The 144179-nt window shown below is 29.0% G+C and overlaps 2 protein-coding genes across 3 annotated transcripts; both read left to right on the top strand.

The window, feature by feature from the left end:
- Positions 1-31013: 31013 nt before the first annotated feature.
- Positions 31014-31578, top strand: LOC142224531 (uncharacterized). The gene has a single exon (XM_075294313.1). It carries the CDS (start codon positions 31114-31116, stop codon positions 31576-31578), a length of 465 nt encoding a protein of 154 aa, XP_075150428.1. The 5' UTR covers positions 31014-31113.
- Positions 31579-31650: 72 nt separating this feature from the next.
- dachs (unconventional myosin-IXb-like dachs) lies at positions 31651-131661 on the top strand. Of its 2 annotated transcripts, none has more exons than XM_075293786.1 (9): positions 31651-31886; positions 72556-73358; positions 73836-73953; positions 77016-77662; positions 107033-107740; positions 110737-110834; positions 110960-112467; positions 123373-123638; positions 130511-131661. In XM_075293786.1, the coding sequence occupies exons 1-9, from the start codon at positions 31742-31744 to the stop codon at positions 130949-130951; spliced, it is 4734 nt and encodes a 1577-aa protein (XP_075149901.1). In that variant the 5' UTR covers positions 31651-31741; the 3' UTR covers positions 130952-131661. The 2 variants fall into 2 exon arrangements, with proteins under 2 accessions (XP_075149901.1, XP_075149902.1); XM_075293787.1 differs by lacking the exon at positions 31651-31886 and adding an exon at positions 43617-43851.
- The last annotated feature ends 12518 nt before the right edge of the window (positions 131662-144179 follow it).

The raw sequence follows: 144179 nt of genomic DNA, 5'->3' as shown, positions 1-144179 counted from the left end.
AATGTTACAACACTTTCTATAGAAACAAAATTTGTACAAAATTTTCTATAGGAATAAAATTTTCTATAGAAATTAAATTTTAAGAAAAATTTCTGTAGAAATAAAATTTTGACAAAATTTTATATAGAAATAAAAACGTTTTGCTGACAACATTTTCTATATAAATAAAATTTTGACAAAATTTTCTATAGAAGTAGAACTTTGAAGCATCTTCTATAAAAATAAAATGTTGACAAAATTTTCTATATAAATAAAAATTTTAAATAGAACTAAAATTTTTACAGAATCTTGTATAGAAATAAAATTTTGACAACATTTTTTAGAGAAATAATATTTTGACAAAATTTTCTATAAAAATAAAATCTTGACAAAATTTTTTAGAGAAGTAAAATTTTGACAAAATTTTCTATAGAAATAAAATTTTGACAAAATTTTCTATAGAAATGAAATTTTGAGAAAATTTTCTGTAGAAATAAAATTTTGACAAAATTTTCTATAGAAATAAAAACGTTTTGCTGACAAAAATTTCTATAGAAATAAAATTTTGACAAAATTTTCTATAGAAGTAGAATTTTGAAAAATTTTCTATAGAAATAAAATGTTTCTATAAAGATAAAATTTGAAAAATTTTACAAAATTTCCAATAGAAATAAAATTTTGACAAATTTTTTTTTACAAAAAATGTGACAACACTTTCTATAAAAACAAAATTTGGACAAACGAATTTTCTATTAAAATAAAATTTTGCAAAAATTTTCTATGGAAATGAAATTTTGAGAAAATTTTCTGTAGAAATAAAATTTTAACAAAATTTTTTATAGAAATAAAAAGTTTTGCTGACAAAATTTTCTATAGAAGTAAAATTTTGACAAAATTTTCTATAGAAGTAGAATTTTGAAAAATTTTCTATAGAAATAAAATGTTGACAAAATTTTCTATATAACTAAAAATTAGTAAAATTTGGCAAACATTTTCTATAGAAATAAATTTTTACAGGATTTTCTAGAAATAACATTTTGATAAAATTTTCCATAGAAATAAAATTTTGACAAAATTTTCTATAGAAAGAAAATTTTGACAAATTTTTGGCAAAATTTTCTATAGAAATAAAATTTTGCAAAAATTTTCTATAAAAATAAAAATTTTCAAACATTTCCTATAGAAATAAAATTTGGCAAAAAATTTCTATAGAAATAAAATTGTGGTGAAAATTCTTCGTCTTTTCATTCTTTTTCCTCTGGAGATATACGATTGCTACAAATCACCATAATTATCGTAGATAACTGTGTCATCACTAGTCAATATATTTGCCTCTATTGAAAAATATCCATCGTTTTAAAAAGAAAAACCAAATAATTTGTAACGTTTTGCTTCCCATTCCAGTTCTTCAAGTTTATGTGGTTTTCGATGCCGCTAAAGGCTCTAGATCACTATTGCCTTATAAATCGTATGCCGCTAAGTGCTGCCATTGCCATTCTTGTCTTTCGTAACAAAAAACGTCACTTTTCATTTCGAGACAACAATGTTGTTGTCGGCGATAGTTGATCGTTACCATATTGAAGCCATTATGCTAATTTGTTAATTAAAAATATCCATAGTTGAACGTACGTGATGTTCTTAGATTGCTCTTAGAGGAGGGAATTATTTTATAAAATGTGTGAAATATCAACACCTTAAAATAAATATCCTGAAAGAGGATAAACTGTATGGAAATTTAATGGATGAAAAATGTATCATGTGGGTCGTAAATACCACTGACCGAGTTATGATGTTAATGATTCAGTTGAAATATCCAGAAGTTAAGAACAATAAGTCAGCCACCTTGGTGCAATGGCTAGCATACCTGACTTTCAAATAGAAGCGGAGGTTCAATTCTAGTTTCGGCCGAACACCAAAAGTGATTTTCCAAAGTCGAAAACTCGAATTTTCTAAATTTGTCTTTTATATTTTGACAAAATTTCCTATCGAAATGAAATTTTGACAAAATTTTGCAGAGAACTGTAATTTCGAAAAAATTACCTATTTAAAATATTCTGAAAATTTCATGCCTCGAAAATATTGAAATATTATTCCTATTTCTAATATATCTAAATTTTCTAAAGATCTCATTCCAAATGGACATTTTCTGAACATTTCATTCCTCTAGGAAATGGTCTGAAAATGTCATTCCCATAGGAAATTTTTATGAAAATTTAATTTCTATAGGAAATTTTCTGAAAATTTAATTTCTATAGGAAACTTTCTTAAAATTTCATTTCTATAGGAAATTTTATCAACATTTTATTTCTGAAAATTTCATTTCTATAGGTAATTTTCATTTCTTGAGGAAATTTTCTGAAAATTTCATTTTTATAGGAAATTTAGTTAAAATTTCATTCCTATAGAAAATTTAATGAAAATTCCATTTCTATTGGAAATTTTCTGAACACTTCGTTTCTATAGGAAATTTTCTGAAAATTTTAGTTCTATAGGAAATTTTATGAAAATTCCATTTCTATAGAAAATTTAGTCAAAATTTTATTCCTATAGGATTTCTATACGAAACTTTGCCAAAATTTAATTTCTATAGGAAATTTTCTGAAATTTTAATTTTTATAAGAAATTTTCTAAAAATTTCATTTCTATAGGAAATTTTATGAAAATGTCATTTCTATAGGAAATTTTATGAAAATTTCATTTCTATATAGGAAATTTTATGAAAATTTAATTTCTATAGGAAATTTTCTAAAAATTTCATTTTTATAGGAAATTTAATGAAAAATTCCATTCCTATTGGAAATTTTCTGAACACTTCGTTTCTATAGAAAATTTTCTGAAAATTTCAGTTCTATAGGAAATTTTATGAAAATTCCATTTCTATAGCAAATTTAGTCAAAATTTTATTCCTATACGAAACATTGACAAAATGTAATTTCTCTAGGAAATTTTCTGAAAATTTACTTTTTATATGAAATTTTCTAAAAATTTCATTTCTATAGGAAATTTTATGAAAATTTCATTTCTATATAGGAAATTTTATGAAAATTTAATTTCTATAGGAAATTTTCTAAAAATTTCATTTTTATAGGAAATTTTCTGAAAATTTCATTTTTGTAGGAAATTTACTCAAAATTTCATTCCTATAGGAAATTTTCTTAAAATTTAATTTCTATAGGAAATTTTGCCAAAATATCATTCTATAGGAAATTTTATGAAAATTTCATTTCTATAAAAAATGTTCTGAAAATTTCATTACTATCGACAATTTTATTCCTATTTCTAATTTTCTAAAAATCTCATTCCTAATGGACATTTTCTGAACATTTCATTCCTCTAGGAAATCTTCTGAAAATGTCATTCCCATAGGAAATTTTCTGAAAATTTAATTTCTATAGGAAATTTTCTGAAAATTTCATTTCTATAGGAAATTTTCTTTAAATTTCGTTTCTATAGGAAATTTTGTCAAAATTTTATTTCTGAAAATTTCATTTCTATAGGAAATTTTCATTTCTTGAGGAAATTTTCTGAAAATTTTATTTTTATAGGAAATTTAGTTAAAATTTCATTCCTATAGAAAATTTAATGAAAAATTCCATTCCTTTTGGAAATTTTCTGAACACCTCATTTCTATAGGAAATTTTCTGAAAATTTTATTTCTATAGCAAATTTAGTCAAAATTTTATTCCTATAGGATTTCTATACGAAACTTTGTCAAAATTTAATTTCTATAGGAAATTTTATGAAAATTTAATTTCTATAAAAAATTTTCTGAAAAATTTATTCCTATAGGTAATTTTCTGAAAATTTCATTTCTATAGGGAATTTTATGAAAATTTCATTTCTATATAGGAAATTTTATGAAAATTTAATTTCTATAGGAAATTTTCTAAAAATTTCATTTTTATAGGAAATTTTCTGAAAATTTCATTCCTATAGGAAATTTTGTCAAAATTTCATTTCTATAGGAAATTTTCTGAAAATTTCATTTCTGTAGGAAATTTACTCAAAATTTCATTCCTATAGGAAATTTTCTCAAAATTTAATTTCTATAGGAAATTTTGTCAAAATATCATTTCTATAGGAAATTTTATGAAAATTTCATTTCTATACAAAATTTTCTGAAAATTTCATTACTATCGAAAATTTTATTCCTTTTTCTAATTTTCTAAAAATCTCATTCCTAATGGACATTTTCTGAACATTTCATTCCTCTAGGAAATGTTCTGAAAATGTCATTCCCATAGGAAATTTTCTGAAAATTTAATTTCTATAGGAAATTTTCTGAAAATTTTATTTCTATAGGAAACTTTCTTAAAATTTCATTTCTATAGGAAATTTTGTCAAAATTTTATTTCTGAAAATTTCATTTCTATAGGAAATTTTCATTTCTTGAGGAAATTTTCTGAAAATTTCATTGTTATAGGAAATTTAGTTAAAATTTCATTCCTATAGAAAATTTAATGAAAAATTCCATTCCTATTGGAAATTTTCTGAACACTTCGTTTCTATAGGAAATTTTCTGAAAATTTCAGTTCTATAGGAAATTTTATGAAAATTCCATTTCTATAGCAAATTTAGTCAAAATTTTATTCCTATAGGATTTCTATACGAAACTTTGTCAAAATTTAATTTCTATAGGAAATTTTCTGAAAATTTAATTTTTATAAGAAATTTTCTAAAAATTTCATTTCTACAGGAAATTTTATGAAAATCTCATTTCTATAGGAAATTTTATGAAAATTTCATTTCTATATGGGAAATTTTATGAAAATTTAATTTCTATAGGAAATTTTCTAAAAATTTTATTCCTATAGGTAATTTTCTGAAAATTCCATTTCTATGGCAAATTTAGTCAAAATTTTATTCCTATAGGATTTCTATACGAAACTTTGTCAAAATTTAATTTCTATAGGAAATTTTCTGAAAATTTAATTTTTATAAGAAATTTTCTAAAAATTTCATTTCTACAGGAAATTTTATGAAAATCTCATTTCTATACGAAATTTTATGAAAATTTCATTTCTATATAGGAAATTTTATGAAAATTTAATTTCTATAGGAAATTTTCTAAAAATTTCATTTTTATAGGAAATTTTCTGAAAATTTCATTTCTATAGAAAATTTTCTAAAAATTTCATTGCTATAGGAAATTTTCTGAAAATTTCATTTCTGTAGGAAATTTACTCAAAATTTCATTCCTATAGGAAAATTTCTTAAAATTTAATTTCTATAGGAAATTTTGCCAAAATATCATTTCTATAGGAAATTTTATGAAAATTTCATTTCTATAAAAAATGTTCTGAAAATTTCATTACTATCGAAAATTTTATTCCTTTTTCTAATTTTCTAAAAATCTCATTCCTAATGGACATTTTCTGAACATTTCATTCATCTAGGACACGTTCTGAAAATTTCATTCCCACAGGAAATTTTCTGAAAATTTAATTTCTATAGGAAATTTTCTAAAAATTTCATTTCTATAGGAAACTTTCTTAAAATTTTATTTCTGAAAATTTAATTTCTATAGGAAATTTTCATTTCTTGAAAAAATTTTCAAAAAATTTCATTTCTATTGGAAATTTAGTTAAAATTTCATTATTCATTTCATAATAGATATATACCTAAAGAAATGAAATTTTCAAAAAAATTCCTATAGAAATTTTTAGAAAATTTCCTATAGAAATGAAATTTAATGAAAAATTCCATTCCTATTGGAAATTTTCTGAACACTTCATTTCTATAGGAAATTTAGTCAAAATTTTATTCCTATAGGATTTCTATACGAAATTTTGTCAAAATTTAATTTCTAAAGGAAATTTTCTTAAAATTTAATTTCTATTGGAAATTTTCGGAAAATTTTATTCCTATAGGAAATGTTGTCAAAATTTTATTCCTATAGGAAATTTTGTCAAAATTTCATTTCTATAGGAAATGTTCTGAAATTTTCGGAAAATTTTCTTATGAAATGACATTTTCAGAAGTTTGTTTTTATAAAAATGACACTTTCAAAAAAACTCCTATGGAAATGAAATTTTCAAAAAAATTGCCTATAGAAATGACATTTTTTGAAAATTTCCAATAGAAATGAAATTTTTAGAAATTTTCCTATAGAAATAAAATTTTCAGAAATTTTCCTATAGAAATAAAATTTTTAGAAAATTTCCAATAGAAATGAAATTTTTAGAAATTTTTCCTATAAAAATAAAATTTTCAGAAATTTTCCCATAGAAATGAAATTTTTGAGAAAATTTTCTAAAGAAATGAAGTTTTGACAAACTTTCCTATAGAAATGCAATTTTCCAAAAATTCCTATAGAAATGAAATTTTCAGAAAAGGTCCTATAAAAATAAAACTCTGACAAAATTTCCTACCTCGCTTACATCTCATTGTACATTTACCAACAAAAAAAAAAAAAAAAATACGCCCTAATGTGTTTTAGCTTAACTTAACTAACTATCAGTGAAAACATGAGATGTGTTTGGTGACATGCAAGTGCCTTCAAGATATTAGCAAAACAAAACTTAAGGTAAGCAATCGCCTCGTAATATGTCTTAATGTAGGTTTATCGGTAAGGCACAAGTTGCCAAGGAAACATGGCTACCGTTTTGTGACTTACCTTGCAGCTCCTTGGGGCGATAATGGACAGTAGGGTGGCAGACAAGCACATGGAACAGATATCACCAGACTAAAGCAAATGGACTTAAACAAACCAAAAAGTGTAACATCGAAGATCCAACATATGCAATCATGGATGTTGCTTTTAGCTCCTCAGTATAAAGGTTTCCAACTAAGGCATCCATTTGCGCATATCACCACATTCTATTTGACTTAGCAAATTCACTTGGACATGGGACAACTTGTTTGCTTTACTACCTCATGCATTATGTATAGGGCGAGTATTGACAATTGTCAAGCGATATTTATTTATTTATTTTTTCTTAAATGATCTCAGTCTCTCCTCTCATCGTGATACCTGTCATCGATGTGGCAGCAGCCATGGTGGCGGCAGAAACAATGACATTGTACTGTGGCAATGGGGGGATGTTACGAAAAATCCTCCAATTCCTTATGGTAATTATTCTTGCATGTTTGTGTATGTATGTGTGTGCGTGTACATAGGTTCCAATACGGCTAATTCTAAAAATAGAAGAGAATAAGGACTATGTTCGATTACTAAGCCAGTTATGTTTAAAATGTTCTATAGAAATAAAATTTTGACAAAATTTTCTATAGAAATAAAATTTTGACAAAACTTTCTATAAAACGAAAATTTTAACAATATTTTCTATAGAAATAAAATTTTGGCAAATTTTTCTAAGAAATAAAATTTTGATAAAATTTTCTATGGAAATAAAATTTTGACAACACTTTCTATGGATTTGATAAATTTTTCTATAGAAATAAAATTTTGACAAAATTTTCTATAGAAATAAAATAAAAATAAAATTTTGACAAAAATTTCTATAGAAATAAAATTTTGACAAAATTTTCTATAAAAAGAAAATTTTAACAAAATATTCTATAGAAATAAAATTTTGGCAAATTTTTCTATAGAAATAATTTTTTTTATTTCTATGGAAATAAAATGTTCACAAATTTTTCTATAGAAACAAAATAAAAATAAAATTTTGACAAAATTTTCTATGGAAATAAAACTTTGACAAAATTTTCTATGGAAATAAAATTTTGACAAAATTTTCTACAGCAATAAAGAAAAATAAAATTTTGCCAAAATTTTCTATAGAAATAAAATTTTGTCAACATTTTTTTTCTATAGAAAATTTTGTCAATAGTTTATTTCTATAGAAAATTTTTGTCAAAATTTTATTCCTATGGAAAATTTTGTCAAAATTTTATTTCTTCACAACATTTTCTCAAAAATTTATTTCTATATTTTGTTAAAAAATTTTGTCAAAATTTTATTTCTATAGAAAATTTTGTCAATAGTTTATTTCTATAGAAAATTTGGTCAAAATTTTATATCTATAGAAAATTTCGTCAAAATTGTATTTCTATTGAAATTTTCGTCAACATTTTATTTCTATAGAAAATTTTGTCAAAATTTTATTTTTATAGAAAAATTTTATTTCTATAAAAATTTTTGTTAAAATTTTATTTGAATGGAAAAATTTTGTCGAAATTTTATTACTATAGAAAATTTTGTCAACATTTTATTTTGTTAGAAAATTTTGTCAAAATGTTCTATATAAATAAAATGACGAAATTTTCTATAGAAATAAAGTTTTGACAACATTTTCTATAGAAATAAAATTTTGACAAAATTTTCTATAGAAATAAAATAAAAATAAAATTTTGACAAAATTTTCTATAGAAATAAAATCTTGGCAAAATATTCTAAGATATAAAATTTTATCAAAATTTTCTATAGAAATAAATTTTTGACAAAATTTTCTATAAAAATAAATTTTTGACAACATTTTCTTTAAAAATAAAAGGAAAAAAATGTTGCCAAATTTTCTATAGAAATAAAATTATGATCCTTGGGAATTTTATTTCTATAGAAAATTTTGTCAATAGTTTATTTCTATAGAAAATTTTTGTCAAAATTTTATTTCTATAGAAATTTTCGTCAACATTCCATAGAAAATTTTGTCAAAATTTTATTTTTATAGATAAATTTTATTTCTATAGAAAATTTTGTTAAAATTTTATTTGAATGGAAAAATTTTGTTGAAATTTTATTCCTATAGAAAATTTTGTCAAAATTTTATTTTGTTAGAAAATTTTGTCAAATTTTTCTATAGAAATAAAATGACGAAATTTTCTATAGAAATAAAATTTTGACAAAATTTTCTATAGAAATAAAATAAAAATAAAATTTTGAAAAAATTTTCTATAAAAAGAAAATTTTGACAAAATTTTCTATAGAAATAAAATTTTGGCAAAATGTTCTAAGATATAAAACTTTGACAAAATTTTCTATAGAAATAAATTTTTGACAAAATTTTCTATAAAAATAAATTTTTGACAAATTTTTCTATAAAAATAAAAGGAAAATAAAAATTTGGCCAAATTTTCTATAGAAATAAAATTTTGATGCTTTAGAATTTTATTTCTATAGTAAATTTTATCAATAGTTTGTTTTTTCTATAAAAAGAAATATTTTCTATAAGAAGAAAATTTTGACAAAATTTTCTATAGAAATAAAATTTTGGCAAAACATTCTCAGATATAAAATTTTGTCAAAATTTTCTATAGAAATAAATTTTTGACAAAATTTTCTATAAAAATAAATTTTTGACAACATTTTCTATAAAAATAAAAGGAAAATAAAAATGTTGCCAGATTTTCTATAGAAATAAAATTATGATCCTTGGGAATTTTATTTCTATAGAAAATTTTGTCAATAGTTTATTTCTATAGAAAATTTTTGTCAAAATTTTATTTCTATTGAAATTTTCGTCAACATTCGATAAAAAATTTTGTCAAAATTTTATTTTTATAGAAAAATTTTATTTCTATAGAAAATTTTGTTAAAATTTTATTTGAGTGGAAAAATTTTGTTGACATTTTATTCCTATAGAAAATTTTGTCAAAATTTTATTTTGTTAGAAAATTTTGTCAAATTTTTCTATAGAAATAAAATGACGAAATTTTCTATAGAAGTAAAATTTTGACAAAATTTTCTATAGAAATAAAATAAAAATAAAATTTTAACAAAATTTTCTATAAAAAGAAAATTTTGACAAAATTTTCTATAGAAATAAAATTTTGGCAAAATGTTCTAAGATATAAAATTTTGTCAAAATTTTCTATACAAATAAATTTTTAACAAAATTTTCTATAAAAATAAATGTTTGACAAAATTTTCTATAAATATAAAAGGAAAATAAAAATTTGGCCAAATTTTCTATAGAAATAAAATTTTCATCCTTTGGAATTTTATTTCTATAGAAAATTTTGTCAAAAATTAATTTCTACAGAAAATTTTTGTCAAAATTTTATTTCTATGGAAAATTTTGTCAATATTTTATTTCTACACAACATTTTCTCAAAAATTTATTTCTATAGAAAATTTTCTCTAAATTTTATTTCTATAATTTTCTCAAAATGTTATTCCTGTAGAAAATTTTTATATTCATTTTTATCGAGAATATTGTCAAAATTTTATTTCTATTGAAAATTTTGTCAAAACTTTTTTCTATAGAAATTTTTTTAAAAATTTAATTTTTATAGAAAAACTAGCGTAACCCGGCCCGCTTCGCTGCGCCTTCCGAAGCGTATTTGTAGGAACATTTTGCGTTAACTTAGTCAACCATATTCTTCGTGCTGAAAACAAATTCGAAAAGATTTGAATTCTTTCAAACAAATCGGACTACTTGCTCTTCCGTTTATAGGTACGAATACGGCGGATATGCATATGTAAAACGGTTCGTCTTAAAAAATGTCGAGGTTCTGTAATTAAGTAGTTGGACAATCTTCTATATTTCTTGTGAATTTTAAGTGTGGTTTGTCAAGGAAAGGTATCCTTCTCCTCAACATATCTGAAAATTAAGCACTATATTATAATAACATACAAAGAATTACTGTTTCCCATCTAATAAATCGGAAAAAGCAAAAGTAGTAAACAATTTTACCACATTAACATTTGCTAAAATGTTGGAAAATGATGCACCCTCTGCCAATTTCATGTAAATTTAAGTCCTTTACTAAAAAGAAGTCTGGCAGAAGCCTGTGCAAAAATCATAAAATTCCCATTTACGGACAACCCTCTACATTCAATTTAAAAAAAAAAAAAAACGGACAAAAGGGAATCCTCTCCCCACCTTCGCTCCACTCTGACCTGATATCGGACTATCACGTACAATATATTAACATAATTTCATAACTACTCAATGGTCCCTATAAATTCAATCGAAGTAAATCGACAAAGTTTATTTCAATTTTCCCCTTCTCCAACCAGATATCGAAAAATCATATACTAATTTAAAAATCATGTATAAATTTAATCACCTCCTCCCACTTTCCCAGTAAATCTCAAGGAGATGTTTAAATTTTGCTTATTGTTTTAAAGGGACGTCACAATATCGACAAACACCGTAGTGAATAGCACCCCTAACCTTCCCTGAAAATTCTTGAAACTTTCCTTCGTTCATAACCTTCCTCCACTGCCTTTGTAAATTTCAAGAAAACTTAAGAATTTTTTTTTGCAGTTTTAGAGGAGGACCTACTCCCCGACCAAATATCGAAAAGTGATGTAGCGTATCTTTTGTAAACGTCCCAGAAAATGTCAAGCAAATTACAAGCCTAAAGGGGCGGCCTCTCTTCCGTCCAAATATCACAAAATCACTGTACTTTAAAACAAAAAGTCGGGCAAAGGGGTGGTCCCCCTCCCCGACCAAATATCGAAAAATAATGTAGCGGATTTTTGTCTAGATGCCAACCCCAACATTCAATGAAAATTTCAAGCAAATCGCATAATTTTGTTCTAAGTTTAAAAAAGTAGGGCAAGGGGGAGGTCCCCCTCCCCGTCCACATATGAAACCATCAGGTACCCCATATTAATTCCATAACCTCACCGCATGTTCTCTGTAAATCTCAGATAATTTAGAGAATTTTAGTTTTTTCACTGTACTTTAAAAAAAGTCGAACAAAGGGGAGGTCCCCCTCCGCCGCCAAATATCGAAATATAAAGTAGAGGATCTTTGTCTAGATACCAAATCCAACCATCAATGAAAATTTCAAGCAAATCGGCCAACTTTGGTCCAATTTTCAAAAAGTCCGACAAAGGGGAGGTCCCCCTCCGCGACCAGGTGTCAAAAAATGAGGTACAATATTTTCACCACGTGAACGCCCCCTACGATCTCTGAAAGTTTCAAGTAAATCGGTTCAGCCGTTTCGGAGACAACTCGGAACATACAAAAAAAAAAAACAAACAAACAAATAAACAAACATAGATTGAATTTTATATATATAGATTTGTCGAAATTTTATTTCTATAGAAAATTTTGTCAAAATTTTATTTCTACACAAAAGTTTCTCAAAAAAATATTTCTATAATAAAATTACTTTGTCACAATTTTCTATAGAAATAAATTTTTGGCAAAATTTTCTATAGAAATAAAATTATGAAAAAATTTTCTATGGAAATAAAATGTTCACAAATTTTTCTATAGAAATAAAATAAAAATAAAATTTTGAAAAAATTTTCTATGGAAATAAAACTTTGACAAAATTGTTTACTACTTTTGCTTTTTCCGATTTATTAGATGGGAAACAGTAATTCTTTGTATGTTATTATAATATAGTGCTTAATTTTCAGATATGTTGAGGAGAAGGATACCTTTCCTTGACAAACCACACTTAAAATTCACAAGAAATATAGAAGATTGTCCAACTACTTAATTACAGAACCTCGACATTTTTTAAGACGAACCGTTTTACATATGCATATCCGCCGTATTCGTACCTATAAACGAAAGAGCAAGTACTCCGATTTGTTTGAAAGAATTCAAATCTTTTCGAATTTGTTTTCAGCACGAAGAATATGGTTGACTAAGTTAACGCAAAATGTTCCTACAAATACGCTTCGGAAGGCGCAGCGAAGCGGGCCGGGTTACGCTAGTTTTTCTATAAAAATTAAATTTTGACAAAATTTTCTATAGAAAAAAGTTTTGACAAAATTTTCAATAGAAATAAAATTTTGACAAAATTCTCGATAAAAATGAATATAAAAATTTTCTACAGGAATAACATTTTGACAAAATTTTCTATAGAAATAAAAAAACAATAAAATTTTGGCAAAATTTTCTACAGAAATAATATTTTGGCAAAATTTTCTATAGAAATAAAATTTTGATCCTTTGGAATTTTATTTCTATAGAAATAAAATTTTGTCAATAGTTTATTTCTATAGAAAATTTTTGTCAAAATTTTATTTCTATGGAAAATTTTGTCAAAATGTTAGTTTTATGGAAAATTTTGTCAACATTTTATTTCTACACATTATTTTCTCAAAAATGTATTTCTATAGAAAATTTTTTCTAAATTTTATTTCTATAGAAAATTTTATCAAAATTTTATTCCTGTAGAGAATTTTGTAAAAATTATATTTTGTTAGAAAATTTTGTCAAAATTTTATGTCTATAGAAAATTTTGTCAATAGTTTATTTCTATAGAAAATTTCGTCAAAATTTTATATCTATAGAAAATTTCGTCAAAATTTTATTTATATAGAAAATTTTGGCAACATTTTATTCCTATAAAAAATTTTGTCAAAATTTTATTTCTATAGAAAATTTCGGCAACATTTTATTTCTACAGAAAATTTTGTCAAAATTTTATTTTTATAGAAATATTTTATTTCTATAGGAAATTTTGTTAAAATTTTATTTGACTGGAAAAACTTTGTCGAAATTTTATTCCTATAGAAAATTTTGTTTTGTTAGAAAATTTTGTTAAAATATTAATTTCTATAGAAAATTTTATCAAAATTTTATTTCTATAGAAAATTTTGTCAAAACTTTTTTCTATAGAAAATTTTGTCAAAATTTAATTTTTATAGAAAAATTTGTCGAAATTTTATATCTATAGAAAATTGTGTCAAAATTTTATTTCTATGGAAAATTTTGTCAACATTTTATTTCTACACAAAATTTTCTCAAAAAATTATTTCTCTAATAAAATAATTTTGTCAAAATTTTCTATAGTAATAAATTTTTGACAAAATTTTCTATAGAAATAAAAATTTGACAAAATTTTTTATGGAAATAAAATGTTCACAAATTCTTCTATAGAAATAAAATAAAAATAAAATTTTGACCAAATTTTCTATGGAAATAAAACTTTGACAAACTTTTCTATGGAAATAAAATTTTGATAAAATTTCCATAGAAATAAAATAAAAATAAATTGTTGACAAAATTTTGTATAAAAAGAAAATTTTGACAAAATGTTCTATGAAATAAAATTTTGGCAAATTTTCTATAGAAATAAATTTTTGACAAAATTTTCTATAGAAATAAAAGAAAAATAAAATTTTGGCAAACTTTTCTACAGAAGTAATATTTTGGCAAAATTTTCTATAGAAATAAAATTTTGATCCTTTAGAATTTTATTCTTATAGAAATAAAATTTTTTAATAGTTTATTTTTATAGAATTTTTTTTAAATTTTATTTCTATGGAAAATTTTGTCAAAATTTTATTTTGTTATGGAAAATTTTGTCAACATTTTATTTCTACACAACATTTTCTCAAAAATTTATTTCTATAGAAAATTTTCTCTAAATTTTATTTCTATAGAAAATATTCTCAAAATTTTATTCCTGTATAAAATTTTGTCAAAATTTTATTTCTATAGAAAATTTTGTCAATAGTTTATTTCTATAGAAAATTTGGTCAAAATTTTATATCTATGGAAAATTTCGTCAAAATTTTATTTTTATAGAAATATATTATTTCTATAGAATATTTTGTTAAAAGTTTATTTGAATGGGAAAATTTTGTCGAAATTTTATTCCTATAGAAAATTTTGTTAAAAATTTAGAAAATTTTATCAAAATTTTATTTCTATAGAAAATTTTGTTAAGACTTTTTCTATAGAAAATTTTGTTAAAATTTAATTTTTATAGAAAAATTTGTCGAAATTTTATTTCTATAGAGAATTTTGTCAAAATTTTGTCGAAATTTTATTTCTATAGAAAATTTTGTCAGAATTTTATTTCTACACTAAAGTTTCTCAAAAAATTATTTCTATAATAAAATTATTTTGCCAAATTTTCTATAGAAATACATTTTTGACAAAATTTTCTATAGAAATAACATTTTGACAAAATTTTCTATAGAAATAAAATAAAAGTAAAATTTTGACAAAATTTTCTATAGAAATAAAATTTTGACGAAATTTTCTAAAAAATAAAATTTTGTCAAAATTTGCTATAGAAATAAATTGTTGACAATATTTTCTATAGAAATAAAATTTTTACAATATTTTCTATGTAAATAAAATGTTCACAAATTTTTCTATAGAAATAAAGTACAAATAAAATTTTGATAAAATATTCTATGGAAATAAAAATTTGACAAAATTTTCTATGGAAATAAAATTTTGACAAAATTTTCTATGGAAATAAAACTTTGACAAAATTTTCTATGGAAATAAAATTTTGACAAAATTTTATATAGAAATAAATGAAAAATAAAATTTTGGAAAAATTTCCTACAAAAATGACATTTTGGCAAAATTTTCTGTAGAAAAAAAATTTGATCCTTTGGAGTTTTATTTCTATAGAAATAAAATTTTGTCAATAGTTTATTTCTATAGAAAATTTTCTCTAAATTTTATTTCTATAGAAAATTTTCTCAAAATTTTATTCCTGTAGAACATTTTGTAAAAATTATATTTTGTTAGAATATTTTGTCAAAATTTTATTTCTATAGAAAATTTTGTCAATAGTTTATTTCTATAGAAAATATTGTCAATAGTTTATTTCTATAGAAAGTTTCGTCAAAATGTTATTTCTATAGAAATTTTCGGCAACATTTTATTTCTATAGAAAATTTTGTTAAAATATTATTTGAATTGAAAAATGTTGTCGAAATTTTATTCCTATAGAAAATTTTGTCAAAATTTTATTTCTATAGAAATTTTCGGCAACATTTTATTTTGTTAGAAAATTTTGTCAAAATATTCATTTCTATAGAAAATTTTGTCAAAATTTTATTTCTATAGAAAATTTTGTCAAAAGTTTTTTCTATAGAAAATTTTGTCAAAATTTTATTACTATAGAAAAATTAGTCAATAGTTTATATCTATAGAAAATTTTTGTCAAAAATTTATTTCTATAGAAAATTTTGTCAAAATTTTATTTCTACACAAAATTTTCTCAAAAAATTATTTCTATACAAAATTTTCTCAAGGTTTTATTTTTATAGAATTTTTGTTCAAAATGTTATTCCTATAGAAAATTTGGTCAAAATTTTATTTCTATAGAAAATTTCGTCAACATTTTATTGCTATAGAAAAATTTTGTTAAAATTTTATTTAAAAAAATAGAGTTGATTTATTCTTTCCAGTGTAAAGATATAATTTAAAAATTATTCTGCATAATCCAAAGTCAAATGTATAATTTGTTCGTTTCTCTTTCTGTCTCATTCTGTTTTAAGTTTTCTCTTTAAATAACTTAAGATCATCATCATCATCAAAACTAGAGTATGACATATTAGTAAATGAATTTAATCGTGTAACTGTAATAGAAGTAAAAACAATAGCTATTTTTGAAATCCTTTTAGAATTCTTTTCATTTAATATATGTATATACTGACAGCAGCCAAAGCACTCAGCTACCAGTTTAATAAGATAGGCAATCATGTTGCTGGTAAATCAACAAATAAATGACAAGCCAATAATTATGTTACAAATATAAATGAATGAATCCACTTAAAATTGTCACATAATTTGGCCATCATAGTCTCCCCATTGAGGCTTTCCGATGTTTTTCCAGCGGAACGGAGCTGGTAATTCAAGGGGAGTTCAAGTTGTGATCAGGTGCTCAAGTAAACATTCAATTCCACAGCCTTTTTCGGTCTGGTCTTGGAGATCTGGAGAAAACAAAAACAAACAAACAAAACAAATTAAATGAAAATCCGATTTGTAACCGTCATTGTTGCAGGCCAGACATCATTTAAAATTCCTCAGGTGGAAATATTTGACTTTAGATGTCTTTTGGCGAATGTTTTTTTTGTCGCTTGAGCTTTGAAGGTAGACAAGTTCCAGTGAAGGTTTTTGTGGTTAAGAGAAAAAATTATAGGACCAGGTGAGTGTTTAAGAGGATTTACAATAATTTCGATTTAAAGTACATCGTATGGATAGCGACATTTGCGAAGGGAGAGCTAGTTTTGAATGAACAGTTGGCAGAATTCAATCAAACATGGTAGATTTTTTACTATAATCTTAATGTTGATTTCGCAAAATATTCCTCTACAACAAAGAAAACTTCAATTCGAACTTCAAACTTTTATTCTATAGTAATACAATTTTGACAAAATTTTCTATGGAAATAAATTTTTGACAAAATTTCCTATAGAAATAAATTCTTGACAAAATTTTCTATAAAAATAAAATTTTAACAAAATTTTCTATAAAAATATAATTTTAACAAAATTTTCTATAAAAATAAAATTTTGACAAAATTTTCTATAAAAATAAAATTTTGACAAAATTGTCTATAGAAATAAAATTTTGACAAAATTTTCCATAAAAATAAAATGTTGACAAAATTGTCTATAGAAATAAAATTTTGACAAAATTTTCTATAGAAATAAAATTCTGACAAAATTTTCCATAGAAATAAAATTTTCACCAATTGTTTTATAGAAATAAAATTTTAACAAAATCTTCCGTAGAAATAAAATTTTGACAAAATTTTCTATAAAAATAAAATTTTAATAAAATTATCTATAAAAATAAAATTTTGACAAAATTTTCCATAAAAATAAAATTTTGACAAAATTGTTTATAGCAATAAAATTTTGACAAAATTTTCTATAGAAATAAAATGTTGACAAAATTTTCTATAGAAATAAAATTTTGACAAAATTTTTTTATAGAAACAACATTTTGACAAATTTTTCCATAGAAATAAAATTTTGATAAAATTTTCTATAGAAATAAAATTCTGACAAAATTTTCCATAGAAATAAAATTTTCACCAATTGTTTTATAGAAATAAAATTTTGATAAAATCTTCCGTAGAAATAAAATTTTGACAAAATTTTCTATAAAAATAAAATTTTGACAAATTTTGACAAAATTTTCTATAAAAATAAAATTTTGACAAAATTGTCTATAGAAATAAAATTTTGACACAATTGTCTATAGAAATAAAATTTTGACAAAATTTTGTACAAAAATTAAATTTTGACAAAATTTTCTATAGAAATAAAATTTTGACAAAATTTTCTATAGAAATAACATTTTGACAAAATCTATATATAAAATTCAATCTATGTTTGTTTATTTATTTGTTTGTTTGTTTGTTTGTATGTTCCAAGTTGGCTCCGAAACGGCTGAACCGATTTACTTGGAACTTTCAGAGATCGTAGGGGTCGTTCATGTGGTGAAAATAGGGTACCTCATTTTTTGACACCTGGTCGCGGAGGGGGACCTCCCCTTTGTCGGACTTTTTGAAAATTGGACCAAAGTTGACCGATTTGGTTGAAATTTTCGTTGAAGATTGGGGTTGGCATCTAGACAAAGATCCGCTACCTTTTATTTCGATATTTGGTGGCAGAGGGGGGCCTCTCCTTTGTTCGACTTTTTTTAAAGTACAGTGAAAAAACTAAAATTCTCTAAATTATCTGAGATTTACAGAGAACATGTGGTGAGGTTATGGAATTAATATGGGGTACCCGATGATTTCATATGTGGGAGGGGACCTCCCCCTTGCCCTACTTTTTGAAACTTTGAACAAAATTATGCGATTTGCTTGAAATTTTCATTGAATGTTGGGGTTGGCATCTAGACAAAAATCCGCTACATTATTTTTCGATATTTGGTCGGGGAGGGGGACCACCCCTTTGCCCGAATTTTTTTGTTTGAAAGTACAAACAAAACTAAACTCCCGCGACTAAAATTTTACGGAAAAAAATGGGTTATGAAATTTATATCAGGTTCTTGATTTTTTAATAAAAATAAAAGGGCATAGGGAGACATCCGCTTCTCTTATGTACATACAAAGAAACAATTAAACTTTTACCGAGTTACTTGAAATTTACATAGGACTGGGGAGAGGTTACGATATTAATAGTTGATACCTGATTTTGTGATATTTGGACGGAAGAGAGGCCGCCCTTTTAGGCTTATAATTTGCGTGACAACTGGGACGTTTACTAAAGGTACGCTACATCACTTTTCGATATTTAGTCGGGGAGGAGGTCCTCCTCTAAAACTGCAAAAAAAAAACAACAATTCTTAAGTTTTCTTGAAATTTACATAGGCAGTGGTGGAAGGTTATGAACGAAACAACCTTCCTTGCCCCACACTTGCAGGAAAGTTTTAAGAATTTTCAGGGAAGGTTAGGGGTGCTATTCACTACGGTGTTTGTCGATATTGTATCGGGGGAAGTGACGTCCCTTTAAAACCATAGAGCAAAATTTAAACATCGCCGATCTACTTGAAATTTACAGGGAACGTGGGAGGAGGTGATTAAATTTATACATGATTTTTAAATTAGTATATGATTTTTCGATATCTGGTTGGGGAAGGTGAAAATTGAAATAAACTTTGTCGATTTACTTCGATAGAATTTATAGGGACCATGGAGTAGTTGGGAAATTAATATAGGGTACGTGATAGTCCGATATCAGGTCGGAGTGGTGCGAAGGTGGGGAGAGGGTTCCCTTTTGTCCGTTTTTTTTTTCTTAAATTGAAAGTAGAGGGTTGTCCGTAAATTGGAACTCGGTTCATAATTTTATGATTTTTGCACAGGCTTCTGCCAGACTTCTTTTTAGTAAAGAACTTAAATTTACATGAAATTGGCAGCCAACGTAGAGGGTGCATCATTTTCCAACATTTTAGCAAATGTTAATGTGGTAAAATTTTTTACTACTTTTGCTTTTTGCGATTTATTAGATGGGAAACAGTAATTCTTTGTATGCTATTATAATATAGTGCTTAATTGTCAGATATGTTGAGGAAAAGGATACCATTCCTTGACAAACCACACTTAAAAGTCACAAGAAATATAAAAGATTGTCCAACTACTTGAATACAGAACATTATTATAAAATTTGGAGGAAAGGGTACACCCTCTCCCGCCGTATTTGTACCTATAAACGAAAAATAAAGTAGTCCGATTTGTTTAAAAGAATTCAAATCTTTTCGAATTTGTTTTCAGCACGAAGGATATAGTTGACTAAGTTAATGCAAAATGTTCCTCCCAATACGCTTCGGAAGGCGCAGCGAAGCGGGTCGGGTTACGCTAGTTTTCTATAAATATAAAAGTTTGGTAAATGTTGAAGATGATATACAAGAATTTCGTTTTAGATGACATCATATGAATGGATAGTGTCATTTGCTAGTTTTGAATGGACAAAAGTAAAGGACTTGGTCGAAGCTACATTTGTCTATAATACAGGAAATTTACAGAGCATATTCCAGAGGAATATCTAAGAAAGTTGACATTTTGGAAGCGTTGAGATTTATGTTCTACAAACAAAAACTGTCCGTCCATCTTCTCCCCATTTCCATCACTTGGCAAAACGTCCGATAGGAGACTGACACGGTCCACCACCTTCAGCTTTAGGAGAGCGTAGCTAAACTTCAGATATTTAAGAAACTCAAATCTGAAGATACTCAAAATGATCTCCTGAGTTTATCTACCTCTTACTCTCCGACCGTCTGTATAACTTTTTGATGTCTGCAGATAGACTCCGCAATTTCTAAGCGATCTTGATAAGATTTAGGCTTCATTTGATGAAATGAAGCCAATTGGATTTTTCATTACCATTGTCATAAAAATCATTTGCTAAAAAAAAAATCCTATACTCCTTCAGCTGAAACCATGTCTTCTACAAAACTATCTATATTATCTTTGTATCCTAATCACCATTTTTCATGCTAACGCATCAATATTTGTTCAACTTAAGACTGATGGTCATTTCCCATGCATACAACTGGTCTCACTTCTATTCCAGGCAAACATCCACTGGGGGGAAGATTTTGACATTAGTTGTCATTATTTGTCTTCTTCTGCAAGGGATTAACATCAATTATGAAGATTTTAGTTCAGATAGGATTAACGTTTAGATCTCATAAGGAAATCTTTGTAGAGATAATAAAAATCATTTACCAAACATGTGGAAGTGAAGCTAATTCATTTGACAGAATGAAAATGTGGGGGAAGCATACAAAGAAAAGCAAGGCTGATGGTATTAACCACAGCAGTGAATACAATGTAAAATATCTATCAAAGTAATATAGGAAGTGAATATCACTACGACTTCAACAGGAAACATTCATAGATGCAACAAAAACTCTTATTACTAAATAATCTTGCAGTTAACTTAATTCAAAATTTGTAACTAATTGTAAATCTTTATAGCAAAAAAATTTCACTTTTCAATTTACAAAAATTAAAAAATTTTCTGTAGAAATAAAATGTTTTGACAAAATTTTCAATAGAAATAAAATGTTTTGACAAAATTTTCAATAGAAATAAAATTTTACGATTTTGAGATTATTTGTTTGACTTGAGGTCATGGACTAATGAAAAATGCTGGTGTTAATGTTTTTCATTACTTTTTATTGAAATATTGCTGTTCTTGGATATTTCGATACACCATCGGTGATCATCTTCAGCGATATATTATCTATAAATTGTAATAATTTAAATATTTTAAAATATTAACTTTAACAACATTAAAATATAACATTAATTGTTTTTACATTTTACAAAGTAATAGACTTTCTCCTTACAATGCTCATGTCAGTTAGACATGGTGTATCGAAATATCCGAGAACAGTAATATTTCAATAAAAAGTAATGAAAAACATTAACACCAGCATTTTTCATTAGTCCATGACTTCAAGCCAAACAAATAATCCCAAAATTGTAAAAGGTCAACTAACAAAACTAAACAGAAATAAAATTTTAACAAAATTGTCTATAGAAATAAAATTTTGATAAAATTTTCTGTAGAAATAAACTGTTGACAAATTTTTCAATAGAAATAAAATGTTGACAAAATTTTCTATAGAAATAATATTTTGACAACATTCTCTATAGAAATAAAATTGTGGCAAACTTTTCTATAGAAATAAAATTTTGATAACATTTTCTATGTAAATAAAATTTTGACAAAATTTTCTATAGAAATAAAATTTTGCAAAATTTTCTATAGAAATAAATTTTTCACAAAATTTTCTATAGAAATAAAATTTTTAGAAAATTTTGTATAGGAATAAAAAATTTAGGCAAACTTTTCTATAGAAATTTTTAAAAAATTTTCTATAGAAATAAAATATTGACAAAATTTTCTATAGAAATAAAATTTTGATAAAATCTTCTATAGAAATTCTTACAAAATTTTTTATGTACAAACAGCATCACACGAACTCAAATACAAAATCCCAGAAGATGGTTAGTGGCACTAACCGAAATATTGGAAATAAATATTAAATCAAATCAATAATCGATTGTTTCTATGACCTCAAGCCGAACAAAATTAATATTCAGAATAAACATAAAATAGGTCAACAACACTCAAAAATATTTTTAAGAAATAAAATTATGACAAAATTTTCTATAGAAACAAAATTTTTGACACAATTTTCTATAGAAATACAATTTTGATAAAATTTTCTATAGAAATAAAATTTTGATAATATTTTCTATAAAAATAAAATGTTGACATCATTTTCAATACAAATAAAATTTTGACAAAGTTTTCTATAGAAATAAAATTTTAACATAATTTTCTATAGAGATAAAATTTTAGGACAAAAATTTTCAATATAAATAAAATGTTGACAAAATTTTCTATAGAAATAAAATTTTGATAAAATTTTCTATATAAATAATATTTTGACAAAATTTTCTGTAGAAATAAAATTTTGACAAAAATTTTCTATAGAAATAAAATTTTGACAAAATTTTCTATAGAAATAAAATTTTGACAAAATTTTCTTTAGAAATCAAATGTTGACAAAATTTTCTATAGAAATAAAATTTTGACAAAATTTTCTATAGAAATAAAATTTTGACAAAATTTTCTATAGAAATAAAATTTTGACAAAATTTTCTATAGAAATAAAATTTTGACAACATTTTCTATAGAAATAATATTTTGAAAAAATTTTCTATAGAAATAAAATTTTGACAAAATCTTCTTTAGTAATAAAATTTTGACAAAATCTTCTATAGAAATAAAATTTTGATAAAATTTTCTATAGAAATAAAATTTTGACAAAATTTTCTATAGAAATAAAATTTTAACAAAATTTTCTATAGAAATAAAATTTTGATAAAATCTTCTATAAAAATAAAATTTTGATAAATTTTTCTATAGAAATAAAATTTTAGGACAAACATTTTCAATCGAAATAAAATGTTGACAAAATTTTCTATAGAAGTAAATTTTTGACAACATTTTCTATAGAAATAATATTTTGACAAAAGTTTCTGCAGAAATAAAATTTTCACAAATTTTTTATAGAAACAATATTTTGACAAAATTTTCTATAGAAATAAAATTTTAATAAAATTTTTTATAGAAATAAAATTTTGACAAAATTTTCCATAGAAGTAAAATTTTGATAAAATTTTCTATAGAAATAAAATTTTGACTAAATTATCCATAGAAATAAAATTTTGATAAAACTTTTGTACAGAAATAAAATTTTGACACAATTTTCTATAGAAATAAAATTTTGACAAAATTTTCTTTAGAGACAAAATTTTCTATAGAAATAAAATTTTGACAAAATTTTTTATAGAAATAAAATTTTCTATAAAAATAAAATTTTGCTAATATTTTCTATAGAACTAAGATTTTGACAAAATTTTCTTTAGAATAAAGTTTTTGACAAAATTTTCTAAGAAATAAAATTTTGACAAAATTTTTTGTAGAACTAAAATTATGACAAAATTTTCTATAGAAATAAAATATTGACAAAATTTTCCATTGAAATAAAATTTTGACAAAATTTTCTATAGAAATAAAATTTTGATAAAATTTTCTATAGAAATAAATTGTTGACAACATTTTCAAGACAAATAAAATTTTGACAAAGTTTTCTATAGAAATAAAATTTTAACATAATTTTCTATAGAAATAAAATTTTAGGACAAAAATTTTCAATAGAAATAAAATGTTGACAAAATTTTCTATAGAAATAAATATTTGACAACATTTTCTATAGAAATAATATTTTGATAACATTTTCTATAGAAATAATATTTTGACAAAATTTTCTGTAGAAATAAAATTTTCACAAATTTTTTTATAGAAATAAAGTTTTGACAAAATCTTCTATAGAAATAAAATTTTGACAAAATTTTCTATAGAAATAAAATTTTGATAATATTTTCTATAAAAATAAAATGTTGACAAAATCTTCTATATAAATAATATTTTGACAAAATTTTCTATAGAAATAAAATTTTGACATTTTCTATAGAAATAAAATTTTGACAAAATTTTCTATATAAATAATATTTTGACAAATTTTCTAGAGAAATAAAATTTTGACAACATTTTCTATAGAAATAATATGTTGACAAAATTTTCTATAGAAATAATATTTTGACAAAATTTTCTGTAGAAATAAAATTTTGACAACATTTTTCTATAGAAATATATTTTGTACAAAATTTTCTATAGAAATAAAATGTTTACAAAATTTGCTATAGAAATAAAATTTTGACAAAATTTTTCTATAGAAATAAAATTTTGACAAAATTTTCTATAGAAATAAAATTTTGCCAAATTTTCTATAGTAATAAATTTTTCGCAAAATAAAAAATAAAATTTTTAGAAAATTTTGTATAGAAATAAAAAATTTTGGCAAACTTTTCTATAGAAATTTTTAAAAAAAAATCTATAGAAATAAAATTTTTACAAAATTTTTTGTAGAAAAAAAATTATGACAAAATTTTCTATAGAAATAAAATTTTTGACAAAATTTTCTATAGAAATACAATCTTGATAAAATTTTCTGTAGAAATAAAATTTTGATAAAATTTTCTATAGAAATAAATTGTTGACAACATTTTCAATACAAATAAAATTTTGACAAAGTTTTCTATAGAAATAAAATTTTAGGACAACAATTTTCAATAGAAATAAAATGTTGACAAAATTTTCTATAGAAGTAAATTTTTGACAACATTTTCTATATAAATAATATTTTGACGAAAGTTTCTGTAGAAATAAAATTTTCACAAATTTTTTATAGAAATAAAATTTTGCTAAAATTTTTTTATAGAAATAAAGTTTTGACAAAATCTTCTATAGAAATAAAATTTTGACAAAATTTTCTATAGAAATAAAATTTTCTATAGAAATAAAATGTTGACAAAATTTTCTATATAAATAATACTTTGACAAAATTTTCTATAGAAATAAAATTTTGACAAAATTTTCTATAGAAATTAAATTTTGACAAAATTTTCTATAGAAATAATATGTTGACAAAATTTTCTATAGAAATAATATTTTGACAAAATTTTCTGTAGAAATAAAATTTTGACAACATTTTTCTATAGAAATATATTTTTTACAAAATTTTCTATAGAAATAAAATGTTTACAAAATTTTTTGTAGAAATAAAATTGTGACAAAATTTTCTATAGGAATAAAATTTTGATAAAATTTTCTATAGAAATTAAATTTTGACAAAATTTTCTATAGAAATAAAATTTTGACAACATTTTCTATAGAAATAATATGTTGACAAAATTTTCTATAGAAATAATATTTTGATAAAATTTTCTGTAGAAATAAAATTTCGACAACATTTTCTATAGAAATATATTTTTTACAAAATTTTCTATAGAAATAAAATGTTTACAAAATTTTCTATAGAAATAAAATTGTGACAAAATTTTCTATAGAAATAACATTTTGACACAATTTTTTGTATAAATAAAATTATAAAAAAATGTTCTATAGAAAACAAATTTTTGACAAAATATTCTATAGAAATAAAATTTTGATAAAATTTTCTATAGAAATAAATTGTTGACAAAATTTTCAATACAAATAAAATTTTGACAAAATTTTCTAACAAAATAAAATTTTGACAAAATTTTCTATAGGAATAACATTTTTAACAAAAATTCTGCAACAATAAAATCTTGAGAACATTTTGTATAGACATTGTTTTTGAGAAAATTTTGTATAGAAATAAAATTATGACAAAATTTTCTATAGAAAAAAGTTTTGACAAAATTTTCTATAGAAATAAAATTTTGACAAAATTTTCTATAGAAATCAATATTTTGGCAATATTTTCTATAGAAATAAAAATTTTCTATAGAAATAAAATTTTGACAAAATTCTTCTTCTAATTTAAATTTGAGTTTGTATGGATTCCATACTAATAGGGGCCAACAAAATTTAAGCGAATTCTCATTGCAGTGAACTCCAATAGTCACTTATCACTAGAAATTCTAGCCAAATATTTTCGACAGCATGATATCATAAATTCCTGAATCCTACTCTTATGAGAGTTTCTATTCTCTATGGAGTGTTTGCTAATAGAAATTGTCCAATTTATTGTGATGACTTTGAACACTTAATCTTAGAGTTCAAATCAACACGTAAATCATTCACGAATACCTAATCGTACAATGAAAATGGTGTGGAATCCATGCGAAGTCTTAGTTAATTCAACCAATGGCCATGAATGCCAACTCCTTCACATAAGAATGCAGCGACGAGCACGTGTTACCACCTTGATTACATGTGCCTCATAATGTTCGTGGCTATATTCTCGCTGGTTTGTAACACCTAAGAAATGGTTTTTCCTCAAATTTGGAGTTGAGATGTCGTGTAGGTAAATAGCGGGTGTTGTAGGTTAAGATCACACACCCAACCAACCGAACGACCAGGTTGAGAAAGTCGAGAACTACAAGCAACGACAAAGATTTTTATCACAAACGGAAGAGGAATTTGTACAGAACCAAAAAACACAACAAATAACAACCTAGTCATCATCATACTTGGCATGAGGAGCAGCAGTACTAATGCAATCTATTCTGAGATGGTATGAAAACAAAAAATTAAAAAAAAAAAAATGCATCATAAGAACAACATCGGGAAAGCACTAAATCTTAAATAATAATGAAGCTGAAATAAAGACAACCACACCATAGCAGCTCAGGAAAACATGAATAATTTATTTCAGTTGTTTTTTTTTCTCTCTTTCGGGTGTTAGAATTACATGATGGTGGTGAGGTATCAACAAATTTATCGTCTTTCACAAACAAAAAAAGAAGAATTTTCAAACATATTAAAGGAAAATGTAGAGTCATAATTTTTTGGTCCTTCGACCTTTATATACATACATGATCTCGAAGAACCAAATATTCATTCCATTCTCTGGCATTGGGTTCTTCAGTAAATTTTCTAAAAATTTTATTTCTATAGAAAATTTTGTCGAAGTTTTATTTCTATAAAAAATTTTGTCAAAATTCTATTTCAATAGAAAATTTTATAAAAATTTATTACTATAAAAAAAATTTGTCAGAATTTTATTTCTATAGAAAAAAATTGCCAAAATTTTATTTCTATTGATAAATTTGTCAAAAATATTATTTCTGTTAAAAATATTGTCAACAATTTTATTTCTATTGAACAGTTTGTCAAAATTTTATTTCTATAGAAAATGTTGTCAACATTTTATTTCCATAGAAAATGTTGTCAAAATTTTATTTTTATAGAAAATTTTATCAAAATTAAATTTCTATAGAAAATTTTGTCAAAATTTTATTTCTATAGTAAATTTAGTCAAAATTTTATTACTACAGAAAATTTAGTCAAAATATTATTTCTGTTGAAAATTTTGTCAAAATTTTATTTCTATTTAAAATTTTCTAAAAATGTCATTTCTATAGAAAATTTAGTCAAAATTGTATTTCTATAGAAAATTTTAACAAAATTTTATTTCTATAGAAAATTTTGTCAATTTTTTTTTCTATTGAAAATTGTCTAAAAATGTTATTTCTATAGAAAATTTTGTCAAAATTTTACTTCTAAAGAAAGTTTTCTTAAAATGATAGTGTTGTAAAAAATTTTGTCAAAAATTTTATTTCTATAGCACATTTCGTGAAAATTTTATTTCTATAGAAAATGTTATTATTTCTATAGAATATTTTGTCAAAATTTTATTTCCATAAAAAATTTTGAAAACATTTTATTTCTATTGAAAATTTTGTCAAAATTGTAGTTCTTTAGAAACTGTTTTCAAAATTTTATTTCTATGGAAAATTTTGAAAAATCTTACTTCTGAAGAAGGTTTTCTAAAAATATTATTTCTATGGAAAATTTTATTTCTGAAGAAAGTTTTCTAAAAATTTTATTTCTATTGAAAATTTTGTCAAAATTGTACTTCTATAGAACATTTTGTCAAAATTGTATTTCTATAGAAAATTTTGAAAACTTTTATTTCTAAAGAAAGTGTTCTAAAAATTTTAGTTCTATAGAAAATTTTGTCAAAAATTTATTTCTAAAGAAAGTTTTCTAAAAATGTTAGTGTTGTAGAAAATTTTGTCAAAAAATGTATTTCTATAGCACATTTTATGAAAATTTTATTTCTATAGAAAATGTTGTTATTTCTATAGAATATTTTGTCAAAATTTCATTTCTATAGAAAATTTTGTCAAAATTTTATTTCTATAGAAAATTTTGTCAAAATTTTATTTCTATGGAAAATTTTTAAAAATTTTACTTCTGAAGAAAGTTTTCTAACAATTTTATTGCTATTGAAAATTTTCTAAAAATTTTATTTCTATAGAAAATTTTGTCAAAATTGTATTTCTATAGAACATTTTGTCAAAATTGTACTTCTATAGAACATTTTGTCAAAATTGTATTTCTATAGAAAATTTTGAAAAATTTTACTTCTGAAGAAAGTATTCTAAAAATTTAGTTCTATAGAAAATTTTGTTAAGAATTTATTTCCAAAGAAAGTTTTCTAAAAATGTTAGTGTTGTAGAAAATTTTGTCAAAAATTGTATTTCTATTGAAAATATTCTAAAAAATTTATTTCTATAGAAAATTTAATTTCTATAGAACATTTTTTCAAAATTGTATTTCTATAGAAAATTTTGTCAAAATTTTATTTCTAAAGAAAATTTTCTAAAAATTTAATGCTGTAGAAATTTTTGTCAAAAATTTTATTTCTATAGCAAATTTTGTGAAAATTTTATTTCTATAAAAAAAAAAAAATATTTCCATACAAAATTTTTTCAACATTTTATTTCTATAGAAAACTTTATTTCTATATAAAATTTTATTTCTATAGAAAATTTTGTCAAAATTTTATTTCTATAGAAAATTTTGTAAACATTTTATTTCTATAGAAAATTTTGTCAAAATTGTATTTCCTTAGAAATTTTTTTCAAAATTTTATTTCTATAGAAAATTTTGTTAAAATTTTATTTCTATAGAAAATTTTGTCAAAATTTTATTTCTGAAGAACGTTTTCTCAAAATTTTATTTCTATTGAAAATTTTCTAAAAATTTTATTTCTATAGAAAATTTTGTCAAAATTGTATTTCTATAGAAAATTTTGTCAAAATTGTATTTCTATAGAAAATTTTGTCAAAATTGTATTTCAATAGAAAATTTTGTCAAAATTTTATTTCTGTGGAAAATCTTGAAAAATTTTATTTCTGAAGAAAGTTTTCTAAGCATTTTATTTCTATTGAAAATTTTCTAAAAATTTTATTTCTATAGAAAATTTTGTCAAAATTGTATTTCTATAGAATATTTCGTCAAAATTGTATTTCTATAGAAAATTTTGAAAAATTTTATTTCTAAAGAAAGTATTCTAAAAATTTTAGTTTTATAGAAAATTTTGTCAAAAATTTTATTTCTATTGCAAATTTTGTCAAAAATTTTATTTCTATTGCAAATTTTCTAAAAATTTTATTTCTATAGAAAATTTTTTCAGAATTGTATTTTTATAGAAAATTTTATCAAAATTTTATTTCTATAGAAAATTTTTTAAAAATTTTATTTCTATAGCAAATTTTGTGAAAATTTTATTTGTATAAAAAAATTTGTTATTTCTATAGAATATGTTGTCAACATTTTATTTCCATACAAAATTTTGTTAAAATTTTATTTCTAAAGAAAATTTTGTAAAAATTTTATTTCTATAGAGAATTTTGTCAAAATTTTATTTGTAAAGAAAGTTTTCTAAAAATTTTAGTGCCGTAGAAAATTGTGTCAAAAATTTTATTTCTATAGAAAATTTTGTCAAAATTTTATTTCTATAGAAAATTTTGTAAACATTTTATTTCTATAGAAAATTTTTTCGAAATTGTATTTCCTTAGAAACTTTTGTCAAAATTATATATCTATAGAAAGTTTTGGTAAAATTTTATTTCTATAGAAAATTTTGTCAAAATTTTATTTCTATGGAAAATCTTGAAAAATTTTATGTCTGAAGAGAGTTTTCTAAAAATGTTATTTCTATTAAAAATTTTCTAAAAATTTTATTTCTGTAGAAAATGTTGTCAAAATTGTATTTCTATAGAACATTTTGTCAAAATTGTATTTCTATAGAACATTTTGTCAAAATTGTATTTCTATAGAAAATTTTGAAAAATTTTATTTCGAAAGAAAGTATTCCAAAAATTTTAGTTCTATAGAAAATTTTGTCAAAAATTTCATTTCTATTGCAAATTTTCTAAAAATTGTATTTCTATAGAATTTTTTTTTCAAAATTGTATTTGTATAGAAAATTTTACCAAAATTTTATTTCTATAGAAATTTTTGTAAAAATTTTATTTCTATAGCAAATTTTGTGAACATTTTATTTGTAAAAAAAAATTTGTTGTTTCTATAGAATATATTGTCAAAATTTTATTTCCATACAAAATTTTGTCAAAATTTTATTTCTAAAGAAAATTTTGTAAAAATTTTATTTCTATAGAGAATTTTGTCAAAATTTTATTTCTAAAGAAAGTTTTCTAAAAATTTTAGTGCTGTAGAAAATTTTGTCAAAAATTTTATTTCAATAGAAAATTTTATCAAAAAATTTTATTTCTATAGAAAATTTTATCAAAATTTTATTTCTAAGGAAAATTTTGCCAAAATTTTATTTCTGTAGTAAATTTTGTCAAAATTTTATTTCTATAGTAAATTTTGGTGAAATTTTATTTCTATAGAAAATTTTGTGGAAATTTTATTTTTATAGAAAATTTTTTGGAAATTTTTTTTCTATAGGAAATTGTGTCAAAATTTTTTTCTATGGAAAATTTTGTCAAAATTTTATTTCCATAGAAAATTTTGTCTAATTTCTTCTTGATTTTGTTTCCAGGTAATCACACAAAACTTCCTAAAAATCAGTCTTCACGCTTCAGGAAATTCATAACGAATATTGCACATATTAAAATTCAATGAAGTGACGAAAAGAATTTAGCCTTACTTGAAATGATGATATGTTGTTCCCAGATGAAACCTATGAAGATTATCACCGACGTATAAATTCCTCAAAATCGAATCAATCGAAAACAACACACTCGAGGGCTAATTCGCCCCACAGAAGTTTGGAAGAACGTCGTTCGCATAAAAGTCGAAATAACTCTGCTAAGTCACAAGGTAGCAGCGGGCGGGAAAGTGCGGGTGGAAGTACCAGCAATAGTGGAAGTTATAAAAAAACCAAGGATTTTTTTGAAAATATACCAGAAATCGAAGATGAACATTTGCCTTCTAATTATGAACAACATGCAGGGAGAAGAAGGACCTACAAACACTCTAAAACTTCAAAAGATAATGATGGATTTGAAGACGACCCTTCGGATTTGTCCACCAATCCAATATTTTTGCGAAAATGTGAGGCTTTCATACAGCATTATCGTATACGTCCCGATTTCTTTTGTCAGTATTACAAGGCTATTAGGTGAGTTCGTGAAAAGGGAAAGGAAAGGGGTATTTTATTGATAACTTTCATTTTCTATTACCAGTAATTCTACTTCGGCCTCATCATCCAGCAAACATTCACGGTCAAGAAGCCGGCATAGACATAAAGCCTCAATTTCTTCTAAGGATCTTAGTCGTTCTAAATCTATGGAGAATCCTAAGAGCAATAGTACAACGATTAAATCTGATGAAGTCGTTCAAAGATTTGCCCAACGATCTGCAATATATACCCTGCCACTGTCCAAAAGAAAATCGGAACCTACCGATACTATAGCACAACCTACAAAGCCAGGTAAGTTTACAAGATTAATTAGAAACCCCGTCACTGCCCAAAAGAAAATCGGAACCTACCGATACTATAGCACAACCTATAAAGCCAGGTAAGTTTACAAGATTAATTAGAGACTTTTGTAATGTCTACCATTAGGTGATCACCAAAGCAAGATAAGTATGTCACTTTAGTATCGGTACAAAAAAGTCTGAAAGTAAGATGTAAGGTGATCTGCTCTTGAAATCTTGGAGCAGTATGTCTACAAAAATTTTCTAAAAAAAATTATTTCCATAGAAGCAAAATTTTGCCAAAGTTTTATTTCTATAGCAAAATTTGTCAAAATTTTATTTCCATAGAAAATTTTGTCAAAATGTTATTTCTATAGAAAATTTTGTCAACATTTTATTTCTATAGAAAATTTTGTCAAAATTTTATTTCTATAGAAAATTTTGTCAGAATTTTATTTCTATAGAAAATTTTGTTAAAATTTTATTTCTATAGAAAATTTTGTCAAAATGTTATTTCTATAAAAAATTTTATCAAAATTGTATTTCGATAGAAAATTTTGTCAAAATTTTATTTCTATAGACAATTTTGTTAAAATTTTATTTCTATAGAAAATGTTGTCAACAATTTATTTCTATGGAAATTTTTCTAAAAATTTTATTTCTATAGAAAATTTTGTCAAAAGTTTATTTACAAAAAAAAATGTCCAAATGTTATTTCTACAGAAAAATTTTATAATTTCAAAATTTTGACAAATTTTATTTCTATAGAAAATTTTATCAAAATTTTATTTCTATAGAAAATTTTGTCAAAATTTTATTTCTTTAGGAAAAATTGTTGAAATTTTATTTCTATAGAAAATTTTGTCCAAATTTCATTTCTATAGAAAATTTTGTCAACATTTTATATCTATATACAATTTTCTAAAAGTTCTATTTCGATAAAAATTTTGTCAAAATTTTATTTCTGTAGGAAATGTTGTCAAAATTCTACTTCTATAGAAAATTTTGTCAAAATTTCAATTCTATACAAAATTATGTCAAAATTTTATTTCTATAGAAAATTTTGTCAAAATTTTATTTCTATAGAAAATTTTGTCAAAATTTTATTTCTATAGAAAAGTTTGTCAAAATTTTATTTCTATAGAAAATTTTGTTAAAATTTTATTTCCATAGAAAATACTGTCAAAATGTTATTTCTATAGAAAAGTTTACCAAAATTGTATTTCTATAGAAAATTATGTCAAAATTTTGTTTCTAGAAAAAATTTTGTTGAAATTTTATTTCTATAGAAAATTTTGTAAAAATTTTATTTCTTAGAAAATTTTGTCTAAATTTCATTTCTATAGAAAATTTTGTCAAAATTTTATATCTATAGAAAATTTTCTAAAAAATTTATTTCGATAAAAAATTTAGTCAAAATTTTATTTCTATAGAAAATGTAGTCAAAATGTTTTTTCTATTGAAAATTGTCTAAAAATTTTATTTCTATAGAAAATTTTATCAGAATTTTATTTCTATAGAAAAATTTTGTCAAAATTTTATTTCTATAGAAAAATTTTGTCAAAATTTTATTTCTTTAGAAAAATTTCGATAAGATATTTCGTCAAAATTTTATTTCCATAGAAAATGTTGTCAAAATGTTATTTTTTTAGAAAATTTTGTTGAAATTTTATTTCTATAGAAAATGTTTTAAAAATTTTATTTCTATAGAAAATTTTGTTAAAATTTCATTTCTATAGAAAATGTTGTCAAAATGTTATTTCTATTGAAAATTTTCTAAAAATGTTATTTCTATAGAAAATTTTATCAAAATTTTATTTCTATCGAAAAATTTTGTCAACATTTTATTTCTATAGAAAAATTTTTATATACAATTTTCTAAATGTTCTATTTCGATAAAAATTTTGTCAAAATTTTATTTCTATAGAAAATGTTGTCAAAATGTTATTTCTATTGAAAATTTTCTAAAAATGTTATTTCTATAAAAAATTTTATCAAAATTTTATTTCTATAGAAACATTTTGTCAAAATTTTATTTCTATAGAAAAATTTCTATAAGATATTTCGTCAAAATTTTATTTCCATAGAAAACTTTGTCAACATTTTATTTCTTTAGAAAATTTTGTTAAAATTTTATTTCTATAGAAAATTTTTTAAAAATTTTATTTCTATAGAAAATTTTGTCAAAATTTCATTTCGATAGAAAATTTTGTCAAAATTTTATATCTATAGAAAATTTTCTAAAAATTTTATTTCGATAAAGAATTTTGTCAAAATTTTATTTCTATTGAAAATTTTGTCAAAATTTTATATCTATATAAAATGTTGTCAAAATTTCATTCCTATAAAACATTTTGTCAAAATTTTATATCTATAGAAAATTTTCTAAAATTTCAATTTGATAAAAAAATTTGTCAAAATTTTATTTCTATAGAAAATTTTGTCAAAATTATATTTCTATAGAAAATTTTTGTCAAAATTTCATTTCTATAGAAAATTTTATTTCTAAAAAAATTATGCCAAAATTTTATTTCTATAAAAAATTTTGTCAACATTTTTTGTTTCTATAAAAAATTTTGTCAAAATTTTATTTCTGTAGAAACTTTTCTAAAAATTTTAGTTAGCTATTTTTGCTGTATTTTTTGTTTGATGTTTTCATTATTTCTAGGGTTTTCGATGAATTGTACAACTAAATTCTTGCATTGCATTATATATAACAAAAATATTTGTAGCATATTTTAGGGATTTAAAAATGTATGAAACTTTATCCACATTATCCCTGCAGTTTCCGTTAAAGGGTAAATCAATAAACATCTCTTAAGTTCAACAAAACGAAAAATTGTGACTATTATTCGCCCATATGGCATAGTGTGCAAAATTCTTGTATCACCTGTTTTGTTTTGACAAAAACATGCGATTCTTGGTTAAGTACAAAAGGAAGGGTTGCCAGATTTTATCATCAAAACGGGAAAATAGTTTAAAGGTAAAGGTATGAGTACCTCTCGTTAATGAAAAAAATTCAGAAGATATGCTTACCACTAAGTCCTGTATTTTTTTTGGCGGATTCAAATAGGCTATGTCCAATCGACTCAGAATCAACTCAAGAGCCGATTTAACCCTTAGTGCCCGTCTGTCCATGTATTTATTGTTTGCAGCATGCCGGTCGCAAACCACCCTACTGTGGGTGGTTTATACCGCCCGATTACCTTGCTATGGGTGCGGCACCGCCCGACTTTCCACCTTACACATAAAGTTTTTCAAAATTTATCCAAAAATTATTCATTTTTAAATTTGGTCCGATGGTCGGACTAAATGGAATTTGGTTGATGTTGGTCCATTTTCGTCAAATCGGTAATTGTTTCAAAATTTTATATAGAAATAACATTTTGCGAAATTTTTCTGTAGAAATAAAATTTTGATAACAATTTCTAAAGAACTAAAATGTTAACAACATTTTCTATAGAAATAAAATTTTGTACGTAAATTTGTATAGGAAGTAAATGTTGTAAAAATTTTTCTACAAAAATAAAATTTTGTCAAAATTTTCTACAGAAATAAAATTTTGTCAAAATTTTCTATAGAAATAAATATTCATTAAAAATTGTATATATATAAAATTATGCAAAAATTTTATAAGGAAGTAAATGTTGTAAAAATTTTATATAGAAATAAAATTTTAACAAATTTTTCTCAAAAATAAAATTTTGTCAAAAATTTCTATAGAAATAAAATTTTCACAAAATTTTCTATAGAAGTAAAATTTTGACCAAATTTCCTATAGAAATAAAATTTTGACAAAATTTTCTATAGAAATAAAATATTGACAAAATTTTCTATAGAAAGAAACTTTGGACAAAATTTTCTATAGAAATAAAATTTTGACAAAATTTTCTATAGAAATAAAATTATGACAAAATTTTCTATAGAAATAAAATTATGACAAAATTTTCTATAGAAATAAAATTATGACAAAATTTTCCATAGATATAAAAATTTTCTATAGAAATAAAATTTTGACAAAAGTTTCTATAGAAATAAAATTTTGACAAAATTTTCTATAGAAATAAAATTTTGACAAAATTTTCTATAGAAATAAAATTATGACAAAATTTTCTATAGAAATAAAATTTTGACAAAAATTTTTCTATAGAAATAAAATTTTGACAAAATTTTCTATAGAAATAAAATTTTGACAAAATTTTCTATAGAAATAAAATTATGACAAAATTTTCTATAGATATAAAATTTTGACAAAATTTTCTATAGAAATAAAGAAAGAAAGAAAATGTCAAAATTTTATTTCTATAAAAACTTTTGCCAAAATTTTATTTCCATAGAAACTTTTATTTTTTTATCGTTTTGATCTAATAAAAACTAAAAAATCGTCATTTGGGAATATGTTTATTTCTTCAATGTCCGCTTATTAAAATTTTTAGAGTTGAGTTGATATCTGAGAAACGTTTACATTTAGGGCAGATTAATTCTATATAAAGTAATTGTGATGAAAAAGTACCAAATGGCCCGCGGTCGTGCCACGGTGCTTTTGGCAGTCGAAATGTATCAAAAAAGCACAAAAGTGTCAATTATTTGAGGATTAAAAACAAAGAAGATCTGGCAACATTGCTAAGAGCATATTTCGTTATTTTAAAAGCCGGTCTTTGTTTGCAACCCTATACACAGGTGTTAAAGAGAGAGATACAAGCTTGAGAGAGTTTCACATCCACTTCCATCAAAGAGATCAAATGAAGTTTTCAGTTGTTAGTTCGTAAAGAACCTTAAGAGTGTTAAGACGTCTGAAACGGAAGTTGTGAGAAAAAAACAAAACTGTGACATGTGAAATAAATTGAATATAGTAAAAAAATAACAGCTAACAAAAAGAAAGATAAAAAAACAACAGAAATTTTACAGTGATCATTATTTTGTTAAAGAAAAATGTCCTATAAAACAAAATTATAAAAGTAATTAATCAAATCGCTTGGAAATTACAAGAAAATAAGTGATATATGAATGTTCCATAGCAAAAATGAAGAAACACCATTCGATCAACTATATCCAAGATTTTCAGTAAAAGAAGAAGAAAACCTCTTTTTTGGTGAATAAGAAAAAAACTTAAATCTCGTTTTGTGTGTGGATACCTTAAAGGTACAAATCTCGCGAAGTGTTAGTTTTTTTGTTTTTGTTTGTTAGTTGGCTGACTGGCTGGTTTATTGGATGGTTGGGTTTGTTTGAATCTGTATGTATCTGACGGTTACTTTCAAAGTACCAGACATAAAGACACACATACACCAATGCAACAACGATCTCACATGGATGGAGACCTGTGCTCGAACCAGGGCTGCCAATTTTGCCGATTTATCGGCATTTTGACGATTTTTTACTCACAAAATGGACAACTCCGATTTTTTTCCGATTTTAACGATATTAGACACATAGTTTATGGAGTTTAAGTTTTTACATTTTGAAGAAATTTTTGAAAATATTAAAATATATTTGAAAAATGTTGGGAAAAAATTCGGAAACAGAACGTGGAGTACTTTGGCTTTTCGAGTTTTGTCAAAATTCGTAATCATGATTCTTCCAAACTCCACAGCAAACGTAGACATTTTTAAGCAAAAAAACTAAAATTAGATGATAGCTGGAGAATAATTCATTGGATGGAATATTCTGTTTCAAAACAACCTAAAATGAAATAACTCAAATTGTTTTAATACCAAAATTGATAATGATTTACACAGAATGTGCAATAGAAACTTTTACTTTTACTTATTATTATGATAAAATTCTAGTACGGTATAAAAAATAACCACCATAAAAAATCACCTATTTTGGAAAACATGGGACTTTTTCTTTAGTTTCAAAATATATAATTAAAATGTTACTCAATTAATAACAATATTTTAGAAATATAGATTTTTTATACAAAAATTACGAAATATTTTTGTTTAACAAAAAATGATTTTTATGGTAATGTTATTTGTATACAAAACTGATTTCTTTATTTACTTTGTTTTTAGTTTACCCAAAAAATACGTTTAATTATTTTAATTAATAATTGCCGACTTTTTGACGATTTTTAAAATGCAAGTGCCGTTTATGACGATTTTTATCGAAAAAAGTGACGATTTTTCTTGAAATTTTATTGGCAGCCCTGGCTCGAACCCATCGGCAAATAAGAAAAAAAAAACAAAAAAATCAGCGTTTATGCTCATATGGGGAGTTATGCGCACTTTGTGAGTTAGGCCAAAGGCTTGGTGTGCAGTCGGTGTTGTATTTATGTTGGGTTGGGCGTGTGTGTGTGTGCGAGCTCGAATAGTGAAGTGTGAGTGCAAAAGAGTTAACAAACCAAACAAAACTTCAACACCAACAATAACAACAACAACAACAGAAATACCACACAAGATCATAAAGGCTCCCTACTGTTATTGTTGTATTTGTTTGTTGTTTTTCTTTCATTTTACTATTGCATGGTATGGAATATTCACATTCAATGTTACCTATCCAAATCCAACACCCAACCGTAACAATTTTAGCAAATAACAAAATTGATCATGATTATGATGATGATGTTGTGAAGTGTGTGTTGTTTATGTTGATTATTATAATGATGGCGTTGTTTAATAAAGTTTTGGGTGTTTGTTGTGTTGAACTTTATTCGTTTTTTTGTGTGTGTTTCTTTTGTATATGCAACAACAGAAATGTAAATCGTGCCGTATTTGCAATAACAGAAACTAAATAACAATAATATCAAAAGAAACGCGAATAGTTCAACAAAACTACTCTGGCAATAGAGTAAGCGCCATTTAATATAATAGACAGACGATAACACCGTTGCAAACAAAGCGTTTCTTAAAAAAATCTGTTGCACAATGGGAAGTTTAACGGCCAATTGGTAATGTCAGATGCACTTATGGATTAGAAAGTGGTACAAAGCCAAAGTGGAGTGCATAGACTATGAAGTTCGCATAAGTGGTGCTTTTTTAAGAGCTATGGAAAAATTAAAAAAAAAGCACACACACATATAAAATTGAGAAAAATTCATGAAATCTTTATTTGAATTTAATGAATATTATTTTGTGTAAAAAAATTGTGACAAAATTTTCTATAGAAATATAATTTTCGCAAAATTTTTTATAGAAATAATATTTTGACAACAGTTTCTTTAGAAATAAATTTTTGAGAAATTTTTCTATAGAACTAACATTTTGACAAAATTTTCTATAGAACTAAAATTTTGACAAAATTTTCTATTAAAAAATTTTGACAAAATTTTCTACAAAAATAAAATTTTGACAAAATTTTCTATAGAAATAAAATTTTGACACAATCTTCTATAGAAATAGAATTTGACAAAATTATCTACAAAAATAAAATGTTGACACAAATTTCTATAGAAAACATTTTCTATCGAAATAAAATTTTTAGAACATTTTCTACAGAAATACAATTTTGACAAAGATTTCTATAGATATAAAATTTTGACAAAAGAAAATTGTGATAAAATTTGCTGTAGAACTAAAATTTTGACAAAATTTTCTACAAAAAAAAAATTTTACAAAATTTTCTATAGAAATAAAATTTTGACACAATTTTCTATAGAAATAGAATTTGACAAAATTTTCTACAAAAATAAAATTTTGACAAAGTTTTCTATAGATATAAAATTTTGACAAAATTTTCTATAGAAATAATATTTTGACAAAATTTTCTGTAGAAATAAAATTTTGACAAAAGAAAATTGTGATTAAATTTGCTGTAGAAATAAAATTTTTGACAACATTTTCTATAGAAATAAAATTGTGACAAAATTTTCTATAGAAATAAAATTTTGACAAAATTTTCAATAGAAATAAAATTTTCACAGAATTTTCTATAAAAATAAAATTTTGACAACATTTTCTATAGAAATAAAATTTTGACAAAATTTTCTGTAGACAAAATTTTCTATAGAAATAATAAAAATTTTCTATAGAAATAATATGTTGAAAAAATTTCTATAAACATTTTTTTTGACAAAATTTTCTATAAAAAAATGTCTGTGGAAATAAAATTTTGACAAAATTTTCTATAGAAATAAAATATTGACACAATTTTCTATAGAAATAAAATTTTGACACAATTTTCTATAGAAATAGAATTTGACAAAATTATATAAAAAAATAAAATTTTGACACAAATTTTTATAGAAGAAATTTTCTATCGAAATAAAATTTTTAGAAAATTTTCTACAGAAATACAATTTTGACAAAGATTTCTATAGATATAGAATTTTGACAAAAGAAAATTGTGATGAAATTTGCTTTAGAACTAAAATTTTGACAAAATTTTCTACCAAAAAAAAATTTACAAAATTTTCTATAGAAATAAAATTTTGAAACAATTTTCTATAGAAATAGAATTTGACAAAATTTTCTATCGAAATAAAATTTTTAGAACATAGATATAAAGTTTTGACAAAATTTTCTATAGAAATAAAATTTTCACAGAATTTTCTATAAAAATAAAATTTTGACAACATTTTCGATAGAAATAAAATTTTGACAAAATTTTCTGTAGATATAAAATGTTGACAAAATTTTCTATAGAAATAAAATTTTGACAAAATTTTCTATAGAAATAAAAATTTTGACAAAATTTATTCTGATAATTGGTTGATAGTTTTGCTGCAAGTAGAGGATCTGATGAGGAATGTGGTAATTCCGAAACGTACATCCAACCATCTTGCAGTCTATAGGGCTTTGCCCAAATAAATTTGACAAACATTATTTTCCTCGGTTGGTTAAGCTACACTTGTAGTTTAGTCAATGCATGGTTTTAGGCTGAAATCAAGAAAATGACAACAATGATTAAAGAATAAAACCAACAATAAAAAAACAAAACGAATGAAAGAAAGAAGAGGAAGCACGCTCGAAATAAACCCAGCCAACTGCACTCAAATCGATGATTTGACGGTGGCAAAGGAAAAGAGTTATGTTTGTACGAATTTATTTCGGCATAAGCCAGCTATCATGTAAAACCTTTTTTCGGAGGGTTCAAGTGTGGTTTATTGTTGGGTTTAATGAACTGCCTGAATTTATTCTGATAATTGGTTGATAGTTTTGCTGCAAATAGAGGATGCTGATGAGGAATGTGGTAATTCCGAAACGTACATCCAACCATCTTGCAGTCTATAGGGCTTTGCCCAAATAAATTTGACAAACATTATTTTCCTCGGTTGGTTAAGCTACACTTGTAGTTTAGTCAATGCATGGTTTTAGGCTGAAATCAAGAAAACGACAACAATGATTAAAGAACAAAACGAATAAATTTTATTGCTATAGAAAATTTGGTCAACAATTTATTTCTATAGAAAATTTGGTCAACAATTTATTTCTATAGAAAATTTTTTAAAAATTTTATTTCTATAGAAAATTTTGTCAAAATTTTATTTCTATAGAAAATTTTGTCAAAATTTTATTTCTATAGAAAATTTTGTCAAAATTTAAATTTCTGGGGAAAATTTTGTCAAAATTTTATTTCTATAGAAAATTTTGTCAAAATTTTATTTCTATAGAAAATTTTGTCAAAATTTTATTTCTATAGAAATATTTCCAAAAATTTTATTTCTATGGAAAATTTTGTCAAAATTTTATTGCTAAGAAAATTTTATTTCTATAGAAAATTTTGTAAAAATTTTATTTCTATAGAAAACTTTGTCAAAAATTTTATTTCTATGAAAAACTTGGTCAAAAATTTTATTTCTTTAGAAAATTTTGTCAAAATTTAAATTTCTGTGGAAATTTTTGTCGAAATTTTATTTCTATAGAAAATTTTGTCAAATGTTTTTTTTCTATAGGAAACTTTGTCCAAATTTTATTTCTATAAAAATTTTTGTAAAAATTTTATTTCTATGGAAAACTATGTCAAAAATTTTATTTCTATGGACAACTTTGTCAAAAATTGTATTTCTTTAGAAAATGTTGTCAAAATTTAATTTCTATTGAAAATTTTGTTAAAATTTTATTTCTATAGATAATTTTGACAAATCTTTTTTTCTATAAGAAATTGTGTCAATATTTAAATTTCTGTGGAAAATGTTGTCAAAATTTTATTTCTATAGAAAATTTTGTCAAAATTGTATTTCTATAGAAAATTTTATTTCTATAGGAAATTTTGTCAAAATTTAAATTTCTGTTGAAAATTTTGTCAAAATTTTATTTCTATAAAAAATTTTGTCAAAATTTTATTTCTATAGAAAATTTTGTTAATTTTTTTGTCTATAGAAAATTTTTTAAAATTTTATTTTGATAGAAAATTTTGTCAAAATTTTATTTCTATAGAAAATTTTTTAAAATTTTTTCCTTTAGGAAATTTTGTCCAAATTTTATTTCTGTAGAAAATGTTGTAAAATTTTTATTTCTATAGAAAATTTTGTCAAAATTTTATTTTTATAGAAAATTTTGTCAAAATTTTATTTTTATAGAAAATTTTGTCAAAATTTTATTTCTATAGAAATTTTTATCAAAATTTAATTTCCATTGAACATTTTGTTAATTTTTTTCTATAGAAACTTTGTTAAAATTTTATTTCTGTAGGAAATTTTGTCAAATTTTTATTTCTATATAAAATTTTGTCAAAATTTTATTTCTATAGACAATTTTGTCAACATTTCTATAGAAAATTTTGTTAAAATTTTATTTCTATAGAAATTTTGACACAACTTTTTTTTTTATAGGAAATTTTGTCAAAATTTAAATTTCTGTGGCAAATTTTATTTCTGTAGAAAATGTTGTCAAAATTTTATTTCTATAGAATACAAAATCTATGACAGTGTCCTTCATTTTTGGCAATAAATTTCGAGAATGTTGCACCTTTTTTCCCAATCGAAATCGCCATAAGTTTCATCCCAAGTAGAAGATGAGGAATTTGCAATGACACAAAATTACTAAAATTTAGAAATATTTTTCTCAGGAAAAATAAAGCGTATGGAACAGAGGAGAGTAGTAGAAGGGGACAAAATAGACAAACCAAACTTAGCCAAATGACAAGCCACCAAACCACAAATGAAATTATATGGTGAGCATGCAACATACTATTTGATGAGAGAAAATGTGAAATGCTTAGAATCCGAAAGCAAGAATCATGGTAACTTGTTGCCCACCACATATGGGCCTACCAAAAAAAAAAAACTAAATATGGGACTCAGCTCTGAATGTAATTCTTTAGGGGAAAATGAAGAGATCTACTTGAATTGAAGATCACCACCATTATCATCATCGTCAAATTGTTGTTTGTTTGTTTTTGTTGGTGTTGATTTAAGAAAAAGTTCGTTATAGAAATCCATGGTATCCAGTACACAAAACTCACACTACAAATACTTATTCCCCCCAAAAAAAAAACTTTGAAACCAGTTTGATGAAAAACAAAAAAACACAAACTTCAACACCAATAAAATGTCCAAGTGGCCCAAACGTGTTTCTCTTGCTTCGTATACAGTACAGAATCCCCCAAAAAAATGTATCTGCAAAAATAAAATATTTCTAAAGTTGTGCAACATATCCTAAAAAAATTCACCCGAAAGAAAAGAATGCTTTCCATAAATTCCAGCAAAGAACAAAGTGCCAAGTGATTGTTTAGAAAATTTCTGATTTGGATTCTCAACGAAATTGCTTTGTTGAGAATTAAAAGAAAAGATTTTTTTATAATTGTTAGTGTCTATCGAGGTGATTTTATTTTAATTAATTTTCTTTTAATGAAACAGGAATAGATTGCAAGAAGTTTTGTGAATAACTAAATAAACATAAAAGCAGAGAAACGAAATAAATATTTTTGTTTTGTTAAATTATCCCAAATGCCTGTAACAACAATTTTATTTGAAGCAATTTCATTAAAATACAAATGTTGATCAACGATGGCCACATTAGGCCTTTCCAAAGTCTTCATACTGGATAAATACTTTACGGAATTACAAAAATTTTGGGAGACGGAGAAGAAGTTGCAGGGTAAGTATAACGAAAAAAAAAAACAATAAATAAATTTGCAAAATATTGAGTGAAAATTATAAATGATGAATTTATTTTAATCAGCGTTAGCAATTTCTTAAAAGTAGCATAAATGGTGATACACTATTTAAACAAAAATGTCGCATTTATTTTTATAAATAAATAGAAACAAATTATGGTTTTTTTTTATAATATTTTTCTACGAAATTTTGAATTCTTATTTTTTGTTTTTTAGATTAAAAATCAGTATATCTTTAATTTTTTTTGATTTGTAATACATTCTATCCATAGAATGAAGCCGCCGAGTCGCGTCGCCGCCGAATATGTCGACTCATCTTGACTCAAATTTAGCCGCCAATTAATCAAAAAATATTGATTTTATCCGTCAAAAATTATTAATAATTGTTGAATTTTTTACCAAAATTTTCAATTTTCCATCCTCAATCGATCAGTATTAAATTGCAAAAAAATTTGCAAAAATTTAGCTCAGCAAATTTTAATAAAATGCAGAATTTGATTGTAACATTGGTTGTACAATTAATCTCATTGCCATGCGGATAACATCAAATTGAATTTCCAGCAAAAAATTTTGGAAGTTCTTCTCAAGGTACAACTTTAAGAGAACTTCCAAAACTATCTTGCCAAAGATGTTCTTTATTTTAACTGCACAGGAAGTTCATTTGAGTCAATTTTTTTATAACCCGCTTTTTTCAAATTTTTATTGGGATTTTTTTTTTTGTTTTAAATAGTTTAAAAACATATTAAGAACTAATAAAATGGTACAAATTACTTAAATTTAGCCGAAAAAAATGTTAAATCCGTTAAATTTGCGAATTTTTGAAAATATTGGATGAAAAACGTTCCAGACAAGCGTTATAATGCATTAAAAATCATAAAAAATTTTAAGAATTGTTTATTTGCCAAAATATTACAAAAATTCTTAATTCACATCCAAAACACTGAATTCACCTCACACCTTAAGCAGTGATGCCAATTCAGTGCAGTGACTGTTTGAAATGGTGGACATCCGTCCTATGACAAGCTCATGTTAAATTCATCGCTTCTGCGTCAATTTGGCACCACTTCCGCATCCAAAAAGAAAATTTTCACTATTTTTTGGCGACGCTGGTTTTATAATGGATAATTGTGAGCCGCCGAATAGATAAATTTATATCGGTTTAGTCGAAAAGCCGCCGCCGGCGGGAAAAAATTTTAAGGTTGTGTTTTTAGGACAATTTTCGATTTTTTTGATAGTTTTCATAGCATATCTTCAGGCGTAATAATTGTACGCTTGATAACGCTATGATACATCCCAGCAAAAAAAAAGCTTTCAAAAAAGTAATTATACCCTTCACCACTACTGTGGTACAGTTTGTGCATTTGTATGTAACGCCAAGAAGGAAAAGTCTGAGACCCATCGTTTAGTATACCGATCGTCTTAGAATTAAATTCTGAGTCGATTTAGCGATGTCCGTCTGTCTGTCTGTCCGTCTGTCTGTCTATCTGTCTGTCCGTCCGTCTGTCTGTATATGTATTTTTGTGTGCAAAGTACAGCTCGCAGTTTAAGTCCGATCGTCCTCAAATTTGGCACAGAGTTTTACAGTGGCTCAAAGACAATCGCTATTGATTTTGGAAAAAATCGGTTCAGATTTAGATATAGCTGCCATATATATTTATCACCGATCTGGCCATAATTGACGTATTTATAAACGTATTTTCTCAAAATTTCGGACAGCCAAATATTTTGGGGCTTTCGAAGGATATGCAAAATATCAGCCAAATCGGTTCAGATTTAGATATAGCTCCCATATATATCTTTCGACCGATTTGAACTTATATGGCCTCAAAATTTGGTTGAAATCGGTTCAGATTTAGATATAGCTCCCATATATGTCTTTTGTCCGATTTGCACTTATATGGCTTCAAAAGCCAGAGTTTTGCCCTGAGTTGCTTCAAATTTTGCATAAGGAGTACGTTTAATAGTATCGTTAAGTGTGCCAAATTTGGTTGAAATCGGTTCAGATTTAGATATAGCTCCCATATATATCTTTCGCCCGACTTACACCCATATGATCACGGAGGCCAAAATTGTTCTCCCATTTACGTCTTTTGCTGAGATAGCAGGATTATTATTCTAACTATGCATGTCAAATTTGGTCATATATAGGTACGCCAGAGTAGGGGAAATATGGTAGTTTCCTCCAAGTGACTCGATAGTTTCCACAGAGAATATATTTAATATGCTATTTAAGTGTGTCATCTTAATCTAATATGGCCAAAATACCCACATTTTACACAAAATTCTGTGATGATTTCCCCATATCGTAGTCATATTATACACATTACAGAATGGCCAAACTTTTCACAGAATGGTGGAATTTTAAATAAAGCGCCGACTAGTGGAAATATCACCCGAATTGGCCAAATAATATATCACAACCCACAATTGACCACATATCTTGGCGAGATTTTACCAATATCCTTGTAAAATCGCCACTGCTGAGTAGCAAACATTTTAAATGTTACTCAAATTGTCCTATATCTCGAATACATATGTATGTATATGTATATGTTTCATCACAGGGTGTTAGCCGATTTAATTTTTAATGCTAGCGATTTTGTAGAAGTACAACAAATTGTCTCCAAATCGTTTCAGATGTAAATATTTGTATATAGGAATATAAATTTTGATAATAACTCCCAACAAATTTGAAGGAGTTGATATGGTAACACAAATTTTGGTCTACATAATGGTGAAGGGTATAATATAGTCGGCCCCGCCCGACTTTAGACTTTACTTACTTATTTAGATCCCCAACTTGTGATCCGGAAGTAGTTATAAGGGATGTTCATAGGACGGAAGTACTTTATTTTCGGATCCTTTCCATTGCTTTAGAAGTTGTTCCTTGGAAGTTAATTTGAATGGACAAATTTAAAAAACGAAAAAAAATTTCCACCATTTCACTTTTTAGGGTACCTCATTATTTGATATCTGTTGGGGGAGGGAGACATCCCCTTGTCCGACTTTTTCAAAATTGGGCCAAAGTTCTCCAACTTTGGTGAAATTTCCAAGAAGGTTAGGGGTGATGTCAACAAAAAGACCCGCTAATTTATTTTTCGTTATTTTGTTACCGAGGTGGACCACCCCTTTAAAGGGTGATACGGTCAAAATTTGGTCAAGGGAAAACGCGTGTAAATGGGTGAAATCGTTTATTTCAAAAATCAAATTAAATTTCTTTTTCAAGTTCAATTAGTATAAAATTCAGGAAAAATATTCAGTTAGGCTTTCGCTTTTCCAAATCCGAATTGCCGGGCCTCACGCTTGACACCTGCCATCAGATTTTGTACAGCCACCTTGTCCACCTTCTTCGCCGCAGAAAGCCAGTTTGCCTTGAACTGCTGCTCGTCCTTAGCAGTTTTTTTGTTCTTCTTTAGGTTCCGCTTGACAATAGCCCAGTATTTCTCAATTGGGCGGAGCTCTGGCGTGTTGGGAGGGTTCTTGTCCTTGGGAACCACCTGCACGTTGTTGGCGGCGTACCACTCCATGGCCTTTTTACCGTAATGGCAAGATGCCAAATCCGGCCAAAACAGTACGGAACAACCATGTTTCTTCAGGAAAGGCAGCAGACGTTTATTCAAACACTCTTTCACGTAAATTTCTTGGTTGATAGTCCCGGAAGCTATGAAACTGCTGCTTTTCAAGCCACAGGTACAGATGGCTTGCCAAACCAGATATTTCTTTGCGAACTTTCACAGTTTTATGTGCTTGAAAATATCTGATACCTTTCCCCTTCGTTTTGCCGTATAAAACTCCTATCCCGGAAGCTGTTTGTAGTCGGCCTTGACGTAGGTTTCGTCGTCCATTGCCACGCAGTCAAACTTCGTCAGCATCGTCGTGTACAGCCTCCGGGATCGCGCTTTGGCCGTCGTATTTTGTTTATCATCGCGATTTGGAGTCACTACCTTCTTGTAAGTCGATAGTCCGGCTCGTTTTTTGGCTCGATGCACGGTTGTAGACGATACACCCAGCTTATTTGCGGCATCTCGGAGAGAGAGGTTAGGGTTTCGCTTGAAACTACCGGTAACTCTCTTTGTCGTCTCAGCGGCTTCCGGGTTTTGATTTCCCCCCGATCCAGACTTCCTGGCTGTCAACAAACGTTCCCCAAACACTTTAATTACATTTGTAACGGTTGATTTGGCAACTTTTAGCGATTTTGCCAGCTTTGCGTGCGAGTAGCTCGGATTTTCGCGATGCGCGAGCAAAATTTTGATACGCTGCTCTTCTTGCTTGGACGGCATTTTGACAACTGAAGAGTGAATTCCAAAATCAAAATAGGAGCAACATTCTACAGACACACTCCTTCAAAATGAGTGGTGTTCAGGTTTTTTAAATGCAAAATTGAAAGAAATACGTCAAGTTTATATTGACCAAATTTTGACCGTATCACCCTTTATGCGATTTTTGTTTAAGTACGGTAAAAAAAAAACTAAAATTCTCTGATTTACTTGAGATTTACATAGAACACGCCGTGAGGTTTTGAATTTTTAATATGTGGTCGGAAAGGGGGACCTCCCCCTTGTCCAACTTTTTGAAAATTGGAAAAAAATTATCCGATTTGCTTGAAATTTTCAGGGAAGGTTGAAGAAGGCGTCTAGGCAAAGAACAGCTACTTTATTTTTCGATATTTGGTCGAGGAGGGGGCCTCCCCTTTGTCCGTTTTTTTTCTTGGTCGACTTACTGAAATTTTACGGAGAACTTGGGAGAGATTATGAAATTTATATGGTATATATGATTTTTTAATAGTTGGTCGGGGAAAAATAAAAGGGCACAGGGGGCTTAATTTCTCCTCAAGTACATACCGTGAAACAATTAAACTTTTCCAATTTACTTGAAATTTACAGAGGATGTGGGGTAGATGATATTATTATAATGGATATGTGATATTCGGAAGGGAGCCTCCCCTTGCCCTGCTGTTTAAAAATTGGGCTTATAATTTGCTTGAGATTTTCTGGGACGTCTAAACAATATACGCTATATAATTTTTCGATATTGGGATGGGGAGGGAGACCTCCTCTAAAACTGAAAAAAAAAACTAGAATTCACAAGTTTACTTGAAATTTATAAAGGCCGAAGGTTATAAAATCAATATAGTGTACTTGATTTTTGGGTATTTGGGCGGAAACTTCCTTGGAATTTGCAGAGAAAGTGGTGGCCCTTACAAAAAATAGAGCAAAATCTAAACTTCTCCGATTTACATGAAATGGGGAGAAGATGATTAAATTTATACAGGGTACATAATTTTTCAATGTTGGGGAAGGGGAATAGTGAAGTTGTGTAGTTTGTGAAATGAATATAGGGTACGTGAATATACGATATCTGGTCGAGGAGAAGCGAAGAAAGGGGGTTCCTTTTTGCACAATTTTTTGATATAGCTCCGATATATATGTATCGCCCGTTTTTGAAAAATTTACCCCTAATAACTTTATTTCTGACCATAATAGCTTTATGTCTTAATGTCCAGTGGCCAATTTTGAGTAAGATCGGTTTATAAATAAGGTGTCTATGGCCAAATTTGGGAAAATCGGGCAATCCATATATATATGAGAGCTATATCTAAATCTTAACCGATTTCGATGAAATTTGGGACACTTAAAGGGTGATTACTTTGTGACAAATTTGATGCCGATCGGTTAGTAAATAAAAGCTATCTGAAGCCATTTTTCGAAACGGGCGATACATACACTGAACAAAAATATTGTCGTGAGGTCAAAGATTTCATGTCTTTAAAATACGAATGCAAATTTTGCTTAGCCTAGAAGACACATTTCTCTAATAGAAAGTTTTTTTCCTTGTCCAAAAGTCGACAAACTTTTCAATGTATTGTCCTTATAATTGAGTGATTTCACTTAAAAATGGGTATCATAACATGAAAGAAAAAATGTTTGGGCTAAGGTCAACTTGACTTTAATAATTCCGAAAAATTCTTTAAATTTAATGAAATTGTCATTAAATTTGTTGCCTTTTTGCATCTTGACTACAAAGCAAAAAATCGTTCTAATATAGGACATGTTTTTCACCACTTTATTTTAAAGACGTTTTTACTTGAAACATAGCACAATTTTTATTGTAAGTCGAGTCTTAATTTGGAAAAAAAGCTGTCGTTAACTCGTTTTCAAAGGACTTTGATAGCATATGAAGAAAAAAAGCTGGAAAAGCGAAAAATTAAAATTTTGCTTTGTACGCAAAACCCAAATTTAAAAGAGAATTGTGTCTTAAAAGTATCCTTACTTGTATTCTCCGCTTCTTTGGCTCGGAATCAATACCAACATTTTTAAAGTAAATACAAAATCTTTGCTTTTTTTGCTTTTTTTCAGTGCATATAGCGTTCGTCCTTGTGCCCAAAAAACACCCTGTACCAAATTTCATCAAAATCGGTTAATAATTGCGACCGGAATCCTGCGAACAACAAATACATGGACGGACGGACGGTGATTTTGACTCGATCGGTATATATTTTATGGGGTCTCAAATCAATATTTCTGTTAGGTACATTTTGAGGCAAATCAAAGTTATGATACGCTGACCTCTATGTGCTCAGCAAAAAAAAAAATGGGAGTTGTTGCACTTCAGATACAGCCCTTTTGGACAAGTCTTAGAAAGTACGGAATTAGGCCGTTTTATGTGAAAATTAGACAATTAAAAAAGTAAAAAAAGAAACCAAATAAAATCATCCCCGCTGGGACTTTAACCTGTGCCGTTTGATTTTTTCACTTCCATAGGTTAGGTTAGGTGGCAGCCCGATGTATCAGGCTCACTTAGACTATTCTGTCCATTGTGATACCACAGTGGTTAACTTGCAATGCAAAGGATCCAAAAATGGAGTACTTCTGCCTTATGACAAGCTTGCGTAAAAATTCATTGGCGATGATCCAAGTTTGCACTACTTCCGGATCACAAATTGGGGATCCACATTACTTTTTTGGAAGCTCTATGCATTAAAATGGAATTAAATCGGCTTTACTGAAATATAGGCTTTATTCTTTTTTGAGTTAATGTTAAATATCTTTTAAATATTTTTTTAGATCATTTAACAAAAATGTATATATTACTTAAAAATCCATTAAATGGTTTGTTAACCAATACAAAGAAAATAAATTACTTTTATTCACTATATCTGGGAAGTGTTTTTGTTTTCTATACAATGTAAGGGAAAATAAATCCGTATATGAAAATTCGTTTCAGCGCCACCTATATGTGAAAAAATGAGTTATATACGAATACAATTTTTTTTTTTGCGATATAATCATCCATAGAAATTGGCATAAATTGGCCAAACGGGAAGAGATAGAAAAGCCAAATTTTAACCAAAGATAAACTGAAACGATAGCTTTCGATTGGAATGAAAACCTTTTGCCAGAAATCTTCCGAATCGGAGTAATGTTGCATATACGAAACAGAGAGAATAGTGACCACTGTGGCCAAATGGAAAAAGATGGGGTTCCAGATTTATATGTGAAAGATAGATCTTTTAGTGCTCTATCCGATGGTAAAAACGGATACAGCAAAATGTGTTTGGGAGTCTCAATATATGGCTTGGAAAAAAGTGGACGCACTTCACCTCAAGAGAAAAGTGACCACTGTGGCCAAATGGAAAAAGATGGGGTTCCAGATTTATATGTGAAAGATAGATCTTTTAGTGCTCTATCCGATGGTAAAAACGGACACAGCTAAATGTGTTTGGGAGTCTCAATATATGGCTTGGAAAAAAAGTGGACGCACTGCTCCTGGAGAGAAAAGTGACCACTGTGGCCAAATGGAAAAAGATGGGGTTCCAGATTTATATGTGAAAGATAGATATTTTAGTGCTCTATCCGATGGTAAAAACGGATATTGCGAAATGTGTTTGGGAGTCTCAATATATGGCTTGGAAAAAAGTGGACGCACTTCACCTCAAGAGAAAAGTGACCACTGTGGCCAAATGGAAAAAGATGGGGTTCCAGATTTATATGTGAAAGATAGATCTTTTAGTGCTCTATCCGATGGTAAAAACGGATACAGCAAAATGTGTTTGGGAGTCTCAATATATGGCTTGGAAAAAAGTGGACGCACTTCACCTCAAGAGAAAAGTGACCACTGTGGCCAAATGGAAAAAGATGGGGTTCCAGATTTATATGTGAAAGATAGATCTTTTAGTGCTCTATCCGATGGTAAAAACGGATACAGCAAAATGTGTTTGGGAGTCTCAATATATGGCTTGGAAAAAAGTGGACGCACTTCACCTCAAGAGAAAAGTGACCACTGTGGCCAAATGGAAAAAGATGGGGTTCCAGATTTATATGTGAAAGATAGATCTTTTAGTGCTCTATCCGATGGTAAAAACGGATATTGCGAAATGTGTTTGGGAGTCTCAATATATGGCTTGGAAAAAAGTGGACGCACTTCACCTCAAGAGAAAAGTGACCACTGTGGCCAAATGGAAAAAGATGGGGTTCCAGATTTATATGTGAAAGATAGATCTTTTAGTGCTCTATCCGATGGTAAAAAAGGATATTGTGAAATGTGTTTGAGAGCCTCAATATATGGGTTGGAAAAAAATGGGGGCACTGCTCATAGAGAAAAATAGAAAAGATGGGGTTCCATTCACAGAAATATCACTAAAATATTTTAAATTGAAAACGCAATCATTTAAAAAATTAACTTTTTAATAAAATTCAAAAATATTGTAAACAAAATGAGTGAATGTTTTTTAACACTTTAATTCAATAAACAAAATTTTTCTCGGAAATAAACATACATACACTCAAAAAAAAGATTACTTGGATCCAAAGATTTTGACCTTCCCTTAAGTATTTTGTTATTGATTTCGAGCCAAAGATGCGGTTTCTTTAAAATAAAGAAATTTCATTTATCAAATTTTTCATTTTCTTTTCGTGGTTTATTAATAATAGTACTCATGTACAAACAAATGCCAGTTAAAAAATCCAAATTGTAAATCCAAAAACTTTAAACCAAAGACGTTAAATCCTCAAAATAAGTCTTAGCCTATATTTGAAGCGTTTTTACCTTAAACCTAAAGTTTCAATATTTCAGTTAATTTAATGAAAAAATTTTTGAAGCAAATATTATAAACTTTTAATTAAAATTTCATTATTTTAAAGAAATTTGTCCTTAATATTTTGTAAATTTCGTATCCTAAAATTTAGGTTGCGTAACCTTTAATATCACGTAAATATTTTTTTCAGTGTACTACACATTTTTTAATAAAACTTTGACGCAAATCTAAAGAAAAATCAAACTATAATTAAAATCGCAAATTTATGAAAAATTTAAACTTTTGTAAGATTATAAGAATATTAATTCATCTAACTGACAATTAATTATAAATAAATTAAAATTGGAACAAAAAACAAATAATTTCTTCAATTAAAAACTTAAAACTTAACGTATCTGCCACGTAAAGCGAGGTCTAGAATATTTCGACCAAAATTAGTAAAATTTCTAATTCAAATAGAATATTAATTAACAAGTTCCGAAGAAATCAAGTAATTCAAATAATTTGTGTTTTTATACCTTTCGCCATTACTTCGTTATTCCGGTTTTAACACATCGAAATATTGGTTTCAGACCCTATAAAGTCTATATATTCTAGGTCGTCGTGAAATGTGCGGTCGATCTACTTATCTCCGTATGGTGAAATCACACTAACTTCTGAACAAAACAAGTTATCGACTTGGAACTTGGCGTAAGTAGTTGTTATTCATGTAGGCCGGATGGTATTGCAAATGGGCCATATCAGACCACATTTAGGTATAGCCCTTATATAAACCGATCCCCAGATTTGATTTCCGCAACCTTGTGAAACACCCAATTTAAGATACGGTTAAAATTTAGTACGTGAAATTAGTGTGTGGTCTCCAACCATCATCATGTGGTCTCCAACCATCATATCAGTTCAGTATCATATCATAATTATATATAGCCCCCATATAAACCGTTATTCAAAGCCATATATTGTGACTCCCAAACACATTTAGCTGTATCCGTTTTTACCATCGGATAGAGCACTAAAAGATCTATCTTTCACATATAAATCTGGAACCCCATCTTTTTCCATTTGGCCACAGTGGTCACTTTTCTCTCCAGGAGCAGTGCGTCCACTTTTTTCCAAGCCATATATTGAGACTCCCAAACACATTTCGCAATATCCGTTTTTACCATCGGATAGAGCACTAAAAGATCTATCTTTCACATATAAATCTGGAACCCCATCTTTTTCCATTTGGCCACAGTGGACACTTTTCTCTCCAGGAGCAGTGCGTCCACTTTTTTCCAAGCCATATATTGAGACTCCCAAACACATTTCGCAATATCCGTTTTTACCATCGGATAGAGCACTAAAAGATCTATCTTTCACATATAAATCTGGAACCCCATCTTTTTCCCTTTGGCCACAGTGGTCACTTTTCTCTTGAGGTGAAGTGCGTCCACTTTTTTCCAAGCCATATATTGAGACTCCCAAACATATTTAGCTGTATCCGTTTTTACCATCGGATAGAGCACTAAAAGATCTATCTTTCACATATAAATCTGGAACCCCATCTTTTTCCATTTGGCCACAGTGGTCACTTTTCTCTCCAGGAGCAGTGCGTCCACTTTTTTCCAAGCCATATATTGAGACTCCCAAACACATTTCGCAATATCCGTTTTTACCATCGGATAGAGCACTAAAATATCTATCTTTCACATATAAATCTGGAACCCCATCTTTTTCCATTTGGCCACAGTGGTCACTTTTCTCTTGAGGTGAAGTGCGTCCACTTTTTTCCAAGCCATATATTGAGACTCCCAAACACATTTAGCTGTATCCGTTTTTACCATCGGATAGAGCACTAAAATATATATCTTTCACATATAAATCTGGAACCCCATCTTTTTCCATTTGGCCACAGTGGTCACTTTTCTCTTGAGGTGAAGTGCGTCCACTTTTTTCCAAGCCATATATTGAGACTCCCAAACACATTTCGCAATATCCGTTTTTACCATCGGATAGAGCACTAAAATATCTATCTTTCACATATAAATCTGGAACCCCATCTTTTTCCATTTGGCCACAGTGGTCACTTTTCTCTCCAGGAGCAGTGCGTCCACTTTTTTCCAAGCCATATATTGAGACTCCCAAACACATTTCGCAATATCCGTTTTTACCATCGGATAGAGCACTAAAAGATCTATCTTTCACATATAAATCTGGAACCCCATCTTTTTCCATTTGGCCACAGTGGTCACTTTTCTCTCCAGGAGCAGTGCGTCCACTTTTTTCCAAGCCATATATTGAGACTCCCAAACACATTTTGCTGTATCCGTTTTTACCATCGGATAGAGCACTAAAAGATCTATCTTTCACATATAAATCTGGAACCCCATCTTTTTCCATTTGGCCACAGTGGTCACTTTTCTCTTGAGGTGAAGTGCGTCCACTTTTTTCCAAGCCATATATTGAGACTCCCAAACACATTTCGCAATATCCGTTTTTACCATCGGATAGAGCACTAAAAGATCTATCTTTCATATATAAATCTGGAACCGCATCTTTTTCCATTTGGCCACAGTGGTCACTTTTCTCTTGAGGTGAAGTGCGTCCACTTTTTTCCAAGCCATATATTGAGACTCCCAAACACATTTTGCTGTATCCGTTTTTACCATCGGATAGAGCACTAAAAGATCTATCTTTCACATATAAATCTGGAACCCCATCTTTTTCCATTTGGCCACAGTGGTCACTTTTCTCTTGAGGTGAAGTGCGTCCACTTTTTTCCAAGCCATATATTGAGACTCCCAAACACATTTCGCAATATCCGTTTTTACCATCGGATAGAGCACTAAAATAGCTATCTTTCACATATAAATCTGGAACCCCATCTTTTTCCATTTGGCCACAGTGGTCACTTTTCTCTCCAGGAGCAGTGCGTCCACTTTTTTCCAAGCCATATATTGAGACTCCCAAACACATTTAGCTGTATCCGTTTTTACCGTCGGATAGAGCACTAAAAGATCTATCTTTCACATATAAATCTGGAACCCCATCTTTTTCCATTTGGCCACAGTGGTCACTTTTCTCTTGAGGTGAAGTGCGTCCACTTTTTTCCAAGCCATATATTGAGACTCCCAAACACATTTTGCTGTATCCGTTTTTACCATCGAATAGAGCACTAAAAGATCTATCTTTCACATATAAATCTGGAACCCCATCTTTTTACATTTGGCCACAGTGGTCACTTTTCTCTTGAGGTGAAGTGCGTCCACTTTTTTCCAAGCCATATATTGAGACTCCCAAACACATTTTGCTGTATCCGTTTTTACCATCGGATAGAGCACTAAAAGATCTATCTTTCACATATAAATCTGGAACCCCATCTTTTTCCATTTGGCCACAGTGGTCACTTTTCTCTCTGTTTCGTATATGCAACATTACTCCGATTCGGAAGATTTCTGGCAAAAGGTTTTCATTCCAATCGAAAGCTATCGTTTCAGTTTATCTTTGGTTAAAATTTGGCTTTTCTATCTCTTCCCGTTTGGCCAATTTATGCCAATTTCTACGGATGATTATATCGCAAAAAAAAATTGTATTCGTATATAACTCATTTTTTCACATATAGGTGGCGCTGAAACGAATTTTCATATACGGATTTATTTTCCCTTACATTTCTATACACTCACAAAAAAGTAAACCTCAATTTCACTAAAGCCAATTTAACATTATTTTAGTTCATGGAATTATTATGTATGGAGAAAGTTTCCTTTATTCTAAGATTTTTTTTTCGTATGAATTAAAAAACGGGAAAAAGTATTACTAAATTCGTACATCTCAGTAAATAGTTAATTATTTTTTTCAAATTGTAAATTTTACTATAAATGCGCCAATCTTGAACATCGTATGGCACTAAAGACATTCTTACAATTTGAACTTCCTATTTTTTCCTTGAAACTACAAAACTTTCTTTAACAATTGAAAAAAAAAAAAAATATTTATGTGCTTGAATTTGTCGAAAAATATTAACTTATTTTTGTTATTTCGGCGTGATGTTAGCGTTTGTAATACTGCTTAATTAAAATTTTCTAAAAAATAAACTAAATTTTCTAAATTTAATCAAAAATTTTCCTCCGGGTGGTTTCACTGTTTTTTTTTTTCAGTGTAGTTGTTTTAGTCGCTTTGCTATGTTTTGTTATACTAATTTTACATAATTATTATTGTTTGCTTTTGGGAAAATATGTTAATTGATACATATGTCGATTTCGTTCATAAAATGATTCTTTTGTTTCCTTTCTCTCTTTTTCATTTGTTCGTCACTCATAATTGATAAATTATCTTTTCTTTTAAAGTTGCTTGGTTTAAATCAGGGTCAAAGTAATTTTTACTTCGTTTTTTTATTGAATTATGGAAAGGAGATTTACAGTCAAAGTCAAGGCTAGTATTCGTTTTCATAATGGATCAACAAATTGAAGATGCGAATGGAAAAAAGTGAGAGCTGTTGCTACATATATTGGGGAACACTAAAATTGGCAACATGATTATAGGGAAAATATCTCATTATTGATGGTTGGATGATAGATAATTCTATGGCAAATTTTGTCAATATTTAATTTCTATAGAAAATTTTGGATGATAGATAATTCTATGAACAATTTTGTCAAAATTTTATTTCTATGAAAAATTTTGTCAAAATTTTATTTCTATGGAAAATTTAGTCAACATTTTATTTCTACACGCTCACAAAAAATCGCTTCTGTAACATATACTCCCAAACATATTTTGCTTCAAGCATATACATTTTTGGGTATTGCCCAAACATTTATATGTTTGATCTCTTCCAAAATATAATATGTTTGAAAGCATATTGGTCTAAACAATATATGTTTGGGTAGTCAATTTCCAAACATTTTGTATTTTTGCATCCAAATTCAATAATGTTGTCTTCCAAAAAACAATATGTTATTATGTGAACATATAATATGTTTGGAAGCATTTTGCACCCAAAAATATTATATGCTTAAAAAAATTCTCCCAAACAATATTGTGCTCAAAATTTTATTTATTTATTTATATATTTACAATCATAATGAATTATGAAAATAAACAGGTAATATAGGTGCTAACAACATAGGTTTTCGACCTGAATGCTCAAAATTTTGTTTCTGCCCAATTGTATATTCCCCCACATCTTTCTCACTTCCACGAGATTTTTTAGTTCTTAGCACCTTTTTCTGTAATACAAATATTGTAGAAGAAATTATTCAATTGTATGATTTTTTTTATTTTAATTTTACCTTTTGCCGGACGGGGATTCGAACAGCGGACCACACAGTTTGTAAGGATCAAAGAAGTAGCTGATCAATTGCCCAAGGAAAAATAAAAAAATGTTAATTTTGTAATAACAAGCAACAACCACCAACTTAATTCAATATCGCTCCCTGTTAAATAGCGCTCCAAGCTACTAAACACATATATGTTTATAGGCTATTTCTAAATTAATATATGTATGCATCCAAGCATATTATATTTAAAAACATTTTATGTCCCAAACATAATATGTTCTAACATATTAACATATATGTCCCAAACATGTTATGCTAGTTTATGAACATTATATGCTTGCACTCAAAAATATTGTGTTTAAAAATTTGTGTTCCAAACATATAATGTTTATAGCCAAACATATGAAAAACAGTCTTTTTCATCCGTGTATAGAAAATTTTGTCAAAATTTGGTTATAGGGATAATATCTCATTGACGATGGTTGGATGATAGATAATTATATAGCAAATTTTGTTAAAATTTTATTTCTTAAAAAATTTTGTTAAAATTTTATTTCTTAAAAAATTTTGTTAAAATTTTATTTCTATAGAAATTTTTTTCAAAATTTTATATCTATAGAAAATTTTGTTAAAAATGTAATTTCTATAGAAAACTTTGTCAAAATTTTATTTTTATGGAAAATTTCAACATTTTTTTCTATAGAAAATCTTGTCAAAATTTTATTTCTATAGGAAATTTTGTCAAAATTTTATTTCTGTAGAAATATTTGTCAAAATTTTATTTCTATAGAAAATCTTGTCAAAATTTTATTTCTATAGAAAATTTGGTCAAAATTTTATTTCTATAGAAAATTTTGTCAAAATTTTATTTCTATAGAAAATTTTCTCATAATTGTATTTATTAGAAAATTTTGTCAAAATTTTATTTCTATAGAAAATTTTCTCATAATTGTATTTATTAGAAAATTTTGTCAAAATTTTATTTCTATAGAAAATGTTGTGAAAAATGTATTTATTAGAGAATTTTCTCAAAATTGTATATATTACATAATTTTATCAAAATTTTATTTCTATCGAAATTTTTGTGTAAATTTTATTCCTAAGAAAATTTTGTCAAAATGTTATTTCTATTGAAACTTTTGTCAAAATTTTATTTCTATAGAAATTTTTGTCAAAATTTTATTTCTTTAGAAAATTTTGTCAAATTTTTTTTCTATCGAAATTTTGTCAAAATTTTATTTCTATTGAAACTTTGGTTAAAATTTTGTCAACATTTTATTTCTAAGAAAATTTTGTCAAAATATTATTTCAATCGAAAATTTTGTAAAAATTTTATTTCTATCGAAATTTTTGTGAAAATTTTATTCCTAAGAAAATTTTGTACAAATTTTATTCCTATAGAATATCTTGTCAAAATTTTATTCCTATAGACAATTTTGTCAAAATTTTATTCCTATAGAAAATTTTGTCCAAATTTTAATTCTTTAAAAAATTTTGTCAAAATTTTATTTCTATAAAAATTTTTGTCAACATTTTATTTCTATAGAAAATTTTGTCAAACATGTATTTATTTGAAAATTTTCTCAAAATTGTATTCATTACAAAATTTTGTCAAAATTTTATTTCTATAGAAGATTTTATCAAAATTTTATTTCTATAGAAAATTTTGTCAAAATTTTATTTCTACAGATAATTTGGTAAAATTTTATTTCTATGGCAAATGCTGTCAACATTTTATTTCTATAGAAAATTTTGTCAAAATTTTATTTCTACAGATAATGTGGTAAAATTTTATTTCTATGGAAAATTTTGTCAATATTTTTTTTTCTATAGAAAATTTTGTAAAAATTTTATTTTTTAGAAAATTTTGTCAAAATTTTATTTCTATAGAAAATTTAGTCAAAATTTTATTCCTATAGAAAATTTTGTCCAAATTTTATTTCTTTAGAAAATTTTGTCAAAATTTTATTTCTATAAAAATTTTTGTCAACATTTTATTTCTATAGAAAATTTTGTCAAAAATGTATTTATTAGAAAATTTTCTCAAAATTGTATTCATTAAAAAATGTTGTCAAATCTATTTATATCTATAGAAGATTTTATCAAAATTTTATGTCTATAGAAAATTTTGTCAACATTTTATTTCTATAGAAAATTTTGTCAAAATTTTATTTCTACAGATAATTTGGTAAAATTTTATTTCTATGGCAAATGTTGTCAACATTTTATTTCTATAGAAAATTTTGTCAAAATTTTATTTCTATAGAAAATTTTGTCAGAATTTTATTTCTATAGACATTCGTGTCAAAATTTTATTTCTATAGAAAATTTTCTCATAATTGTATTTATTAGAAAATTTTGTCAAAATTTTATTTCTATAGAAAATGTTGTCAAAAATGTATTTATTAGAAAATTTTCTCAAAATCGTGTATATTACAAAATTTTATCAAAATTTTATTTCTACCGAAATTTTTGTGAAAATTTTATTCCTAAGAAAATTTTGTCAAAATTTTATTTCTATAGAAATTTTTGTCAAAATTTCAATTCTATAGAAAATTTTGTCAAAATTTTATTTCTTTAGAAAATTTTGTCAAAATTTTATTTCTATTGCAACTTTGGTCAAAATTTTGTCAACATTTTATTTCTATAGACAATTTTATCAAAGTATTATTTCAATCGAAAATTTTGTCAAAATTTTATTTCTATCGAAATGTTTGTGAAAATTTTATTCCTAAGAAAATTTTGTCAAAATTTTATTTCTATAGACATTTTTGTCAAAATTTTATTTCTATAGAAAATTTTCTCATAATTGTATTTATTAGAAAATTTCGTCTAAATTTTATTTCTATAGAAAATGTTGTCAAAAATGTATTTATTAGAAAATTTTCTCAAAATCGTATATATTACAAAATTTTATTTCTATCGAAATTTTTGTGAAAATTTTATTCCTAAGAAAATTTTGTCAAAATTTTATTTCTATTGAAACTTTTGTCAAAATTTTATTTCTATAGAAAATTTTGTCAACATTTTATTTCTTTAGAAAATTTTGTCAAAATTTTATTTCTATCGAAATTTTTGTGAAAACTTTATTCCTAAGAAAATTTTGTCAAAATTTTATTTCTATTGAAACTTTTGTCAAAATTTTGTCAACATTTTATTTCTATAGAAAATTTGGCAAAATATTATTTCAATCGAAAATTTTATCAAAATTTTATTTCTTTCGAAATTTTTGTGAAAATTTTATTTCTATCGAAATTTTTGTCAAAATTGTATTCCTAAGAAAATTTTGTCAAAATTTTATTTCTATTGAAACTTTTGTCAACATTTTATTTCTATAGAAAATTTTGTCAAAATTGTATTTCTATGGAAAATGTCGTCAACAATTTTTTTCTATACAGAATCTTCTAAAAAATTTATTTCTATAGAAAATTTTGTAAAAATGTTTTTTTCTATAGAAAATTTTGTTACAAAATTTATTTATTTTATATTTATTCTTATAAGTAAATTATAAGCATAAATGAGGATAAAGCTATGACATCGAAGGTCTTAATTTTTAAATTATTACAGATTTTATACAGCAGAGCCTTTTTTCTTTATTTCTTAAAAAAAACGTGTCAAAAATGTGTTGGTGATTTTTGTCAGGAATTAAAATTTAAAGTGAGGATTTTTGGGGACGAAAACATCATAATTTGGGATGTGTGTGAAGATAAATTCGAATTTGAAATTTGCAGCAAAAACTCATTTTACAATTTGCGCTTTTCACAAATAATTTTCTAATGAAGACTTTCGTGGGTATAAAAGCTGATCTCAACCCCTTTCCAATGAATCTAGTCTCTATACCGCACGCGGCTTAGTTTTTGAATAATAAGCAAAATACTAAAAATCCAAATTAGAAAAATATTTTTGGTGGTGGTTTGTGTCTTGGCTAAGCTTTTGCTGCAAATTTCAAATTCGAGTTTATCTTCAAAATTTTATTTCTATAGAAAATTTTGTCAAAATTGTATTTCTATAGAAAATTTTGTCAAAATTTTATTTCTATAGACGAGGGCCAGAAAATACTGATCAGAAAGCATCATAGTCATGTAACACGTTATAATACGTAACCTTCCCATATCTTTTCTCTCGCCATAATTGTATGTCGGATATAAGTCGGTCCCATCGATCCTGCCATTTATCTCTGGTCTGTGGCCGGATGTCCGGTATTAAGTCTGTCGCGCCATTTTATTTGTCCGCGAAAACCTTTTGTCTCTCAATCACCTATTGGGATCGTTCATGTTATTACTAACGATGCTTCTCTTGACTTCTAGGTATTTATAGTCAACAATTGTTTTTGTAGCGTGGTACTACGGTATTTGTTTTATTCGAAAAGTACCAAAAAAAGTACAAAAGTATCAACTTAATCACGCCGGATAATCATTATGCACAATCATTAATTAAATTTTTGTTTTTGTACTGGTCAAAGGATGCCAGTACGAAAATCGAACTCAAAATCTTTTATAACTTTTCTTTCTAATATACAGCAAAAAAGACAAAACTATGATGATGTTTGCAAACCACTGCAATTGGAATGGTTCATATCCATGTCATGTTGCTGGCCTGACTTTGATGGTGGTGTTCTCTCTTTTGTCTGTTGTCCGTACGTTTTTCGGTCAATATATTCGACCTATGGAAACAGGTTTCCATAGCTGGCTTAATACTCCGCTATACCTGTGGTCAATCTGTTTGTTTATCGAATGAACGTTTTGCTGATTACTTTGTTCAAGCCATGTGTGGTGATGGTAATATTTGCAATATCTCATGAGTTTTTTTATTTCGTTTTTATAGCCTGAGAAAATTAGAATTTCTTTTGAAATTAAGGCTTCTCCACCATTTCTCATAGTTATAAATCTACGATTTAGAAAGTTATTAATGATGTGATTCTTTTGTTTACTTTCAACGATGATTTCCATATCTAATATGGTCAGAATTGAAAAGAAATAGAATCTAACACACACATTGAACGGAAATAAAATTTTGAAAAAATTTTCTAAAGAAATAACATTTTGACAAAATTTTCTAAAGAAATAACATTTTGACAAAATTTTCTAAAAAAATAAAATGTTGACAAAATTTTCTATAGAAATAAAATTATGACAAAATTTTCTTTAGAAATAGAATTTTAACAAAATTTTCTATAAAAATGAAATGTTGACACAATTTTCTATAGAAATACAATTTTGACACAATTTTCTATAGAAATAAAATTTTAACATAATTTTCTATAGAAATAAAATGTTGACAAAATTTTTTATAGAAATAAAATGTTGAAATAAAATTTTGACAAAATTTCCTACAGAAATAAAATGTTGACAAAATTTTCTATAGAAATAAAACGTTGGCACAGTTTTCTATAGAAATAAAATTTTGACAAAATTTTCTATAGAAATAACATTTTGACAAAATTATCTATAGAAATAAAATTTTAACAAAATTTTCCAGAAATAAAATGTTGACAAAATTCTCTATAGAAATAAAATTTTGACAAAACTTTCTATAGAAATAAAATTTTGACAAAATTTTCTATAGAAAAAAAAATGTTAACAAAATTTTCTATAGAAACAAAATTTTGACAAAATTTTCTATAGAAATAAAATGTTGACACAGTTTTCTATAGAAATAAAATTTTGACAAAATTTCCTATAGAAATAACATTTTGACAAAATTATCTATAGAAATAAAATTTTAACAAAATTTTCCATAGAAATAAAATGTTGACAAAATTTTCTATAGAAATAAAATTTTGACACAATTTTCTATAGAAATAAAATTTTGACAAAATTCTCTATAAAAATAAAATTTTCTATAGAAATAAAATTTTGACAAAATTTTCTATAGAAATAAAATTTTGACAAAATTCTCTATAGAAATAAAATTTTGACAACATTTTCTATAGAAATAAAATTTTGACAAAATTTTCTATAGAAATAAAATTTCGACAAAATTTTCTATAGAAATAAAATTTTGACAAAATTTTCTATAGAAAAAAAATGTTAACAAAATTTTCTATAGAAACAAAATGTTGACAAAATTTTCTATAGAAATAAAATGTTGACACAGTTTTCTATAGAAATAAAATTTTGACAAAATTTCCTACAGAAAACAAAAGTTGAACAAAATTTGTTATAGAAATAGAATTTAGACAAATTTTTCTATAGAAATAAAATGTTGACATAATTTTCTATAGAAATAAAATTTTGACAAAATTTTCTATAGAAAAAAAAAAAATGACAAAAATTTCTATAGAAATAAAATGTTGACAAATGTCGTCATAGAAATAAAATTTTGACAAAATTTCCTATAGATATAAAAGTTTGATAAAATTTTCTATAGAAATAAAAATTTGACAATATTTTCTATTGAAATAAAATTTTAACAAAATTTTCTATAGAAAAAAATGTTGACACAATTTTCTATAGAAATATAATTTTGACAAAATTTTCTATAGAAATAAAAATTTGACAATATTTTCTATAGAAATAAAATTTTAACATAATTTTCTATAGAAAAAAATGTTGACACAATTTTCTATAGAAATAAAATTTTGACAAAATTTTCTATAGAAATAAAATTTTGACATAATTTTCTATAGAAATAAAATTTTGACAAAATTTTCTATAGAAAAAAAATTGGCAAAAATTTCTATAGAAATAAAATGTTGACGACATTTGCCATAGAAATAAAATTTTGACAAAATTTCCTATAGATATAAAAGTTTGATAAAATTTTCTATAGAAATAAAATTTTGACAAAATTTCCCTCAGAAATAAGATTGTGACAAAATTTGTTATAAAAATAATATCCTGACAAAAATTTCTATGGAAATAAAATTATGACGACATTTGCCATATAAATAAAATGTTGACACACTTTTCTGTAGAAATAAAATTTTGACAAAATTTCCTCTAGATATAAAATTTTCACAAAATTTGCTATAGAAATAGAATTTTAACAAAATTTGTTATAGAAATATAATTTTGACAAAATTCTCTATAGAAATAACATTTTGACAAAATTCTCTATAGAAATAAAATTTTGACAAAATTTTCTATAGAAATAAAATTTTGACAAAATTTTCTATAGCAAAAAAAATGTTAACAACATTTTCTATAGAAATAAAATGTTGAAAAAATTTTCTGTAGAAATAAAATGTTGACACAGTTTTCTATAGAAATAAAATTTTGACAAAATTTTCGCCAAAAATAAAATTTTGACAAAATTTTCGACAAAAATAAAATTTTGACAAAATTTCCTACTAAAATAAAATTTTTACAAAATGTCCTACAGAAATGAAATTTTGACAAAGTATTCTACAGATACATCTGGCGTTTTCTTTTCAATGGCTCTATTAACCAAGTTCCTTAATCTATATCTGTCCATAAAGCTCGAATAATAATTGTATAATTAGATATAATGCATTTGGACGTCAATTGCCTGTTTCGGTATCAGGCTAACATGTAATATAATTCTACAGAAATAAAATTTTGACACAGTTTTCTATGGAAATAAAATTTTGACAAAATTTCCCATAGAAATAAAATGTTGACACAGTTTTCTATAGAAATAAAATTTTGACAAAATTTCCTACAGAAATAAAATTTTGGCAAAATTTCCCAAAGAAATAAAATTTTGACAAAATTTGTTATAGAAATAATATCCTGACAAAATTTTCTATGGAAATAAAATATTGACCACATTTGCCATAGAAATAGAATGTTGACACAGTTTTCTGTAGAAATAAAATTTCCTACAGAATTAAAATTTTACAAAATTTGCTATAGAAATAGAATTTTAACAAAATTTGTTATAGAAATAAAATTTTGACAAAATTTTCTATAGAAATAAAATTTTGACAAAATTTTCTATAGAAATAAAATTTTGACAAAATTTTCTATAGAAATAAAATTTTGACAAAATTTTCTATAGAAAAAAAATGTTAACAAAATTTTCTATAGAAATAAAATTTTGACAAAATTATCTATAGAAATAAATTTTTGACAAAATTCTCTATAGAAATAAAATTTTGACAAAATTTTCTATAGAAATAAAATTTTGAAAATTTTTTCTATAGAAATAAAATTTTGACAAAATTTTCTATAGAAATAAAATTTTGTTAATATTTTTTTTTTCTATAGAAAATTTTGTCAAAATTTTATTTCTATAGAAAATTTTGTCAAAATTTTATTTCTATATAAAATGTTGACAAAATTTTCTATAGAAATAAAATGTTGACACAGTTTTCTATAGAAATAAAATTTTGACAAAATTTGTTACAGAAATAAAATTTTTACAAAATGTCCTACAGAAATAAAATTTTGACAAAGTATTCTACAGAAGTAAAATTTTGACACAGTTTTCTATGGAAATAAAATTTTGACAAAATTTCCCACAGAAATAAAATATTGACACAGTTTTCTGTAGAAATAAAATGTTGACAAAATCTCCTACAGAAATAAAATTTTAAAAAATTTGCTATAGAAATAGAATTTTAACAAAATTTGTTATAGAAATAAAATTTTGACAAAATTTTCTATAGAAATAAAATGTTGACAAAATTTTCTATAGAAATAATATCCTTACAAAATTTTCTATGGAAATAAAATGTTCGCAAAATTTTCTATAGAAATAAAATTTTCGCAAAATTTTCTATAGAAACAAAATTTGTTTACCCATGTAGATCATAGAAAATTGATTAACTATGGAATATTACATTACATTCAATCATAACCATAATAATTTGCTTGCACAAAAACTCTTAACCACTATTTCCCCATTGTATTGTGGCATGACAAATTAAATCGGTAAATAATGAAAAACCTTTTGAAATTGATATTTATTCAAAATTTTGTTCTTCCAAGATAAAAACATCTTAATTAATAATAAAATGTAAATTTTATTATTAATATCTTTATTCATTAGCATCATTTGGCCACCAGCAATTTTTAGCCTGTAGGGTTTTCTGTTTCATTCTCATATTTTGTGTTTTTTTTTGTATTAATCTGGTTTTTCAAGCCCAAATGCCAAATAGGCGTCGTTATGGCATGAACAGAAACAGCTGAAATTGTAATTTTACAAAAAACAAGAGACATCACAAAAAATTTTGTATATACAGACTTGGGACGAAGAATGACTTCAAAAGGAAATACCATTGATGATAATGACCACAAAACTTGAGTGAGCAATATTCAAAAACATTAATGGATAGTTTTTGCAAAAAAAAAAGAGGTTCAACAGGGTCCAATTAGGAGTTGATGGTAATTACTAGAGTTTCTCACAGAGATGGGCAGGTGATTGTTAGCTTTTGATTGGTACTTAAGTGCTACATAATGAACCTGCGCTAAAAAGAACAGAGTAATCGTTTAGCAGGAATGTCTAAATTAGGGATTGTAATCAGAATCAAAATGCCGACTTTTCGACCTTTCACCTTTTGTTTTAAATTTTTAAATTTTGGCTTTTATAGTTTTCGAACTTTTTTGAAATTTGGAAAATTCCATTTTTTCAACTTTTTGAAAGTTTGGAAGAGACGACTTTTTGATTTTTTTTTTAAATTTTGTAACGTCGACTATTTTTTTTTTGTGAGGTACGGCTAAACCGTATAATTTTAATTTTTATACGTATGAATGCCGTTTAGAATAAATTTTAATACGATATCCTTCTGTTCACATACTCTTACTGTTACCACAAAGATATTCTTCTACCTTGCGCCAGGGTATACCGCCTACGGCCCCACGTGGTCCTCGTATCCATGTGAATTTTTTCCTGCGGAAAAAATCTCCAAATTGGGGATATGTTTTCGCGAATGAGTTGGGAACGTGGTGATTTGGTGGAGAATTTCTATAAATTTGGGGATATTTCTGGGGATTTTTTCGAGCAATCGATACAGCTAAATGTGTTTGGGAGTCTCAATATATGGCTTGGAAAAAAGTGGACGCACTTCACCTCAAGAGAAAAGTGACCACTGTGGCCAAATGGAAAAAGATGGGGTTCCAGATTTATATGTGAAAGATAGATCTTTTAGTGCTCTATCCGATGGTAAAAACGGATACAGCTAAATGTGTTTGGGAGTCTCAATATATGGCTTGGAAAAAAGTGGACGCACTGCTCCTGGAGAGAAAAGTGACCACTGTGGCCAAATGGAAAAAGATGGGGTTCCAGATTTATATGTGAAAGATAGATCTTTTAGTGCTCTATCCGATGGTAAAAACGGATACAGCTAAATGTGTTTGGGAGTCTCAATATATGGCTTGGAAAAAAGTGGACGCACTTCACCTCAAGAGAAAAGTGACCACTGTGGCCAAATGGAAAAAGATGGGGTTCCAGATTTATATGTGAAAGATAGATCTTTTAGTGCTCTATCCGATGGTAAAAACGGATACAGCTAAATGTGTTTGGGAGTCTCAATATATGGCTTGGAAAAAAGTGGACGCACTGCTCCTGGAGAGAAAAGTGACCACTGTGGCCAAATGGAAAAAGATGGGGTTCCAGATTTATATGTGAAAGATAGATCTTTTAGTGCTCTATCCGATGGTAAAAACGGATACAGCTAAATGTGTTTGGGAGTCACAATATATGGCTTTGAATAACGGTTTATATGGGGGCTAATATATAATTATGATATGATACTGATATGGACTAATTTGTTCATGATGGTTGGGGACCACACACTAATTTCTCGTACTAAATTTTAACCGTATCTGAAATTTGGTGTTTCACAAGGCTGCGGAAATCAAATCTGGGCATCGGTTTATATAATGGCTATACCTAAATGTGGTCAGATATGGCCCATTTGCAATACCATCCGGCCTACATGAATAACAACTACTTACGCCAAGTTTCAAGTCGATAACTTGTTTTGTTCAGAAGTTAGTGTGATTTCACCATACGGAGATAGGTAGATCGACCGCACATTTCACGACGACCTAGAATATATAGACTTTATAGGGTCTGAAACCAATATTTCGATGTGTTAAAACCGGAATAACGAAGTAATGGCGAAAGGTACACCCAGAGAAGGAATATGATCACCTCAACCATGTTTTAAGAGCAACATGTTATTTTTGGGTGGTGACCATGTAACATGGTTTTCGCAACCATGTTATCTTCTCGGAGATCATGTATCTGATTCCGGCAAGCAGGTTATATTTGACGAGAAAATAACATTTTAGTGACAAACATGTTACATGGTCACCATACAAAAATAACATGTTGCTCTTGAAACATGTTTGAGGTGATCATATTCCTGCTCTGCGTGTATAAAAACACAAATTATTTGAATTACTTGATTTCTTCGGAACTTGTTAATTAATATTCTATTTGAATTAAAAATTTTACTGATTTTGGTCGAAATATTCTAGACCTCGCTTTACGTGGCAGATACGTTAAGTTTTAAGTTTTTAATTGAGGAAGTTATTTGTTTTTTGTTCCAATTTTAATTTATTTATAATTAATTGTCGGTTAGATGAATTAATATTCTTATAATCTTACAAAAGTTTAAATTTTTCATAAATTTGCGATTTTAATTATAGTTTGATTTTTCTTTAGATTTGCGTCAAAATTTTATTAAAAAATATGTAGTACGCTGATAAAAATATTTGCGATTTTAATTATAGTTTGACTTTCCTTTAGATTTACGTCAAAGTTTTATTCAAAAATGTGTAGTACACTTAAAAAAAATATTTACGTGATATTAAAGGTTACGCAACCTAAATTTTAGGATACGAAATTTACAAAATATTAAGGACAAATTTCTTTAAAATAATGAAATTTTAGTTAAAAGTTTATAATATTAGCTTCAAAAATTTTTTCATTAAATTTAGGACACAAATTTTGTAAATTTGCGTCCGTCCGTTAAAGTCGCATGTCTTTGAACTAATGCAAATTTTCCTTAATGTAAAGAAACGAATTTTTTATTTGAAGATATTGTCCTTAAATTAACTGAAATATTGAAACTTTAGGTTTAAGGTTAAAACGCTTCAAATATAGGCTAAGTCTTATTTTAAGGATTTAACGTCTTTGGTTTAAAGTTTTTAGATATACAATTTGGATTTTTTAACTGGCAATTGTTTGTACGTGAGTACTTTTATTAATAAACCGCGAAAAGAAAATGAAAATTTGATAAATGAGATTTCTTTATTTTAAAGAAACCGCATCTTTGGCTCGAAATCAATAACAAAATACTTAAGGGAAGGTCAACATCTTTGGATCCAAGTAATCTTTTTTTGAGTGTATGTATGTTTATTTCCGAGAAAAATTTTGTTTATTGAATTAAAGTGTTAAAAAACATTCACTCATTTTGTTTACAATATTTTTGAATTTTATTAAAAAGTTAATTTTTTAAATGATTGCGTTTTCAATTTAAAATATTTTAGTTATATTTCTGTGAATGGAACCCCATCTTTTCTATTTTTCTCTATGATCAGTGCCCCCATTTTTTTCCAACCCATATATTGAGACTCCCAAACACATTTAACTGTATCCGTTTTTACCATCGGATAGAGCACTAAAAGATCTATCTTTCACATATAAATCTGGAACCCCATCTTTTTCCATTTGGCCACAGTGGTCACTTTTCTCTCTGTTTCGTATATGCAACATTACTCCGATTCGGAAGATTTCTGGCAAAAGGTTTTCATTCCAATCGAAAGCTATCGTTTTAGTTTATCTTTGGTTAAAATTTGGCTTTTCTATCTCTTCCCGTTTGGCCAATTTGTGCCAATTTCTACGGAGGATTATATCGCAAAAAAAAAATTATTCGTATATAACTCATTTTTTCACATATAGGTGGCGCTTATTTCTATAAGAAATTTTGTCATTTTCTATAGAAAATTTTATTTCTCTACAAAATTTTCTCGAAATTTTATTTTGCCAAAATTTTATTTCCATAGAAAATCTTGTAAAATTCTATTTCTGTAGCAAATTTTGTCAACATTTTATTTCTGTAGGAAATTTAGTAAAAATTTTATTTTTATAGAAAATTTTGTCAACATTTTATGTCCATAGAAGATTTTGTCAAAATTTTATTTAGGAATTTTAGGAATTTTTGTCAATATTTTATTTTATCAAAGTTTTATTTCTATAAAAAAATTTTGTCAACATTTTATTTCTCTAGAAAATTTTGTCAAAATTTTGTTTCTATAGCAAATTTTGTTAAAATTCTATTTCTGTAGAAAATTTTGTCAAAAATTTATTTCTACACAAAATCTTCTCAACATTTTTTCAAATTTTAATTTTTCTAGAAAATATTGTCTAAATTTTATTTCTGGGAAATTTTGTCAAAATTTTATTTCTATAGGAAATTTTGTCAAATTTTATTTCTATAAGAAATTTTGTCAAACTTTTATTTACGTAGGAAATTTTTGTAAAAAATTTAATTTCTATAAATTTTTTTTTTAACTTGTAATCATATTGAAAATTTTATCAAAAGTGTATTTCTATAGAAAATTTGTTCAAAATTTTATTTCTAACATATAGAAAATTCTGTCCAAATTTTATTTCTATAGAAAATTTTGTCAACATTTTATGTTTATGGAAAATTTTGTCAAAATTTTATTTCTATAGAAAATTTTGTCAAAATTTTATTTCTACAAAAAATCTTCTCAAAAATTTTTTATATAAAAAATTTTGTCAAAATTTTATTTCTCTACAAAATTTTCTGGAAATTTTATTTCCATAGAAAATTTTGTAAAATTCTATTTCTATAGCAAATTTTATCACAATTTTATTTCTGTAGGAAATTTTGTGAAAATTTCGTTTCTATAGAAAATTTTGTCAAAATTTTATTTCCATAGAAAATTTTGTCAGAATTTTATTTCTATAAGAAATTTTGTCAAAATTTCATTTCTATAGAAAATGTTGTCAACATTTTATTTCCATAGAAAATGTTGTCAACATTTTATTTCTATAGTAAATTTTGTCAAATTTTATTTTCTCTAGAAAAGTTTGTCTAAATTTTATTTCTATAGGAAATTTTGTCAAAATTTTATTTCTATAGGAATCTTTGTCAAATTTTGTTTCTATAAGAAATTTTGTCAAACTTTTATTTATGTAGGAATTTTTTGTCAAAAATTGAATTTCTATAGGAAATTTTGTCAAAATTTTATTTCTATAGATTTTTTTTTAAATTGTATTTCTTTAGAAAATTTGGTCAAAATTTTATTTCTATAGAAAATTTTATCAAAATTTTATTTATACAGAAAACTTGAAATGAAAAATAATTTTCAAATTTGCCTTTTTATTCAAACAATTTACAAATATTTTTCATATGCTCGTGTGTGTGTATTAATATTAATCGCGTAATTCTTAAACTCAATAGAAATTTGTTCTAAAAAACTTAGTTGTGTATTCTTATCTTACAGACGCCTCATCTTCCAATGAGGCGGTGCATCTCCAGCAACGACTCAAAAGTCTCAGTACCGAATTAGTCACGCTGCGAAATCGTTTGCATGTGGGCCAAGGCCAGGGTACAATTGCCGCCAGTGGCAATAATGTACAGCAAGCCAATGGTAGTAGTACACTGTCACAGCAATCACAACAAATACAACAACAACAACAGTTGGGTCCCATAACTACGGCTTTGGAATTGAGTGCGTCAAGTCCGAATTTGAATAATATCAACCAGAGTAGCAACAACAACAACAATAATAATAGTAGCCATAGTAATAATAATAACAACAACAACAGCAGCAATAGTTTTAATAATTTCGCCAATACAAATGGCAGTAACAGCAATCTAGTACAACAACAGCAGCATCAATTGCAACAAACACAATTGCATCAAACGCCTTCGCAACAATCATTGCAAGCACAGCAACAGCATGGTCCAATATTTCCCACTTTGATTAATAACAATAACAACAACAATAGCACCAATCTAACTAATAGTAATCATAATAATAACAACAGCAACATCAACAACAACAACAACAATACCACCAGTAATTGTAGTAATAATAATATTAACAATCTAACAACAACCACAACTAACACTGCCCACCACCTTCATCATAATCATCATCAGCAACAACAACAACAATCATTACAAATATCTCAGCAACAAGCACAACATAATAATAACAATCATCACCATTCAGCAACACCATCATCGTCATCAGCTACAACAACGCCATCAGCAACAGTTATTAACAACAGTAATAACAAAGTAAGTACTCGCTAATCTATAAAAGATTACAACAAATGAAGAGAGAGAGAGAGAGCGAGAGCTGATAGAGAATGGTAATTAGTGGCAATGTATACTAGCATAATAACACATGTGTGGGTCAGCCATGCTCACGTATAGTAAGAGCAAAGCTAACCTATGACTTACTTGATAAACACAAATGTTACAATTCAAGTCTATTTCAAATCCTTTTATTAGTTACAAGTTATTATAAAATTGCCACTAGTTACACATATATTCAGTTAGTTCAATGTCTCAATGCAAATTTACTAAATTATTAAAACAAAAACATAACCAAGAATTAATAGGTATTTAATGGTTATCTGTTATTTGGTATTCTGGTCTACAAACTGGCATTGAGAAATTGTCTGCTAAAGACTTTACTAATCTTTATTTTTTTTATAATTTATTTTGCCTTGCTTTTTTTCTGTTTTTTTTTTGGTATTTATTTTACTGTAGAATTTGCATACATTCAGTCATACGTTGCCACATAATTCAACATCTGGTACATCCGGGGTAGTTTCTTCACGTAATACATCCATACCACATCCTTTACCACATCAGATCAATGAAAAAGGTAATTTCTATTTTTGTGAGATCTATGACGTTGTATATGTAAGGCAATTTTTATTTATTTAATATGAAGGTTGATACTATGTTCGGTTTTCGAGTTGAAAAGTATTTTCTTGGCTTTTGCTTTTTATTTTAAATAGTCGAAATTATAAAGGAAACCAAATAAATTTATTTCTATAGAGAATTTTCTCAAAATTTTATTTCTATAGGAAATTTTCTCAAAATTTTATTTCTATAGACACTTTCTTAAAATTTTATTTCAATAGAAAATTTTATCAAAATTTTATTTCAATAGAAAATTTTCTCAAAATTTTGTTTCAATAGAAAGTTTTCTCAAAATTTTATTTCAATACAAAATTTTCTCAAAATTTTATTTCTATAGAAAACTCTGTCAAAATTTTATTTCTATAGAAAATGTTGTCAAAATTTCATTTCTATAGAAAATGTTGTCAAAATTTTATTTCTATAGAAGATTTTTTTAAAATTTTTATTTCTATACAAAATTTTCTCAAAATTTTATTTCGATACAAAATTTTGTTAACACTTTATTACTAAGAAAATTTTGTCAAAACTTTATTTCTATAGAAAATTTTGTCAAAATTTTATTTCTATAGAAAACTTTGTCAAAACTTTGTTTCTATAAAAAATTTTGTCAAAATTTTATTTCTATAGAAAATTTTTTCAAAATTGTATTTTTATAGACAATTTTGTAAAAATTTGATTTCCATAGGAAATTTTGTTGTAGATAATATTTTGTCAAAAATTTTATTTCTGTAGAAAATTTTGTCAAAATTTTATATTTGTCAAAAAATTATTTCTATAGAAAATTTCGTAAAAATTTTATTTCCATAGAAAATTTTGTCAAAATTCTATTTTTAAAAAAATTTTGTTAAACTTCTATTTCTATATAAAATTTTGTCAAAATGTTATTTCTATACAAAAATTTGCCAAAATTCTATTTCTATAATGAATTTTGTTAAACTTTTTTCTGTAGGAAATTTTGTCAAAATTTTATTTCGATACAAAATTTCCTCAAAATTTTATTACTATGGAAAATTTTGTCAAAACTTTGTTTCTATAGAAAATTTTGTCAAAATTTTATTTCTGTAGAAAATTTTCTCAAAATTGTATTTTTATAGACAAGTTCGTAAAAATTTGATTTCCATAGGAAATTTTGTCAAAAATTTTAATTCTACAGAAAATTTTGTCAAATTTTTCTTCCTATATACAATTTTATCAAAATTTTATTTCTACAAAATGTTTATAAAAATTTTATTGGTATAGAAACTTTTCTCAAAATTTTATTTCTATAGAAAATGTTGTCAAAATTTTATTTCTATAGAAAATGCTGTCAAAATTTTATTTCTATAGAAGATTTTTTAAAATTTCTATTTCTATAGAAAATTTTCTCAAAATTTTATTTCGATACAAAATTTTCTCAAAATTTTGTCATAACTTTGTTTCTATAGAAAATTTTGTGAAAATTTTATTTCTACAGAAAACTCTGTCAATATTTTATTTCTATAGAAATTTGAGTCCAAATCCTATTTCTATTGTAATTTTTTTAAACATTTATTTTATAAGAAATGCTGTCAAAATTTTATTTCTATAGAAGTTTTTTAAAATTTCTATTTCTATAGAAAATTTTATTTCGATACAAAATTTTCTCATAATTTTATTACTATGGAAAATTTTGTCAAAACTTTGTTTCTATAGATTTTATTTCGATACAAAATTTTATTTCTACAAAATGGTTATAAAAATTTTATTTTTATTGCTATAGAAACTTTTCTCAAAAATTTATTTCTATAGAAAACTCTGTTAAAATTTTCTTTCTACAGAAAATGCTGTCAAAATATTATTTCTATAGAAGATTTTTTAAAATTTCTATAGAAAATTTTCTCAAAATTTTATTACTATGGAAAATTTTGTCAAAACTTTGTTTCTATAGAAAAATTTGCCAACATTTTATTTCTATAGAAAATTTTGTAAAAATTTTGCTTATGTTACTTCTATTGAACATTTTATTTCTATAGAAAATTTAGTCAAATTTTTATTTCTATAGAAAATTTAGTCAAATTTTTATTTCTATAGAAAATTTTCTCAAAATTTTATTTCTATAGAAAATTTTAATTCTACCGAAAATTTTGTCAAAATTTTATTTCTATATACAATTTTGTCAACATTTTATTTCTATAAAAAAATTTTGTCAAAATTTTATTTCTATATACAATTTTTCAAAATTTTATTTTTATAGAAAGTTGTGTCAAAATTTTATTTCTACAAAATGTTTGTAAAAATTTTATTTCTATAGAAAATCTTGTAAACATTTTATTTCTATAGAAAATTTTGTCAAAATTTTATTCCTATAGAAAAGTTTGTAATTTTTTTTATGAAAAATTTTGTCAAAGTATTATATCTAAAGAAAGTTTAAACTAAATTTTATATCTGTAGCAAATTTAAACAAAATTTTATTTCTCTAGAAAATTTTGTCAAAATTAAAAATTTTGTCAAAATTTTATTTCCATAGAAAATTTTGTCAAAATTTTATTTCTATAGTAAATTTTGTAAAAACTTTATTTCTATTTACAATTTTTTGTCAAAATTTTATTTCCATAGAAAATGTTTGTCAAAATTTGATTTCTATAGAAAATGTTTAAACAAAATTTTATTTCTCTAGAAAATTTTGTCAAAATTTTATTTCCAAAGAAAATTTTGTCAAAATTTTATTTCTACAGAAAATTTTGTAAAAACTTTATTTCTATGGACAATTTTTTGTCAAAATTTTATTTCCATAGAAAATTTTTGTCAAAATTTGATTTCTTATATTTCATGTTATCCTGATACCGAAACAGGCAATTGACGTCCAAATGCATTATATCTAATTATACAATTATTTTTCGAGCTTTATGGACAGATACAGATAATAATTGTATAATTAAAAATTTGATTTCTATAGAAAATGTGCACATTTGCAAAGTATTTTAAGATCTTTACCATCACAGTTTATTCTTTCTTAATATAGCAAACGAAAATATATTCATATCCATTCCCTGTTCATTTCAGCTGCAACTGCTACGTCATCTTCGGCAAACCAAAATTTCATGGATTCCATTGTAATGCCAGTTTTATCCACACCACCCCATGCTACAACATCGATGAACCACAATTCCAATACATTGCCTATGCGATCATCGGGACATACAAATCATCATCAACAGCAGCATCATTTAACACAGCAATCACACCTGCATCAGCCACAACATCACCATGGGGCTCAACAGCAACAGCCACAGTATCAACAACAGTCACAACACCATCCGTCACAGCATCAGTCACATCGAGAGGTGTCACATCAGTTGCCATTTGTACCCATACAAAAGCATTTAAATCCCTGCCATGGTATCAATACCTTGCCAATATCATTTTCCAACTCCCACTCACGTTCGACCAGTACCCTGCACAATAGTCATCTAAATCGTTCAAATCAGTATGTAAACCAAGTGCATACGTCGACAAATGGGAATAGTGGTTATGGTGGGGGTTCTGGCATTGGAATGCTTGGCATGGGTGGAATGCAGGGTATGTTTCCACCAACAAATCAATCGAAGCAACCCTATGAGATGGATGATTTGATACATTTATCGGGACCCTTGACTGAGGATGCAGTGATGCGAACTCTACAGGCACGATTCCATGAGAATTGCTATTTTGTAAGTATCTATTTGATATATTGAAGAAAAATTCGTTTTTATGGGACATAGAGATTCTCGAGCTATTTGCTATGTCCAAATTGATTTCATTAACTCATGCATATATGTAGATTTTCGCTTGGAATATAAAATGGAGGATTTTTGGATCTGCATAAGATTCTGTATCTATATGAACCATTTACTTCGATTTCTAAAGGATATATACAGCTGTTACTTTAGAAGTTGGTACGTTGGAATTTTCTTCCGGCATTGCGTCAGGCATTTGCCGATCAAAGTGAGAACCCAGTTTTACACAAAAAAAGTCGCACAAAAACACAAAAAAAAAACACAAAAAAAATCTAAACTAAGAGAGATTTTTCTTGAATGTATGAAGTCATGTTTTTACCAAGTCGTTCAAATTCTAACTGTCACTATTTATTCGATCTACGTTATCTCTTTCGTTCACCAGTGGTGCGACTCTTTCGGGTGCAAATATCATCATCTTTAAGGCCTATTCTTATCATCACTCATTTGAAACACAATGTGTTATGGTCGATTATAATGTCATTTAAAGGACATTCATTGCCATCAGAATTTCGATACTCCTACGGTACGGTTTGTTCCATATCTACTTGATTTGTTCGTAACCTTCCGAAAACACCCAACGTCTACGCCATAGGTCATCATGTTTGACATGAATTCTGTAAAGATTTGACTACAGCGGAGGAAAAATGTCCGCAATGGTATTATTCGTTGCACGAACGCCCTCCTTAGCTCATCTGCTTCTTCATTGCCCATTATTCCAGAGTGCCCAGGAACCCAGCGCAGAGTTACATTATGCTATTCAGTGAGAAACCCAAGCTTTCTACAACAGCGGCTGACCTTATGTCTAAATTTCCCAAGGCCTTTATAACTGATTGATTGTCGATGAGGAAGCTGATAACGTTTCTGAATAACATCCTCATCAACAGCGACTCAGCGGGTTTTGTGATTGCAGAAATTCCTGACTGAGGGATACTGCAATCGCTATCTATCGTATACGAGTCTAGTATTCCTAGGCCACTGCAATAAGCTACCAGTTCACTCGTCCATTTTACATCCATATTCCGAAAAGTACCCTCCTTTCTTCCATACTTGATATAATATATTTCGGCTTATCGTGGTCGCCAAATAGTCAGTCTCTCTATGCCTGCAAACAGTGCTTTTCAGTGTATCTAAGTTTTTAAGTCTCACAAGTGTCACCTCCTCCACACGCAGAGAAGGAATATGACCACCTCAAACATGTTTTAAGAGCAAAATTTTATTTTTGTATGGTGACCATGTAACATGTTTGTCACTAAAATGTTATTTTCTCGTCAAATATAACCTGCTTGCCGAAATCAGATACATGATTTCCGAGAATATAACATGGTTGCGAAAACCATGTTACATGGTCACCACATTTTGCTCATAACATTTTGCTTTTAAAACTTGTTTGAGGTGGTCATCTTCCTTCTCTGGGTGCACATTGTTTATGTGCAAATCTAGGGGAAGTGATTTTGGTGATTCGCGATTGTCGACCAAACGTGGCAGCCATATGTAGCCACAGGTCTTATAACTGCAGTAAAAATCCAATTAAAGAGAGGAAGGTTGCATTCCCCACTATTCCTCGACTAATTTTTAATACGAGTATAATGCCGCATACGTCTTCTTATGCGTTCTGCGGGATTTTCTATCCAGTTCAGTTTGGAGTCCAAGAGAACTCGCAAGTATCGTGCTGATTTCGAGAGACTCAATCATAATAGACTAAATGGTCTAAACAATAATAGACTAAATGGTCTAAACAAGTCCGAAAAATCGGGTTGCCACTACACCTAACCTAACCTTGAATTCAGGAGCTTTGTATCCAATGATCTGTTTTCTCCTAGTGAAGAGTACTTGCTCTGTTTTTCCCAAGTCCACACCCAATCCTCTGGTCCAGCCAGGAAGTTTACCGATACCAATATTACGATATCATCCGCGTACGCCCCTACCATGATGCGTTTGCTATTCAGGCCAATTAAAACTTCGTTTACAATCAATAGCTATAGCAAGGGTGATGTTACACCGCCTTGCGGTCTTATCCTTCCTTATGGAGTTTGCCAGTTCAACTATGTTAAGCTCAATGACAAGGGACCTCCTTTTTATAGCCGAGTCCGGACGGCGTTCCACATTGCAATGAAACCGCTTAGAGAAGCTTTGCAACACTCAGAAATGTCACCAGCATTACTGAGGTGGGATAATCCACTGCTGAAAAACTGTTTGGTGTTTGGTCGAAACTGGGTTCGAACCCACGACCCTGTGTATGCAAGGCGGGCATACTAACCATTGCACCAAGGTGGCTCCCTGTTTTTCCAGTGTTCACACCCAATCCTCTGGTCTACTCTGATAGCGTTACTCAACTGATACTGTAAAACCTCACTCACATCATCTGAGATTGCAGCCAGGAAGTTTACGATACCAAAATTACGATGTCATCCAAGTACGCTCCTACCATATGATGGTTAGGTTAGGTTAACCTAACCTAACCTACCATATGATGCTTTTGCCGATCAAGCCAATTAAAACTTAATTTACCATCAATAGCCATAGTAAGGGTGATGTTACGCCGCTTTGTGGCCATGCCTTTGTGGTCTTATCCTTCCTTATGGAGTTGAACCTCTGTGTTCCTATGAAGTAACATTACCGATCCACTTTATAGTAAAATCTTCCAACCATTCTCCTCTAATACCAGTACTACCCGATCAATTCTTCTATTATTATATATTTATACAATATCCTTTCTATGACCTTTAACAAGAAGGATGATAGACCTATGGATCTAAAATCCTTCGGCTGTTCCATACACTCCAAGCTTCCTAGCTTTTTGCAAAAAAAAAAACACCTTAACTTTCTGGCAGACCTTTGGTATGTATCGAAAACGCAATGAGGTCCCCATTAACTTCACATATGTTTCGTTCAGAAGATCGAAAGACTCCTGAAGCATACATGGTTATACTCTGTCCAAGGCTCGAGATTTGTATGGATAAAAACTGTCCATTGATCATTATATGCTCTCTTTGGTTACAATACTTAATATTCCCTTCATTGCTCCACAGTATTCTCTAAAATCGTAAATATCTAGTGTCTCGCTGATTTCACATTCAGGGAAAATGTGTTTTTAATAAACGGTCTATATTCTCCTCTGTTGATGCGGTTCTGTTTCCATCGTTGTTCTGCAAGTTTTCACTAAACATAGTTTGTTTGGACGAAATTTTACGTATTTACACAAATTTACACTTTATTCCGTTTCGCCAATTCCTTTTCTCATTTCGTGGGCGATTTTGATCTAAAGGTAGTGGCCCTTATTGGGTATTCCTGATTTGGACCATATATCCCATAAACGTAGACATGATAAATATCGTTCATCGATCGATCTCTCATTTTCAATTATCGAGCATTTTCAATTCTCGAGCATGCCGAATTAGAAATTTTGCTTATTTTATGATTTTTGTTGAGGCGGCGATTTTCTCATCAATTTCCCATATTGAGTTTTAAGCTTTGAAAAATGTTTGATAACGTATTGAATATAAGCATTTCTGGAATGCTTGTGTTCATTGGGACTTTTAGAGAGTTTATTTTCTTTTATTGCTCAATGCAACATTTGTATGAGGTATCCAGAACATTATCAGCAGTGCATACAGAGAGAATGAAAACACAAGAGGACGAAAAGTTATTTTCTGCGAAGAATACAAATGTCAACCGTATAGATGTCGCACAATGCGTGTTGCTTTGGTATTACCGACGTCGCCGTCGAAGCGCTGTTTTGATAAATTCTTTATAAAGTCATCGGCAGTCATAATTTCAAATTGTCTGCCAAAAAATTTAATGGAATGAAAACTTTTATAACAAGTATATACGGCCGTAAGTTCGGCCAGGCCGAAGCTTATGTACCCTCCACCATGGATTGCGTAGAAACTTCTTCAAAAGACTTTCATCCACAATCGAATTACTTGGGTTGCGGTAAGACCGATGTCAAGGTCTCTAAAAACCTCCTAACACCGTCTTCTAAATTGTAAGTTAGTTGGTTTATATTAAGCTAAAACAAGTAAGGAAAGTCTAAAGTCGGGCGGGGCCGACTATATTATACCCTGCACCACTTTGTAGATCTAAATTTTTGATACCATATCACATCCGTCAATTGTGTTGGGTGCTATATATAAAGGTTTGTCCCAAATACATACATTTAAATATCACTCGATTTGGACAGAATTTGATAGACTTTTACAAAATCTATAGACTCAAAATTTAAGTTGGCTAATGCACTAGGGTGGAACACAATTTTAGCAAAAAATATGGGAAACATTTAAATCTGAAGCAATTTTAAGGAAACTTCGCAAAAGTTTATTTATGATTTATCGCTCGATATATATGTATTAGAAGTTTAGGAAAATTAGAGTCATTTTTACAACTTTTCGACTAAGCAGTGGCGATTTTACAAGGAAAATGTTGGTATTTTGACCATTTTTGTCGAAATCAGAAAAACATATATATGAGAGCTATATCTAAATCTGAACCGATTTCAATCAAATTTGGCACACATGACTATATTACTAATTGTACTCCTGGTGCAAAATTTCAACCAAATTGGGCCAAAACTCTGGCTTCTGGGGTCATATAAGTTCATATCGGGCGAAAAGTATATATGGAAGCTATATCTAAATCTGAACCGATTTCAATCAAATTTTGCACACTTGACTATACGACTAAGTGTTATGTTTGTACAAATTCAAGCAAATCGGTATAAAACTCTGGCTGCTGGGTCCATATTAGTGCATATCGGGCGAAAGATATATATGGGAGCTATATCTAAATCTGAACCGATTTCTTCCAAAATCAATAGGGTTCTTTTCTGACCCAAGTTAGCAACATGTGCCCAATTTGAAGGCGATTGGACTTAAATTGCGACCTAGACTTTGATCACAAAAATGTGTTCACAGACAGACGGACGGACGGACAGACGGACATGGTTATATCGACTCAGGGACCTACCATGAGCATTATTGCCAAAGACACCATGTGTCTATCTCGTCTGCTTCTGGGTGTTACAAACATATGCACTAACTTATAATACCCTGTTCCACAGTGTGGCGCAGGGTATAAAAAGGCCAATTAAATGCGTATATAATTCCGTTTGACAAAATTTTCTATAGAAATACAATTTTGACAAAATTTTCTATAGAAATAAAATTTTGACAACATTTTCTATAGAAATAAAATTTTGACAAAATTTTCTACAGACATAAATTCTATAGAAATAAATTTTTGACAAAATTTTCTATAAAAAAAACTGGGTAAAGTTTTCTATAGAAATGAAATTTTGACAAAATTTTCATAGAAATGAAATAAAGAATTAAAATTTTGACCAAATTTTCTATAGAAATAAAATTTTGGCAAAATTTTCAATAGAAATAAAATTTTTAAAAAATTTTCTATAGAAATAAAACTTTGACAAAATGTATATTGAAATAAAATTTTGACAAAATTTTCTATAGAAATAAAATTCTGACAAAATTTTCTATAGAAATAAAATTTTGACAAAATTTTCTATAGAATTAAAATTTTGACCAAATTTTCTATAAAAAAAAAATTTTAAAAAAAAAATCTATAGAAATAAAATTTTGGCAAAATTTTCAATAGAAATAAAATTTTTAAAAAATTTTCTATAGAAATAAAACTTTTACAAAATGTATATAGAAATAAAAATTTGGCAAAATTTTCTATAGAAATAAAATTCTGACAAAATTTTCTATTGAAATAAAATTTTGACCAAATTTTCTATAGAAATAAAATTTTGATGGATTATTTTTGGCTCGAGTGGACCGATATGGACCAATTTTGGCAGGTTGTTAGCGGCCATATACTAACACCTCGTACCAAATTTAAACCGGATCGGATGAATTTTGCTCTTACAAGAGGCTCCGGAGGTCAAATCTGGGGATCGGTTTATATGCGGGCTATATATAATTATGGACCGATTTCGACCAATTTTTGCATGGGTATTTGAGACCATATACTAACACCACGTACCAAATTTCAACTGAATCAAATGAATTTTGGTCTTCCAAGAGGCTCCGGAGGTCAAATCTGGTGATCGGCTTATATGGGGGCTATATATAATTATGGACCCATGTAGACCAATTTTTGCATGGTTGTTAGAAACCATATACTCACACCATGTACCAAATTTCAGCCGGATCGGATGAAATTTGGTTCTCTTAGAGGCTCCTCAAGCCAAATCGGGGGATCGGTTTATATGGGGGCTATATATATTATGGACCGATTTCGACCAATTTTTGCATGGGCGTTTGAGGCCATATATTAACACCTCGTATTAAATTCCAACTGAATCAGATGAATATTGCTCTTCCAAGAGGCTCCGGGGTTCAAATCTGGGGATCGCTTTATATGGGGGCTATATATAATTATGGACCGATATGGACCAATTATTGCGTGGTTGTTAGAGACCGTATACTAACACCATGTACCAAATTTCAGCCGGATCGGATGAAATTTGGTTCTCTTAGAGGCTCCTCAAGCCAAATCGGGGGATCGGTTTATATGGGGACTATATATAATTATGGACCGATTTCGACCAATTTTTGCATGGGCGTTTGAGGCCATATATTAACACCTCGTCCTAAATTCCAACTGAATCAGATGAATTTTGTTCTTCCAAGAGGCTCCGGGGGTCAAATATGGGGATCGGTTTATATGGGGGCTGCATATAATTATGGACCGATATGGATCAATTTTTGCTTGGGTGTTAGAGACCCTATACTAACACCATGTATCAAATTTCAGGCGGATCTGATGAAATTTGCTTCTCTTAGAGGCTCCGCAAGCCAAATCTGGAGATCGGTTTATATGGGAGCTATCGGTTTATATGGGAGCCACCGTGGTGCAATAGTTAGCATGCCCGCCTTGCATACACAAGGTCGTGGGTTCGATTCCTGCTTCGACCGAACACCAAAAAGTTTTTCAGCGGTGGATTATCCCACCTCAGTAATGCTGGTGACATTTCTGAGGGTTTCAAAGCTTCTCTAAGTGGTTTCACTGCAATGTGGAACGCCGTTCGGACTCGGCTATAAAAAGGAGGTCCCTTGTCATTGAGCTTAACATGGAATCGGGCAGCACTCAGTGATAAGAGAGAAGTTCACCAATGTGGTATCACAATGGACTGAATAGTCTAAGTGAGCCTGATACATCGGGCTGCCACTTAACCTAACCTAACCTATATGGGAGCTATACGTAAAAGTGGACCGATATGGCCCATTTGCAATACCATGTGACCTACATCAATAACAACTACTTGTGCCAAGTTTCAAGTCGATAGCTTGTTTCGTTCGGAAGTTAGCATGATTTCAACAGACGGACGGACGGACGTGCTTAGATCGACTCAGAATTTCACCACGACCCCGAATATATACTTTATGGGGTCTTAAATCAATATTTCTATGTGTTAAAAACGGAATGACAAAGTTAATATACCTCCCATCCTGTGATGGAGGGTATAATAATATCTCAATTAAAAACAAGTATAAACGGCCGTAAGTTCGGCCAGGCCGAAGCTTATGTACCCTCCACCATGGATTGCGTAGAAACTTCTACTGAAGACTGTCATCCACAATCGAATTACTTGTGTTGCGGTAACACTTGCCGATGGCAAGGTATAAAATGTTGACAACATTTTCTATAGAAGTAAAATTTGGAAAAAAATTTGTATAGAAATAAAATTTTGAAAAAATTTTCTATAGAAATAAAACCCAGCCATGTGAATTCAAATCGATGATTTGACAGTGGCATAGGAAAAGAGATATGTTTGTTTCGAATTTATTTCGGCATAAGCCGGCTATCAATGTAAAACCTTTTTTCGGAGGGTTCAAGTGTGGTTTTTGTTGGGTTTAATAAACTGCCTGAATTTATTCTGATAATTGGTTGATAGTTTTGCTGCAAGTAGAGGATGCTGATGAGGAATGTGGTAATTCCGAAACGTGCGTCCATCCAACCATCTTGCAGTCTATAGGGCTTTGCCCAAATAAATTTGACAAACATTCTTTTCCTCTGTTGGTTAAGCTACTCTTGTAGTTTAGTCAATGTATGGTTTTAAGCTGAAATAAAAAAACAACAGAAATAAAATTTTGACAAAATTTTCTATAGAAGTAAAATTTTGACAAAATTTTCTATAGAAATAAAATTTTGACAAAATTTTCTATAGAAATAAAATTTTGACAAAATTTTCAATAGAAATAAAATTTTGACAAAATTTTCTATAGAAATAAAATTTTGACAAAATTTTCTATAGAAATAAAATTTTGACAAAATTTTCTATAGAAATAACATTTTGACAATGTTTTCTATAAAAAGAACATATTGGTAGATTATTTTTGGCTCGAGTGGCAACCATGATTATGAACCGATATGAACCAATTTTTGTGTGATTGGGGATCGGATATATATATATATATATATATATATATATATATATATATATATATATATATATATATATATATATATATATATATATATATATATATATATATATATATATATATATATATATATATATATATATATATATATATATATATATATATATATATATATATATATATATATATATATATATATACATATATATATATATATATATATATATATATATATATATAGACCGATATGGACCAATTTTGGCATGGTTATTAGCGGCCTTATACTAACACCACGTTGTAAATTTCAACCGGATCGGATGAATTTTGCTCCTCCAAGAGGCTCCGGAGATCAAACCAGGGGAACGGTTTATATGGGGGCTATATATATTTATGGACCGATATGGAGCAATTCTTGCGTGTTTGTTAGAGACCACATTCTAACACCATGTTCCAAATTTCAACCGGATCGGATGAATTTTGCTCCTCTAAGAGGCCCCGGATGTCAAATCTGGGGATCGGCTTATATGGGGGCTATATATAATTATGGACCGATATGGACCAATTTTGGCATGGTTGTTAGAGACAATATACTAACACCACGTACCAAATTTTAATCGGATCGGATGACTTTTGCTCGTCTAAGAGGCTCCGGAGATCAAATCTGGGGATCGGTTTATATGGGGGCTATATATAATTATGGAGCGATGTGGACCAATTTTTGCATGGTCATTAGAGAACATATACCAACACCACGAACCAAATTTCAGCCGGATCGGATGAAATTTGCTTCTCTTAGAGGCTCCGCAAGCCAAATCGGGGGATCGGTTTATATGGGGGCTATATATAATTATGGACCGATGTGGACCAGTTTTTGCATGGTTGTTAGAGACCATATACTAACACAATGTACCAAATTTCAACCGGATCGGATGAAATTTGCTTCTCTTAGAGTAATCGCAAGCCAAATTTGGGGGTCCGTTTATATGGGGGCTATACATAAAAGTGGACCGATATGGACCAATTTTTGCACGGTTGTTAGAAGCCATATCATAACACCATGTACCAAATTTCAGCCGGATCGGATGAAATTTGCTTCTCTTAGAGCAATCGCAAGCCAAATTTGGGGGTCCGTTTATATGGGGGCTATATGTAAAAGTGGACCGATATGGCCCATTTGCAATACCATCCGACCTACATCAATAACAACTATTTGTGCCAAGTTTCAAGTCGATAGCTTGTTTCGTTCGGAAGTTAGCGTGATTTCAACAGACGGACGGGCGGACATGCTCAGATCGACTCAGAATTTCACCACGACCCAGAATATATATACTTTATGGGGTCTTAGAGCAATATTTCGATGTGTTACAAACGGAATGACAAAGTTAATATACCCCCATCCTATGGTGGAGGGTATAAAAAGAAAACATTCCTCCCAGAAGAATGCTATACAGCTAAGGAAACATTTTCTATTCGAATCCAAACATTACCCTGGACCAAAAATCAACGAAAAATAATCATTTAAAGCTTGATCATTATTTGAGATCTAATATTTGACGTTTGTTTTTGTTCATTAGTTTGTAAGTTCGTAAGGTAGAGAAGTACAAATCTCAATAACAACAAAAAACGTCTAGAAAAACTTGTTTTCGACCGTTAACCACATGAGATAGTGACAGCTCGGTGGTGTTGGCTCTGTGTTTTTGTTTTTGAATGGCTTGCATTTGGTTTATTGTTATTGTTGTTATGATAAATGTGTGTTCACATACATATATGTATGTACGTGTGACAGTATTTATGGTTACACTCGTTTGCCACACGCATGATTCGATTTTAGTTTGGCTTTTTTTGTTTTTATTTTCTTTTTCATCTCAAGAAACCCACCGGCATTATAATAACAATAACAACAACAACACCTATCGATGAAATGAATCACAACAATCAGAACAGAATCGCAGCATGCATGGACCATTTTATGGAACAATGTGGGCACAGTGGTTTGACAGAAATGTGTAAAAATAACATGTGTTAACAGAAACAAATTTGGTTGAGTTTTATAGTGTGTAAACATAACCACAGCGTCTGGCGGTAGGCGAACAAATGTTTACATGTATTTCTTATGGGAAGACTAAAATACATGACGGAATACCGGGACGACTAGCGGCGTAATGCCACATTAAATTTTATTTTAATTATATGGTGGAAAATGGTAGTGTTGCCATTGCACACACTGTGTATGTGTCGATTTCACTGACTTGTCGATGCGATAAAAACTTAAATATATTAGGGTAGGTGGCAGCCCGATGTATCAGGCTCACTTAAACTATTCATTATGATCAGCATTGCCACAACGAAATTTTATTTTGGATCAAATTGTTTCCCAAAATCGGACCAAAATTCTCTCCAGTGGACCGAATTTCCAATTTCGTCGAAAAAAATGCCTTAAAAAGTATTTTGTTATTGTACATTGGGCTTTTATTCAAAAAGTTAAGTAAACCAGAAAGCGCTGATATGATTTAGCGGTTGACACAGGAATCAAAACGTCGCATTTTAACTTTTTAAAAATTTGAAATAGTAGACTTTGAAAAGTCGAAATTAAATATTACAAAAAGTTGACTTAAACTTTCGACTTAGAGGTAGTTAAAGATCACAACAGTCACGCATTTGGTTTATATTAGCATTGCCCTATGAATACCATTCTCCCGATTATACATCTTGAGAAAATACAATAGATATCCGAATTTTCATCCTGTAGTGTTTCTTTGCACCCATAATTTCATGCGGAAAGTATGGTTCATATCGGTCCACATTCTTATATAGCTCAATCCTACTATTCCACTTCTTGTGCACATTCGGGTATAGGAGCCAAAGAAGCGGAGAATTTAAGTAAGGACACATTGACGTTACAATTCACTTTTAAATTTGAGTTTTCCTTACTTGATTCTAGGAAACAAATTTTAATTGATCAAAGTCCATTAAAAACGTCTGAACGACTACTTAAATTTCCAAATTCATGGCTGTCTTATCACAATCTGAACAGAAATGTATGTTGTTGGGAGCTATAGTTGATTCTGAACCTATGGAGTTAGAATGCCAATAATATTGAGTCCATTATTAAAAAAAGAGGAAATCGCTAAATTAGTGTGGGTAATAAATCAAAATTTGTGAAACTTGGGAAATATATCTATATAAGAGCTACATTTAAGTCTAACTACCATCGGCTAATACTTCAATAGGCGGAATTTGAGTAACATTAGTTAATACATAAAAGTCTTATGGACAATTTTGGGAAAATCGAGCGATGATGGGAGCTACATCTAAATTTGAAACAAAGTAACCTTCCACAGAAGGTTACCTTGTGCTGACGTTGAGTAAGACGGTTACTAATTATGGCTATTATGGTTAGAAATAAAGTTATAAGGGGATACATATATATGGGTGCTGACATATATCTAAATTTGAACCAATTTGGATTATATTTTGCAGCTTTGGTTGGTATTATAGGAGATTACCTTGTGCTGAATTTGAGGAAGATCACTTAATAAATGAGGCCACTATAGTCAAAAATATATGGGAGCTATAGCTAAATCTGAACCGATTTCGATGATTTTTTTTGAACATATTGTAAGTACTATAGAAAATTAGATTTGGCCAACTTTGAGTAAGATCGGTTGATAAATAAGGGACTTATGTCCAAATGTGACAAAATCGGGCGATACATATATATGGGAGCTATATCTAAATCTGAATTGATTTCGATGAAATTTGGGTCACTTAAAGGGTCGTCAATTAGATTACTTTGTGGCAAATTTGCCGCCGATCGGTTAGTAAATGAACGCAATCTGACCTCATTTATAGAAATCTGGCGATACATATATATGGGTGCTATATCTAAATTCAATCCGATTTGTTCCAAATTCAATAGCGTTCGTCCTTGTCCAAAAAACACCCAGTACCAAATTTCATCAAAATCGGTTAATAATTTAAACCGGAATCCTTCGACCAACAAATACATGGACAGACGGACGGACACCAAAGGCTAGATCGACTCAGGAGGTGATACTGAATCAATCGGTATATATATTCTATGAGGTCTAAAATCAATATTTATGGTAGGCACATCTTTGGGTAGATCAAAGTTATTATACCCTGATCACTATGTGGTTTGGGTATAATTAAGAAGAGCATAACACTGGGTGGAAGGCGGTATTCTGGTGGAATACCGGCATCGATGAATGCAGATGAAATTGAAGAAAAACCTGGAGGAAGTACATCAGGGCAAGACGTGGGGGAGACTCAGAGACTCATATAAGCAAGAGTAAGTGAGATAAATGGGAAGAGATAATATTAGATATAAACGATAATCCTTGGGGACTAGGAGACTAAGTAGTTATGCAGAAAATAGGCACGAGAGGTCCTGTGGACTAGTTGGACGAGAATTAAATGCGGATCATCGTTGAAACTTTATTCTCAAGGCATGAAATCAGAGAAGACTCTTTACAACAGAGGAACTGCAGGAAGGTACCTGGTCCTTACGTCATACCCGAAGAGGTTATTAAGGAAATAGCTACCAAGCGACCTGAGACCCTATTTGCTATGTACAACAGCTGCCTAATAGAAGGTATCTTCCCTTAAGTGTGGAAAGAAGTCAAACCAAGACTTGACGAGACTATCAGGAATGTTGGGGATCTGTCCGCGAGACAATATGGATTTATACCTGGAAAATCGACACTTGGAGCCCTTAAAGTAGTATTAGACGCCGTTCGGCCGACACAAGAGGGTACTCATGCCTTGACATCTATAATTCTACTATCGACCCTGGATATTAAAAACGCTTTCTTTAGCCTAAGATGGACAGACGTAATATACACCCTGGAGTCCATATTTCATACAGCGATATACTTGACGAGAGTATTGAAAGTACACCACAAAGACGGAGTTTTGATATATGACACTATACAGGGCCTAAAAAGAATGGAGGCAACCTCAGATGGCGCACAAGGCTCAATCCTTGGACCAGATCTCTGGAACTCAACATACGACGAGATACTGAAGTTATCCACGCCAGATAATACATTCCTTGTTGGCTATATAGCTGCTGTGATAAGAACGAGAAATACTGAAGAGGCTCAACGCAAACTTCGCCGAACCATGATATGCGCAAAAGACTGGTTAGACACGCATGGCTTACAATTAGCCATGCAAAAAACCGAACTGCTACCACTAACGAGACGGCATCTGCCCTTAAATATAGAGATATACATAGACGACATCCCAACAAAGCGGTCAATCAAGTACTTTGGACGAAGGCTGGACTCGAAATTAACGTACTCCAAGCAGACGCAACGGAGAAAGCTGCTACGATAACGTCGCGACTGAGCAGGCTGATGGCCACCGTTGGAGGCAATCTTCCAAGCAGAAGAAAGATACTCATGGATATGACTAACAGTATATTCCTCTATGGATTTGAGATCTGGGCGTTGGTCCCACAGATATGGACTAAGGCGAAAAAGTAATAGCAGGGACAATCCCAATAGACCTCCAGGCGATTGAGCGGCAAAAGGTTTTCGAGGCAAAACAACAATGCGCGACAAACTTCATACCGAACATTCGACAAGAGATCAGAGATAGATGGCAGGAACAGTGGAGGAACGAGACAAAGGGCAGTTGGACACACCGAGTTATAACTGACATAGAGCTATGGCGAGAGAGAAGATATGGGGAAGTAACGTTTTGCATGACTCAGATATTCTCTCGTCACGGAGGTTAGGTTAGGTGACAGGCCGATGTCTCAGGCTCACTTAGACTATTCATTCCATTGTGATACCAAAGTGGTGAACTTCTCTCTTATCACTGAGTGCTGCCCGATTCCATGTTATGCTCAATGCCAAGGGAACTCCTTTTTATAACCGAGTCCGAAAGGCGCTCCACATTGCACTGAAACCACTTTGAGAAGTTTTGAAACACTCAGAAATGCCACATTACTGAGGTGGGATAATCCACCGCTGAAAAACTTTTTGGTGTTCGGTCGAAGCAGGAATCGAATCCACGACCTTGTGTATGCAAGGTGGCCATGCTAACCATTGCAGCACGCTGGCAAATACTTTCGAAAGTATTTGCATCGTATGGGGAAATGCAGCTCAGACAACTGTATTTTCCAAGAAGAAGAGGTCGTGGATGATGCCTAACATACATTATTTAGATGTAGCCGGTTGGCAGAACGATGAAATTGGACAAGTCTCTCCAAAAAATATAATCCAGAAGATGGTATAGAGTGAGAATAACTGGGATGCCATAGAGCGATTTCTAGATCACGTTCTCCGCAGGAAAAAGATTGACATAGATACTGCGACATGAGTAATGTAAGCTTGAACCTGGATGCGGACTAGAAGGAGATGGTAACGGGCCATGTAGGGTCCACCTCGAAGTAATGAGAAAGTGGTTCCGAGATGGTAATCATACCCCATGGGAAGAGGGATGGGTTTTTAAGCCGGTAGCCATTTGGAGTCCGGCACACGGACACGAATTTCGTGAATGTCGCCCAAAATCCGTTGGTGTTCCGGAGTAATAAATGATATAGAGTTATGGCGAGAGACAAGATATGGGGAAGTAACGTATTACATGACTCAGATGCTCTCTGGTCACGGGTACTTTCGAAAGTATCTGCATCGCAGAGAACTGTATTTATAAAGAAAATGAGGTCGCGGATGATGCCGAGCATACATTCTTTAGATGATAGAAGATGAGATTGGACATGTCACTCCGAGAAATAAAATCCAGAAGATGGAACAGAGTGAGAGGAACTGGGAGGCCATAGGGCGATTTGTGGAACACGTTCTTCGCATTAAGAAGGTTGACATGGGCACTACGACATAAGTAATGTAGGCTTGGATCTGGATGTGGACTAGAAGGAGATGGTCACAGACCACGTGGGGTAATCCCAAACCACTCGAAGTAATCCCAAAGCGGTACATGGGTGGACACACTGTCAGGTGCATAAAGCATTTTCCTGCTCTTACCCGCAAAAAAAAAAACAAAATTTTATTCAATTTAACTTGTATTAATTTTTAATTAAACATTGAATAACGTAATTAAGTTTAGTGAAATTAAATTATATTCAGTGGCAATAGTTTAAAGTGTTCAGTTCTGTGATATTAGTATAAGGGGTTTCGCTGCAATAATTTTACTTATTATTATTAATTATTATTAAAATGTGTGTCGTGATGTCCAGTTTTATATTAATTAATAAAAAAAAACGTAAAACTAATTGATTTTCAATAAACACTCCTGATGAAGTTGGAAAGAACCAACGAAACGTTGAGTAAAATATGAAATAAATTAGTTTTATTTAATTCATAAAAAGACCATCTGACCAAAGAGCCCAGTTGAACAACTATAATAATAAAAATATATTAATTTTGCCATAGCATTATTAACGTAGGTTCACAAACTACTTGCCCAAACTTGGTACTTGAAACTCGAAATTCATATTGATTGGCCATACAATTGTCCGTCCGTCCGTCTGCATGTCTATACAATATTTTGGTTTGAGCCTTTGCCTCATGCACCACAACAGCACTACAAGCACAGCAAACCTACCCAGTTAACTATCGAAAAAGCGAGACAAAGTTTGTCTTAACATTTTCTGTTTATTTGTGAGATTTTTTCTTGTCTTCAAGATTGTTTTTCAAAGAAAACCGAACCAGAATCCATTAATAAAAGTGAACAAAAAAAAAAAAAAAAAACGATCAGCAAATTTTATTTCTGTGTCTTATTTGCTTTAAGCGTTTCGGTTGTATTTTGTATGGATCTCTGTGTCTTTGCAAGTGGGTCTCTCTGTTCAGTGGCTCGATTTAGAAGTTAACTTTTGAAACAGGTTTTGGCGCCTTTTCCCAAAACTGGCAACATGCAATTTAAGATATGTGGAGATTTGAGGCTGTGTGGTTTGTGTTTTGTTGTTAAGATAAAAATTTTATCCACCCTTGCAGAATTGTCGGTTGTTTGGTGTACTCGAAGATTTGTTTTGAATAAAAATTATGTATTAGAAACTTAAAGATTAAAATAAAAATATATAAATAACATAAAAAGTATAAAATTAAAATTAAATTACATTAAATTATGTATTGGAAAGTTTTGGAATTTCTAATAACACTAAGTTTTTTTTATAATTATAAAGAACTTTATCGAGCTAAATATGAATTATTTTGGTTTGGTAGGTGGTATTGCTATTTTTTCACCAGATCTATGTTGTGGTTGCCCTAATGGAAGACGAATTCCTTCCTGTTGATCAATTCTGAACGTTGTTTCTATTGCTTGCTTTAATCTCAATAGTTGTGTTGTTCTGGTGAAAGATTTAGCCCATTCTGTTGATCATTTCTGGTCATTTTCGATAGCTTCAATCTCATTAGTTGTTAACAGTAAAGTGTAAAATAATCGTTCGACCAATTTGGAGCTACTCATAGAGGATGATTCTTTTCTAATCCCACCAAACAATCCGTATAAACTTTCCAGGCATCAATCCTTGCTTGTGACCTTTTCTTGCGCAATCATCAACGATTTTTGAGAGCAAAAGGTTGTTCTGATGAAAGACAAAGACTTCCTGTTGATCAGTTCTGGTCATTTTTCTCCATTGCTGGTTTCAATCTCCCAGTTGTCCGACAAACTTCGAGCATCTCATAGTGGATGACTCTTTTCCAATACCACCTGAAATACTCAACATAACCTTTTCAAGAGTCAAGCGATTCACCACATTTTGCAAGATTTCATTGACCAGAGCAAGGTGCATTTTCTACATCGAAATTTTAAGAATGGTGTTATTGATGTCAAAAATCTCCGTAAAGAAATTTTCCGATTTTTCGTTTTATCACGCTAAGTTGTGAAACGGTTACATATATTTGCAATAATTTTATTTTATTTAACAAAAAAAAAATATAGGTTCAGAAAATGTCCACCCTCCCTCTCGATGGTAGGAGTACATCGTAAGGGAAGGAGGTATGTTTTTATTTGCTGAAAGATCAAACTTAATACCTATACCCAAATTTGTTTAAAAGTTTACGTTTTTCATACATAGAAAAATGCGTTTTTTTGCGGGTAAGGGTAGGAAAATGCTTTGTATATATGTATATGATTTATTTAAATTAATTCATTCAAAGTAAATAACTATACAATATTCAAATTAAAGTTACGAATTAATTAAATCATAATAAGACATAACAATATCTGTTGTGTGTCTGTCTGATTGGCTCGAAAAAAAAGAAAACTTTTAATATATACAAATTGAATATTTGCTAAAAGGATACAATACCAAACATTATGTAAATAGACGGAATGAAAATTATAAATATTCTGAGATTAGAAGTGATCTGTATTCTATACAACTGATTATATATTTGAAAACGTGCAAGTGATCGGAGCTGTTCAGTAACATAGTTCGAGAACTTCTTCAAATGAAAGTGGTCTTTTCCCAAAGAATTGCTGCCGGTACCTACAAAAATGGGGCATACACCTAGAAAATTAAATGTATTCTCTGCTTCGCCAAAATTACAAATTGTACAACGGTCATTTGAATTAGCACATGCGTTCAAGTGTAATAGTCCACCTCTAGCCTTCATAATAATGCCCATAAGGCGTATTGATCTGTCATTTGTGAAATAAGGACTATTACCATATTGCAATAGAGGATATAGATCATGGGATCTAGAGTTCCTAGCACAAAACCATCTTATTCCATTGATTTCACACAGGCTATCATATATGAATGAAGGATTCATAAATCAGATCTCCACTGCCAAAAATTCAATGAGATACTATAGATTAGACCAGTGAGAGTACACCTAACCGTTTCCTCCGCAAGCATTCGCGGTAATCTGTCCATACTAAGGCTAAACACTCTACTGATATAATTAAAATTTAGTTGGAGTGTTCCTATATACAGGGTAGGTAATCCTGTCTCCAACTGCAAAATGTAATTGGGAGTTTTCGTAGGTAAAAGAGAATTTTCTTAAACAAGAATCGTAGCAACTTCTCAACCTGCTCATAATGTTGATAACGCCATAGAATAATATTGACTTTGCAGTAGAGTTGCAGGCTTTCAATTTATTGTCAAGATTAATTTTAGGGTTATAGAGGTATCCCAGCCAGTTTGCATTTATAGCAGTCTTCGCTGAAACAAGTTTAAGTTCAAGATGTTTGGAGTTTGAGAAGTTAAAAGTTAAATTAAAACTTAGATATCTGTACTCATTTACCTGCTGAATTGTACGCCCCCATAATGCCAACACAAATTGCCATTTATCCTTGAACCTTTCCTAAAAACCATAATTTTCGACTTGTCAAGGTTAAGCTACAACCCCCAAACGCAACAATAAGAGTACAGTGCATCGATCATGCACTGTAAATCTTCCTGTGAATCAGATAAAAAGACGATGTCGTCTGCATACACCAAAACTTTTATGAATCTACCATATGCCGAGATACCGCATGGTAGAGAATCGGGGAGATCATTTAAATACCCTACGGAAAATTGGTGCAAATTGCCATTGACGCACCTATCACAGGTCTGGTACCGGTGATCCAGTTTGTCGCAGTTTTTAACTAGTGATAATTTAATGATTTCCATACTCGCTTAATATAAAAATCTTATTGGATCTACACATTTGGTTAAGTAGAATTACCGGAATAACTTATTGTTCAACATTTTTCAAAAGTTTTTCATTTCTGGTCTGATTCGGATAACCAAACTGAAACAGATTTTTAAGAGTTTTTTCGAGACTGGTTCATGCACACCAGGGACTAGTCCTGTATCATTCCTGTGTTTCATCCATTTCCCGTAGGGTATATAGAAAATAACGTACGACTCAAAAGGCATCCCTGTTTTACACCCTGAGAAACTACTAGTTGGTCAGAAAGTGAAGATCCATTATACACTCAACTAGACGTATGCTCATAGAGCTTCCTCAGTACCCGTACAATCATGGATGACATACCTAGGCTGTCCAACTTATAAAATAGGAGGTCTGGCGGTATCTTGTCAAATGCAGCCGAAAAATCGACAATAAGGCATATGTTATTTTCTGAAGGTTGTAGTTTAAATGGATTAATTATAGATGTCAAGCAAAATATGTTGTCGATGGTAGAATACCCCTTTCGAAAACCAGCCTGGGATTCATCAATGATATTGTTCACGTTTAACCAACTGGTTAAACAATTATGCAGTATTCCAGTGAAGCATTTATAAATTACATTTAAAAGAGACAACCCTCTATAATTCGATACAACATTTACATCACCTTTTTTGTATAGAGGAATTAAAACCGGTTCAAGAAAAGAAGTGGAATATCCTCGTATAAGAAAATTTGATTGAAAAGAAACAGCATCTCATTCCAGAAATCTGTCGGTGCGTTCTTATAGAACTCATAGCTAACTCCGTCTTTACCAGGAGTTTTATTGTTCCTAGCCTTTGCCAGCACGAGAGAGAGAGAGTTCTCTTAACTCAAATGGAGAGTCTAGTCAGGGGTCTAAACGGTACTGTCTACACCAAAAGATCTGATGCTCAATGGAAGAAGTAGATACAAGAGTTCGGAAATAATCATAAATAATCAGTCAATGCTAAGTTGTTACTGGCCATCGGTGCCTTCCTTCCTAATGAGCGCGTTATTCTCCACCATTCCGCAGAGTCATTAACCCTGTTAAATTTCTCAACTATCTCATATCGGAACATATGTTTCCTTTCATCACATACAAGCCTGTACCTCTTCTTTGACTTAATGTAGGAAGTCCGGTCCGTATCCAGTCCCGATACATGGAAACTATTCAGTCTCAGTAAGATACGTCTACGATAGTTCTCACACTTCGAATCGAACCAAGGGTTCCTCGAATCAAAATACTTCTTTCTAGAGCTAGAATTCGCTGCTTAGAGGATCTTCCCCACACACAAGTCCAACTTATCTTGTATAGGTATGTCGAATTGTAAGTATTCGATGTCACAAAGACTTGCAAGTTTGGACCATGTTATCCTGTCGCCAAGGAATTCGTTGTAGCAAAGCGGAAGGTCTGGGTTCCACCTCCGTCAAGATATTGAGCGATATAAAAAGGAGCATATGGTCCGAATAGGGTTTGCTCTATATGCGGAACTCCGATATTAACTGTAATACATCGACAGAACATATACAATAATCTATAATTTAACTTCCCATAACTACACAGAAAGTCCTCTCTCCCTCCATATCTCCTTCCATACGACCATTAACAATGACACCACCGTCATCCTCCAATAATGACAATAACCCTCTGCATTTATGGTCGATGACCCTGTCTTTAGCACTACGAGTACCTGATACCAAAGGCAAACCCGATAAAAATTCCTCGTCTGTGAATCACCAACACTTGCGTTCAAATCTCCACGGTGACTGAGTGCTCAAAAGTGCAGTTGTTTGAGTCGGCATTTGGTGTTCCTGATTTCTTGCAAGACAACTGGCAAACAAATTGTTGAGCACCATTCAGTATTGACTGTTATGCGTTGTTCCACTTCGCATTACTTCGATGTGGACGCCACGTGGTCCGTGACCATCTCCTTTTAGTCCGCATCCAGTTTCAAGCTTACATTACTCATGTCGTAGTGCCCATGTCAATCTTTTCCTACGGACAACGTGTACTAGAAATCGCCCTATGGCCTTCCAGTTCTTCTCACTCTGGATTATATTTCTCGGAGAGACTTGTCCAATTTCATTTTCTAGCGATGCCCAGCGGCTACATCTAAGGAATTTATGTTCGGCATCATTCACGACCTCTTCTTCTTCGTGAATACAGTTCTCTGAGCTGCATTCCCCCATACGATGCAGATACTTTCGTAAGTATATGTGACCATAGAGCATCTTAGTCACGTAATACGTTACTTGCCCATATCTTCTCTCTCGCCATAACTCTATATCAGTTATTACTCCGGAACAACAATGGATTTTTTGCGACATTCACGAAATTCGTGTCCGTGTGCCGGACTCCAAATGGTTACCGCCTTAAAAACCAATCCATCTTCCCTAGGGGTATGATTACCACCTCGAAACCGCTTTCGCATTACCTCGAGGTAGACCCCACGAGGTTCGTGACCATCTCCTTCTAGTCCACATGCAGGTTCAAGCTAACATTACTCATGTCATAGTGTCCATGTCAATCTTTTCCCTGCCGAGAACGTGTTCAACAAATCGCCCTATGGCCTCGCAGTTCTTCTCACTCTATACCATTTTCTGGACTATATTTCTCGGAGAGATATGTCCAATTTCATATTGTAGACGCTGTCCGTCGCTCTGCCCACCGGCTACATATAAAGAATGTATGTTCGGCATCATCCGCGACCTCTTCTTCGTAATAACAGTTCTCTGAGCTGCATTTCCCCATACGATGCAGATACTTTCGTAAGTATCCGTGACCAGAGAGCATGTGAGTCATATAGTACGTTACTTCCCAATATCTTCTCTCTCGCCATAACTCTATATCAGTTATATGGCGGTGTGTCCATCTGCCCTTTGTCAAGTTCCTCAATCGTTCCTTCCATCTATCTCTGGTCTCTTGTTGAATGTTCGGTATCATGCCTATCGCGCATTGTGGTTTAACCTCGAAAAGCTTTTGCCGTTCAATCGCCTGGAGGTCTATTGGGTCCGCTATTGCCTTCGCTAATGCGGCTTCCGCGATTCCGTGCGGAAGCCGCATTCTCAGAGCTGCCGTTCCCTGTACTCAAAAGCAGCTTTTTCGCTGCAGTTCGCCTCTGTAGGATCGACGCCCAGATTTCACATCCATAAAGGAGTATACTGTTAGTCATCTTCATGAGTATTCTTCTTTTACTTGGACGAGGTCCTCCTATGTTTGTCATCAGCCTGCTCAATCGCGACGTTAACGTAGCAGCTTTCTCCGTTGCGTTCTCTATCTGCTTGGAGTAAGTTAGTTTCGAGTCCAGCCTTAGTGACAAATATTTGACTGGCTGCTTTGTCGGGACTACCATGTCGTCTATGTGCATCTTTAATTTTAGAGGCGTATGCCGTCTGGCTAGTAGTAGCAGTTCGTTCATTTGAATGACTAATTGTAAGTTATGCGTGTCTAAGCAGTCTTTCGCGGGCGAAGTTTACATTGAGCCTCTTCAGTATTTCTCTCTTTTATTACAGCGGCTATGTCATCAGCGTAGCCAACAAGGACTGTATCATCTGGCATGGGTATCATCAGTATCTCGTCGTATGTTGCGTTCCAGAGATCTGGTCCAAGGATTGAGCCTTGTGCGGCACCTAAGGTTACCTCCATTCTTCATAGGCAAATAATAAATTATAAAATATAATAATACTTTTTAAATGTTAAATAAAATCTAATTATGTTATATTATTCTTAAAAGAATGACCCAGCAAAAAAAAAGTTGTTAAAAAAGTAATGAAAATTGTCAATTTGGATCCGGAAGGAAGGACCATTTCAACAGCCGTTGCCACAATTTTTCTGGCTCTTGTCCCCAAATTATGATGTTTTCGTCCCCAAAAATCCCCAATTTAAACTTAAATTCCTCACAAAAATCCCCAATACATTTTTGATATGTTTTTTTTTTTTTTTTCTAACAAAAAAGAAAGCAAAAGGCTCTGCTTTAGAAATCAGTACCAATTTAAAAAATAAAATTTTGTCAAATCCAACAATCTGCAATGAGATCAAGATTTCGAACCACAACACCAAGAGACTGGTGATCGTCAAATTCTGAAGATATGAAAATGGGAGTTCCGTCACCTTGTATTTATGAACGAACATTTATTTCTAAATATTCAAGTAGTAAAATTGGGTGGTAGACACGTTGCCAAAGCTGGTAGAATTCTACCAGATATGGTAGATTTTTTATTGTTTGGTAGATTGGTAGAATTTTTGATGTTTTGGCAGATTTTACATTTTCTAAATAGAAATAAAATGTTGAAAAATAACATATTGACAAAATTTTTTATAGAAATAAAATTTTGACAAAAATTTCTATAGAAATAACATTTTGACCAAATTTTCTATAGAAATTAATTTTTTCGAGAACTTTCTAAAACAATAACATTTTGTAAATATTTTTTATAGAAATAAAATTTTATAAATTTTTTTTTAGAAATAAAATTATGACAGTATTTTTTACAGAAATAAAATTTTGACAAAATTTTCTATAGAAATTAAATTTTTTGAATACTTCTATAGAAATAAAATTTTGAGTAATTTTTCTATAGATTAAATTTTTTGAAAACTTTCTATAACAATAAAATTTTGTAAAAATTTTAAATGAAATAAAGTTTTGACAATTTTTTTTAGAAATAAAATCTTGACAACATTTTCTACAGAAATAAAATTATGAGAAAATTTACTTTAGAAATAACATTTTGACAAAATTTTCTATAGAAATAAAATTTTGAGTAAATTTTCTTTAGAAATAAAATGTTATGAAAATTTTCTTTAGAAATAAAATTTTGAAATAATTTTCTATATATAATTTTCTATTTAATAAAATTATGACATTATTTTCTACAGAGACAAAATTTTGACAAAATTTTCTATAGAAAAAAAAAAATTGACAAAATTTTCTATTGAAATAAAATTTTGACAAAAGTTTCTATAGAAATAAAATTTTGACAAAATTTTCTATAGAAATAAAATTTTGACAAAATTTTCTATCGCAATTAAATTTTTTGAAAACTTTCTATAACAATAAAATTTTGTAAAAATTTTCAATGAAATAGAATTTTGACAAATTTTTTTTAGAAATAAAATTTTGACAACATTTTTTACAGAAATAAAATTATGAGAAAATTTTCTTTAGAAATAAAATTTTCACATAATTTTCTATAGAAATAAAATGTTGACAAAATTTTCTATAGAAATAAAATTTTTATAAAATTTTCTATAGAAATAATATTTTTACAAAATTTTCTATAGAAATTAAATTTTGACAAAATTTTCCACAGAAATTTAAATTTTGACAAAAATTTCTTATAGAAATAAAATTTTGACAAAATTTTCTATAGAAAAAAAATTTTCTGTAGAAATAACATTTTGACAAAATTTTCTATAGAAATACAATTTTGACAAAATTTTCTATAGAAATAAAATTTTTTATAGAAATAAAATTTTGACATAATTTTCCCCAGAAATTTAAATTTTGACAAAATTTCCTATAGAAAAAAAATTACAAAATTTTCTATAGAAATAAAATTTTGTCAAAATTTTCTATAACAATAAATTTTGACAAAATTTTCTGTAGAAATAAAATTTTGATAAAATTTTCTATAGAAAAAGAATTTTCTGTAGAAATAACATTTTGACAAAATTTTCTATAGAAATAAAATTTTGACAAAATTTTCTATAGAAATAAAATTTTTACAAAATTTTTTATTGAAATAAAATTTTGACACAAAATTTTCTATAAAAATAAAATTTTGACAAAATTTTCTATAGAAATAAAATTTTGACAAAATTTTCTATAGAAATAAAATTTTGACAAAATTTTCTATAGAAATAATATTTTGACAAAATTTTCTATAGAAATAAAATTTTGACAAAATGTTCTATAGAAATAAAATTTTGACAAAATTTTCTATAGAAATAAAATTTTGACAAAATTTTCTATAGAAATAAATTTTTGACAAAATTTTCTATAGAAATAAAATTTTGACAAACTTTTCTATAGAAATAAAATTTTGACAAAATTTTCTATAATAATAAAATGTTGACAAAAATTTCTATAAAAATAAAATTTTGAAAAAATTTTTTATAGAAATAAAATTTTGACAAAGTTTCTATAAAAAAAAAAAAAAATTGACAAAATTTTCAATGGAAATAAAATTATGAGAAAATGTTCTATTACTATAAAAAATCACCTGACATAACTTATTATATATATTAAATTAAACTAATTAAACTGATTTAAATTTGTATAAATTAATTTTGGAAATAATAAAAATTCTTTATTATAATAATTCACTAAACAAATACTAATTTATAAAATAGAAGAAATGTTTTCGCTCAGCACATATTTTGCAAATTTTCAACATACAAAGTTCAGGCGTAAATTACCCATATGACCATCATCACGAAAACAATGAACGCACGCTCACTATATTTCTCTTCAATTTTAAATAATTTGGTTGGCTTTTAATAACAGAGCACAAGATACACGCGGGCTCGATCAGCCAACCTTACGCATCTCAATCAGAGGTCTTAACCACTCAACCAAACAGTACGTCTGGGGTTCGCCGCGAAAGTATTCATATCAATACGATCGCTAAAAATAGAACTGAATAATAAATACGCGCGATACTCTTTTGTGCTATTATGATCAAACTTATGTATGTATGTAACATGGGTATAATATACATACATATACGATAAGCAGAGAGAATTTATAAGAGTGTGTTTGGGGGAGGTTTGTGAATTGGCTTATCGTATTATTTGTTTATGGTTGCATCACAGGGTGCCTCAAACAATTTTTTATTTTTATTTCGCACAATCTCGTGTTGGGCCCTGTGTATATTATACACTGATAGAAAAATAATCAGTATCAGCGGGTATTGGAAGTATTAATAGCATTTTATATGGTTTAGCTATAATTTTCCTCTACAGATTTTGATATCGATTCGTAAACGTTATCGAAAATTAGTAACAAACTATTCCCGGGTTACTCTCAACTACACAAAAAAAATTTCCGTAGTTAAACTAACGCTAAATTTAACTTATTTTTATTGGAAAACAATTATTTGTTTAAAGTTACATTTTATTATTTTTATCGAAATTTTCCACAGCTTAATGAAATCTTACTTGTTTTAAGTATGTCTCAAAAATTTTATGAACTAAACGTGACTATAAAGTTCAATGACCATAAACATAAGTTTAATATGAACTAAAACAAATGAACATTTTCGTACGATTCCCACAAATAGTATGAATGAACTACTGTATGGTTAAAATGGTCATGATTTGGCGACAATGATTTTCTTCTTTACTTTTAGTTAATTTTTTCTTCTATGAAATGAACTGCAGTTAAAAACTAAAATAGGGCATTAAAATTTCCTGGTTTTAAACGCTTTGTGGAAATATCAAAATGTGGAGTAAAATTTAGTTCAATTTTCGTGCGTGGTCGTTTATTCTTTTTATAAAAACAGTTCACTTTTTTTCTGGTGTATGAATATTATTTCGCAATTAATAGTGCGACAACCACGGTTGCAGTTGGTAGGATTCGACCAAAAGATTGTTACTGGTTGGTAGATTGGTAGAGTTCATGATTTTGCTAAATATTCCTAAGATGTACTTCAATTGGTCGAAATAAAATTTAAAAAATGTTTCTATAAAAATAAAAGTTTGTGAAAATTTTCTATAGAATTAAATTTTATGAAAATTTTCTTTAGAAATAAAATAAAATTTTGAAAAAAATTCTATAGAAATAAAATTTTAAGAACATTTTCTTTAGAAATAAAATTTTATGAACATTTTCTTTAAAAATCAAATTCTGCGAAAAATTTCTATAGATATAAAATTTTATGAAAATTTTCTTTAGAAATAAAATTCTCAGAAAAATTTCTAAAGAAATACAATTTTTTGAAAAATTCAATATAAATAAAATTTTATAAAAAGTTTCTTTAGAAATAAAATTTTAAGAAAAATTTCTACAGACATACAATTTTTTGAAAAATTCTATAAAAATACAATTTTATAAAAATTTTCTTTAGAAATAAAATTCCGATAAAAATTTCTATAGAAATACAATTTTTTGAAAAATTCTATATAAATAAAATTGTATGATATGTTCTTTAGGAATAAAATGTGTATATAAAAAAATGTTGAGAAAATTTTCTTTAGAAATAATTTTGAAAAAATTTTCTATAGAAATAAAATTTTGAGAAAATTTTCTATAGAAATAAAATTTTGAGAAAATATTCTATAGAAATAAAATTTTGAGAAAATATTCTTTAGAAATATATTTTGAGAAAATGTTCTATTTTGAAAGAAAATTCTATAGAAGTAAAATTTTAAGAAAATTTTCTTTAGAAATAAAATTTTATGAATATTTTCTTTAGAAATCAAATTCTGCGAAAAATTTCTATAAATATAAAAATTCTATAAAAATAAAATTTTATAAAAATTTTCTTTAGAAATAAAACTCCGATAAAAATTTCTATAGAAATACAATTTTTTGAAAAATTCTATATAAATAAAATTGTATGATATGTTCTTTAGGAATAAAATGTTTATATAAAAAAATTTTGAGAAATTTTTAGAAATAAAATTTTGAGAAAATTTTCTATAGAAATTAAATTTTGAGAAAATATTCTTTAGAAATAAAATTTTGAGAAAATGTTCTATTTTGAAAGAAAATTCTATAGAAATAAAATTTTAAGAAAATTTTCTTTAGAAATAAAATTTTGATAAAATATTCTTTAGAAATAAAACTTTGAGAAAATGTTTTATTTTGAAAGAAAATTCTATAGAAATAAAATTTTAAGAAAATTTTCTTTAGAAATAAAATTTTATGAACATTTTCTTTAGAAATCAAATTCTGCGAAAAATTTCTATAGATATAAAAATTCAATATAAATAAAATTTTATAAAAAGTTTCTTTAGAAATAAAATTCTCAGAAAAATTTCTACAGACATACAATTTTTTGAAAAATTCTATAAAAATAAAATTTTATAAAAATTTTTTTTAGAAATAAAATTCCGATAAAAATTTCTATAGAAATACAATTTTTTGAAAAATTCTATATAAATAAAATTGTATGATATGTTCTTTAGGAATAAAATGTTTATATAAAAAAATTTGAGAAAATTTTCTTTGGAAATAATTTTGAGAAAATTTTCTTTAGAAATAATTTTGAAAAAATTTTCTATAGAAATAAAATTTTGAGAAAATTTTCTATAGAAATAAAATTTTGAGAAAATATTCTTTAGAAATAAAATTTTGAGAAAATGTTCTATTTTGAAAGAAAATTCTATAGAAATAAAATTTTAAGAAAATTTTCTTTAGAAATAAAATTTTATGAATATCTTCTTTAGAAATCAAATTCTGCGAAAAATTTCTATAAATATAAAAATTCAATATAAATAAAATTTTATAAAAAGTTTCTTTAGAAATAAAATTCTCAGAAAAAAAAATTTTTTTGAAAAATTCTATAAAAATAAAATTTTATAAAAATTTTCTTTAGAAATAAAATTCCGATAAAAATTTCTATAGAAATACAATTTTTTGAAAAATTCTATATAAATAAAATTGTATGTTATGTTCTTTAGGAATAAAATGTTTATATAAACAAATTTTGAGAAAATTTTCTGTGGAAATAATTTTGAGAAAATTTTCTTTAGAAATAATTTTGAAAAAATTTTCTATAGAAATAAAATTTTGAGAAAATTTTCTATAGAAATAAAATTTTGAGAAATTATTCTTTAGAAATAAAATTTTGAGAAAATGTTCTATTGAAATAAAATTTTAACAAGATTACATAAATAACATTTTTAGAAAATTTTCTTTAGAAATTAAATTTTGCAAAATTTTCTTTAGAAATAAAATTTTGAGAAAATTTTCGTTAGAAATAAAATTTTTAGAAAATTTTCTTTAGAACTAAAATTTTGAGAAAATTTTCGTTAGAAATAAAATTTTGACAAAATTTTCTATAGAAATAAAATTTTGACAAAATTTTCTATAGAAATCAAAATTTTGATAAAACATTCTACAGAAATAAAATTTTGAGAAAATTTTCTTTAGAAATAAAATTTTGAGTAAAAACATCTATAGAAATAAAATTGTGGGTAAATTTTCTTTAGAAATAATTCCAAATAATTATGGATATAATTCCAAATTTCCCATATTTATTCTCCTTTCCCCCTCTAGATTATAATTTTTTAATTTATTTTAAATTTCCAACAATTTCAGACAAATGTGGGTCCCATTTTACTATCCATCAATCCCTATCTGAATATTGGCAATCCTCTGACGCTGACATCAACTCGCTCGTTTCCTTTGGCTCCACAATTGCGGAAAATAGTCCAAGAAGCAGTACGTCAACAGGCTGAAACTGGTTATCCCCAAGCCATCATACTCTCGGGCACATCTGGAGCAGGAAAAACACATTGTTCTATGCTATTGCTAAGACAATTGTTTGCCGTAGCCGGTGGTGGACCCGAAACGGATGCCTTTAAACATTTGGCAGCCGCATTTACAGTATTACGTTCCTTAGGTTCAGCAAAAACCACAACAAATTCAGAATCCAGTCGCATTGGACAATTCATAGAAGTGCAAGTGACTGATGGTGCTCTGTATCGAACTAAAATCCATTGTTACTTTTTGGATCAGACGCGTGTCATACGACCCTTGCCGAAGGAGAAAAACTATCATATTTTCTATCAAATGTTAGCCGGTTTAAGTCGTGAGGAAAGAGTTAAACTCAATTTAGAAGGCTATTCACCGGCAAATTTACGTTATCTACAACATGGTGATGTTATGCAAAACGAACAGGAAGATGCAGTACGTTTTCAAGCGTGGAAAACATGTTTGGGTATTCTGGGTATACCATTTTTGGATGTTGTAAGAGTTCTGGCAGCGGTACTTCTGCTGGGAAATGTTCAGTTTATAGATGGACAGGTAAGTGTGAGTTATGTAGTTAGTTATGTTGCCTCAAATATGCAATTATTCCATTTCAATTTAATATACATATAATTTTTAAACGAGAACAAAATGTAAAGTCTTAAAAGTTGATCATGGGCTATAAATTTACACAGATATGCCGTCTCCTTCAGCTAAAATGAAAATTTGACATTCCGTTTTCAATTAGCGTCTTTCTTTTCTTAAATCATGAAAATAATAATTGTATCGATCAGAACATGAAGATTAGAATTTTTGTAGTTGGTAAATATAAGCCTTCTCTAACCAGTTTGCAAGGGGCCTTGAGCTACAGTCAAAACCATTTGGTCTATATTAAACTCCTGGCGTCAGTTCTTACGTCCAAGATTTAATGCAAAGTGGATTTGCTAGCTTATATTTAATTTGAAAATTTCTGAAGAAAAATTTTCTTACTGGCCTTGCTAACTAGAAGACATATTCTAGTCGGCGCAGCGGTTAAGCGTTCGCCGATCAGCGCAAAATTAAATGTAGGCCGCAGCCAAAATTTTATTGTCAAAATTTTATTTCTATAGAAAACTTTGCCAACATTTTATTTCTGTAGAAAATTTTGTCACAATTTTATTTTGCAGCCAAAATTTTATTGTCAAATTTTATTTCTATAGAAAATTTTGTCAGAATTTTATTCCTATAGAAAATTTTGTCAAAATTTTATTTCTATCGAAAATTTTGTCAAAATTTTATTTCTATTGAAAAATTTCTCAAAATTTTATTTCTATAGAAAGTTTTGTCAAAATTTTATTTCTACATAAAATTTTGTTAAATTTTTATTTCTATAGAAAATGTTGTCAAAATTTTCTTTCTTTAGAAAACTTTGTAAAAATTTTATTTCGCAGCCAAAATTTTATTGTCAAATTCTATTTCTATAGAAAATTTTGCCAAAATTTTATTTCTATAGAAAATTTTGTCAAAACTTTATTTCTATAGAAAATTTTGCCAACATTTTATTTCTATATAAAATTTTGTCAAAATTTTATTCCTGTAGAAAATTTTGTCAAAATTTTATTTCTATTGAAAATTTTCTCAAAATTTTATTTTAATAGAAAATTTTGTCGGAATTTTATTCCTGTAGAAAATTTTGTCAACATTTTAATTCTATTGAAAATTTTGTCAAAATTTTATTTCTATAGAAAATTTTGTCAAAATTTTAATTCTATAGCAAAATGTTATTTCTATAGAAAATGTTGTCAAAATTTTATTTATTAAATGTCAATAATTTTTTAAGCTTAAAAAAAAATATTGACATTTATTGGAAAGAAAAAGATGGAATAAAAAAGAAAAAATACAAAATTTTATTTCTATAGAAAATTTTGTTAAAATTTTATTTCTAAAGAAGTTTTTGGAAAATTTTATTTCTGTAGAAAATGTTGTCAAAATTGTATTTAATAAATAAATTTTATTGTCAAAATTTTGCCACATTTTATTTCCATAGAAAATTTTGTCAGCATTTTATTCCTGTAGAAAATTTTGTCAAAATTGTATTTCTATTGAAAAATTTCTCAAAATTTTATTTCTATAGAAAGTTTTGTCAAAATTTTATTTCTACATAAAATTTTGTTAATTTTTTATTTCTATGGAAAATTTTGTCAAAATTTTATTTCTATCGAAAATTTTGTCAAAATTTTATTTCGCAGCCAAAATTTTATTGTCAAATTTTATTTCTATAGAAAATTTTGTCAAAACTTTATTTCTATAGAAAATTTTGTCAAAACTTTATTTCTATAGAAAATTTTGTCAAAATTTTATTTCTATAGAAAATTTTGCCAACATTTTATTTCTATAGAAAATTTTGTCAAAATTTTATTTCTATCGAAAATTTTGTCAAAATTTTATTTCGCAGCCAAAATTTTATTGTCAAATTTTATTGCTATAGAAAATTTTGCCAACATTTTATTTCCATAGAAAATTTTGTCAGCATTTTATTCCTGTAGAAAATTTTGTCAAAATTTTATTTCTATTGAAAAATTTCTCAAAATTTTATTTCTATAGAAAGTTTTGTCAAAATTTTATTTCTACATAAAATTTTGTTAAATTTTTATTTCTATAGAAAATTTTGTCAAAATTTTATTTCTATAGAACACATTGTAAAAATTTTATTTCGCAGCCAAAATTTTATTGTCAAATTTTATTTATATAGAAAATTTTGCCAAAATTTTATTTCTATAGAAATTTTTGTCAAAACTTTATTTCTATAGAAAATTTGTCAAAACTTTATTTCTATAGAAAAATTTTCCAACATTTTATTTCTATAGAAAGTTTTGCCAACATTTTATTTCTATAGAAAATTTTGTCAACATTTTATTTCTATTGAAAATTTTCTCAAAATTTTATTTTAATAGAAAATTTTGTCAAAATTTTATTTCTATTGAAAATTTTCTCAAAATTTTATTTTAATAGAAAATTTCGTCAGAATTTTATGCCTGTAGAAAATTTTGTCAACATTTTAATTCTATAGAAAATTTTGTCAAAATTTTATTTCTATTGAAAATTTTCTCAAAATTTTATTTCTATAGAAAATTTTGTCAAAATTTTATTTCTATTGAAAATTTTCTCAAAATTTTATTTCTATAGAAAATTTTGTCAAAATTTTAATTCTATAGGAATTTTTCCCAAAATGTTATTTCTATAGAAAATTTTGTCAAAATTTTATTTCTATAGAAAATTGCGTCAACATTTTATCTCTATAAAAAGTTTTATCAAAATTTTATTTCTATAAAAAATTTTGTCAAAATTTTATTTTAATTTTTTTGCCTATAGAATATATTTTGTCAAAATTTCCTTCCTTTATCATTTATAGCCTATGGTGTTTACGACCCTTTAGGTATATCTACATTTATGGTTGATGTCCAAAATTATTAATTTCGTTGTTTTACTTTTCTGCAAGTCACCCTGTGGTTTGCATTTGTTTACATACCTCGTGGTTGATATACATACTAACATTCTTTTCATTAACATTACAGAGCCTTGAGGTTGATGTCAAGGGTGAAACAGAATTGAATGCTGTTGCCAGTTTACTGGGTGTTCCACCTGCAGCATTATTTCGTGGTTTGACAGTGAGGTGAGTTTAAGGAATGGTGTAATGGACTATAAAGAAATTGGTTGCAATTTATTTTTAAAGGGAAAAAGTGTAACGATTTTGTTCAATTGTGAAAAATATCTTTAACTAAGTTCGTTTTTTTTCAGGACCCACAATGCCCGCGGACAACTGATAAAATCAGTTTGTGACGCCAACATGTCTAACATGACGCGGGATTCATTGGCCAAAGCCCTCTACTGTCGCACAGTGGCCACAATTGTTAGAAGAGCCAATAGTTTAAAACGATTAGGCTCCACCTTGGGAACTTTAAGTTCCGATTCCAATGAATCTGTGCACAATCAAGGCGATATAGCTTCGCAACATGCTTCCACCATTGGCGGTAATTCAGGCTCAAAGTCTATGGCCGCTCTTAATAATGCTGTACGTCATGCTACCGATGGTTTCATTGGTATTTTAGATATGTTTGGTTTCGAGGAACCCTCGCCCCATGCCCAATTGGAACATTTGTGTATCAATCTGTGTGCGGAGACTATGCAACATTTTTACAATACCCATATTTTCAAGAGTTCAGTGGAATCTTGCCGTGATGAGGGTATCATATGTGACACGGAAGTGGATTATGTGGACAATGTGCCCTGTATCGATTTGATATCATCGTTACGCACTGGTCTATTAAGTATGTTGGATGCTGAATGTGCAGCCAGGGGAACAGCTGAGAGTTATGTTTGTAAAATTAAGGTTCAACATCGTAGTTCGCCACGATTGGAAATCAAACATACCACAGAGCCCCATGATCCCCGTATGTTTATGATCAGGCATTTTGCCGGTCGTGTTGAATATGATGCCACGGAATTTTTGGACACCAATCGTGATGTGGTACCCGATGATTTGGTAGCGGTGTTCTACAAACACACCTGCAATTTCGGTTTTGCTACTCATCTCTTTGGCTCCGAGCTGAAAGCTTTGTATGCCCTACAAAGTGTTCCGCGTGGTCTGAGTTTTCGCATAGCACCCACATCTCACACGGATCTATTGAATGGTGATGAACCTGTGTCTACATTAACACAGGACTTTCACACACGTTTGGACAATCTCCTGCGAACTCTGGTCCATGCCCGCCCTCATTTTGTTCGTTGTATTCGTAGTAATTCGATGGAAGCAGCCGGTTGTTTTGAACGCATGACAGTGGTCAAGCAAATACGCTCGCTTCAAGTGCTCGAGACAGTAAATCTTATGGCCTCGGGATTTCCCCATCGTATGCGTTTCAAGCAATTCAATGCTCGTTATCGTATGTTGGCACCGTTCCATTTGTTACGTCGCAATGAAGATAAAATGGAAGAATGTTGTAACATTATACTGCAACATGCTATGGAAAATCCTCCTTTGGTCGAGGGTTCGGTAACATTGGCTTGGGCTCCCGGCAAGCGACATGTTTTCTTGAGCGAAGGTATTCGTCAACATCTGGAACATTTACGAACTGAGATACGTAATAAGAGTGCAACAATGATACAGGCGACTTGGCGTGGTTGGCAATGGCGTAAGAAAATGGGTAGTGTTAAGCAAAGATCACGAGGCAATGGAGGAGGAGTCCTTATAGTTCCCTCATCGGGAAAGATGGGAAAGCTGCATGGTCATAATGGATTGAGTGTTGGAGGTAAGTTCGAACAATTAGAACGTAATGAACGTAAGATTTTCCTTTACCCGTCAGTATTAGCAAGGTCCAGCAAGGGTGACCGACTTGAAAGGTCTTAAAACGCTGACCTATCATGGTAGACCAAATTCATCCAAGTAGCTTTTCATCACCTCTGCTATGCAATATTTGCATAATTTTAGGCGCTAATGCGTAATCACATAAACGACATTTTACCAAAATTTTCTATGAAAATAAAATTTTGATAAAATTTTCTATAGAAATAAAATTTTAACAAAATTTCCTATAGAAATAACATTTTGCAAAAAAAATCTATTGAAATAAAATTTTGCAAAACATTTCCATAGAAATAAAATTTTGACAAAAATTTCAATAGAAATAAATATTTTCCATAGGTTAGGTTAGGTGGCAGCCCGATGTATCAGGCTCACTTAGACTATTCAGTCCATTGTGATACCACATTAGTGAACTTCTCTCTTATCACTGAGTGCTGCCCGATTCCATGTTAAGCTCAATGACAAGGGACCTCCTTTTTATAGCCGAGTCCGAACGGCGTTCCACATTGCAGTGAAACCACTTAGAGAAGCTTTGGTCACCAGCATTACTGAGGTGGGATAATCCACCGCTGAAAAACTTTTTGGTGTTTGGTCGAAGCAGGAATCGAACCCACGACCTTGTGTATGCAAGGCGGGCATGCTAACCATTGCACCATGGAAATAAATTTTTTCCATAGAAATAAATTTTTTTAAAAATTTTCTATAGAAATAAATTTTTTAAAAAATTGTCTATAGAAATAAAATTTTTAAAAAATTGTCTAAAGATGTAAAATTTTTAAAAAATTGTCTATAGAAATAACATTTTGACAAAATCTATATATATATAAAATTCAAAGTATGTTTGTTTATTTGTTTGTTTGTATGTTCCGGGTAAGCTCGGAAACGGCTGAACCGATTTACTTGAAATTTTCAGAGAGCGTAGGAGGCGAAATTGGGGTGAAAATAGGGTACATCATTTTGTGATACTTGGTCGAGGAGGGGGACCTTCGTTTGTCAGAGTTTTTGAAAATTGGACCAAAGTTGACTGATTTGCTTGAAATTTTCATTGAAGGTTGGGGTTGGCATCTATACAAAGATCCGCTACTTTATTTTTAAATATTTGGTCGCGGAGGGGGGCCTCCCTTTTGTCCGACTTTTTTTAAAGTACAGTTAAAAAATCTAAAATTCTCTAAATTATCATGCGGTGAGGTTATGGAATTAATATGGGGTACCTGATGGTTTCATATGTGGTCGGGGAGGGGGACCTCCCCCTTACCCTACTTTTTTAAACTAGCAACAAAATTATCTGAGATTTACAGATAACATGCGATGTGATTATGAAATTAATATGGTGTACCTGATGTGTTCATATGTGGACGGGGAGGGGGACCTCCCCCTTGCCACAATTATTGAAAATTGGACCAAAGTTGACCTATTTGCTTGAAATTTTCAAGTTGGCATCTAGACAAAGATCCGCTACTTTATTTTTCGATATTTGGTCGTGAAGTGGGACCTACCCTTTGTCCGACTTTTTGAAACTTGGAACAAAATTATCTGATTTGCTTGAAATGTTTAGGGAAGGTTGAAGGGGGCGTCTAAACAAATAACTGCTACTTTACTTTTCGATATTTTGGTAGGGGTTGCCCGACTTTTTTAAAGTACAGTGAAAGAAAGTTTCTAGATTTACTTGGAATTTTCAGGGAAAGTTGAGGGTGCTATCCACTTCGGTGGTTGTCGATATTTTATCGGGTCCCTTAAAAAAAAATTAGCTAAAATTTAACCTTCTCCGATCTACTTGAAATTTACAGGGATTGTGGGAGGAGCTGATTAAATTAATACAGGGTACACGGTTGTTCGATATCTGGTTGGGAAAGGGGAATAGTGAAATAAACTATATCGATTTACTTGGAATTTATAGGGACCGTTGGGTAGTTTGTGAAATTAACATAGGGTACGTGATTTTCCGATATCAGGTCGGGGTGGAGCGAAGGTGGGGAGAGGGTTCCCTTTTGTCCGATATGTTCGGGAAAGGCATGTTCTCCATGTCCAAATGTTTTTACTACTTTTGCTCTTTCCGATTTAAAGGGTGATACGGTCAAAATTTGGTCAATATAAACTTGACGTATTTCTTTCAATTTTGCATTCAAAAAAACCTGAACACCCCTCATTTTGAAGGTGTGTGTGTAGAATGTTGCTCCTATTTTGATTTTGGAATTCACTCTTCAGTTGTCAAAATGCCGTCCAAGCAGGAAGAGCAGCATATCAAAATTTTGCTCGCGCATCACGAAAATCCGAACTACTCGCACGCAAAGCTGGCAAAATCGCTAAAAGTTGCCAAATCAACCGTTACAAATGTAATTAAAGTGTTTGGGGAACGTTTGTCGACAGCCAGGAAGTCTGGATCGGGGGGAAATCGAAAACCGGAAGCCGCTGAGACGACAAAGAGAGTTGCCGGTAGTTTCAAGCGAAACCCAACCTCTCTCTCTCTCCGAGATGTCGCAAATAAGTTGGGTGTATCGTCTACAACCGGGCATCGAGCCAAAAAACGAGCCGGACTATCGACTTATAAGAAGGTAGTGACTCCAAATCGCGATGATAAACAAAATACGACGGCCAAAGCGCGATCCCGGAGGCTGTACACGTCGATGCTGAAGAAGTTTGACTGCGTGGTAATGGACGACGAAACCTACGTCAAAGCCGACTACAAGCAGCTTCCGGGACAGGAGTTTTATACGGCAAAAGGAAGGGGAAAGGTAGCAGATATTTTCAAGCACATAAAACTGTCAAAGTTCGCAAAGAAATATCTGGTTTGGCAAACCATCTGTACCTGTGGCTTGAAAAGCAGCATTTTCATAGCTTCCGGGACTGTCAACCAAGAAATTTACGTGAAAGAGTGTTTGAATAAACGTCTGCTGCCTTTCCTGAAGAAACACGGTTGTTCCGTACTGTTTTGGCCGGATTTGGCATCTTGCCATTACGGTAAAAAGACCATGGAGTGGTACGCCGCCAACAACGTGCAGGTGGTTCCCAAGGACAAGAACCCTCCCAACACGCCAGAGCTCCGGCCAATTGAGAAATACTGGGCTATTGTCAAGCGGAACCTAAAGAAGATCAAAAAAACTGCTAAGGACGAGCAGCAGTTCAAGGCAAACTGGCTTTCTGCGGCGAAGAAAGTGGACAAGGTGGCTGTACAAAATCTGATTGCAGGTGTCAAGCGTGAGGCCCGGCAATTCGGATTTGGAAAAGCGAAAGCCTAACTGAATATTTTTCCTGAATTTTATACTAATTGAACTTGAAAAATAAATTTAATTAGATTTTTTAAATAAACGATTTCACCGAGTTTTCCCTTGACCAAATTTTGACCGTATCACCCTTTATTGAACGGGAATGTTGAGGAGAAGGATACCTTTCCTTAACAAACCACACATAAGAAATATAGGGGATTGTCCCACTACTTGAATACAGAACATTATTAAAAAAATTTGGTGAAAAGGGACCACCCTCTCCCCGTAATTTTTTAGTTCGGACCATTTTACATCTGTATATCCGCCGCATTTCAATCTATAAACGAAAAAGCAAATAGTCCGAGTTGTCTAAAATAATTCAAATCTTTTCGATTTGGTTTTCATCACGAAGAATATGGTTGACTAAGTCAACCCAAAATGTTCCTACAAATACGCTTCGGAAGGCGTAGCGAATCGGGCAGGGTTACGCTAGTTTTCTATAGAAATAACATTTTGCAAAAAAATTCTATTGAAATAAAATTTTGCAAAACATTTCTCCGGATGACTGAGAAATGGGCGAAAGACAATGGTCTTGGGTAAACAGAAATAGTCATGTACTGCAAAGACCGCAAAACTCCCACGGTTAGGCCCATATCCTTAGGGGGTATTGAAATTCCCTTTGGTGAGTGTGCAAAATACCTTGGCGTATTTTTGGACAGGAAGCTGAACTTTAAGCTTAATATTGAAGAAAGGGCGAGAAAAGCAACGGTAGCTTTGTACTCGTGCAAAAAGGCAATAGGAAAAAAGTGGGGACTAAAACAAAAATTTGTGCATTGGCTATACACGGCAGTGGTTAGACCTATAATGCTATATGGTGTTGTAGTCTGGTAGCCGGCACTTCACCAGCCGACAAGTTTAAACAAAGTTCAGCGTATGGCGTGCTTGTGTATCTCAGGCGCATTCAGCAAGACAGGAACAAATTCCCTTAATGTCATGCTGCATCTATTGCCTTTAGACATTTTGGCCAAACAGTCAGCTGCAACAACGGCTGTGCGGTTGCGCGAGCTATCGCTGTGATCGGAAAAAATGTACGGTCATAGTTCGGTCCTCAAAGTAATGCCAGATGTGCCTAACGTAGTGGATTACACTTTGGCGAGTTCACTTTTCGACAAAAAGTTTGAAACTCTAATCCCCAACAGTGAGGCGTGGTGCACACAGACCCCGGGGAATAATGAATATATAGATTTCTACACTGATGGCTCCAAATTGGATGGACAATTCGGTTTCGGAGTATATTCTAATGATCTGTAACTTCGAATAGCGAAAAGATTACCTAATCACTGTAGTGTTTTTCAGACTGAAATATTAGCAATAAGAGAGGTGGCGAATTGGCTGAGAAGTAATGTTCCAAAAAATGTGGGCGTTAATATATACGCAAATCTCTCAATGAGATGGCTGAGCAGTACACTATTCACCTAATATGGGTGCCTGGCCATAGGAACCGGGGAACTGCGAAGCGGATGAGTTGGCAAGGCTAGGGACCACCTTACATATTCCAGGGGAACTAGAATCTGTTGGTATGCCCCTGGCTGCGTGAGAAGGCTGTTATGATGGCAAATGTTCGATGGGAGAATTGCAAGGGCTGTAACGACACCAAGCAAATATGGCCCCATTTAAACTTAAACCGCACACTAAATATGCTAGTGTTCTCGAGACGTCAGATATTCCTCCTGATATCTGCTATAACGGGTAGCTGCCTGATAGGCGATTTTGCAAAAACTATAGGCGCGAAGTATAATGACTATTGTATGAGCTGTCATGATGCGGAGGAAAAGGAATCAATTAAACACCTCCTGTGTGAGTGTCCTGCATTTTGTGTAAAGCGCAAGCAACTTTTAGGAGCATATAGCTTCTGATTAGTGGCGGATCTGGAAAACGTTAACTTAAGCAGTCTGCTAATGTTTTTGGAACAATCTGGTTGGTTCAACAAAGAAAAATAATCAAGAAGGTTCAGCGGTTAAAACTAGAAGTGCCCATATGTAAAGGGTGATACGGTCAAAATTTGGTCAAAGGAAAACGCGTGTAAATCGGTGAAATCATTTATTTAAAAAATCAAATTAAATTTCTTTTTTCAAGTTCAATTAGTATAAAATTCAGGAAAACTATTCAGTCAGGCTTTTGCTTTTCCAAATCCGAATTGCCGGGCCTCACGCTTGACACCTGCCATCAGATTTTGTACAGCCACCTTGTCCACCTTCTTCGCCGCAGAAAGCCAGTTTGCCTTGAACTGCTGCTCGTCCTTAGCAGTTTTTTGGTCTTCTTTAGGTTCCGCTTGACAATAGCCCAGTATTTCTCAATTGGGCGGAGCTCTGGCGTGTTGGGAGGGTTCTTGTCCTTGGGAACCACCTGCACGTTGTTGGCGGCGTACCACTCCATGGTCTTTTTACCAGGGCTGTGGAGTCGAGCCAATTTTGCTCGACTCCGACTCCGACTCCGACTTCAGCATTTTTCATCAGCTCGACTCTGACTCCGACTCCGGAGTCGACTCCGGGTAATATAACTAAATCTCATTTTAGTACCACTAATTTGTAGTTCTATTGAGGGGATATATATGGGGGATATATATGGATCGATATAAAGTATCGTATTTATTTATGTGTGCAAGAAAGGTCTTAATTTCGCATTTATACCAATTAAACTCTTTATTTCAAATTTAGGGCAATGTTTAATAAATAAAATAATGATATAAATACCCATCATAATATGAGAAGATACCGACAGTATATGTATTTGTGGACGAAAATTATTATAAAGGGTTATATTCCCATATGCATGAATTTGAATCTGAATCGATTTAGACAAAATTGTATATACTTCTAGAAAATCTCTGTACCTAAAATTTAAATCTAACGTTATGGGACGTAACACAATTATAGCAAAAATAAAAATGCAAAGAAAGTCTAAAGTCGGGCGGGCCGATTGTAACATACTCTGCACAACTTTGTATTTAGATCAACATTTTGATAAAATCGGAAATCAGACTTCTACAAAATCTCGTGCAATATTTGGGAAACATTCATAATTTTTTATATAACAAAATTTGAGTCACTTTTACCAGTTTTCGACTTAGCAGTGAGTATCAGTAAGAAAAAATTTGAGAAAATTTGCTACATAAATAAAATTTTGACAAATTGTTTTATAGAAATAAAATTTTGAAAAAAAAATATAAATAGAAATTTTGGAAAAACTTGTGTGTAATAAAAAAAAGTTTGCAAAACTTTCTATAGAAACAAAATTTGAACTAAATTCTCTATATAAATAAATGTTTGAGAAAATTTTCTATATAAATAAATTTTTACCAAATTTTCTATAAAAAGACTATAGTAAACAAATTTTGACAAAATTTTCTATAGAAATAAAATTTTGAAAAAAATATCAATAGAAATTTTTGGAAAATTTTTTGTGTAGTAAATAAAATGCTGCAAAATTTTCTATAGAAAGAAAATTTAGACTACATTTTCTATAAAAATAAAATGTTGACTAAATTTTCTATCGACATAAAATGTTGTATAAATTTTGTATAAAAAAATCTATAGTAACAAAATTTTGGCACAATTTTCTATGGAAAAAATTTTGAAAAAATTATTAATAGAAATTTTGGAAAATTTTTTTGTGTAAATAAAATTTTGCACAATTTTCTATAGAAGCAAAATTTTGGCTAAATTTTCTATAGAAATAAATTTTTGACAAAATTTCCTACATAAAAATATTTTTATACCCACCACCATAAAATGGTGACAGGGGTATAATAAGTTTGTCATGTCGAAGATGAGCTAGATCGGTCCAGGTTTTGATATAGCTCCCATATCAACAGATCGCCCGATTTGGGGTCTTGGGCTTATAAAAACCGTAGTTTTTATCCAATTTGCCAGAAATTGGAAACCTAGAGGTATTCTAGGGCTATAAGGAGGAGTGCTGAAAATGGTGATTATCGGACCATGTTTTAATATAGCTCCCATATAGACAGAACTCCCGATTTTATTTCTTGAGCTCCTAGAATCCGTAGTTTTTATCCAATTTGTCTGAAGTTGGAAATCTAGAGGTATTATAGGACCATTACAAGGCGTGCCGAAGATGGTCACTATCGGACGAAGTTTTGACATAGCCCCCTTTTAGACCGATGTTACGAGTTTACTTCTTGGACTTCTACAATCCGTAGTTTTTATCCAATTTGCCTGAAATTTGAAATCTGGAGGTATTCTAGGACCATTAAGAGGTGTGCCGAATATATTGTGTGTCGGTCCAGTTTTTGATATAGTCCCCTTATAAACCGGCCCTCCGTTTTGGGGTCTATATTCTAGAACTACAATAGATGTGCTGAATACTGTACGTATCCTTCCATGTTTTTGGCGTAGCCCCATTAGTCCGATTGACCAAAATAGACACAAAAAATTATTGAAGTTGGTCCGATGGTCAGACCAAATGGAATTTTTCTGCAGAAATAACATTTGGACAAAAATTTCTATAGAAATACAATTTTAACAAAATTTTCATAGAAATAAAATTTTAACAAATTTTTCATAGAAATAAAATTTTAACAAAATTTTGTATAGAAATAAGCTTCTTAAAAAATTTTGGGATACAATATTATGCAAATTTTGTACAAATTTCTGCTAAATATGTAATAGAAATAAAATTTTGGCTAAATTTTTTACAGAAATTAAATTTTGGCTAAATTTTCAATAGAATTAAACTTTGGCTACATTTTCTATAGAAATTACATTTGGGCTAAAATGAAATCTATTGAAATAAAATTTGGACCAAATTTTCTATAGAAATAAAACATGGACAAAATTTTCGATAGAAATAGAATGAGGTCAACATTTTATATAGAAATAAAATTTTGAAAAAATTTTCTTCTTGCATAACGCATTGGAAACTAATTTGCGTAAAAAGTTTTTTAGTTACAAAAATGTGAAGTGTTTTAAAAAATTTGGTTTAGCCGGAGTCGGAGTCGAGCAAAATTTTTACGACTCCGACTCCGACTCCAGCCAAATCTTCAGACTCCGACTCCGACTCCACAGCCCTGCTTTTTACCGTAATGGCAAGATGCCAAATCCGGCCAAAACAGTACGGAACAACCGTGTTTCTTCAGGAAAGGCAACAGACGTTTATTCAAACACTCTTTCACGTAAATTTCTTGGTTGACAGTCCTGGAAGCTATGAAAATGCTGCTTTTCAAGCCACAGGTACAGATGGCTTGCCAAACCAGATATTTTTTTGCGAACTTTGACAGTTTTATGTGTTTGAATTTATCTGATACTTTTCCCCTTCCTTTTGCCGTATAAAACTCCTGTCTCGGAAGCTGCTTGTAGTCGGCTTTGACGTAGGTTTCGTCGTCCATTACCACGCAGTCAAACTTCGTCAGCATCGTCGTGTACAGCCTCCGGGATCGCGCTTTGGCCGTCGTATTTTGTTTATCATTGCGATTTGGAGTCACTACCTTCTTGTAAGTCGATAGTCCGGCTCGTTTTTTGGCTCGATGCACGGTTGTAGACGATACACCCGGCTTATTTGCGGCATCTCGGAGAGAGAGGTTAGGGTTTCGCTTGGAACGACCGACAACTCTCTTTGTCGTCTCAGCGGCTTCCGGTTTTCGATTTCCCCCCGATCCAGACTTCCTGCACCCTCACAAAAAATCGCTTCTGTCACATATACTCCCAAACATATTTTGCTTCAAGCATATACATTTTTGGGTATTGCCCAAACATTTATATGTTTGATCTCTTCCAATATATAATATGTTTGAAAGCATATTGGTCTAAACAATATATGTTTGGGTAGTCTAAGTTCCAAACATTTTGTATTTTTGCATCCAAATTCAATAATGTTGTCTTCCAAAAAACAATATGGTATTATGTGAACATATAATATGTTTGGAAGCATTTTGCACCCAAAAATATTATATGCTTAAAAAAATTCTCCCAAACAATATTGTGCTCAAAATTTTATTTATTTATTTATATATTTACAATCATAATGAATTATGAAACTAAACATGTAATATAGGTGCTAACAACATAGGTTTTCGACCTGAATGCTCAAAATTTTGTTTCTGCCTAATTGTATATTCCCCCACATCTTTCTCACTTCCACGAGATTTTTTAGTTCTTAGCACCTTTTTCTGTAATACAAACATTGTAGAAGAAATTATTAAATTTTACGATTTTTTTTATTTTAATTTTACCTTTTGCCGGACGGGGATTCGAACAGCGGACCACACAGTTTGTAAGGATCAAAGAAGTAGCTGATCAATTGCCCAAGGAAAAATAAAATGTTAATTTTGTAATAACAAGCAACAACCACCAACTTCATTCAATATCGCTCCCTGTTAAATAGCGCTCCAAGCTACTAAACACATATATGTTTATAGGCTATTTCTAAATTAATATATGTTTGCATCCAAGCATATTATATTTACAAACATTTTATGTCCCAAACATAATATGTTCTAACATATTAACATATATGTCCCAAACATGTTATGCTAGTTTATGAACATTATATGCTTGCACTCAAAAATATTGTGTTTAAAAATTTGTGTTCTAAACATATAATGTTTATAGCCAAACATATGAAAAGCAGTCTTTTTCATCCGTGTGGCTGTCGACAAACGTTCCCCAAACACTTTAGTTACATTTGTAACGGTTGATTTTGCAACTTTTAGCGATTTTGCCAGCTTTGCGTGCGAGTAGCTCGGATTTTCGCGATGCGCGAGCAAAATTTTGATACGCTGCTCTTCTTGCTTGGACGGCATTTTGACAACTGAAGAGTGAATTCCAAAATCAAAATAGGAGCAACATTCTACACACACACACCTTCAAAATGAGGGGTGTTCAGGTTTTTTAAATGCAAAATTGAAAGAAATACGTCAAGTTTATATTGACCAAATTTATCACCCTTTAATAGGTACTTTTAGTTAATGTGGTATCACAATGGACTGAATAGTCTAAGTGAGCCTGAATCTTAATCGGGCTGCCACTTTAACCTAACCTAACCTTTCTATAGAAATAAAATGTTGACAAAATTTTCAATAGAAATAAAAATTTGACAAAATTTTCCATAGAAATAAAATTAAAAAAAAAAATTGATCAAAATTTTGACAACATTTTCTATAGAAATAAAGTTTTGACAAAATTTTCTATACAAATAAAATTTGGAAAAATTTTTTATAAATAAAATGTTGAAAAAAATGTCTATACAAATAAAATTTTGACAACATTTTCTATAGAAATTAAATTTTTACAAAATTTCATTCAAAAATTAATTGGAATATTTGCATACTTTTAGGAGCCAATGCGTAATCACAAAAACCGCATTCTCTTTTAGAGGATTTTCCTGGTTAATCAACTATTTTCATAATTTAAAATTATTATATATAAATTTTATTGTAAATTTCTCATAAATTATTTAGAATATAATGTTCGTAATATATCTATCTCTACGACCATAATCTGCTGATTCTTTGACATCTTCGCATGGTCGTCTTTAGTCTAGCAGTTTGTTTGCAATAAAACTTCCATTTTCATTATTCATCGTGGATTTTAATGTTGTTTTCTATTTTTCTCTGTAATATCCTATCATTTTAGCTAATAATGTGACACTGGGAACAGCCAATACATCGGCTGTTGGAGCTAATGCAACAAACAACAATGCATTAACAGCATCTTTGCCCCGTTTATCAGCAAAAACCACAAATCTAGTTGGAAGTGGTACTGGTACAGGAGCAGCGGGAGGAGGCAATGTCACGAGACCGAGACCACAGCCAATAGCTGGTACTCCGCCACCGGATCCAAATGAAAAATGTGACACAAAGATAATCCAGCAAACATGTAGTCTCTTTGGATTAGATTTGGTAAGTACACAGAGTAGGAAGTACTTGGTGGTAGTAACTATGAATGCTTTAGTATATTTATTGATTCCTCAATGGAAAAAGGAGTTAATATTTTCAATTTAAATATAGAAATGATAAAATTTGTAAAACTTCAATTAAATTAAATTAAACAAAAATAAAATTAAAATAAATCGTCCAGCGGGGTCAGCTCTGCTGTGAAAAATAAACAGCCCCCAACCATGAGCGGCAAAGACTGATGACGTGCTATAAAAAGGCGATTATATCCGAGGACGTCTTTTACGATCTGATGCCGCCAATTAAGTAGGCACCCTCTCACAAGGGTGCCCTGTAGATAAGTGCAGTAGGAGTAGTAATGCCCCGTGGACTCCCTACACAGAAAAAAATTTTCCAATTAAAATTTTAATTGAGTTTTAAAAAAGTATATACGGCCGTAAGTTCGGCCAGGCCGAAGCTTATGTACCCTCCACCATGGATTGCGTAGAAACTTCTACTGAAGGCTGTCATCCACAATCGAATTACATGGATTGCGGTAACACTTGCCGATGGCAAGGTATCTTAAAACTTCCTAACACAGTAATATATACCACATAGTCCATACGTGGTATATATAAAACTAAACAAGGCCGATAAAATACGTATATAATTAAGTTTAAAGTTTCTATAGAAATAAAATTTGAACAACATTTTCTATAGAAGTAAAATTTGGAAAAAAATTTTCTATAGAAATAAAATTTGGAAAAAAAAATTTTCTATAGAAATAAAATTTTGACAAAATTTTCTATAGAAATAAAATTTTGACAAAATGTTCTATAGAAATACAATTTTGACAAAATGTTCTATAGAAATAACATTTCGACAATGTTTTCTATAAAAATAAAATTTTGGTAGATTATTTTTGGCTCGAGTGGCAACCATGATTATGAACCGATATGGACCAATTTTTGTGTGATTGGGGATCGGCTATATATAACTATAGACCGATATGGATCAATTTTGGCATTGTTATTAGCGGCCTTATACTAACACCGCGTTGCAAATTTCGGATCGGATGAATTTTGCTCCTCCAAGAGGCTCCGGAGATCAAATCTGGGGAACGGTTTATATGGGGGCTATATATAATTATGGACCGATATGGACAAATTCTTGCGTGTTTGTTAGAGACCACATTCTAACACCATGTTCGAAATTTGGAACATGGTGTTAGAATGGGGGCTATATATAATTATGAACCGATATGGACCAATTCTAGCATGGTTGTTAGAGACCATATACTAACACCACGTACCAAATTTCAACCGGATCAGATGAATTTTGCTCCTCTAAGAAACTCTGGATATCAAATCTGGGGATCGGCTTATATGGGGGCTATATATAATTATGGACCGATATGGACCAATTTTGGCATGGTTGTTAGAGACAATATACTAACACCACGTACCAAATTTCAATCGGATCGGATGACTTTTGCTCCTTTAAGAGGCTCGGGAGGTCAAATCTGGGGATCGGTTTATATGGGGGCTATATATAATTATTGGCCGATGTGGACCAATTTTTGCATGGTCATTAGAGAACATATACCAACATCATGTACCAAATTTCAGCCGGATCGGATGAAATTTGCTTCTCTTAGAGCAATCGCAAGCCAAATTTGGGGGTCCGTTTATATGGGGGATATACGTAAAAGTGGACCTATATGGACCAATTTTTGCACGGTTGTTAGAAACCATATACTAACACCATGTACCAAATTTCAGCCGGATCGGATGAAATTTGCTTCTCTTAGAGTAATCGCAAGCCAAATTTGGGGGTCCGTTTATATGGGGGCTATACGTAAAAGTGGACCGATATGGACCAATTTTTGCGTGGTTGTTAGAGACCATATACTAACACCATGTACAAAATTTCAGCCGGATCGGATGAAATTTGCTTCTCTTAAAGCAATCGCAAGCCAAATTTGGGGGTCCGTTTATATGGGGGCTATACGTAAAAGTGGACCGATATGGCCCATTTGCAATACCATCCGACCTACATCAATAACAACTACTTGTGCCAAGTTTCAAGTCGATAGCTTGTTTCGTTCGGAAGTTAGCGTGATTTCAACAGACGGACGGACGGACGGACGGACATGCTCAGATCGACTCAGAATTTCACATCGACCCAGAATATAAATACTTTATGTGGTCTTAGACCAATATTTCGATGTGTTACAAACGGAATGACAAAGTTAATATACCCCCATCCTATGGTGGAGGGTATAAAAATATTCAATTAAAAAATTAATTGATTCAACATATTTTTTAATTGAAACCAAAATCACAAAAATTTATAGTATCAGTTAATTTTTTAACTGGATCAATTAATTTTTTAATTGACCTTCAATTAATTTTTTAATTGATAATATCATTTGTGTGATTGAAGACATTCCAATTAAGAACTTAATTGGATCAATTAATTTCGTGATTGAATCAGAATTTTTTTTGTGTAATTAAAGACGGAGAATATAGGAAAAGTAGTGACACGGAACTACGAATAGAAACAATGAGCCGGCTGTTATGGCATTCTGTTACCTGAATACCTGGGAGTGACATCTCTAGCCTAATGTCTCAACTGACACCGTCCCATTAATCCCATGGCAGGGCTTGTAAAACGCTCTGTGTCACGTAACCATTAACCTTGGACAGTCATCCTTCGTCAAAATGACGACGCGTAAATTCATTTTCGATCTAAAATGCATTTTAGTTGATTGGGAAATGATAAATTTACAACAATTTTATAAATGTTTGTTTTAACATATACTAAATAAAAACAAATTGAATAAGGAAATTAACACAATTTTGGTTCTCATTTTTGCTCACGATGAAAATTAGAAAGTCTTGAAATAAGCCGTAGTCAAAATGACGAAGGATGACGTTAGTGTACAAAAAATAAGGATGACTTTTTTTACGACATCTATATTAGTGCCCTATTTGTATCTGAACACAAGTACCCGTAAGGTCAACCCTCGCGAGTATCTAACTGTTTGCATAGAGACCCTCGGGGTTACTTCAAAGAACATTATCTTAGAAGCAGATAATGTGGTCGCCGGCAAAAACGACGCATCACACTAGCGCGATAACTGCTAATGAAGGAGAGGCTATAATAGATACACCACGCGGGATTATAGTAGATCCCCGACCCCAAGGAATGCGAAACTCCGAGCCAACCAAGGGAAAATGGGGAAACACCCCTAATCGGAGAGAATTTTTTCAAACTACAGCTCGCCGAAAATGAGAAAATCGGAAGAGGAAACCCTAGCTAAGTGTCAATTAATACTCCGTAAGCTGAAGACCGCAATAAGTAGACAAAGGAACATAAGTAGGGACGTCCAAGACGGAGCCTCCGAAATAGACGAACTACTTCATGTTATCGGTAACTATTGGAAAACCTGGAAGATGCTAGAGCAAGATAGGGAAGCGGGTATACCAAGAAGGATGCGTGAGGGCTCCCACAGGGGCAAATAAAGCTTCCGACGTAAAGTTTCCGAGCACGAAAGGACGAAACCGAAGGAAGAACAACGTGAAAAGGAGTCAAGGAAACGCTACGATTCCTTCGTTATAAAGCCCTGTGACGGGCACAGTTGTGCCGATGTGTTGAGAATTTTGAGGGATAAGAAGGATACATGAGGATTTTGCGGCAGATACTTCAGACCCAGCCCAGCAGAGACAAACCCAGGAAAGAAGCTGAAGAAGAGATCGAATGAAGTGCTGGCACCCACAGAGGTAAATATAGTATCCGTCGTAAAGTTTCCGAGGGCGAAAAGAAAACCACGACAAAAGGCGCCAAGGGAACTCCCCGATGCCGTCGTTATAAAGCCCTGTGACGGGCACAGTTATACGGATGTGATGGGAATTTTGAGGGATAAGGTGAATCCAAGAGAAGCTGAGGTGGAAGTTCAAGCCGTTCGGAAGACTTAGTCTGGCTCCATTATCTTAGTGATGGAAAAAAGGAAGACAAAGAGACCTTCCGCGTGCACACTGAAGGATAAGGCCGTTGTACAGACCATCAAGACGAACGCCACAATAGAGTTCTAGGGCCTGGAAGCGCTCAAGACAGAAGAAGAAGCAAGAGAGTCTATTAGGAATGTGATGAATGAAGACATGACTGTACGACAAACTTCAGAGAACAAAGAGGGTTTTTGTCTCGCTGCCGGCAGCCTATGCAAATATACTTCTTAAGGAGACAACGATTATAGTAGTATGGACATACTGTCGTATGAAGTACAAAGAAGGCGTCAAGCGTTGTTTCCCTTCCGATACCGCACGGTATCGGGGCAAGCCATACTTTCGTATGAAGTTGAAGGAAGATGTCAAGCGTTGTTTCCGTTGCTTTGAATCGGGGCACATGTAATGGGAATGCAAAGGACCAGACAGGAAGGGAATGGGAACGCAACATACGACGAAATATCGAAGATACTCATGCCATATGGTACATTCCTTGTTGGCTACGCTGATTACATAGCCGCTGTGATAAAAGTGAGAAATACTGAAAAGGCTCAACGCGCGAAAGACTGGTTACATATGCATGACTTACAAATAGCCATGCAAACGACCGAACTGCTAGTACAAACGAGAAGGCATCTGCCTCTAGACATAGAGATCAACATAGATGACATGGTAATCGCAACAGAGCAGTCAATCTAGTACTTGGACTAAGGCTGGATTCAAAACTAATGTACTCCAGGCAGATAGAGTACGCAACGGTAACGTCGCGACTGAGCAGACTGATGGCAAACGTAGGAGGTCCTCTCCCAAGCACAAGAAAGATACTCATGGAGATGACTAACAGAAAGATATGGAGATGACACAAGAAAGATACTCATGGAGATGACTACTCCTCTATAGATTTGAGATCTGGGCGCCGACCCTACAGAGACGGATTAGAGCGAAAATGCTGCTTTCAGTACAGAGAACGGAAGCTCCGAGAATCACTTCAGTATACCGCACGGTATCGGGGGAAGCCATATAAGTAATGGCAGAAACGATCCAATAGACCTCCAGGCGACTGAGCGGCAAAAGGTTTTCGAGATTAAACAACAAGGCGCAACAGACATACCGAACATTCAACAAGAGACCAGAGATAGATAACAGGAACGATGGAGGAACGTGACAAAGGGCAGATGGACACACCGCCTTATAACTGACATAGAGTTATGGCGAGAGAGAAGATATGGGGAAGTAACGTTTTGCATGACTCAGATATTCTCTCGTCACGGAGGTTAGGTTAGGTGGCAGGCCGATGTCTCAGGCTCACTTAAACTATTCATTCCATTGTGATACCAAAGTGGTGAACTTCTCTCTTATCATTGAGTGCTGCCCGATTCCATGTTATGCTCAATGACAAGGGAACTCCTTTTTATAGCCGAGTACGAACGGCGGTCCACATTGCAGTGAAACCACTTTGAGAAGTTTTGAAACACTCAAAAATGTTGTGCACTGAGGTGGGATAATCTACCGCTGAAAAACTTTTTGGTGTTCGGTCGAAACAGGAATCGAATCCACGACCTTGTGTATGCAAGGCGGCCATTCTAACCATTGCAGCACGCTGGCTTCCTGGTCACGAATACTTTCGAAAGTATATGCATCGTATGGGGAAATGCAGCTCAGACAGCTGTAGTTTCCAAGAAGAATAGGTCGTGGATGATGCCTAACTTACATTATTTAGATGTAGGCGGTTGGCAGAACGATGAATAGCGCTAGAAAATGAAATTGGACAAGTTTCTCCAAAAAATATAATTCAGAAGATGGTACAGAGTGAGAATAACTGAGAGGCCATCGATTTCTAGATCACGTTCTCCGCAGGAAAAAGATTGACATGGATACTGCGACATGAGTAATGTAAGCTTGAACCTGGATGCGGACTAGAAGGAGATGGTCACGGGCCATGTAGGGTCCACCTCGAAGTAATGCGAAAGTGGTTCCGAGATGGTAATCATACCCCGTTGGAAGGGGGATGGGTTTTTAAGCCGGTAGCCATTTAGAGTTCGGCACACGTACACGTATTTCGTGAATGTCGCCCAAAATCCGTTGTTGTTCCGGAGTAGTAACTGATATAGAGTTATGGCTAGAGAGAGAAGATATGGACAAGTAACGTATTACATGACTCAGATGCTCTCTGGTCACGGATACTATCGAAAGTATCTGCTTCGTTCGGGGAAATTCAGCTCAGATAACTGTATTCACGACGAAGAAGAGGTCGCTTAAGATGTCGATCATACATTCTTTAGATGTAGCCGCTGGGCATCGCTAGAAAATGAAATTGGACAAGTCTCTCCTAGAAATATAATCCAGAGTGAGAAGAACTGGAAGGTCATAGGGCGATTTCACGTCGAGAGGAGAAGAGGTCGTGAATGATGCCGAACATACATTCTTTAGATGTAGCCGCTGGGAATCGCTAGAAAATGAAATTGGACAAGTCTCTCCGAGAAATATAATCCAGAGTGATTCAGAGTGAAAAGAACTGGAAGGCCATAGGGCGATTTCACGTTCACCACAGAAAAAAGATTGACATGGATACTGCGACATGAGTAATGTAAGCTTGAGCCTGGATGCGGACTAGAAGGAGATGGTCACGGACCACGTAGGGCCCACCTCGAAGCAATGCGAAAACAGTTCCGAGGTGGTAATCACACCCCGGGGGAAGAGGGATGGGTTTTTAGCCGGTAGCCATTTGGAGTCCGGCACACGGGTGGACTCACTGTCAGTTGCTTAAACTTTTTTCTACCCTTAACCGCAAGAAAAAATTACACCAAAAAAAAATTAAATTAAATTAAAAATCAATTCAATACAATTTTTTATGGATAAATAATATTTTCCAACATATTCTTTAATTTACAGGAACGACCACCCCCAGTGCCCCCATCTCGAAATTATACCATAACGGGTAGCAATAAATTATGTTTTCCACAAACGCGTGTTATGAAAATGAATTTTCCCGAGGACACCATTACAAATCCGCCCAGCGAACAATTGAAAAAAGGTGAAAGTGTTAATGTTGTGGGAGCATCATCGTGTCGTGGTCATTTGATTGTTGAACATAAAGGGCAAAATTTTCATGTACCATTTCAGTATATGGAACTGCTGCGACCAGCGGTCACAGCAACAAGCAACACATTGCAAAATGTTACAAACCATAGCAACAACAACAACAACAGCAATGGCAACAATTGCAATGGAATCGTCAACAACAATGCGACTAATTCAGCAACTGTTGTTGGTGGTACATCAGGACCTGGTGCTAGTGGTGGTGGTGCGACAAGTGCAGCTGTCAAAATATAACAACAAAGTGATAATGAAATATGCATAGGAATGGGGTCAGATGTTAAAAAAGAATAAACTCTTTTACACTCTGGTGTAATTTTGTTGGTCTTTGTATCAAAATATGGATATAATATATAGTATGTGGGTAATTCTATAATAAAATAAACTAACATTCAAATAATATTTAAAAAAAATTACTCATATTTTACCTAACCTCACCAAACACCCTTCTCCAGATTTATACGGAATGTTAAGGAAATTCACTCTAGCCTGCGATAAAACATGTATAGCTAGGCTTGTGTATATTGGAACCTAGAATATAGTTCGCAATCACTTTTTTCTTTCTACTATTCACAAAATTAAAAAAATTAAACTTATAAATACATTTAAAAATTTTAATATTTTTATTTTTAATATTTTAGTATTTAGAATTACCCACATACAATTTTACCTGAACGATCAACATACAATGTCTCCTAATAAGATAAAGTTAATGAGTGATAGCAGCATAATGTGACCACAAATGATGAATAATGTTTCATATGAATAATTGAAGACTGTAAATATTAAACGCTTTCCTGTATCATGCTTTTCATACAGCCATCCCAATCATCTTCTACAATAAGGAAACTATACAAAATATAAATATCATAATAAGACTATGATTAACCTGAAAATAAAAATACAAATATAACGAATGTGAGAGTAGAAAGGTATTAAGAACAGCAATTAAGAAGACCAATTTTTTTTTTCTATAGAAAAGATTTGCAAAATTTTATTTCTATAGAAAGTTGTTTGTAAAATTTTATTTCTATAGAAAATTAAAAAAAAGTATTTTTATAAAAAATTTTGACTTATGTTATTACTATAGAAAATTTTGTCAAAATTTTATTTCTATAGAAAATGTTTGTCAATATTTTATTGCCATAGAAAATGTTGCCAAATTGTATTTCTATAGAAAATTTTGTCAAAATTTTATTTCTATAGAAAATGTTGTCGAAATTTTACTTCTATAGAAATTTTTGAAAAAATTATTTTTATAAAAAAAATTTTGAAAAATGTTATTACTATGGAAGACTATATTTCACAATTGACAAAATTTTATTTCTATAGAAAATTTTGTTGAAATTTTATTTCCATAGAATTTTTTTGCAAAATTTTATTTTCCCAAAATTTTATTTTCCCAAAATTTTATTTCTATAGAAATGTCTTGCAAAATTTTATATCTATAGAAATGTTTTGCAAAATTTTATTATTTTACAAAATTTTATGTCATTAGAAAATTTTTGCAAATTTTTTTTTCTTTGGAATTTTTTTGAAAAAAAAAATGTATTTCTATAGAAAATTTTGCCAAAATTTTATTTCCATAGAAAATGTTTGCAGAATTTTATTTCTGTAGAAGACATTTGCATAATTTTATTTCTATAGAAATTTTTTTTCAAAATTTTTGAAAGATTTTATTTCGATAGAGAATTTTGTCAAAATTTTATTTCTACATTTTTATTTCTCTAGAAAGTTTTTGTAAAATTTTTGAAAAAAAAAGTATTTTTATAAAATTTTTTTAAATTTTGACATATGTTATTACTATAGAAAATTTTGTCAAAATTTTATTTCTATAGAAAATTTTTGTCAATATTTTATTGCCATAGAAAATGTTGCCAAATTTTATTTCTATAGAAAATTTTGTCAAAATTTTATTTCTATAGAAAATGTTGTTGAAATTTTACTTCTATAGAAATGTTTGAAAAAATTATTTTTATAAAAAAAATTTGAAAAATGTTATTACTATGGAAAACTATATTTCACAATTGACAAAATTTTATTTCTATAGAAAATTTTGTTGAAATTTTATTTCCATAGAATTTTTTTGCAAAATTTTATTTTCCCAAAATTTTATTTCTATAGAAATGTTTTGCAAAATTGTATATCTATAGAAATGTTTTGCAAAATTTTGTTATTTTACAAAATTTTATGTCATTAGAAAATTTTTGCAAAATTTTTTTTCTTTGGAATTTTTTTGAAAAAAAAAAAATGTATTTCTATAGAAAATTTTGCCAAAATTTTATTTCCATATAAAATGTTTGCAGAATTTTATTTCTGTAGAAGACATTTGCATAATTTTATTTCTATAGAAAATTTCAACAATTTTCTTTTCTATAGAATAAGTTTTCAACATTTTGTTTCTCTAGAAAATTTTTTTCAAAATTTTTGAAAGATTTTATTTCGATAGAGAATTTTGTCAAAATTTTATTTCTACATTTTTATTTCTCTAGAAAGTTTTTGTAAAATTTTATTTGTATAGATTTGTATAGATTTTTGAAAAAAAAGTATTTTTATAAAATTTTTATAAAATTTTGACATATATTATTACTATAGAAAATTTTGTCAAAATTTTATTTCTATAGAAAATTTTTGTCAATATTTTATTGCCATAGAAAATGTTGCCAAATTTTATTTCTATAGAAAATTTTGTCAAAATTTTATTTCTATAGAAAATGTTGTTGAAATTTTACTTCGATAGAAATGTTTGAAAAAATTATTTTTATAAAAAAAATTTGAAAAATTTTATTACTATGGAAAACTATATTTCACAATTGACAAAATTTTATTTCTATAGAAAATTTTGTTGAAATTTTATTTCCATAGAATTTTTTTGTAAAATTTTATTTTCCCAAAATTTCATTTCTATAGAAATGTTTTGCAAAATTTTATTTCTATAGAAATGTTTTGCAAAATTTTATTATTTTACAAAATTTTATGTCATTAGAAAATTTTTGCAAAATTTTTTTTCTTTGGAATTTTTTTGAAAAAAAAAAATGTATTTCTATAGAAAATTTTGCCAAAATTTTATTTCCATAGAAAATGTTTGCAGAATTTTATTTCTGTAGAAGACATTTGCATAATTTTATTTCTATAGAAAATTTCAACAATTTTTTTTTTCTATAGAATAATTTTTCAACATTTTGTTTCTCTAGAAAATTTTTTCAAAATTTTTGAAAGATTTTATTTCAATAGAGAATTTTGTCAAAATTTTATTTCTACATTTTTATTTCTCTAGAAAGTTTTTGTAAAATTTTACTTCTATAGAAAATTTTTGAAAAAAAAGTATTTTTATAAAAAAAATTTGACATATGTTTTTACTATAGAAAATTTTGTCAAAATTTTATTTCTATAGAAAATTTTTGTCAATATTTTATTGCCATAGAAAATGTTGCCAAATTTTATTTCTATAGAAAATTTTATTTCTATAGAAAATTTTGTCGAAATTTTACTTCTATAGAAATTTTTGAAAAAAATTATTTTTATAAAAAAATTTTGGAAAATGTTATTACTATGGAAAATTATATTTCACAATTGACAAAATTTTATTTCTATAGAAAATTTTGTTGAAATTTTATTTCCATAGAAATTTTTTGCAAAATTGTATTTTCCCAAAATTTTATTTCTATAGAAATTTTTGTCAAAAATTTTATATGTATAGAAATGTTTTGCAAAATTTTATTTCTGTAGAAAATTTCGTCAAAATTTTATTATTTTAGAAAATTTTTGAAAAATTTTATGTCATTAGAAAATTTTTGCAAAATTTAATTTATTTGGAAAGTTTTTGCCAACATTTTATTTCCATAGATGTTTGCAGAATTTTATTTCTGTAGAAGACATTTGCATAATTTTATTTCTATAGAAAATTTCAAAAATTTTTTTTCTATAGAATAATTTGTCAACATTTTGTTTCTCTAGAAAAATTTTTTCAAAATTTTTGCAAGATTTTATTTCAATAGAGAATTTTGTCAAAATTTTATTTCTATAGAATTTTTTTTTTAAATTTTATTTCTATAGAAAATTTTGTCAAAATCTTATTTAAAGAAAATTTTTGAGAAATTCTATTTCTATAGAAAATTTTTGCTAAATTTTATTTCTATAGAAAACCTTGTGTGAAAGGACGTAAATTAGAAGAAAGCTAAACTTTTCTATAGAAACAAAATTTTTACAATATTTTCTATAGAAATAAAATTTTATTTTTCATGTTACCCTAGGCTTGCCAGATGGCCGGGATTCGCATGGATTGTCCCGGAATTTCGTCTCCACGAAGTGTCCCGAATCTTCACAAAATTTGCCAAAAATCCCGGAATTTCAATTACTCAAGGTATATGTTTTATTTTTTTTCCATTGCTTAGAAAAGAAAACGAAATTGAAATTAAACCGCTTTCGAAAATATTTTTGGTTTTGGATTTTCATATTTTTTTTTAAATGTATATTTGTCGTCAGATTCTGTACCATTTCATTCAATCTAATCACTATGAGAAACAAATCAAATCACTGTCTTTGGAATCATCAGCTGTCACTTGAGCAGTAAATGTAAACAAAATATACGCAAATATCTAATTTTATTTCAAATTCACGTTTTTCAGCGAAAATTTCTACAAATTATAAGTCAAGCTTGCCAACATTTCAAAATTCAATTTTATCCCTCGCATTACCATAGACTCTTTAGTGACACCATAACAATTCCCAACTCTGATTCGAAATATACCCAAAACCATGTCCATCTCGATATCCAAATTCCCAGTATCGAAAGGCACTACAAAGGAAGCATCGAAAGCTTAAGTTTGTTTGCAAAAACCGAAAGTAATATGTCAGTAAATATGAATTTAGGTTTCGACGTTAGATGTAAAATCATAGCAGGAATTTTGAGAGAAAGTTTCAGAGGCTCCAACATATTTAGGAATTTCAAAGTCTGCAAACAATAACGACTACGACTTGGCGTTTATGCAAATTTAACCAAAAAAATAAAAATTATATGTTTGGAACTCAAATTTTTTAACAAATTATTTTTAAGTGCAAGCATACAATGTTCATAAACTACCATAACATGTTTGGGACATATATAATAGCCTATAAACACATATGTGTTTAGAAAGAGAGTCTGCTGCAAGTAAAAGAATGGAAAGAAAATTTCATTAAAATTTTATTTCTACCAGTGTATGTCTAAGGTGAAACATAATATGTTTGAACAATACAAACAATATTTTGTTGGGACCAATCCTGAAAATATATATGCTTGAAGCAGAATGTGTTTAGGGTATATGTTACAGAAGCGATTTTTTTTTTGAGGGTGTAGTGATAAAACGTGATCAAATATTTTGGAAAAATGTGACTGTTTTTGATTGTCCCAACAAATCCCGGAATGTACGGCGCAATATACCGGATTTCGGCAAGCATCATCTGACAACCCTATGTTACCCTGATACTGAAACACGCAATTAACGTCCAAATGCATGAAATTAATGCATGATACTGTAAACCAATTATCAAAACACAAGTGAATTACACTTTGAGCTGAAATCAAAACAACAATAATGATTGAAGAATAAACCAACAATAATAAACAAAAGAAATAAAATTTTGTTGAAATTTCGCATAGAAATAAATTCTATGTAGAATTTTCTGATTTATATATCTACAAAATATTTTTTGCTAGCATTTTTTTTAAATAAAGTTTTGACAAAATTTTCGATAAGAAAACGATTTTGCAACAATTTTCTATAGAAAAAAAAATTATCGAAAATTTTCTATGGAAATAAAATTTTTCAAAAATTTTCTATAGAAATACAATTTTGTCAAAAATTGTCAATATATAAATTTTTAAAATAAAATTTTGTCAAAAAATTTCTAAAGAAATAAATTTTTTCAAAAATTTTCAATGAAAATAAAATTTTGGCAAAAATTTCTATAGAAATATTAAAAGTTTTGTCAAAAATTTTCTGAAGATATAAAATTTTACAAAACTTTTCTATAGAAATAAAAATTTTCAAAAATTCTCTATAGAAATAACATTTTTCAAAAATTTTCTATGGAAAAAAATTTTCTATGGAAAAAAATTTTCTATGGAAATAAAAATTTTCTATAGAAATAGAATTTTTCAAAAATTTTCTATAGAAATAAAATTTTTTTCAAAAATATAATTTTTAAAACATTTTCGATAGAAATAAAATTTTGTCAAAAATTGTCTATATAAAAATTTTATAAATAAAATTTTGTCAAAAATTTTCTAAAGAAATAAAATTTTACAAAAATTTTCTATAGAAATAAAATTTTACGAAATTTTTCGGTAGAAATAACATTTTGTCAAAAATGTTCTTTAGAAATAAAAATTTTCAAAAATTTTCTATAGAAATAAAAGTTATCAAAAATTGTCAAGAGAAATAAAATTTTTCAAAAATTTTCTATGGAAATACAAATTTTGTTAAAATTTTCGGTAGAAATAAAATTTTACAAAATTTTTCTATAGAAATAAAATTTTTCAAAAATTGTATATAGAAATAAAAATTTTTCAAAAATTTTCTGAAGAAATAAAATTTTTCAAACATTTTCTGAATAAATAAAATCTTTCAAAAATTCTCTATAGAAATAAAATTTTTCAAAAATATTCTATAGAAATAAAAATTTTGTTAAAATTTTCTGTAGAAATAAAGTTTTAAAAAATTTTCTGAAGAAATAAAATTTTTCAAAAATATTCTATAGAAATAAAAATGTTGTTAAAATTTTCTGTAGAAATAAAATTTTAAAAAATTTTCTAAAGAAATAAAATTTTTCAAAAATTTTCTATGGAAATACAAATTTTGTTAAAATTTTCTATAGAAATAAAATTTTTCAAAAATTTTCTATAGAAATAACATTTAACAAAAATTTTCTATAGAAATAAAATTTTTGTTAAAATTTTCTGTAGAAATAAAATTTTACAAAAATTTTACAAAAATTGTCTATAGAAATGCAGTTTAGTTAAAATTTTCTATAGAAATAAAATTTTGTCAAAATTTTCATTAACAATACAATTTTGACAAAATTTTCTTTGAAAATAACATTTTGCAAAATTTTTCTATAGAAATAAAATTTTTCAAAAATTGTATATAGAAATAAAAATTTTTCAAAAATTTTCTGAAGAAATAAAATTTTTCAAAAATTTTCTGAAGAAATAAAATTTTTCAAAAATTCTCTATAGAAATAAAATTTTTAAAAAATATTCTATAGAAATAAAAATTTTGTTAAAATTTTCTGTAGAAATAAAGTTTTAAAAAATTTTCTAAAGAAATAAAATTTTTCAAAAATATTCTATAGAAATAAAAATGTTGTTAAAATTTTCTGTAGAAATAAAATTTTAAAAAATTTTCTAAAGAAATAAAATTTTTCAAAAATTTTCTATGGAAATACAAATTTTGTTAAAATTTTCTATAGAAATAAAATTTTTCAAAAATTTTCTATAGAAATAAAATTTTTCAAAAATTTTCTATAGAAATAACATTTTACAAAAATTTTCTATAGAAATAAAATTTTTGTTAAAATTTTCTGTAGAAATAAAATTTTACAAAAATTTTCTATAGAAATAAAATTTTACAAAAATTGTCTATAGAAATGCAGTTTATTTAAAATTTTCTATAGAAATAAAATTTTGTCAAAATTTTCATTAACAATACAATTTTGACAACATTTTCTTTGAAAATAACATTTTGCAAAGATTTTCTATAGAAATAAAATTTTGCAAAAAATTTCTTTAACAATTCAATTTAGACAAAAATTTCTATGGAAATAAAATTGTGCAAAAATTTACGATAAAAATAAATAAAAAAAATATTTTCTATAAAATTAAATTTTGGCGAAATTTTCTATTAAATTAATTTATTACCTTTTTACTCTCATCCATGGTAAACAGCACAAGTATTTCAAATGGAATAATAAGAGCATAATTAATACTTTTTGCATTCGTTCAACATTTCAGTATGTCATATATCATATGATGATTAGCTCTTGACATAACTGTAGCAATATGATATTATAATATCATATATGAAATTTTGTAGTATTATCTTTGTTTTAGTTAAAGTATACGCCCCCATACATTATAGAAATCTATAATCTAAGATATACATAGATAATAGAATATTTGTGTAGTGTTTAGTTTTTTTTTGTTCTTTTATAATCCCCATTAAGTGCCAATTTACAAATATTAATTTTTAAATGTTCAAAAGTTCTTCCATATACATATATAAGTACACCTATAAATGCAAATAAATATATTAAAGTATTTGTGTTTACCAACAACAACAATAATAAAAATCCCATTTGTCCACAATTAATTGTGTTAGATTTTAAGTTTTATGAATGATTTATAAATGTTTATAATATTATATAATAAATAGTATATACATACCATACATATGAGTTCAATAAAATCTTATTACTGTCTATTTATAGGGGTTGATTTTATTAAAAAAAAAATTCTGTCAATTTATAGTGGTTCATTTTCTTTTAAAAAATTAAAGATTTTTTGTTGTAGAAACCCCGTAATAATTTAAAGAACCGGACAAAAAATGTAATTTTCAATACAAGTGTGTCTACAACTATCGACAGTCAAATAGGGATGTCGAAAATCGACATTTTGTCAAAAAAACGTTGAATATCTACAAATCGAATTTTTTTAGTCTTCTTTGAAAATTGACTTCGTCTTTAAACGAAAAAAAAAAAATCGAAAAATCGGCATAACTATCTTTCAAACCATTCCAAAGCTACACTGTTAGAAAAATATGTTTTTCATATGTTCCGATATAAACAAAATGTGTTTCGGGCACAATTTTTAAACACAATATATTTAAGAGCAAACATGTAATGTTCCTAAACTAACACAAAATGTTTGGGACACATATGTTAGAATATATTAGGGTAAGTGCAGCAAATGTGGTATACCCATTTGTTTTTCGAAAGCCAATTTTTTTGTTTTTCTTCGACAAGGCTGAGATTTTACCACATTCATTTTTCTAGTGTTAGCCATCGACGCAACTGTGAACGAAAAATAAGAAACCCATAATTTCGGATATATTTGCGAATTTATTAAAAAACACATTAAGCACGAATTCATAAAATGTGCAGGTAATGTGGTACACCATAATGTAAATTTTTTTGTAAAAAAAAATAAATGCAATATGTGTATCGCAATTGCATACATTTTATGCGTATTTAGTACTCGTCAGTTATTTACATCCGAAATTTAATAAATTTAAAATATATCTTCACAAAAACGAAATGATTAAGATTCACCTAAAAAAAACCTTCGAGCACAGGTAAATGTGAATTCTTTCAACTGGCACAAAGAAAGAGTTGCAAAAATCAAATTGATCTTTGATTGCTTCATTTTCTGACAGCCACAATCTATTCAGCTTGGTTTAATTATTCGTATGTTGTTAGATAGAGAAAAAAGCTACTATACCACATTACCAGCCTATACCACATTTGCTGCACTTACCCTATGTTTGGGGCATGAATGTTTTATAAAAATAATATGTGTGAATGTAAACATATACAAATTTACAAATTTCGAGTAAACATGTATATGTTGTGATATTTTATTCAGAGAGCGACAGAGAGAGAGAGAGAGTATAGAGAAAGAAATAGAGATGGAAACCGGGAGGGTTGACGAAAGATATCAACATAACACAGCGAGGGAATGAAAAGAGAGCAATTTCTGTGAAACCGCTTGTATGTTGTTTCGGAAAACTGTTTTATGACAAGGCCAAAAATTTGATATGCTTAAGTCTAAATATTATTTAATTTGAATATTAGAATGAATATTTGGAGTAAAGAGAATAGACATTCGGAACCAAGAGAATAGACATTTGAAAAAAAAAAACAGCATGTGTTTTCGCCTTGAGAGCAGCATTTTATGTATGTGTGGACATGTGTTTTGTTTATAATTTTGGCATTATGGGCACAATTTGTATACCCTCCACCATAGGATGGGGGTATATTAACTTTGTCATTCCGTTTGTAACACATCGAAATATTGCTCTAAGACCCCATAAAGTATATATATTCTGGGTCGTGGTGAAATTCTGAGTCGATCTGAGCATGTCCGTCCGTCTGTTGAAATCACGCTAACTTCCGAACGAAACAAGTTATCGACTTGAAACTTGGCACAAGTAGTTGTTATTGATGTAGGTCAGATGGTATTGCAAATCGACCATATCGGTCCACTTTTACGTATAGCCCCCGTATAAACGGACCCCCAAATTTGGCTTGCGATTGCTCTAAGAGAAGCAAATTTCATCCGATCCGGCTGAAATTTGGTACATGGTGTAAGTATATGGTCTCTAACAACCATGCAAAAATTGGTCCATAATTATATATAGCCCCATATAAACCGATCCCCAGATTTGACCTCCGGAGCCCCTTGGAAGAGCAAAATTCATCCGATTCGTTTGAAATATGGTACGTGATGTTAGTATATGGTATCCAATAACCATGCAGGAATTGGTTCATATCAGTCCATAATTATATATGGCACCCATATAAACCGATCCCCAGATTTGACCTCCGGTGCCTTTTGGAGAAGCAAAATTCATCCGATCTGGTTGAAATTTTGTACGTGGTGGTAGTATATGATATTTAACAACCATGCCAAAAGTGGTCCATATCAGTCCATAATCATATATAGCCCCCATATAAACTGATCCCGAGATTTGGTTTTGGAGCCTCTTGGAGGAGCAAATTTCTTCCGAGTCAGTTGAAATTTGGTACATTGTGCTAGTATATGGCCGTTAACAACCATGCCTAACTAGGTCCATATCGGTCTATAGTTATATATAGCCCTCAGATAAATCGATCCCCAATCACACAAAAATTGGTCCATATCAATAATTGTATATAGCCACCATATAAGCGACCCCCATATTTCAATTCTGGCTCCCTACGTACCGTGCAAAAGTCCATATCGATTCGTAATTATTTGTATACTTACCTACACATACTTTTTTGTCTAATGTATACCACGTATGGACTAACTCACAATTTAGAAAACGATTTAAGATACCGCAAACCAAGTAATTCGATTGTGGATGACAGTCTTTCGTAGAAGTTTCTACGCAATCCATGGTGGAGGGTACATAAGATTCGGCCTGGCCGAACTTACGGCCATTTATACTTGTTTTTTTTTCTTGGTTCGTTAAAAGAAGTCAGAACGTATGCTAACCACTGCTCCACGTGGCCAACAAATGTATGTTTCTGTTAAATAATGTTATGTTTGCATGGGCTCGTTGGCGCTGCAAACTATGCTATATAAATGTAACTTATAACGATAATTGTCTATTGGTGACTATAACAGCTACGTAACCCAGTGGTAGTGCGTTGGCTTACAAATTGCATGGTTCCCGGTTCGATTCTCCGCCCAGGCGAAAGGTAAAATTTAAAAAAAATATATAAAATTGAATAATTTCTTCAACATTATTTGTATTACAGAAAAAAAGGTGACAAGAACTAAAAATTTCGTGGAAGAGAAAATTATGTGAGGGAATGAGCACAATCTTCTTGGGGAGAAAATTCTTCCAAGCATATAATATTTTTGGGCTCAAAATGCTTCCAAACATATAATATGTTCACATTAAACAAACATAATAATGTTTCGGCAATATCCAATAATATGTTATATGTGCTTCCTGCAAAATAAGTTTGAAACATATGTTAGAGAAGTGATTTTTTTTGAGGGTGTATCAGTAATTACTTTTAAGGAATTAAAATCAAAATATGATTAATATCTTTGATTTAATATTCTTTGTTTGATAATGGCCAGCTGTCATTATTGATTTAATTAAAAACACAAAACTCTTTTAATAAAGGTAAAAAAAAAATAATATATACATACATATATTATAAATTCTACAGTACTTAAATTTATCATGTGGATTAGGGAATATTTAATAGCACACTTCAATAGACATGTCTGAGTCCTCAATAATATTCAAATATCCCACACCCTAGGGTTATTTAAAGTGTTGCAAAGTTTTTTTTCACATTAAACAAGTGAGTAAATTAGAAAGTCGGGCGGGACCGACTATATCATACCTAAACCACCCCTACTGAATTAGTAAACATAAGTATTTATGGGGTATCATTGGTATATGTTAGGTTTGGGAGATAAACCGCATTTCCATATGCTTATGGCAGTTTTTATCACAATCTGAAAAGAAACGTCTGATATTAGGAGCTATAGTTGATTTTGCACCTACAGACTTACTTTGCCACTAATATTGAGTCCATTATTAAAACAAGTAAGGAAAGTCTAAAGTCGGGCGGGGCCGACTATATTATACCCTGCACCACTTTGTAGATCTAAATTTTCGATACCATATCACATCCGTCAAATGTGTTGGGTGATATATATAAAGGTTTGTTCCAAATACATACATTTAAATATCACTCGTTCTGGACAGAATTTGATAGACTTCTACAAAATCTATACACTTAAAATTTAAGTCGGTTAATGCCCTGGGGTGGAACACAATGTTAGCAAAACAATATGGGAAACATTTAAATCTGGAGCAATTTTAAGGAAACTTCGCAAAAGTTTTTTTATGATTATCGCTCGATATATATGTATTAGAATTTTAGGAAAATTAGAGACATTTTTACAACTTTTCGACTAAGCAGTAGCGATTTTACAAGGAAAATGTTGATATTTTCACCATTTTTTTCGAAATCAGAAAAACATATATATGGGGGCTATATTTAAATCTGAACCGATTTCAATCAAATTTGGCAGGAATAGCTACAATACTAATTATACTCCCTATGCAAAATTTCAACCAAATTTGGCCAAAACTCTGGTTATTAGAACCATATTAGTCCATATCGGGGGAAAGATATATATGGGAGCTATATCTAAATCTGAACCGATTTCAATCAAATTTTGCATACTTAACTGCACTACTAATTGTACTCCTAGTGCAAAATTTCAACTAAATCGGAGCAAAAGATTGGCCACTGTGGTCATATGAGTGTAAATCGGGTGAACGATATATATGGGAGCTATATCTAACTCTGAACCGATTTCAACCAAATTTGGCACGCATAGCTACAATGCTAAATCTACTCCCTGTACAAAACTTCAACCAAATTGGGCCAAAACTCTGGCTATTAGAACCATATTAGTCCATATCGGGGGAAAGATATATATGGGAGCTATATCTAAATCTGAACCGATTTCAATCAAATTTTGCATACTTAACTGCACTAATAATTGTACTCCTAGTGCAAAATTTCAAACAAATTGGGCCAACTCTGGCTTCTAGGACCATATAAGTCCATACCGGGAGAAAGGTATATATGGGAGCTATATCTAAATCTGAACCGATTTCAATCAAATTTGGCACACTTGACTACACTACTCATTGTACTCCTAGTGCAAAATTTCAACCAAATTGGG

The sequence above is a fragment of the Haematobia irritans genome, chromosome 2 (genome assembly GCF_050003625.1).
Source record: "Haematobia irritans isolate KBUSLIRL chromosome 2, ASM5000362v1, whole genome shotgun sequence".
Taxonomy (NCBI): domain Eukaryota; kingdom Metazoa; phylum Arthropoda; class Insecta; order Diptera; family Muscidae; genus Haematobia; species Haematobia irritans.
Note: the sequence above shows the minus strand (reverse complement) of the source record. Positions and strands in the feature narration are given on the sequence as shown.

Excerpts from the sequence above, each read along its gene's own strand:
- dachs (XM_075293786.1), top strand. The coding sequence starts at position 31,742 with ATGGAGAATCCTAAGAGCAATAGTACAACGATTAAATCTGATGAAGTC. Across the intron at positions 73,359-73,835 it reads TTAACAACAGTAATAACAAA|AATTTGCATACATTCAGTCA; the intron begins GTAAGTACTCGC and ends ATTTTACTGTAG. Across the intron at positions 77,663-107,032 it reads TCCATGAGAATTGCTATTTT|ACAAATGTGGGTCCCATTTT; the intron begins GTAAGTATCTAT and ends CAACAATTTCAG.
- LOC142224531 (XM_075294313.1), top strand. The coding sequence starts at position 31,114 with ATGTTGTTCCCAGATGAAACCTATGAAGATTATCACCGACGTATAAAT.